This window comes from Oncorhynchus clarkii, chromosome 23, assembly GCF_045791955.1.
Source record: "Oncorhynchus clarkii lewisi isolate Uvic-CL-2024 chromosome 23, UVic_Ocla_1.0, whole genome shotgun sequence".
Taxonomy (NCBI): Eukaryota; Metazoa; Chordata; class Actinopteri; order Salmoniformes; family Salmonidae; genus Oncorhynchus; species Oncorhynchus clarkii.
In genome coordinates, this window is record NC_092169.1 from 22,134,902 (window position 1) to 22,246,328 (window position 111,427).

Below are 111,427 nucleotides of genomic sequence, written 5' to 3' on the forward strand. Positions count from 1 at the left end.
GTCAACTTTTACTTCTACTCCACTACATTCCCTTAGAAAATATGTACTTTTTACTCCCATACATTTTTCCTGACAACCGAAAGTACTCGTTACATTTCAAATGCTCAGGCAGGACAGAAATATGGTCCAATTCACGCACCTATCAATATAATGTGTTGTCATCCCTACTTCCTCTGATCACTAAACACAAATACTGTGATTGTAAATTATGTCAGAGTTGGACTGTGCCTCTGACTGTCCGTACATTTTAAAAACAATACAATCGTGCCGTCTGGTTTGCTTAATATAATTTGATGTATAGCGTTTACTTTTACTTTGTACTTTTATTCAAGAATGACAATTTAGTACTTTTTCCATCACATTTAAAACAAGATACTTTTAGACTTTTACCCAAGTACAGTAGTATTTTACTGGGTGACTTTCACTTTTTCTTGAATCATTTTCTATTAAGGAATCTTTACTTTTACTCAAGTATGACAACTGGGTACTTTTTCCACCACTGCCAGGGGGTCTCTGTTGTCATTACAATAGAGTGTGGCGAGGTCACGTGACTGCTCTTTGGGTTCAAATACTATTTTGAAATAATTTCAAATTCATTAGCTGCGCTTGATTGAGCTTGCCTGGCGCAATGGAACCAATTTAATATCCCAAAACCCTGTCAAAACCAGCCCATCTGAAACTCCAGGCAGGCTAGAGCAAATGCTCAAAGTATTTGAAAGATTTAGAGTCGTATTTGAAGCCATGTCTGATATAACTATGTATTTGAAGACATGGACATTGCCCGCTGCCCTTGACAACATACTTAATTATCCATCCATCCTGAGACAGGAGCAGAATACTATAGGATGTGAGAGGCAATATGAGCAGATCTGCCTTTTTATTCATGCCATTCCTCGTTTAATGAATCACTGAGAGATTATGTAACAAATGGCATCCTATACCCTACATAGTGCATTACTTTTGACTAGAGACTCTAGTCAAAAGTAGTTCACTATGTAGGGAATAGGGTGCCAATTTGAACGCAACCTGAGAGATCGCTCACACGGTTGCCATTAATCTGAGATATTTTCCGCAAATGATTGAAGAGGGTAATATGAACAGGAATAGCCAATGAGTGGTGGAGTGAGCTCCCGGTGTGTGTGTGTGTAATGATATAATAACACGGTTTTCATATGTGCAGTTTCTATCTTAATTTGATCACTCTCTTGTCGCAGAGAATTTTCCTAAAGAGGCTTCTAAATATGTAATTTATTGTTCAAAAGCACTGATACCAGCATTTGCATTGCAGTGAGAATTTTAGTTTGAGTAATTTTTTAGCAGAAGCTCTTAACCAGAGAAATTAGGGTAGAGCGCCTTGCTCAACACCACATCGACAGATTTTTCACTTAGTCAACTCGTGGATTCAAACCAGTAACCTTTTGATTACTGGCTCAACGCTCTTAACCGCTAGGCTACGTGTCACACTGAGATGTACCTAGTATCTAGTGTATCACAGCTACAGCTACCAAACACACAACGGACTGTCACAATCGACAATTAATATTCAACACTGTTCAATTATAATTCTGTACATTTTGTTCATAATTAATGCTGTGTTTTGCTCTCCACAGTCAGAAACTATTAACAATTCAATTAAAATTAGATGCCTATGGGCCCTGTTCAAAAGTACAGCAGCACTAAATTGGGAATATGGTTCCATTTGGGACTCTGTATGTCTCCAGAACCAGCTTGAATTAATCATAGTAAAGGAAGCCGCCACTACACACACACACACACACACACACTGACCCACCCCACACACACTGCAGGGCAGGTTTTTCTCTCTTTACTTTCCTCACATCTGGAGGGTCACATTCTCCGCCTGCCTGCCTGGATCCCACACAACCAGGTAACTGCAATAACAGGAACCAAGAGAGTAGGAACATGTTGTGGGAGTCCCCAGAGAGCCAGGAGGAGTGGGAAGACTTTGGGGGGTGCACTGGGGGTCCTGTTATAGGGGAGCAGTGAGTATGTTTAAAATATATCATGTCTGGAACATGCACAGGAAATTGTGTGTAAGTGTACTAAGGCCTCTAAGCCTATCATACACAAATGCATGCACACAGTGAACAAGCAGGCATACACAACAACCTGGACTCATGGGTAAACGAAACATAGTTAAATGCAAATCCGGGACACAAAATGTACATTTGGTATGGTATTAATTTATGGATGTCCATCATAATTTTGATATGATAGGTTATGAATGCTAATGTTGAGATTCAAACACGCAACCATTAAGTTGCTAGGCGTTTGCGTTATACGTATTAATGGGTATTCTTGGTGACCCGGCTCATTTGGCTCCGTTCTCTCAAGAGAGCCGGCTAATTTGGCTCCCAAATGACTCTTCGCTCAAAATACTTAAAAATCTACGTAGAACCCAAATATCCAATGTAAAGTCCAAAAGGTAGGCTACCATTATGTCAGATCATGAAATGCTGATTAACAATGTTTATACCTGGACAAATTATTAGATGGCTGCAAAAAAATGTTTTTTTAATTTACACACTGAAACAAAATCAGCGTGGACCAGATCGCACTCTCCTCGTTATTTATTGTTTCTGTAGTGAGAATTCACACTTTTTAGATATTTTTCTTCTTCTAACTTAGCTGTAAAAAAAACATTATTTTGAGCTCAAAAAGCAGTAGTGGCAGAATACAAATCAGGGAGCCAAATGAACAACTGTTTTTTAAAGGCCATTTTAAAAAGGTTATTTTTAAACAAAGGATGAGCTTTTCTTAGTAATCTACTTGAGAACCATTTAGGGTTCAAGTAAAACCTTTGAATAAGTGAAGCTTTTAGAGAGAGGTTTAGTGCTTTTATATTTAATAATCTCAACCCACCCAATTCATATTCATTATATAGATAGGCACGCATTATTTTGTCTGGTTTAGCGTCCCAGATAAAGCTAAATATTTTTTGCTCATATGATTTGAAAAACAAATCATCAGGAGTAGGCAGCGCAATAAGTAAGTGAGTAAACTGAGATATGACCAAAGGAATTAATCAGGGAAATATTTCCATAAATAAACAGGTATTTACTTCTCAATGGATGCAGGATCTTGGCAATAAGTAAGTGAGTAAACTGAGATATGACCAAAGGAATTAATCAGGGAAATATTTCCATAAATAAACAGGTATTTACTTCTCAATGGATGCAGGATCTTGGCTGGATCTTTGCAGGATCTTTTTACGTTTTGTATTGAAATTCACTTATTTATATATTTTGGGAAATGAATACCAAGTATGTCTACTTCACCATCAGCCCATTTTATAGGTAAACTGCAGGATAATGTAAAAGTTGTATTTTTTAAAGATCCAATACATAATATTGTGCACTTATCATAATTAGGTTTTAGTCCAGAGAGTACAGAAATTGATCTTCAATGAGACATTGCAGGGATCTAGCTTGCGGACTTAATATAAAACTTGAGTCATCGGGATACATGGACACCTTTTTTAAGCCTTGGATTTCTAATCCTCTAATGCTGTTATTGGATCTGATTATAATAGCAAGCATTTCAATGGCCATAAGGAATAGATATGGTGACAGCGGGCACCCTTGTTTAACTCCTCTTGACAATTCAAAATTCTCTGAGAAGTAGCCGTTATTTACTATTTTACACCTGGGGTTGCTATATGATTATTTTTACCCATTTTATAAGAGAGTCACTGAAATTGAAAAAATACAGACATTTATACATAAAATGGCTTCTAGATGTTTCATGATGTTCTATTATTTCTAGTAGTTGTCGTATATTATCTCCAATGTCCATGTAAAAAACCTGTATGATCAGGATTTACAATACCTGGTTAAACCCTTTTAATTCTGAGTGCTATGCATTTGGCTAGTATTTTTGCATCACAACATTGAAGTGTAAGGGGCCTCCAGTTTTTTAGATAGACTGGATCTTTATATTTGGGTCTTGTTTTAATAATAGGGAAATCAGACCTTCCTGCTGAGTACCTGACAGACTACAATTTCTATAGGAGTAGTTAAAACAATCTAACAATGGAGCTTTTAGCATATCAAAAAAGGCTTGATATACCTCTACCGGTATGCCATCAAGCCCTGGGGTTTTTCCAGACTCAAAGGATTTCATAGCTTCAAAAAGTTCTTCCTCTGTAATTTTGCCTTCGCAGTGATCTTCCTGTACATTTGTTCATTTTCAATTTTTTCCATTATTTGGAAAGAATTCCTTACTGTAATCTTCACTTGGTGGGAGAGGATGAGACGGAAAAGAGAACATCTGCCTGAAATATTTAGCTTCCTCTTTTAAAATATAATTCGGAGAATCATAGATGACTCCGTCTTCAGTAATGAGTTTCTGCAAATTATTTTTGTTAGTGTTCCTGTATTGGAGATTCAGGAAGAATTTACTTTATTTTTGTAATAGATTACATTAGATCATTGTTGAATAAGTTCCTCAAGTTCTTTTTATTTTTCTTATAACTTATTTTGTATCTCTGTAGTATCGTTTTTATTGCTATCTAGCTGTACTATTAGTTCATGTATTTCCCCTGTTTGTCTTGTCTCTTTAGCCAGAAACTGCTTTTTTATTATGGATGAATATTGAATTGAATGACCTCTGAAGGTACATTTAAAGGTATCCCAAACAATATGGGGATTTGCTGAACCTATATTATACTGGAACATTTCAGTTGTAAATGATTTTGTCTTAGTTAAAAATAAGTTGTCCTCCAGTAAACTTTGATTAAATTTCCAATATCCTTGTCCACGTGGAAATTCTATAAGAGGTATGTGAAGACCAATTAGATAATGATCCGATCAAATCAAATCAAAGTTTATTTGTCACGTGCGCCGAATACAGTGAAATGCTTACTTACAGGCTCTAACCAATAGTGCGAAAAAAAAGGTGTGTGTGTGTGTGTGTGTGTAGGTAAGTAAAGAAATAAAACAACAGTAAAAAGACATTTGAAAATAAGAGTACCAAGGCTATATTCAGACACCGGTTAGTCAGGCTTATTGAGGTAGTATGTACATGTGGGTATGGTTAAAGTGACTATGCATATATGATGAACAGAGAATAGCAGTAGCGTAAAAAGGGGGGTTGGCGGGTGTTGGGACACAATGCAGATAGTCCGGGTAACCATTTGACTACCTGTTCAGGAGTCTTATGGCTTGGGGGTAAAAACTGTTGAGAAGCCCGGTTAGCCAATGTGCGGGAGCACTGGTTGGTTGGGCCAATTGAGGTAGTATGTACATGAACGTATAGTTAAAGTGACTATGCATATAAGATAAACAGAGAGTAGCAGCAGCGTAAAAGAGGGGTTGGGGGGGGCACACAATGCAAATAGTCCAGGTAACCATTTGGCTACCTGTTCAGGAGTCTTATGGCCTGGGGGTAAAAACTGTTGAGAAGCCTTTTTGTCCTAGACTTGGCACTCCGGTACCGCTTGCCATGCGGTAGTAGAGAGAACAGTCTATGACTGGGGTGGCTGGGGTCTTTGACAATTTTTAGGGCCTTCCTCTGACACAGCCTGGTGTAGAGGTCCTGGATGGCAGGCAGCTTTGCCCCAGTGATGCACTGGGCTGTACGCACTACCCTCTGAAGTGCCTTGCAGTCGGAGGCCGAGCAATTGCCGTACCAGGCAGTGATGCAACCACTCCTGACCGGTTGCATTCTATCTCCTGATAAAACTTTTTTAACCTTTGATACAAGAAAGGAAGAGACAAGAAAGTAGTCAAGATGACTAGCTTGATTAAGTCTCCTCCATGTACATCTCACTAGGTTGTTTTTTGTTTTGTTTACAAATATCCACTATTTATAATGTGTCCATAACATTTGTGATTTTCTTAAGGGCACGGTGATGATAGTTTGTAGGTTGATTTCCTTTACGGTCCATTGAGGTACTTAACACTGTGTTGTAGTCTCCTAACATAATGATTTGATCATGTGTTGCCTGTAAATTCAATAAATTGGTATAAATATTTTCAAAGAAGAATGGATCATCCTGATTTGGACCATATTGGTTAATGAGCCAAATCTCTTTTTTGTCCACTTTCATATTCAAAAAGATCCACCTTCCTTGCAAATCATTCCTGACTATTTGGACATTCAGATCAAAATGTTTGTTCATTAATATCATCACACCTTTTGAGTTCCTTTCTCCATGACAGAAAACTATTTCACCACCCCATTCCTTTTTCCACGCAACATCATCTAAGGATGTAGAGTAAGTTTCCAGTAAACAGTATATGTTATTTTCCTTTTATTTTAGCCACATAAAGACTGATTTAAAAAAAATAATCTGCTAAACCGTTACAATTATAACTGGCTATACTTATTTCAACCCTTAACACAAAACTAGATACTATTCTCAGTCTAAATCGACTATCATTAGTGCTTGTAAAGTTACTGCCATCAGAGGTATTATGACGGTCAAAATTAGAGGTTTCAAATGTCTAATATTTAGAATTCAAGAAATAGTAATATTTAGCAATATCTAGCAATATTTGTTTTATTCCCTTGCCTGTTTGCCTGTGAGTCAATGCCACAGATGTTAGAAAATTGAGACAAGATATTATGTGTGTAGCAAATCTGAGTAGGTTGATGTGTATGATATTGAATGTTATTTAGTGAGAGTGTGTATGATGTCTGTATAAAAGTAAGACTATAATGTTTGCCTTCCAAATAAATAATAACTCCGCCAATTCGCATGGTTGAGTGTCTGTGTGTAACATGTAGTGCGTATAGCCTTAATATTCATGATGATAATTGTAATCCATGCATCATAATTACCTTTAACATCATTGAAAAACACATCCCAGCATTTCAATAGCAATTGACGTTTCACATGACCATGAAAGAGACCTTGCATTACTTTTGAGACAGCTTCACTACAGTCCAAATGTATTCCGTACAATATGTTTTTATTCCCCAATGCTCCTATTCTGATACCTTCCCCTTGCTTTTTGTAAACATAAACTCAGCAAAAAAATAAACGTCCCTTTTTCAGGACCCTGTCGTTCAAAGATCATTTGTAAAAATCCAAGTAATAACCAACACACTACCTGCCACACTACCTGCCAGGCATTCATCGTCGGGTGGCAGGTAGTGTGGTGGTTCATTTCTTTACTATCAAATGAGGAGAGACAAACTTATCACACAAGTCAGAGTTACACTTAAACAAAATCTTTAATAATGAGAGCTTTGCAATAGAAATGACTTGTCAACGATTCACCGGTTCTACTGATCCGTTGAGGGTGGCGAGACAAAAGTACAAAGGTCTTTTATAGCCAAGATACACCCCTTTCAACCTAGATGACGAACAACAGATACATAGAATGGGTCACAAGGTGAGACTTTTTAAATGAGAAAGGAGTATCCCATATCCAGATAGCATTCACTATAAATTATCTTTTAGTTTGGTCCCTACAAAAACACCAACTCGACCAATGGCATATATCAATTGTCAACTCCAGACACTACCACACATAGGTAAAGACACATTCACATATGAAGACAATGTTCCCTCCTGTCCTCTTCCCTTTCTGATATTCTGCAGAGCACCAGGGACATGTGAAAGACAAGCCTGACCTCTCCCCTCTCTGGGCCCCAGGTGACTGAGCCCCAGCTGAGGGAAGAAGTGCAACTGCCAACACCAGAGTCCGAAGGGATACATTCTAATAACAAGTATATCACATAAGCATATTATGCAGATGAGACACCTTAATTATCTATGTTACACAAATAATTCTGATTCATCCGCCACAGTAGCCTAGTGGTTAAAGCTTTGGACTTGTAACCGAAAGGTTGCAAGATCGAATCCCCAAGCTGACAAGGTAAAAATCTGTCGTTCTGCCCCTGAACAAGGCAGATAACCCTCTGTTCCAAGGCCGTCATTGAAAATAAGAATTTGTTCTTAACTGACTTGCCTCGTAAAATAAAATAAAAAGGGGTTAAACACTGTTTCCCATGCTTGTTCAATAAACAGTTAATGAACATGGAACAGTTGTTAAGCTTACAGACGATAGGTAATTAAAGGTCACAGTTATGAAAACTTAGGACACTAAAGTGGCCTTTCTACTGACTCTGAAAAACACCAAAAGAAAGATGTCCAGGGTCCCTACTCATCTGTGTGAATGTGCCTTGGGCATGCTGCAATGAGAAATGAGGACTGCAGATGTGGCCAGGGCAATAAATTGCAATGTCTGTACTGTGAGATGCCTAAGACAGGGAGACAGGATGGACTGTTGATCATCCTTACAGTGGCAGACCATGTGTACCAACAACACACAGGATTGGTTCATCACACCTGCGGGACTGGTACAGGATGGCAACAACAACTGCCCGAGTTACACCAGGAACGCACAATCTCTTCATCAGTGCTCAGGCTGTCCGCAATAGGCTGAGAGAGGCTGGACTGAGGGCTTGTAGGCCTGTTGTAAGGCAGGTCCTCACCAGACATCACCGAAGCCTGTACTCTGGAGCGGGATCGAGGTGGAGGGTCCGTCATGGTCTGGGGCAGTGTGTCACAGCATCATCGGACTGAGCTTGTTGTCATTGCAGGCAATCTCAACGCTGTGTGTTACAGGGAAGATATCCTCCTCCCTCATGTGGTACCCTTCCTGCAGGCTCATCCTGACATGACCCTCCAACATGACAATGCCACCAACCATACTGCTTGTCATGTGCGTGATTTCCCGCAAGACAGAAATGTCAGTGTTCTGCCATGGCCAGCAAAGAGCCTGGATCTCAATCCAATTGAGCACGTCTGGGACCTGTTGGATCGGAGGGTGAGGCCTAGGGCCATTCCCCCCAGAAATGTCTGTGAACTTGCAGGTGCCTTAGTGGAAGAGTGGGGTAACATCTCACAGCAAGAACTGGCAAATCTGGTGCAGTCCATGAGGAGGAGATGCACTGCAGTACTTAATGCAGCTGGTGGCCACACCAGATACTGACTGTTACTTTTGATTTTGACCCCCCCCCCCCCCCCCCCCCCCCTTTGTTCAGGGACATATTATTCCATTTCTGTTAGTCACATGCCTGTGGAACATCTTAAGTTTATGTCTCATTTGTTGAATCTTGTTATGTTCATACAAATATTTACACATGTTAGGTTTGCTGGAAATAAAAGCAGTTGTTAGTGAGGGGACGTTTCTTTTTTTTCTGAGCTTATATAAACATGTAGACAAATAGACAAAAATAAACATATTAAATTATAAAACAGTTCTCGACAATAGAGAAAGAGATGAGAGGGAGAGAAGAGAAAAGAGAAAAACAGAAGAGAGAGAGAGTGAGAGAAGAGGGCGAGATCAGGTGTGTATGTGTACTGTATGTATAAGTCTGTATGTGTAAGCGAGCATGTAATTGAGTACGTGTGTGTTCATATCCACTTCATAGTGTTCAGATATTTTTACAGTTCCCATACTTTCTTTTTTTCGTAACCTGAAGTCCCTGTAGAATTTTGTACATCCATGGTGTTATGAAGCTGTCTCGGAATAGCTGTCCATCTATGAAGAGTTTGTCCACAATGAAAAAGGCACGCTTACCCCTCTCCCTCTGTTGCCTCTGTACCGGATACAGTCTCTTATGACGTTTGTTTATCTCCCTTGGAAATTGGTAATTGGTCCCTTTAAGTTCCCTTCCTTTGCTTTTGATCAGCTCCTTTGTTGGTAGTGTTCAAATTTTGCGATGATCGGTCAGGGACCCTTGGTCTTGTGACTCCGAGCTCCAAGTCTGTGTACTTGGTGGAAAACCACCTTCTTTACAGTCACTATAGGAAGTTTCAAGGCGGATTGCATGAATTCTCTGATCGCGCCCTCTGAATTATTGGATGTGTCCTCGGGAATCCAAGAAAAAAAATATTTTCACGCATGCTTTGACTTTGTATGTCTAGTAGCGACTCCTTCATCACCCTGTTGTCCGCATCTGTAGATTAATCTGTTTTTCTTTTTTTTGTCGGGTTAAAGTTCTTTTGCGAGGTAGTCGGATCTTTCCATGATGGAGTATGTTATTCCTACATAGCGTAAAGCTGTTGGTATTCGGCGATTTCCCTCAGATCTCCTTAGTATCCAGGTTCGCTCTTTACTGCAACCAGTTGTTTTACGAAAAGTTAACAATGAGTCTTTCCCACGACGACAACAGGTGTCTGTAGTACAGCCAGCGAGCACTGGCGGAATCCACACAAAAACACGTTTGGTATTCGGATGATAGCGGATTCGTTTGAATCGAAAGTAACAAACTGAGCGTTTTACAGCATACAGTGTTCAACTGTGCACTCTGATGATGTATCTTACAATCAATACTCTGTTTCTGAACAACTCTTTCACCGATGCAATTCGGTTCCCAACGTTCACAATAAAGATCAGTTCAAAAATAGCCGTTTGGTTGGGGTGGATGGGTGGGCGTATAACAATCAACCACCCTCCCTCCTTTAGTTTTTACCTTATGTAACTTTCTGTCCATACAAAATGTAACATATCATACTAATTTGAGGGTCCAGGATTGTTGTTTACTATGTTACGTCTAGTCTATGATACCAGGCTGTACACACACGTGTATGCACACGCAAATACCATTCCCTGGTGACTGCCCACACACACCTCCCAGTCCATCATACTGTCACTCACATCTGCTGCCTCCTCATTACCACTCCCTCCCTTACTCGATTTCCCTTTCTCCTCCTCCACTACCTCCCTTTTCTACACTCCCTCTCTCCATTCCTTACCCTTCCCTTTCTCTTACTCCTCTATTTCCCCTGCTCTCCTCTCCCTAACACACTTTCTCTCTCTTCTGTTGCCTTCCTCCTCCTCCTCCTCCTCCAGCCCTTCATTCCCAATCACTATCCCTCTCTTTCCCCTTCTCCTCCTCTACCTCCCTGTCTCTCCCAACCATATACTCCCCCTATATCCCCCTCTCACTTCCCACTCCCTTCTCGCCCCCTACCTTTGGAAGCACATCCTCCAGAACCTCTGAAAGTAGAATACAAATAGCACAGTGCATTACTTTTGAGTCGATAGAACGTAACATTAAAATAACAATTCTCTACTGTTTTAGCTGTTGGCTGAAGCTTGCTGACATACTGTAGCTCAAATAAAATAAAAAATGTATTTGTCACATGCGCTGAGTAGAACAGGTGTAGACTTTGCCCGGAAATACTTACTTACGAGCCCCTTCCCAACAATGCAGAGTTAAAAAGTAAGAAAAAAGGAAATAATAACACTAAATAACACTATAAACAAGAAGTGCCGGTACAGAGTCAAGGTGCAAGGATACGAGGTAGTTGAGGTAATATGTTTGTGTAGGCAAGGGTAAGGTAGCGGCAGGTAGTCTAGTGGTTAGAGCATTGGCCCAGTAACCAAAAGGTTGCTAGATCGAATCCCGGAGCTGACAAGGTAAAAATCTGTTGTTCTACCCCATAACAAGGCAGTTAACCCACTGTTCCTAGGCCATCATTGTAAATAAGAATTTGTTCTTAACTGACTTCCCTAGTTAAATAAATAAATAGAAAAGTGACTAGGAAATCAGGATAGATAATAAACAGAGTAGCAGCAGCAACATATGTGAAGAGTGTGAAAGTATGTGTGTGTGTGGTGTCAGTATGCATGAGCATATGTAGTGTGTGTGTTGGAGTATCAGTGTAGTTTGTGGGTAGAGTCCAGTGAGTGTGTTGGAGTATCAGTGTAGTTTGTGGGTAGAGTCCAGTGAGTGTGTTGGAGTATCAGTGTAGTTTGTGGGTAGAGTCCAGTGAGTGTGTTGGAGTATCAGTGTAGTTTGTGGGTAGAGTCCAGTGAGTGTGTTGGAGTATCAGTGTAGTTTGTGGGTAGAGTCCAGTGTGTGTGTTGGAGTATCAGTGTAGTTTGTGGGTAGAGTCCAGTGAGTGTGTTGGAGTATCAGTGTAGTTTGTGGGTAGAGTCCAGTGTGTGTGTTGGAGTATCAGTGTAGTTTGTGGGTAGAGTCCAGTGAGTGTGTTGGAGTATCAGTGTAGTTTGTGGGTAGAGTCCAGTGAGTGTGTTGGAGTATCAGTGTAGTTTGTGGGTAGAGTCCAGTGAGTGTGTTGGAGTATCAGTGTAGTTTGTGGGTAGAGTCCAGTGAGTGTGTGTTGGAGTATCAGTGTAGTTTGTGGGTAGAGTCCAGTGAGTGTGTTGGAGTATCAGTGTAGTTTGTGGGTAGAGTCCAGTGAGTGTGTGTTGGAGTATCAGTGTAGTTTGTGGGTAGAGTCCAGTGAGTGTGCATAAAGCTGATGCAAGAGAGTCAGTGCAAAGAGGGTCAGGGTGGCCGTTTTATTAACTATTCAGCAGTCTTATGGCTTGGGGTCGAAGCTGTTCAGGACCCTAGTGGCCCCAGACTTGGAACTCTGGTACCACTTGCCATGAGGTAGCAGAGAACAGTCTAGGACTTGGGTGGCTGGAGTTCAGGTGGGCCTTCATGCTTCAGCAAACAAAGGAAAAGGAGGGGTGCTCGACAAAAATCACGAGAATGGCTTACCAGGAAAAACTTCCAAAAGGACTAGTTTGAGGTAATCCATTGTATAGGATTCGAACAGGTGAGTGTCCTGACCATTGCACTTAGCTCCTATTCATAGCCTAGTGGCTAATTGAGAAACAACAACATAACAAAATTATAACAATGATATGTTTCAAGGTAAATGGCAAATTAATGGACAAAATATAAAGATAAATAGTGTGTCTTGTTAATCAATAGGACATGTCAAAATATACAACGGTGATATTTTGGTGTCCATGAATCCGGAGACACAGAGAGCCCAAAAATCAAGGCAACAACATTATAGAAACAAGGACAGTGAAAAATCATTGTTTAGCCCCTTTGGATCCACAGGGTCTAAGGAGTACTGCCAGAATGCCTCTGTTTTAGTTTATGTACGACATCACTTCCTCTTGGTGAAATGTGGATGTGTTCTCTGGCTACAAAGCGCATGGAGGAATGTGAACCATGTTTTGCTTTGATGCAGTGGTGCGTAATAGCATAGTCTGTGTTTTTATTTAAAATAAAAAAAATAGTCTTGGCCTCCCGAGTGGCAGTGCGGTCTAAGGCACTGCATCACAGTGCTTGAGGCATCACTACAGACCTGGGTTCGATCCCAGGCTGTGTCACAACCGACTGTGACCGGGAGTCCCATAGGGCGGCGCACAATTGGCTCAGGGTCGTCTGGTTAGGGGAGGGTTTGGCCGGGGATGCTTTACTTGGCTCATTGCTCCCTAGCATGTCCTTGTGGCGGGCCCGGCGCTTGCAGACTGACGGCGGTCATCAGTTGAACTGCGTTTCCCATGACACATTGGTGCAGCTGGGGGCGGGTTTTAAGAGCACGGTTTGGTGGGTCATGTTTTGAAGAATGCATGACTCGACCTTCACCTCTTCCAAGCCTGTTTGGGAGTTGCAGCAATGAGACAAGATCGTAATTGGATCGCAATTGGATATCATGAAAATGGGGAGAAAAATATAGTCAAATATAAAAATGCAATGCGAAATTTCAATGCTTGTTTAGTTTGACCAATATAAGCAGCCCTGCAGATGCAAGGGATTAAAGTGAGCAATAACAAATTCATCTCTGCCTTTTTTTGTTGAGTGCTTCAACTCCTTTTTATGTCGAATTCGTCCTTTTGGAAGTTTTTCTTGGCAAGCCATTCTCATGATTTTTGTCATTGTTGTTGAGCACCCCTCCTTTCCTTTGTTTTTCTTGGTAATCCATTCTCTTGGGTGGCTGGAGTCTTTGACAATTTTACGGCCTTCCTCGAGTGGTATAAAGGTCCTGGATGGCAGGGAGCTCAGCCCGAGTGATGTACTGGGCTGTATGCATTTCCCTCTGTAGCACGTTATGGTCGGATGCCAAGCAGGTGCATAACCAAGTGGTGATGCATCCAATCAAGAAGCTCTCAATGGTGCAGCTGTATAGCATTTTGACCCTCCTGAGGGTGAAGAGGTGTTGTCGTGCCTTCTTCACGACTGTTGGTGTGTCTGCACCATGATAGGTCCTTAGTGAGCAGCATACCACCCTGCAACCCACTGCTGGCTTGCTTCTGAAGCGAAGCAGGGTTAGTCCTGTCAGTCCCTGGATGGGAGACCAGATGCTGTTAGATGCTGTCCACAATTAGCTTCTTTGTCTTGAGAGGTTATTGGCCTGGCACCACACTGCCAGGTCTCTGACCTCCTCCCTATAGGCTGTCTGTGATCAGGCGTATCATCTGCAAACGTAATGATGGTGTTGAAGTCGTGGTGGGTGAACTGTTAGTACTGGTGTGGACTAAGCACGCATCTCTGAGGGGCCCCGTGTTGAGCGTCAGCACAGCGAATGTGTTGTTGCCTAACCTTGCGGCCTTTCAGGAAGTCCAGGATCCAGTTGCAGCGGGAGGTGTTTTGTCCCAGGGTCCTTAGCTTAGTGATGAGCTTGGAGGGCACTATGGTGTTGAACACTGTGTTGTAGTCAATGAACAGCATTCACATGTAAGTTTTCCTTTTGTCCAAGTGGGAAAGGGCAGTGTGGAGTGCAATAGAGATTACGTCATCTGTGGATCAGTTGGGTCGGTATGCTAATTGGAGTGGGTCCAGGGAGTCTGCGATGATTGTGTTGATGTGATGCATGACCAGCATTTCAAAGCATTTCATGGCTACAGATGTGAGTGCTACGGAGCGATAGTAATTTAGACAGGTTACCTTGGCGTTATTGGGCACAGGGACAATGGTGGTCTGCTTGTAACATGCAGGTATTACAGACTGGGTCTGGGAGAGGTTGAAAATATCAGTGAAGACCCTTGACAGCTGGTTAGCACATGTTCTGAGTACAGGTCCAGGTAATCAGTCTGGTCCTGCGGCCTTGTCAATGTTAACCTTTTTAAAAGGTCTTACTCACATCGGCTACGGAGAGCATGATCGCACAGTCATCTGGAACAGTTGGACCTGTCATTCATGGCTCAGTGTTGCTAACATTGAAGTGAGCATAGAAGGCATTTAGCTCGTCTGGTAGGCTTGTGTCACTGGGCAGCTCGCGGCTGAGTTTCCCTTTGTAATCTGTGATAGTTTGCAAGCCGTGCCACATCCGACAAGCTTCAGAGACGGTGTAGCACAATTCGATCTTAGTCCTGTATTAACGCTTTGCCTGTTTGATGGTTTGTCGGAGAGCGTAGCAGGATTTTTTATTAGCGTCCAGATTGGTGTGGCGCACCTTGAAACAAAAGCTCTAGTCTTTAGCTCACTGCGGATGTTGCCTATAATCCATGGCTTCTAGTTGGGATATGTGCGTACGGTATTTGTGGGGATGACATCATCAATGCACTTTTTAATTAAGTCGGGGGACTGATATGTTAAAACTCCTCAATGCCATTGGATGAATCCCAGAACATATTCAAGTCTGTGCTAGAAACAGTCCTGTAGCTTAGCATCTGCTTCATCGGACCACTTCTGTATTGAGCGCATCAGTGGTACTTCCTGTTTGAGTTTTTGCTTGTAAGCAGGAATCAGGAGGATACAGTTATGGTCAGATTTACAAAACGGAGCGCGAGGGAGAGCTTTATATGCGTCTCTGTGTGTGGAGTAAATGCAGAAATGAGGTAAAACAGATTTCAGTTTCCCTGCATTAAAATCACCAGCCACTAGGAGCGCTGCCTCTGGGTGAACATTTACTTGTTTGTTTATGGCCCTACACAGCTTGTTGAGTGAGGTTTTAGTGCCAGCATCGGTTTGTGGTCCCTACAGGTCGTTTTCCTCTCTCCCATTTTCAGAGAGGATAAACTGCAGCCCGATGGCACATGCACACATAAAACAGAGAGAGTGAGAAATAGAGAAAGAGAGAGAGAGAGAGAGAGAGAGAGAGAGAGAGAGAGAGAGACACACCACTCACATACATACAGACCCACACACACCGGCCCTGATGGAGGTTGTGAATGATATCTGGCCTGAGGTGCGGTGAGGATGATTAGGATTCACACCAAACTCAGCTTGCCCTCAATAGCAAATCACATCCCTAGTGCTCTGGGGCCACAGAAGAGGGGATCAGCTTACATATCAGCTCCTAGCAACTGCCAGCTGTACTGTACTGAACAGTATGGCTGCATCTCAAATGGCACCCTTTTACCTATAAAGTGCACAACTTTTGATCATAGCGCTCTGGTCAAAAGTAATGTACTATGTAGAGAATAGTGTACATTTGCGATGCAGAGTATCTGTCTGCTTCTGGGACTGATACTACAGCTGGTGGGACTGATAGGCTGCTGCGGGACTGCAGGATGAGCAGAGATAATCCGTTGACTGAGGGGAACTCAACAGCGGTAGGTTACCTTATTATAAAATACACCACTGCTACACTGTTAAAAATGACTGTTGTCATTTAGCTACAGCCCAAAATATGTGCACTGTTCTGACAAGAGTGACTTTACAATTAATTGTACAATCATTCATGAAATAATTTGTTGGCATCAAGCCTGGCCTGATAAATCCAAGTACATCATGTGTCTAATAAACACACAATGGAAGGATAACAGCTCTATTTAGACACACACCAGCACCTAAGCCACATCCAAAAGAAGTACATTTGACAGATGCCTTTCTCCAACATTGTCTAATGTCTCATGTAGTGAGAGAATGAAGACCTCTGGAAAACATTTTAATGAAACTCTCTCTCTTTATATTGCTTGTGTTCTTTTGGCCCCTGGAGGCCTTTGGCGCAGCTCCACCATCTGGTGCTGGGGGCCCAGTGAGGCAGAAAAGAGGCCCAGATGACAGAGACCATATCCCAGCCCAGACTCCTGCATCAGCCCCTTCTCTACGTCCCTGCACCCCTCTTTCTCTACGTCCATGCACCCTCTTTCTCTACGTCCCTGCACCCCTCTTTCTCTACGTCCATGCACCCCTCTTTCTCTCTATGTCCCTGCACCCCTCTTTCTCTACGTCCCTGCACCCCTCTTTCTCTCTACGTCCCTGCACCCCTCTTTCTCTCTATGTCCCTGCACCCCTCTTTCTCTACATCCCTGCACCCCTCTTTCTCTACGTCCCTGCACCCCTCTTTCTCTCTATGTCCCTGCACCCCTCTTTCTCTCTATGTCCCTGCACCCCTCTTTCTCTATATCCCTGCACCCCTCTTTCTCTCTATGTCCCTGCACCCCTCTTTCTCTCTACGTCCCTGCACCCCTCTTTCTCTCTACGTCCCTGCACCCCTCTTCCTCTACCTCCCTGCACCACTCTTTTTCTCTACCTCCCTGTATGCCTCCCTCTTTACCTCCCTGTATGCCTCTCTCTCTCCTGCATCCCTCTCTACCTCTGCACATCCCCCTCTCTCTATCTTTTTACCAGGGGAGAAGTTAAAGAGCAGTTAGATAGAGGGAGAGAGGGAGGGAGGGACAGACAGCATGAGACAGAGGGCTGTTTAATATGCAGCACCAGAGAGAGGGATGCAAGGATAGAGATAGGGAGGGGGAAAGAGAGAGCGGTGCAGGGAGGCAGAGGGAGAGAGATGGAGGTAGAGATGAAGAGTGTGAGGAAGAGAACGTGCAGGGACGAAAAGAGACAAATGCAGGGAGGTAGAGAATGTGAGAAGCAAGGAGAGAAAGAGAGAGAGAGGGGTAGAGAGAGAGAAAGAGAGAGGGAGGGGAGCAGAGATATGCTCCTGGGAAAGAGTGACAGAGAAAGGGCTGCTGCCTGACTGGATGGCTGCATAGATGAGCCTCATTTCCCAACGCCATCTGTTACCAGTCCCTGCGCGACCACGCAGTCATGGGTGAACAGGGAGTACAGGAGGGGACTAAGCACGCACCCCTGAGGGGCCCCTTCACTGGAACTTTCTGTTTGAGCTTTTGCTTGTAAGCAAGAATCAGGAGGATAGAGTTATGGTCAGATTTGCCAAATGGTGGGCAAGGGAGAGCTTTGTATGCGTTTCTGTGTGTGGAGTAAAGGTGACCTAGAGTTTTTTTTTGCCTTTAGTTGCACACGTGACATGCCGGTAGAAATGAGGTAAGACGGATTTCAGTTTTCCTGCATTAAAATCACTGGCCACTATGATGAGCATTTTTTGTTTGCTTATGGCCCTATACAGCTCATTGAATGCGGTCTTAGTGCCGGTTTGTGGTGGTAAATTGACGACGACAAAATATATAGATGAAAACGCTCTTTGTAAATAGTATGATTCACAGCTTATCATGAGGTATTCTAACTCAGGCGAGCAGAACCTCAAGACTTCCTCAATATTAGAGATTGCACACCAGCTGTTGATAACAAAGATACACACCCTCCCTTGTGCTAAAACAACAAAAAAATATTCCACCAACGACCGTTACAAGTATCTAACAAATCACAACAATACACAAATGTAAAAGAAAAAGAATGAAATTAAGAAACATATAAATATTAGATTGAGCAGTGTCGGAGTGACATTGACTAGAATACAGTAGAATAGAATACACTATATAAGATGAGTAAAGCAGTTTGTAAACGTTATTAAAGTGACTAGTGTTCCATTATTAAAGTTGCTAGTGATTCCATGTCTATGTATATAGAGCAGCAGCCTCTAAGGTGCAGGGTTGAGTAACCAGACGGTAACCGGCTAGTGATAGATATTTAACAATCTGAAATGTATGTGGACACCTGCTCATCGAACATTTCATTCCAAACTCATGGGCATTAATATGGAGTTGGTCCCCCCTTTGATGCTATAATATCCTTCACTCTTCTGGGAAGTCTTTCCACTAGATGTTGGAACATTGCTGCGGGGACTTGCTTCCATTCAGCCACAAGAACATTAGTGAGGTCGGGCACTGATCTTTTCCGATTAGGCCTGGCTTGCAGTCGGCATTCCAATTCATCCCAAAGGTGTTCAATGTGGTTGAGGTCAGGGCTCTGTACAGGCCATTCAAGTTCTTCCACACTGATCTCGACAAACCATTTCTGTATGGACCTCGCTTTGTGCATGCTGAAACAGGAGAGGGCCTTCCCCAAACTGTTGCCACAAAGTTGGAAGCACAGAGTCGTCTAGAATGTCATTGTATGCTGTGGCGTTAAGATTTCCCTTCACTGGAACTAAGGGGCCTTGCCTGAACAATGAAAAACAGCCCCAGACCATTATTCTTCCACCACCAAACTTTACAGTTCCCACTATTCATTCGGGCAGGTAGCATTCTCCTGGCATCCGCCAAAACCAGATTTGTCCGTCGGACTGCCAGATGGTGAAGAGTGATTCAGAGAACGAGTTTCCACTGCTCCAGAGCCCTTGGCGGCGAGCTTTACACCACTCCAGCCGACACTTGGCATTGCGCATAGTGATCCTAGGCTTGTGTGCGGCTGCATTTCACTGTTCGTCTACACCTGTTGTTTACGAAGCATGTGACGAATAAAATTAAATCTTTTAGCTGAAAGCTCCACTTATGTCGAACTTCCCACTGCCACACAGGCAGAACACAGCAGAGACACTGTGCATAACTAATGAGTCTACATGTGGCCATGTACTCTCCTTCTCTCTCTCCCTCTCTCTATTTGTTCTTTCACTCAGTCTCTCCTGTCTCTCTTCACCCCTTTCTCTCCCTCTTCTCTCTCTCTCTCTCTCTCTCTCTTTGTCTTTCTTTGCTTTCTCTCTCTCCATCGTACAGCAGCTCACAGTCTTCACCCACCCACTCAGTGTCAACCCGACGCTGTGATTTAAACAGTGGGCATAACCCAACACTTTAGCAGTACACAGCTGAGATAAATGAAGCTGCCAACCTGTTTGTAGGTCACCCAGTAAGACTAAAGTCTGTGTTGTACTGCCTTGTGGAAAAGCATGTACATACAAAGGTATTACAGTGTTTGATGTAACATTGTGGCTATATAGGAGCATGTTGTTAATGGAATTAGTCTGAGGAAGTAATTTATTGTGTAAAGTGGATGTAAAGATATTTTAAACGGTTGCATGGTCTCTTGTGTTTTCTATGAGTTTGAATTGAGATCCAGGTTTCATATTCATAAAGCATCTTGAGGGGTGATCTAGGATCAGGTCCCCATGTCCATATAATCACTTATCACTTATGATCTAAAGGCAAAACTGGTCCTAGATCGGAACTCTTTCTCTGAGACGCTGTATGAACACAGGCCATGATTTACAGACTTTGTTTAATCTTGGTTGGACAGCATTTATTGAAGATTAGCCCACATAGGGGAAGCCATGGTGACCTACTGGGAATTCTGGGAAGGAAATTCAGTGCTCAGAAAATGTGTCAATGACTGTGCCTCCAAGACACTGTTTCTTCTCTCCAAACACAGACACACACACACACACACACACACACACACACACACACACACACACACACACACACACACATTTCTTTTCTCCACACATCTCAGAGGACCAGACAGTAGGGGAGGACACTTTACTTGGAGAGTTGTCTGGATGGCCTACATTCAGAGTTTGTTAAGGCGTGAAAGTGTGTCAAATCCCTGGGTTTGAGACCAAAAATACAACCTTGTGGTTAAGTGCAGTCCCTAGGTGCAATGGTATTATTTTAAAGCCTGACACCCAAGGATAGGTGTAGGACGATGCAGGTTGATCATGCTGTTGGAAATATACTATCCGCTTGCAACCTTTAGATAACTTGAATAGATTCCATTAGGTCAACATTTAGTTGAGGCACAATGTAAAACTTTTAATTAAGTCAATTGTAGTAACTCTCTTTAGATGGGAAAATACATTTCATATTTCACTAAATAACAATGAGAGAGAGAGAGACCTTGGCTTAAACATCAGCGCCACATGTAACTTCCACAAAGCTGTGAACGATCTGAGAGACAAAGCAGGAAGGGCCTATGCCATCAAAACGGAACACCAACTAATGCATGCAGAGCAGAATTAGGCCGATACCTGCTAATTACCAAAATCCAGAAAAGAGCTGTTAAATTCTACAACCACCTAAAAGGAAGCGATTCCCAAACCTTCCATAACAAAGCCATCACATACAGAGAAAGGAACCTAGAGAAGAATCCCCTAAGCAAGCTGGTCCTGGGGCTCTGTTCACAACACAAGCAGACCCCACAGAGCCCCAGGACAGCAACACAATTAGACCCAAACAAATCATGAGAAAACAAAAAGATAATTACTTGACACATTGGAAAGAATTAACAAAAAAACTGAGCAAACTAGAATGCTATTTGGCCCTAATCAGAGAGTACACAGTGGCAGAATACCTGACCACTGTGACTGATCCAAATTTAAGGAAAGCTTTGACTATGTACAGACTCAGAGTTACTCAGAGTGTAACAGTATAACTTTAGACCGTCCCCTCGCCCATTCCCGGGCGCGAACCAGGGACCATCTGCACACATCAACAACTGACACCCACGAAGCATCGTTACCCATCGCTCCACAAAAGCCGCGGCCCTTGCAGAGCAAGGGGAACCACTACTTCAAGGTCTCAGAGCAAGTGACGTCACCATTTGAAATGCTATTTAGCGCGCACCACCGCTAACTAGCTAGCCGTTTCACATCCGTTACATGAGCATAGCCTTGCTATTGAGAAACGCCTCCGTAGGCAGACCTGGCTCTCAAGGGAAGACAGGCTATGTGCACACTGCCCACAAAAATGAGGTGGAAACTGAGCTAAACTTCCTAACCTCCTGCCATATTAGAGACACATATTTCCCTCAGATTACACAGATCCACAAAGAATTTGAAAACAAACCCAATTTTGATAAACTCCCATATGCTGCTGCCATCACAGCAGCAAGATTTGTGACCTGTTTCCACAAGAAAAGTGAAGAACAAACACATAGAACCCATATTTATGTTTATTTATTTCCCCATTTGTACTTTAACTATTTGCACATAATATGACATTTGAAATGTCTTTATTATTTTGGAACGTTTTTGAGTGTAATGTTTACTGTAAAAGTTTACTGTAAAAAATGTTATTGTTTATTTCACTTTGGTTTATTATCTATTTGTAACCTTCATTTAACTAGGCAAGTCAGTTAAGAACAAATTCTTATTTACAATGACGGCCTAGGAACAGTTAGTTAACTGCCTTGTTCAGGGGCAGAATGACAGATTTTCACCCTGTCAGCTCGGGGATTCCATCTAGCAACCTTTCGGTTACTGGCCCAACACTCTAACCACTAGGCTACCTGCTACCCCATTTCACTTGCTTTGGCAATGTAAACATGTGTTTCCCATGCCAATAAAGCCCTTAAATTGATATTGAATTGAATTGAGAGCGAGAGAGACATTGATCCCCCGGTACTATAATCACTTTATTTAGATTCTCCTTCTCTCTCTCTAAGGGTATTTCAATACAACTTACCACAGAAAGGTCACACTAAAACAAAGGAGATGTGTTCTGTTCCAAAGACTGGCTACGTCCCAAATTGTACCCTTTTCCCTATATAGTGCATTACTTTTGGCCAGAGCTCCAAGTCATTGACAAGGATGATAATCCAAAGCAACGCATCGCTCAGACCAGACAAGTGGCATATTTTCCAATTTACACAATAAAATGAATGAAAACTAAGAGGGACAGACAAATCAAATCAAGTCAAGTCAAATGACTGCAGTCAGACATTAGAGCGTTACCAATCAGCATTTACACGTCTCACCTCGCTTCTGCTCTTATGTCTGTCTGTTGTGCAGCCGCCACAGACCCAGGGTGCATCAAGTCTAGCACGGCTAGCATGGCTTCTTCCCCTCATCTCTTCTCCTTATGGCTTTCTCTCTACTCCATATGGCTTCCTTTCCTCATCTCCTCTCCCTCTGCATTTATCCATAAACAAAGGAATGGTGAAAGCAATATAGTGTAAGCCTACTGGGAAGGAAAGGAGACAAGAGAAGGAGATTAAGGACAAGAGGGAACTTTAGACTATAGAGTGGTACCTCTCCCAAGTGTGTCAAACTGTGGGTGACTGTGCAGTTGCTCAATATATTATTGACTGAGGCTTCAGAAAATTGCTGCAGTGACACTGTGGATGTAGGTATTTCTTCGTACCACAACCCTGCCCCCATTCTGTCCTTTCTCTGCTATTCCTGAGGATTGCCATGCATATTGAATCAAGCCTGCCGCTGGGAGGGAGTGTTCGTGTGTGTCTTTTACAAAAGTATCAACACTTGACAGATAGGGAAAGAGAGCACTCGTGTGGCAACTTCTGTTACTACAACCTGTGCGTGTTGTTATGAACGCTACCCGCTCTACGTTAGTGTTTCTCAATCCATTCCTAGCCTGGCTAGGGTTTGCACATGTATGTGCTAGCCAAGCACTATAATTCAACTCATCGAGGGCTGGGTAAGCAAAAAACGGATATCCTGTTAGCATCCCACAGGAATGGATTGCACACCTCTATTACAAATCACTAAACACAGGAGTTCTACTCGGTCTATGATCAACTCCGTTTGCGCTGGATCTTTTGGCTCGTTCAAATACATTAAAATCCGCTTTGCAAGTGCCTTTGTAACTGGGCCCACACTAGTCTTTGTAAGGTGGATGTTATAACGATAATTATTATGCGCTGCAATCGGTAGTAGGGGCATCTGCTTAGACAATAAACATTGGCTGTATCCCAAATGTAATGCAATGCAAACCTCGGAGGTCCTGAGGGGATATGTGTCACTAACTGCACTGATTATGTGCATATTTGATTAGTGTTTACTGCTATGCTAATGATGAAAGTGCATTCAATGCCTCCAAAGAGAAGTCTATCGGGTCATTCAGTCTCATAATGTGGTCTAGCTACACTCAATGTGTGTGGTGCCAGAAGACGTCCAGGGTGCCCTCTCATGTTTAATTAACTGCAAATCATATTCTTCACCTTTTTGTTGAAATTACGAAAATGTAAGTGGTTGGGTGCTGGTTAGAAAATGGTATCCTGTTTTCATAATCTGATTATCAGCGAGTCACCAACTTACTTTATGTACTGGTTGATGTATATCGTGTTTGCCAACGTTAGGTGGCGAAGGTCTGGGCGCTCCTGTTTTCATAACTACCCAGTTATACGAAAAGCTAGCATCGGTTTGGCTCTGAACACAGTAGGGTGTCGCCCAAGGTCAAACAGAGGTTTTTCATAACAATGGAGTTTGTCAACAGTGACGGAGGTCTAGGAGCTGGCAAGCTTCCCCCAGGAACGAATAGCAGTGCAATATGGTTTAGCTCGAGGTGGTGGGCCAACATCAAAGCGGAGATGTCTGCCAGGCCAGCCACACAGAAATCCTATCTGCGAGAGTTGAGTGCCATCAGCGTAAGTTATGAGGCGGAGGTAGTGATAGAAGGACCAGGTGAGTTTGTGTACAGAAAACCAAGGGGGACATAGTAACCTTAGAGACAGCAGTAGTAAGGTGCCAGGTATGATGCCAACAAAAAGAGTGCATAGCCGGAGCAGTAGTCTGCATCGTAGCACCATTGGTTTGGCTCTGAGCTCACACTAAGGTTCTTTAGTCTGGACACAATGGAACCCATTAGACAGGGCACTTCATTGAAGTCTTATCATTGTGAGAAAATGCATTAGAAATATTCAGGTCATACGCTCTTAATTAATGTCTACAAATAGAAAAACACAGGACCGGCGTATGAGACTATCATCACAGGCAAAACACAACTCACCTCAGTAATTCACCATTTAATGTATTTGGTAACATTGGTATTCACACTGTTTTAATGGGAACACCACCCAACATTATTGAAAGGAGAATATAGCCAGTCAACAATAGACGTCTGGTCAGGAGGCCTTTGATGCAAGATTCGCTAAAATTAAGGGGATGTATTGATTGGTTCTCAAATGTTTTTCTTGTGGGATTTGATAAACCAAGTTGTGTAATGCAAGGGGCGGTGCGTGGCTGTTTGCGCGAGAAGACAGAAGCAACCATTAAAAGCACAGCCACGCATCGTGCCAACTGTATCAAAACAGCCTTTCCAGACTGAAGTCAGGAGGACTTAAGACTTTGGTATGAGGTATACGCCAGACTACCAATATCCCCAAAACAACATTCAAGCACACTGCAAATGTAAGTGTACAGATAAACGTCAAATATACATGTTTTTCAATCCAGGACATGTAGAGGAAATGACAAACATGACAGTGACTTTTTTTTCCAAAGTTTTTTTTATTCGATGACAATATACAAGAACATCTTGAGCACGAGGAACATCCCTGATTCTCCAGGCTCACTGTAGGAAAACACAGAGGAAGAGAAGTTAGTTCACCTGCAAACAGAAATACACCATCTCCACTTACAACAACTCTACTCGGGGGGGGGGGGCACCTCAACTAGAGGAAGGGGAGTAATTGGGCTGATGGTCCAAAGGGTAATAGTAGAGATGGAGCTCAACCTACATGTTGTTTTTTTAAATAGTAAATGCAGTTAACTGACATTTTCCAGCTCAGTGAGGAATTTATTTAGTATATAGTATATATCAAATGACAGTTGAAGTCAAACTCAAAGATTTTCACAATTCCTGACATTTAATCAGAGTAAAAATTCCCTTTCTTGGGTCAGTTAGGATCACCACTAGTAGAGTAATTTATTTTCACTTATTTCTTTCATCCCATTCCCAGTGGGTCAGAAGTTTACATACACTCAATTAGTATTCAGTAGCATTGCCTTTAAATTGTTTAACTTGGGTCAAATGTGTCGGGTAGCCTTCCACAAGCTTCCCACAATAAGTTGGGTGAATTTTGGCCCATTCCTCCTGACAGAGCTGGTGTAACCGAGGCAGGACTGTAGGCCTCCTTGCTCGCACGCACTTCTTCAGTTTAGCCCACAAATTTTCTATAGGATTGATGTCAGGGCTTTGTGATGGCCACTCCAATACCTTGACTTTGTTGTCCTTACGCCATTTTGCCACAACTTTGGAAGTATGCTTGGGGTTATTGCCCATTTGGAAGACCCATTTGCAACCAAGCTTTAACTTCCTGTCTGATGTCTTGAGATGTTGCTTCAATATATCCACATCATTTTCCTGCCTCATAATGCCATCGATTTTGTGAAGTGCACCAGTCCCTCCTGCCGCAAAGCACCCCCACAAAATGATGCTGCCACCCCCATGCTTCACGGTGTTCTTCGGCTTGCAAGCCCCCCCCCCCCTTTTCCTCCAAACATAGCGATGGTCATTATGGCCAAACAGTTCTATTTTTGTTTCATCTGACCAGAGGACATTTCTCAAAAAAGTACGATGTTTGTCCCCATGTGCAGTCGCAAACCGTAGTCTGGCTTTTTTATGCCGGTTTTAATGCAGTGGCTTCTTCCGTGCTGAGCGGCATTTCAGGTTATGTCGATATAGGGCTTGTTTTACTGTGGATATAGATACTTTGTACCTGTTTCCTCCAGCATCTTCACAAGAGACAGAACGCATTTTTTTCGTCAGCGGTATGACAGCTGCGTGGTCCCACGGTGTTTATACTTGTTCATCTGTACAAACAATAGTGCGCGTGGTACCTTCAGGCGTTTGGAAATTGCTCCCAAGGATGAACTAGACTTGTGGAGGTCTACAATATTTTTTTCTGAGGTCTTGGCTGATTTCTTTTGATTTTCACATGGTCAAGCAAAGAGGCACTGAGTTTGAAGGTAGGCCTTGAAATACATCCACAGGTACACCTCCAATTGACTCAAATGATGTCAATTAGACTATCAGAAGCTTGTAAAGCCATGACATAATTTTCTGGAATTTCCCAAGCTGTTTAAAGACACAGTCAACTTAGTGTTTGTAAACTTCTGACCCACTGGAATTGTGATACAGTGAATTATAAGTGAAATAATCTGTCTGTAAACAATTGTTGGAAAAATAACTTGTGTCATGCACAAAGTAGATGTCCTAACCGACTTGCCAAAACTATAGGTTGTTAACAAGAAATGTGTGGAGTGGTTGAAAAACAAGTTAATGACGCCAACCTAAGTGTATATAAACTTCTGACTTCAACTGTATATTGTATTAAATTAAACTAGGAAAAGTCGTATGAGTAGGCATGTGGTTCAGTTGTCTCGCATCGAGACATTGGGCTATAAATTATTATCCTAGACATGCTTTAATAAACAACCACCAAAGGTCACCACTCATAACACATGTTAGCATAACTGTACTGAGCGTTTGATCAATACATAGTCATAATAAAATAGTTTAATAGGAGAATAAGAATGGTAATCGTTTAGAAGCAATTAAATAGTTTTTTGTTGATATTATAATATTTGTCAGAGAATAAGTACCACCAGCCAGGGTAGGTTTAGAAGTTTGGGAGACAAGGGGGATGGAAGATGGGATGAAGTAGTAAGGATGCGTGCTTGTAGATAAGGTTGTTGGAAGACTACAGGTGAGATCTCTACAGGTGAGGTACCAAGAGAAGATTCAATGTGCAATTCAACACAATATAGCACACCATGCCCTGTTTTCTTTATACCTGTAACAGACACCTCATTTCTGTAAAAAAAAATCCATGGGGGGCAAAATAAAAGACAAAAGGATGAAGAAAGTAATGTTAAACTCTTAAAATAATTCACACTCCTATACTAGATCTCTGAATGGCATAAGATTTGAGCCATAGATTCATTTAATTCAGTTGGGGCCCATTTCCACCCAGGAAAATAATACAAAGTCAAAACTGAATGCTGAGCACCAGATGCGGACATGTCAATAAATGCACACAAATACAGCTTCTAGATACGTCCCTCAATACATTCCTGCAGGATTCCTGGGGATGCACATGTGTGTTTTAGCCCAGCACTGAGACTTGATTAGTTGAATTATGTGTGTTAGTGCTGGGCTAAAACAAAAATGTGTACTGCATTGGGGTCCTTTAAGGAATTATTGAGAAACTGCTCTAGTTCCTAGTCTTTCAGAGATCCACTAGGCAACCTACTGTTGAGTAGGGACCCTATACGGGACCACACTATACAGTTCAACCTGGAATCTAAACCACTATTAGTGCTCAGTTCACACTCGCCAACATTAGTGTCATGAGTTAGAATGAGCAGCTAAGTATCAACTGGTACCTGAACTGAAACCCAATGTGGATGTTAGATAAATCCACATGTAAAAAGGCACAGTAGCTTTTTTGGTTATATAATGGGAAGATTGGGATGAAGTCTAACAGGAGTTAGCTAGGAACATCACTCCTAAGTAGTAGTATCTGCACACAGCAGTTAGTCTACTGATGAAAACAACATTTACCTTCTACAATCCCGAAGAACAGTAGATAAGAGAAGATGACAATGTATATTAAAACAGTAAGAATGTATAAATAAAGACAGCACTAACAGACTTGGGAAGAAGGAAAGATATGCATGTAATTAATGATGAACTAATACAAAATAAGTTCAACTTGGGGTGCGTTCCAATAGTCTCAAGAAGTTCCCTATTCCCTCCATCTGCAATGATGTGAATTTCGCTTGGGTGAAAGCAGCCATCCAGTATTTTGCATTCACCAACTCTGCTGATTTACAGTGCAGATGAAGGAGAATAAATGGAGCTACTGTAAAAATGTGACTATTGAAATGCACCCACCCTTGAACAAGAGGAATGTACCATAGGGAGAATGGCCACATTACCTTTTTGCCAGCAGCGCCGACACTGGCTTTCTTGGTGCCTCGTACTTTCTTCATTCTGTTCTTGCGTTCCTTGCGCTGTTTTCTGGAGGACTTCTTCTTCTCATAGAGACCGTGCTGTGAGAACCGAGAAAACCAAACATTTTAACCAAACTGCACTGCTTCCATTGTGTGTGGGTTATCTTTCCATTAGTCAGTATCAATGTGGGTATCACTGGCAGACAATATTTGATAATGATGGTACTCATAGAAACTACGTACAGACGTGGTGTCATACAAATAGAGAATATTGCCTAAAACAGCTATATCCATTCAATTGGTGCATTCCACAAGCAAAGCCTCACTTGTTTCCATTTTTCCAGCATCTACTTACCCTGGCCAGTCTGTGCTTGGGCTCGTTTTTCTTAGCGTAGTCGAGAGAGTCGTAGACCATGGCGAAGCCCGTCGTCTTGCCGCCACCAAACTGGGTCCTGAAGCCGAAGACGAACACCACGTCAGGGGTGGTCTTGTACATTTTGGCCAGCTTCTCCCGGATCTCAGTCTTGGGGACTGTGGCTTTGCCCGGATGGAGGACATCGACAACCTGGAAGCGGAGACAATGGACAAAAGTTTAAGACCATGCAGCACTAGAAAACTAGCACACTCGTGATCTTGATGCTTCCTAACTTTTAACAGATCATTTAATCAATAGACCATCAGGGCAGATCCTGACGGTCTTTTGATCTACTGATAGAGGTCAGCTGAACACTCAGTATGAAGAGATGTTTTGTTTTGGTGGTATACAGTGGTAGGAAAAACATTTAAGCTTACCATTTGCTTCCTCTGAAGCAGCCGGTTTGTCATGAACTTCCGGGTTCTGACTGTCACTGTGTCGTTCTGAAAGTAGACGGGGAACAGAGTTTAGGAACCCTACACAAGACAAGTAGTATACATCAACACAAGTATTTAAACAAGAAGTTGGCTTTGTCAGGTAGCAAGTTAGTTAGCAGGCCCAAAAGAAAAGTTACTTATTGCATTACAATTACACATCCGATCACAAATCAACTGTTACTCTAACAGTGAAATGCTTAATTACGGGCCCTTCACAACAATGCAGAGAAAGAAGGGGATTTTTTTTTAAACGTAATAAAAAGGTAAAACAATTAGTAACAATAACGTGGCCATATACACACGATAACAGCACCGAGTTGATGTGCAAGGGTACGATGCAGTTGAGGTAGATATGTACATATAACTAGGAATTAAGTGACTAGGCAACAGGATAAATAGCGCATGTGACGAGTCAAAAGGGTTAGTGCAGAAAGGGTCAATGCAGATAGTTAAATAGTTTACCTAACAGTTACCCGGACAAACTATTTAGCAGTCTCATGGTTTAAGGTTAGAAGCTGTTCAGGGTCCTGTTAGTTCCAGACTTGGTGCATCGGCACTGCTTGCCATGCGATAACAGATAAGTCTTTACTTGAGTGGCTGGAGTGACCATTTTTAGGGCCTTGCTCTGACACAGCCTGGTATAGAGGTCCTGGATGAGTTTGGCGGCAGTGATGTACTGGGCTGTACGCACTACACTCTGTAGCGCCTTGTAGTAGGATGCCAAGCAGTTGCCATACCAAGCACTGATGCAGCCAGTCAAGATGCTCTCAATAGTGCATCTGTATAACTTTGAGGATCTGAGGGCCCATGTCAATTCCTTTCAGCCTCCTGAGCGGGAAAGAGGCTTTGTCATGCCCTATTTTCAACTGTCTTGGTATGTGGTCCGTGATTTGACAAGCTCTCGACTCGTTACACTACAGCCCAGTCGATATGAATGGGGGTGTGCATGGCCCTCCATTTCCTGTAGTCTACGATCAGCTCGTGTCTAGGTTGAGGGAGCTGATATTGACTATCCCTACAGGCTGTCTCATCATTGATCAGGCCTACCACCGCCATGTCATCAAAAGTATCATGCCATGCAACAAGAGGTAGCTAGCGAACTACATTACTTGGATTTAGCTACCTACACAAGTAACATTTAGTAGCTAGCTAGATACACGAGTGACAAGTCCAATATATACTTTCGAGGAGAAAGTCCTAAACCAAAATCATACCGAAAGGTTACTGCATCAATAACTAACATCCTGGCTATCAAGCAAGTTAACTAGCTAAGTTCGCTTCCATCTACTCAAATCATGTAAACGAACCACTTCAAACACCGGAGCACTTCTGGACGGATTGACTACAAGGTACACGACAAAAATTATGCATTTGTGGTAACTTAGAGTTAGTTATCGTGTCGGAACTAGCTAGGTAGTTTCCAGAATCCTAATACGACATTACAAGTGACATACTGTGCCAGGGAGGCTCACTAGCCACAGCAGTCGAGGACACCTTGCTAGCACATACCTTAGCATGTAGCTAGCCATATTGCCTGTGCTGGTCAAATAATAGTATTATACAAGACTAGACAAAACCACAATGTAGCCGCCAACACATAGTAGTGGAAAATAAGAAGCCATGTGTTACAAAATTATTACTGAATGGTTTGTACAACTGTACAGGTCCAACAGCCGAGCGCTCGTCTGGGCCACCGAAATCCATCAGTTCATAAAATACTAAAAACTACTTTTACCATTTAAATGTTCTAATATTCCTATAGGGATGGCTTATAAATGTATTTGGACTTCGTGATTTTAACAACGATGAGAGGATGGTGAAGATAAACAAAGAATTTAATTCTAGATTTCATGCCACAAGACTCACCATCTTGACATCAGCCTCTCAGGGACGAGGAAAAGGAGGAAGGACCCGATGCCGGCCAACCAAACGCCTGAATGGAAGCCGTGCGACCTGAATACTTGCCTGAATTAAAAGTAAATTCAAATTATTTGCGAGACCACATAGGGAAATAGAACGTGTCGTTATTGTATTTTTTATGTATTATTTTGTTCAAGTGTATATGACTTTAGAGCAAACGTCACACAATCAAATAAATGCCCATGTAATTTTGGCAAAACACATGAATGTATGCAATACAGTATGAATAACATGTTTGTTCATTACAAATATATTAATTGATGACATTTTATTCATCTAGCAGCATCACAATCATGCCCTTATGCCTTTTTTCCAAAAGTAGCGCACCACAGTATTATATAGTATATATGTATGTATAATTTTGTTTATTATTGAACGACGTAAGTATTTTTATTCACATGGTTCATGGAAATGGACGGTAGTAGACAAAACATAGAGCGCAATTTTTGAATTTGTATTTATTAGGGATCCCAAAAGCTGTTGCCAAAGCAGCAGCTATGCTTCCTCGGGGTCCAAACACATTAAGGCACTTACATTACATATAAAACAGTACATCATATAACATTATTACACCACTACATATCTACAATACAAAATGTGTGGAGTGTGTATGCTAGCGCCTGTGTGCGTCGGTACATTTGTGTGTGTCTCTTCACAGTCCCCGCTGTTCCATAATGTGTAATTCCGACCGGTACCGCTAGATGTCAGTAAAGTAGCGCCAAATATTTATTTAACCTTTACTAGGCAAGTCAGTTAAGAACACATTTCTATTTACAGTGACGGCCTATCCCGGCCAATCCCTCCCCTAACACGTACGACGCTGGGCCAATTGTGCGCCACCCTATGGGACTCCCGATCACGAGCGGTTGTGATACAGCTCGGGATCAAATCAAATCGTATTAGTCACATGCATCGAATACAACATGTGTATTACAGTGAAATGCTTACTTATGAGCCCCTAACCAACAATGCAGTTAAAAATAATAACACGAATAAGAATAAGAATTAAAAAGTAACAAGTAATTAAAGAGCAGCAGTAAAATAACAATAGTGAGACTATATACAGGGGGGTACTGGTACAGAGTCAATGTGCGGGGGGCACTGGTTAGTCGAGGTAGTTGAGGTAATATGTACATGTAGGTAGTGTTATTAAAGTGACTATGCATAGATGATAACAACAGAGACTAGCAGGAGCGTAAAGGAGGAGGGAGGGGGGGCAATGCATATAGTCTGGGTAGCCATTTGGTTAGATGTTCAGGAGTCTTATGGCTTGGGGGTAGAAACTGTTTAGAAGCCTCTTGGACCTGGACTTGGCGCTCCGGTACCACTTGCCATGCGTTAGCAGAGAGAACAGTCTATGACTAGGGTGGCTGGAGTCTTTGACAATTTTAGGGCCTTCATCTGACACCGCCTGGTATAGAGGTCCTGGATGGCAGGAAGCTTGGCCCCAGTGATGTACTGGGTCGTACACACTGGTCTGTAGTGATGCCTCTAGCACTGTGATGCAGTGCCTTAATCCGCTGCGCCACTTGAGTGATACTTTTAAGGAGATGTAAAGCTCCATTTGAATCATATTAACACCCACTGTGTACGTTGCCCATGCATCATCAATGGGCCATGCTATGCATTCTATGAGTTTCTGGGATAAGGAGAGCTCTCCTTCAAGGAATGAATGGGAGTCAGTTTCAAGTTTTTAATGTCATGTGCAGAAGTACATTGCAATACCTTTCTTGCAAGCTTCAAACCCAACAATGCAGTAATCAATGTGGCACTAAAAATGACACAAAACACAGAATAAATAATAAATAAGCTATATACAGGGTCAGTTTCAATACCATATTTACAATATGCAGGGATACTGGAGAGATAGAGGTAGATGTATAAGGGTAAGGCATCAGGATATACAGTTGAAGTTGGAAATTTACATACACCTTAGCCAAATACATTTAAACTCAGTTTTTCACAATTCCTGACATTTAATCAGAGTAAAAATTCCCTGTCTTGGGTCAGTTAGGATCACCACTTTATTTTAAGAATGTGAAATATCCGAATAATAGTAGAGAGAATGATTTACTTCAGCTTTTATTTCTTTCATCACATTCCCAGTGGGTCAGAAGTTTACATACACTCAATTGGTATTTGGTAGCATTGCCTTTAAATTGTTAAACTTGGGTCAAACATTTCGGGTAGCCTTCCACAAGCTTCCCAGAATAAGTTGGGTGAATTTTGGCCCATTCCTCCTGACAGAGCTGGTGTAACTGAGTCAGGTTTGTAGGCCTCCTTGCTCGCACACACCTTTTCAGTTCTCCTCACACATTTTCTATAGGTTTGATGTCAGGGCTTTGTGATGGCCACTCCAATACCTTGACTTTGTTGTCCTTAAGCCATTTTGCCACAACTTTGGAAGTATGCTTGGGGTCATTGTCCATTTGGAAGACCCATTTGCGTCCAAGCTTTAACTTCCTGACTGATGTTTTGAGATGTTGCTTCAATATATCCACATAATTTTCCATCCTCATGATGCCATCTATTTTGTGAAGTGTACCAGTCCCTCCTGCAGCAAAGCACCCCCACAACATGATGCTGCCACCCTCGTGCTTCACGGTTGGGATGGTGTTCTTCGACTTGCAATGTTAACCAGTGGAATTCTTATCTCCTCCTTTCTCTAATATCTTTGGCCCGGTGCATGACTTGGGTCATGGATGAAAATAAATACATTTTCACAGTGTCCACTACAAGTTTGAAGGGTCTTTACTGTTCACGTACATGCAACATGGTTCACGGAGGGTCATGGGTTGAGAGTTTAATTCAATATATGGAAATAGACTACAGTGTTAAAAAAAACATATTAATTGATTGCTTTTTATAAATTATGTTTTGTTGTTGCATTTAGCTGCTGGAAATGCTGTTTTCAATGTCCTTTCAGATGTCAGCATGTGGGAGAAGTGGGAGCTTAGGATAATGGGACGAGTTTTCCACTGTGGTCCACAATGTTGTTTACTAGATACCTTTGGACCACGTTCTTAACAACTGAGTCACACAGGACCACACATTTCATATATTGAAAGGCAGGAGAAACTTTACTACAATCAGTTTTCAAAATCAGACAGACCCTGAGCGGACAAAGAACTAAGGTAGATAAATACAATATGGATGATTGATTGATATTCTCTCTCCAGAGTCCAGAGTTGCATGCCTGTGATCACACAGGAGAAGAGTGAGCATACCCATCATTTTTCAGATACATATCTAATGCAGAAAATAAACCCACACACTGATGTACATATGGTCTTACAAGGCGAGGTGTCCTTTTAAAGTGAGGTGAGCATCACTGATCATTTCCTTTTATTTATTTAAACAGGGGTCATCAACCACTTGCAACCTCACTGTTAGTGAACAGAAGCCCCAAATTGTATTTTGGCCTATCTACGTCTGCCTTCCACTCATGTCTGTGGCTCACACGTCACAAACAAGATCTTGCAACTGGGTACGGGACTTCCTGACAGGCCGCCCCCCAGGGGGTGAGGGTAGGTAACAACATCTCCACCCCGCTGATCCTCAACACTGGGGCCCCACAAGGGTGCTTTCTGAGCCCTCTCCTGTACTTCCTGTACTCCCTGTTCACTCACGACTGTGTGGCCATGCACGCCTCCAACTAAATCATCAAGTTTGCAGATGACACTACAGTGGTAGGCTTTATTAACAACAACGACGAGACGGCCTACAGGGAGGAGGTGAGGGCCCTCGGAGTGTGGTGTCAGGAAAATAACCTCACACTCAACGTCAACAAAACAAAGGAGACGATCGTGGACTTCAGGAAACAGCAGAGGGAGCACCCCCCTATTCACATCGACGGGACAGTAGTGGAGAGAGTAGTACGTTTTAAGTTCCTCGGGGTACACATCACAGACAAACTGAATTGGTCCACCCACACAGACAGCATTGTGAAGAAGGCGCAGCAGCGCTTCTTCAACCTCAGAAGGCTGAAGAAATTCCGCTTGTCACCAAAAGCACTCACAAACTTTTACAGATGCACAATTGAGAGCATCCTGTCGGGCTGTATCACCGCCTGGTATGGCAACTGCTCCGCCCACAACCGTAAGGCTCTCCAAATGTTAGTAAGGTCTGCACAACGCATCACCAGGGGCAAACTACCTGCCCTCCAGGACACCTACACCACCCGATGTCACGAAGGCCATAAAGATCATCAAGGACAACAACCACCCCACTGCCTGTTCACCCCGCTATCATCCAGAAGGTGAGGTCAGTACAGGTGCATCAAAGCAGGGACCCAGAGACTGAAAGACAGCTTCTATCTCAAGGCCATCAGACTGTTAAACAGCCACCACTAACATTGAGTGGCTCCTGCCAACATACTGACTCAACACCAGCCACTTTAATAATGTAAACATTTATGAAAAATGTATCACTAGCCACTTTAAACAATGCCACTTAATATAATTTTTACATACCCTACATTTCTCATCACATATGTATATACTGTACTCTATACCATCTACTGCATCTTGCCATCTTGATGTAATACATGTATCACTAGCCACTTTAAACAATGCCACTTTTATATGTTTACATACCCTACATTACTCATCTGATATGTATATACTGTCACCGATACCATCTACTGCATCTTGCCTATGCCGTTCTGTACCATCACTCATTCATATATTTTTATGTACATATTCTTCATTCCTTTACACTTGTGTGTATAAGGTAGTTGTTGTGAAATTGTTAGGTTAGATTACTTGTTGGTTATTACTGCATTGTTGGAACTAGAAGCACAAGCATTTCGCTACACTCGCATTAACATCTGCTAACCACATGTATTTGACAAATAAAATTAGATTTGATTTGAGTGGAAAGGTGGGGTTTGGTTAGATAACATGTTATAAGTGGGAGAGGTGGGTTTTGGTTACATAACGTGGTATAAGTGAGATAGGTGGGTTTTGGTTACATAACATGGTATAAGTGGGAAAGGTGGGTTTTGGTTACATAACACGGTATAAGTGGGAGAGGTGGGTTTTGGTTAGATAACGTGGTATAAGTGGGAGAGGTGGGTTTTGGTTAGATAACGTGGTATAAGTGGGATAGGTGGGTTTTGGTTACATAACATGGTATAAGTGGGAGAGGTGGGTTTTGGTTAGATAACGTGGTATAAGTGGGAGAGGTGGGTTTTGGTTAGATAACGTGGTATAAGTGGGATAGGTGGGTTTTGGTTACATAACACGGTATAAGTGGGAGAGGTGGGTTTTGGTCAGTACAACTCATAAAATAAAGCATTTGTCTTAACTTCTTTCCAGTCTCCCCCATGATGTTTCTTTTCATAATTGCAATAAACAAACAATAGGATGCAAAGTATCCTCTCCATGCTCCCTGGGGCCTCCCTTGGGCCTCCATCTCGGGGTCTCACTTCCAATCATATGAATCCATAATTTAAATCAACTTTCAGATCAACTGAAGGATGCAAAGGAGATAAGTCTGTTATAGCTATTGCTATTGGCTACTCAGACAGACTTTCTGTACTCAGAGAGAATGGGGACTGTGTGGAACGGTGCCCAGCACACAGAGAACAGCACCACAATGGTAATCAGCATCTTGATTGCTCTCCTCTTCCTCCTATCTCCATCACACCAACAAAGAAGACAAGAAACATCAGCTAATCACGTACACAGATTAGGGAATGTTAAAGGGGCAGCGAAATGTTTGTTTCTATCTCCAGCAGTGCAGTAAGTGTCTAACAGTACCATACTAATTTATAAACAAGATATTTATAAATTCCCGAACAAGCAATAGCAGAACAAGCAATGTCCGAGTCCGGAATATAAATATGTGGTGTGTACAGACGGTATGGACAATACTTAAGTAGGAAAAGGTATGTACAGTAGTAGTAGTTATATAGGAGGAGCTATGTCAAGAATACATTATGTACATGTAACCGATTAGCTTAATTTCTCAGAGATCATATTCAATTCCAACAAAATAATGTTGCAGGATTGCTAATATTTTCTGTTTCTAACTACAGAAACAATTTCAGAACAATAAACATTAGGGCGCCGAAGACGTGGTTGTCGATTAAGGCACTCCCCCGCACCTCTCTGATTCAGAGGGGTTGGGTTAAATGCGGAAGACACATTTCAGTTGAATACATTCAATTGGACAACTGACTAGTTATCCCCCTTTCCCTTTCCTTTCCGTTATGCAAACATTATTAAAGTGACAAGCTCCTTCGTTTTGTTGACGTTGAGGGAGAGGTTATTTTCCTGGCACCACTCTGTTAGACCTCTCACCTCCTCCCTGTAGGTTGTCTCGTCGTTGTTGGTAATAAAATCAAATAAAATCAAAGTTTATTTGTCACGTGCACCGAATACAACAGGTGTATACTTTACAGTGAAATGCTTACTTACAGGCTCTAACCAATAGTGCAAAAAAGGTATTAGGTGAACAATAGGTAAGTAAAGAAATAAAACAACAGCAAAAAGACAGGCTATATACAGTAGGAAGGCTATAAAAGTAGAGAGGCTACATACAGACACCGGTTAGTCAGGCTGATTGAGGTAGTATGTACATGTAGATATGGTTAAAGTGACTATGCATATATGATGAACAGAGAGTAGCAGTAGCGTAAAAGAGGGGTTGGCGGGTGGTGGTGTGTGTGCGGGAGCACTGGTTGGTCAGCCCAATTGAGGTAGTATGTACATGAATGTATAGTTAAAGTGACTGTGCATATATGATAAACAGAGAGTAGCAGCAGCGTAAAAAGAGGGGTGGGGGGGTTGGTGGGGGCACACAATGCAAGTAGTCCGGGTAGCCATTTGATTAGCTGTTCAGGATGTTATGTTATGGCTTGGGGGTAAAAACTGTTGAGAAGCCTTTTTGTCCTAGACTTGGCACTCTGGTACCGCTTGCCGTGCGGTAGTAGATTCAAGCTTAGCCCTGTGTTGACGCTTTGCCTGTTTGATGGTTTGTCGCAGTGCATAGCAGAATTTCTTGTAAGCTTCCGGGTTAGAGTCCAGCTCGATGAAAGCGGCAACTCTACCCTTTAGCTCAGTGCGAATGTTGCCTGTAATCCATGGCTTCTGGTTGGGGTATGTACGTACAGTCACTGTGGGGACGACGTCCTCGATGCACTTATTGATGAAGCTAGTGACTGATGTGGTTTATTCCTCAATGCCAGCGGAAGTACACCGGAACATGTTCCAGTCTGTGATAGCAAAACAGCAAATCAGGCCTACCACTGTTGTATTGTCAGCAAACATGAGGATTGAGTTGAAGACGTGCGTAGCCACGCAGTCAGAAATGTAGATTCCATGAAAACAAAAATCTGACATTGATTGATTTATCATGATGAGTCCCGTGCTTGTCTCAAAGCAGCGCGATAACACTGTCCCAATCATAATGTAGCTGAAATTATGGTTGACCACACACAGCTATTTCTTTAAAGTATTTAAACCGGTTGGATGAGTTTCAGTAAGCAACAATATGATAAATGTCTTCAGTGGTATTAGCCTACTTTTTCCAATATTTTTGTCATTCAGTGATATTCATTTCCACAGTAATTATTGATTTAAGTGGTGGTTAAGAAAACATGCATGAAAAGTGGTAGGCTTTGTGAAGTCTTGTGCGAAGCGACATACCTCACAATGTTAAGAACTGCCACTAGGATGGTAACATCCTAGTAACTGGTGCTGCCTATCAACCATCATTATGAAGCATAAATCTTGTGAATGCGTTGCTTACGCCAAACTTAGCTACGACAAGTCTTATTTTTTGGTTGGTACAACAGGTATAAATTCAGATCCCAAAGTCGGACGTAGCTATGCCCGAACTAGCATTAAAGACTAACTTTTTACCCCTAACTGGTGCAACCAGAAGAAATCAGAGAAACACACATGTACTGCCAGTTCCTTAATATGTTGGATCTATATGTAATAGCAATTAACACTTAGGAGTGACAGACAGAGTGACAACAGAGGAGCACAAGGAGAAGCAAAGACAGGCAGACAGAGTGACAGGCAAACACTAAAACAGACAGACAGAGACAGTGACAGCAGAGAATATATGCAGAGAGAGACGGAAAACAGGGAGGCAACGAAGTGTCCGGTTATAGTGGTGAGATGAAAGGAGGAGGACTATGCTTCACCTGGTGAGATGAAAGGAGGAGGACTATGCTTCACCGGTCAATGATACAGTAAAAGTTGAGGAACACTGTACTATAGTGTACTGCCTATGTTACATGTCAGTAGCATTACTGCCTGTGTGTGTGACTAGCATGGGGTGCAGGTGCGCATGAGGTGATGTGGGCTTGTATGGCTAAAATTAGTGACGTATTCCACTTATTTCATTTGCTATATACGGGGTTCTTTTTTTCATATTTATTTAGGCAGGGTGGAGTCCTTATTTGAGACTTATTGAAGCGATAGGCCTAAGTCGAGATCATATCCCTGCTGTGTCCCATGCATTACCGGAGACGTATGCGTAAATACGTGAGTATAGCCTATTCCTCTCTCAGTGTGGAGACACTCCAGTTGTGCTACTAGCTCTCCTTGACCACTCCGCTGTATCGCACGCTGGCATGTTGCATCATAACTCAAGCATCATTAGGCTATAGGTCGTTGATAGGAGAACATTTAACCACTTCAAATAACCTAGAACTGCAATGAAATATTGATGATGATGGTGATTATGATTATGATCATCATCATCATCATGGGATAGAAAGGAGTGGCTATTTAGGGTTCAAGGACGGTGTTATATCCCATCCTGTCTCAGAGCATTTCGTATTATTCTGTATGTAAATCCGAGACACTCCAATTAGGATGACATGTTACGTTTCATGTGGTATGTATTCATTTGTGGATGTCCATCAATCATTCGATGTGATATGTTACGAATTACAATTCGTAAAATACAGTACCAGTCAAAATATTTGTCCATGAAGGCCTAATTCACGCAGTCTCCTTTGAACAGTTGATGCTGAGATGTGTCTGTTACTTGAACTCTGAGGCTGGTAACTCTAATGAACTTATCCTCTGCAGCAGAGGTAACTCTGGGTCTTCCTTTCCTGTGGCGGTTCTCAGGAGAGCCAGTTTCATCATAGCTCTTGATGGTTTTTGCGACTGCACTCGAAGATCCTTTAAAAGTTCTTGAAATTTTCAGCATTAACTGACCTTCATGTCTTAAAGTAATGTTGGGCTGTTCTTGCCATCCTGGACTTGGTCTTTTACCAAATAGGTCTATCTTCTGTATACCACCACTACCTTGTCACAACACAGCTGAAAGGAAAGAAAGTTCAAACAGAAAAAGATACAAGTGAAGCATCTGACAACTTAACCGCATAGCCTTTACTAACCCCTTAAAACGTTTCAATGTCCAAAAGAAAGAAAACGGATTTCAAGTGTAAAGAATATAAATGGACACTTCTCAGCTAGCACATTGGTTCCATGGAAGTTGTGGGAATGTAAGTTTTTGATTTACCATTGGTTCTGAGAATTAAGTTTCCTGACTGGCAAAACTGAACATTTTTTAAATGTACTGAGTGAGATAGGAAGTGAACATTTCACCTGTTCTAGGAACATTGATTTTTAGATTGCAGGGAGATTCTGATACTATGGTTCCCTGAAAGTTTTCCTGTGAAGTTTAATTAATAATAACTTAACCTTAACACTTTCACTGAATGTTTCAATAACACTTTTAAAGGGTAGGTAGCATAAATATAACCAATGCAAAGTTTTCTATTTTTGGAGTTATTACATAAAACCGATCAGAATTCCAAATAAGTCATGTCAGAAAATGTTTTTCTGGGGTGTGATGTAATATGGAGGACCCGGGAAGCCAGCCTATTCCCTTCAACAGAAATAACTTCAAATGTATCACTTCAAATTAAACCAAATCGTTTGCAATCATAACTACTGGTATCAATATAATTTTCAACCAACTTACAAGTAAATACTTTATGAATTTATTGTTACAAACTTGTTCAACTTGTAAGGTTGCTAGCCAACTAGCCTGATAATGTTAACCCTACTAGCCTGCTAACTTTAGCCCTACCAGCCTGTTAAACGTTACATTAACACTGAATGAGTCAGACAGTTTCTATCAACACCTAGCTTACAGGTACATTAAAGTAAACCAAAGTTTGAGAAATACGTAATGCCATCGAACCATATATCAAATAATGTTAGCTATATGCAGGTATCTTAGTCAGCAAGCTAGCCAGCCAGCTAAAAAAAGGCAAGCCAGCAAGCCAGCCGGGTAATGTTAGCTATTTTGCCAACTAATGTTAGCTATTAGTCTAGCCAACCAGCACGGCTATGATCGGCATGCTAGAACCAAACTACTGGAGATCAGTTAGAATACAACTAATACAACACAACTGAAACCTAACCGCAGATCATAAGAGCAGAGATTGATGGGTGGGGCCTGTCATGCCAAATAGTGTCCCCCTGTGCATCACAATGGGATTCGATGAGTTCTAGCTTCTGTTGCTAGGGCTGTTGGTAGAACTTGCAAAATTCTGACTGGATTATGTGATGAACCAAAGAGTCTGTTGCAATGCTAGTTGCTTGGCTCTATTTTACCTCACAGTGGTTGCGAAGGAACCAAAAATCAAATCAAATCAAATGTATTTATATAGCCCTTCGTACATCAGCTGATATCTCAAAGTGCTGTACAGAAACCCAGCCTAAAACCCCAAACAGCAAGCAATGCAGGTGTAGAAGCACGGTGGCTAGGAACAACTACCTAGAAAGGCCAAAACCTAGTAAGAAACCTAGAGAGGAACCAGGCTATGTGGGGTGGCCAGTCCTCTTCTGGCTGTGCCGGGTGGAGATTATAACAGAACATGGCCAAGATGTTCAAATGTTCATAAATTACCAAGATGGTCCAATAATAATAAGGCAGAACAGTTGAAACTGGAGCAGCAGCACGGCCAGGTGGACTGGGGACAGCAAGGAGTCATCATGTCAGGTAGTCCTGAGGCATGGTCCTAGGGCTCAGGTCCTCCGAGAGAGAGAAAGAAAGAGAGAAAGAGAGAATTAGAGAGAGCACACTTAAATTCACACAGGACACCGAATAGGACAGGAGAAGTACTCCAGATGTAACATATAACTGAGCCTAGCCCCCCGACACATAAACTACTGCAGCATAAATACTGGAGGCTGAGACAGGAGGAAGAAGGATGCGGGCAGTTCTAGTTCACCGACATAAACACTTTTGCAGTCCTCATATATTTTTAGGCAAGTTAGTTAAAAACACATTCTTATTTACAATGACGGACTACTGGGGAACAATGGGTTAACTGCCTTGTTCAGGGGCAGAACAACAGATTTGACCTTGTCAGCTCGTGTATTTGAGCCAGCAATTTTTCAGTTACTGGCCCAACGCTCTAACCACTAGGCTACCTGCTGTCCCTATCTACCTATGGGGAAGGATGGCCAGCCACACAGAAGGGTGACTTTTACTAAGGATGAGAAGGAGGCTGTACTGACATGAGATGCCTACTAGCCATTTCGGAGTGAAGCGCATGATTGCCAAAATCTAACTACGCTTCTTCTGACGGGGAAGTGGACAGCTGGGCAAGTGAAATAACCTTTTTTTTATCTAGCCTGCCAGAAGTTTGAGAGGCGAAGACTGTGGCAACAGAGTTGAAGCCCATCAAAGTTGTTTCACCGTGGCACATGATCGGTAAGTGTCCCAATTCAAAAGTTTCCCTGATAAGTTGTTTTGGAATGGTTGCTTTATTTGACCACAGCAGAGTTCAATATTATAGAATGTGTGTGTGTGTGTGTGTGTGTGTGTGTGTGTGTGTGTGTGTGTGTGTGTGTGTGTGTGTGTGTGTGTGTGTGTGTGTGTGTGTCAGTATCCTTACAAATATGAAAATGTGCAGACTGTATGACACAAATAAGGGTTTAAATATTATGGACGGACCTCATCGGACTCGTCACGAAATCCAGGAATGACAACAGCTGGTGTCTGATGGCGACCGATCACTTTACCAAGTGAGTGGAGGCAATACCCATTAAGGTTAGTAAAGGAAGAGAATGTGCTTAACTCTAAATTCCCTTCTTTAACCCTTAAAAAGGGTGCTTGGAAGCAAAAATAGATTTGTTTTGTATGATACCTACCAAGGACGAGACTGACGAGGCCACCTCCAAGGCGATCTTGAGTGACCGAGGTCATGAACGCTGGAACAAGGTACGGATGTTATAGGTTATATTCTGTCACCAATGGTTTGTTTTATTATTATTTTTTACAATGTTTGTTTTTCCATGGTACATAATCCGACATATTTCAATATCTTACATTGTCAATAGATATCACTTTCCTAACCTCTCCTTTAGGTTTGGTGAATGGACCAACCAGACCCTCAAGATTGCCATGGGCAAGTCCCTTGATTGGTACAAGGAAGGGTTGGAGAACAACCTGAAGGTAATTAGCTTTGCACAAAAAGCAGCATCCAGGCCTCCACCCAGTACGGACGGGAGCCGCAGCTGTTAACTGAGGTAAAAAATGCAATTGTATATATAATTATTACATATGTTGTATTCTTTAAAATGTGTGATTGACTTAGTGTTGTTGTTTGTCTATTGCTATTTTTGTATAACGTACTTTCAGATCACTGAAACCCCACCTGATGTGGTGAAAGTTGTCGAACCAGATCAGAACGCCTTCGAGGACCACCTTCAGGCACGGACTGAGAAGGATGTGGAAGTTTTTGACCAGGTAAAAATTATGGTCCACTGTCAATTTATTTTCTGACCCGCCAAGAGATATGTAAGAAATGTATTTGTAATATGAAATATAATTGCATTTATTCCTGTTATCAATCAAGGTGAAACTGAACATGGACAAGGCGCAGGAGGAACAGAATGAGAGCTACCGTAGCAGAATCAAGGAGACCAAGTGCTATGACATCCGGGCAAATGACTTGGTTTGGAAAAAGGACGAAAGAAATGCGAGACCTGGGAAACCTCGCTACTCTTTCGCTCCTAGCTGGGGTCACCATCTGTTAAAGTGAATATAAAAAAGGATTTGCACACAAAATAACCTGAAGCTAGTACTAGTTTCCCTAACACTGATATTGTTCTGTCTTCCTAGGCTTACCTCGTTGGTGGAAGCCAACAATCTTCTACAGTTGGAGCAGTTGGACGGTCGACCACTGAAAGCACTGACACCCTACACTTCAGTGAAGACGAATAGACAAAGTATGTTAAGCTGTGGTTGACATTTGAGAATGCAAGAAATTGTAGTTATGCTGAGCTTATAAAAAATGTACCTCTTCAATTTACCTCTCCCAATGACTTTAGGACCATCGACTGTCCGAGCCCCCCAGAAGGTATGCCATCCACCAGAACCAGGGAGTTCAGATCAGTCTGATTCTATGTACCCAGAGTCAGAGGGGGACCAGTTTGAGGTAGGCTATGCCTTCCAAAAGTGTTGAAATGTACATATTTCCCATTTAAAACACTGCACTAATCCATCAAATTTTCTCACAGTAAAGTGCAACCTGTGTATTTGCTTGTTTACGTCTCTGTCTCCTACCCTGTTCCCTTTAACTCTGCTCCTGTTCTCCAGGACCTAGGGGTTCTGCCCAACACCCAGACGTGGATCCACCTGATGTACTACATTACCAACCACCTTCCAACCTTTCATTACATCACCTGCAGCTACTGTTATTGTCATGTTGTCATTATCTGCTAAGAAAGTTGTTTTGCTCTATCATACTGGGCACATAATATGTGAGACACACAGATTAACTAAAAACACTAGCACTGCAAACACTCAGAACAAAGCAAGCAGCAGTGCCTGGACTTTGCAGGATCCTACTTCAAGTCCCCCTTCTGAGACTGGCTGCCTGTTGAGAACAAGTGACAGGCAGAACCTCCCACCCACACAGCAACCACCTCATCTATTTTCCACACACCAGAATGCAGTATTTTAGTCTACGATTGCCATGCGAGTGTACAAAAAAAATCGGTGAAAAGAAATTAATGACACAACTGTACCAAAAACTATCAAAGTTTATGTATTAAAATCTTAAATTTGAGTTTGAGTTTGAGTTTATTTTTATTTTTACAGGGACAGTGCACATTAATCAACGTTTCAGTAAAAGTGCCGGTTTTAGCCAGTCGGCTAATTTTCAACCGCAGTCCCTGGGCAGGTTATTAAAAACAATTACAATATAGACAATAGCAGCATAGAACAAGCAAGACATAGCAACATAGGACAAGCAAGACATAGCATACAGAGCAACATAGGACAAGCAAGACGTAGCATACAGACAGAGCAACATAAAACAAAAAGCAGCAAGACAAAATTCATAAAAGCAACAAAGTGTTTCCACACCTCACAAGCTACAGACAACAGACAACATGGAAAGCGGCAACACACAGCTAGGGACCATGTTCACAAATCTGATTGACCTTTAGCCATGTCTTCAAGCATTTTGTGAAAGTGTGATATGTGGTGCAGTTATGTGTGTCTGATGGCAGTGTATTCCAGACATGGGAAGCTCTCACAGAGAATGCAGATTTACTAAAGGTGCTTTTCCTTAGGGGAACTATACAGTCACCTCTCATGGCAGACCTTGTGGATCTGCTGCCATATGTCTGGGTTTTCTGTTTAACAAAAATATTGAGTGGAGGGGGAGCCAGGCCATTAAGGATCTTGAATACAAGACACCCCCTTTGTCCATCTTGGACTTCACATTTTCCAGAAGAAAGCAGTTGGCCGTTTCTGTGGAGTGTTTCGCTCTGAAGCCAAACTGCATGGAGTGTAATGTGAAGGGGCTGTTGTTGAGGTGGGCAATCAGTTGTTCTGCTACACACTTTTCAACAACCTTTGACACCACAGGTAGTATACTAATGGGCCTGTAGTTACTCACGTCAGCAGGGTCGCCTGATTTAAAGATGGCCGTTATTATGGCCGACTTCCATACCCTTGGAAACACACCGAGACCAATAGATGTGTTGGTGACCTTAGTAATGGGGCCAATGAGTGACTCTTTGTAGTTTTTAAGAAAGGTAGAGTCCATCCCAAACACATCTTTGGCTTTAGAGTTCTTTAGTGAGCTAATCACCTTGTTCACCTTTGACTCAGAAACCTCCCTTATGATGAAGACAGGTTGAGTGTCATTCACTAGCACTGGGCCCAGGAAACAAGTGGAGGGGTTCTGTGTCAGTGCCCTGACAGAGTCAATAAAGTAGGAATTGAAGGCTATTGCTATTTCGACTGCATCCTGTGTTAGATTGTTATTCACCATGATTTCTAGTCTTTTTGCAGTGTTACTATGGTCTTTCCCTGTTAACTTTTTTAGATTCTCCCATATCAATTTAGAATTTCCCTTTGCTTCACCAATTATGTTAATAAAGAAGTTTGCCTTGGCCTGTCTAATTTCTTTCATCACCTTATTTCTCAACATGGTAAACCTACGTCTGTCATGCTCTAATTTAGATTTTAGGGCTATTTTTAGAGCATAATCTCGTTCTTTCATCAATTTCCAGATTTCTCCATTTAGCCAAGGAAGAGTGCTCTTTTGGCCAGGTTTGGATTTGATTTTCTTTAGGAAGCCATTTATTGTAGTCTGGATTGTGGATAGAAAAACCTGACTATCAGCTTCCACGTCTGTATAGGACAAGATATCATTCCAGTTTATTCCCTTAATTGCTTTTTCAAAATAGTTTAATTCACTCTTAGGTATTCTGAGTTGATCCGGCTTTCTAACAGTAGAGAGGTTAAACCTGCTCTTAGACAGCTTTCTGGCTATAAGTGTCAGATTATGATCAGATAGCCCAGTAACCATATTGAATGATTTAGTCACTCTCTCTGGTTTATTACTGAACACCAAATCAATCTGTGTTTTAGAGCAACAAGTCACCCTGGTTGGCCCTTTAACTAGCTGTGTAAGGTCAAAGGTATTAGTGATTTGTTTGAGGGTTTTCCTACAACACTTGTCTTCATAATTAATGTTAAAATCTCCCATTAAGATGACCTCTTTCCCAAAATTACATTCCCTAAGCATGGTATTAAACTGATCAAAAAACACACTTTTGGTGGAAGGTGGCCTATACATTCCAATGAGGGTAAAAGACATTTGGGGAGACAGTGTAACGTTCAGGCCGATACATTCTAGTTCATTATCACATGACCACTCAATTTGTTTACATCGGATATGTTCTTTAATGTAAATCATCACACCCCCTCCTCTTCCTTCAATCCTGTCTCTCCTGAAAACATTGTAGCCAGGCACAATCAAAGCAGCATATGGAGAGTGTTTATGGAGCCATGTCTCTGAGAGGCAGAGAAAGTCAAGGTTGGAGTCTGTGAGTAGATGTTGAATTTGATCACTTTTTGGAATGACACTACGAATGTTCAAGTGCCCCCCTAATAGTCCCTTGGGCTTAGCTCGTGGGTCCCAGATGACTCGAGAGTGATTGACACATTGAAAAAAGTTTAATTTTCTGTGTTTTCTGACGGCTGGGTTTAGGCCGTTTTGTTTCGTTTTGATTAGGGGCAGTTCGGTAGCGCAATTAACAATCCCTCCCGCCTGCACTGGATGCGGGGAACTAATTAAAATAGCTTGCGTACCAGAAACAGAGTCAGAGATCGCATATAACGACTCTGGTATGTTTGAAGAGTCAAAATCTATCCTGGAGCCGGGTGAGTCGAGAGAAACCATAGGACCATAGCACTCACCCACCTCCACAGCGGCGACGACCAGTGGACGAGGCCATCCACCGCTCTCCACTCCGGTGCGTATCACTGGCTCGGTGATATTGGGCCCAGGATTGAGTTGTACATCCCCGGAGAGCAGGAGGGTAGTGAACAGGTAGTTTAACAGTTTCCGATAAATGTTGGACTTGTGTTTGTTACGCCTAAGCGGTTCAGTAGAATAAGGAGCGAGGTAGACTTGGCCATTATTCAGAACATTATGGTATGCTGTGTACTGTCCGCTCCCGTGGAACGGTGAACCAATGTGTTTGGTGTTGATATTCTCCGGTAGTAGACTGATTAATATTGCCAGGTTTGTTTTCATAGCTGTTTCACAAGGTGTTCATTATAGTAAGTTGTAAGTTATCCTTTGATGGTATTTGTTTGTTCCACATTATTCATGGTTGTATCCTAGGACCTACAATAGATGAATATATACTCAACCATGAGGGTGTACTAATGAGCTATGCGAGATAGAAAAAAAAAATCATAACAGAGGACTACTGAAATTATATTATTTCAGTGTAGATAAGGGAAGGACAGGTTAAAATACAAACATGACAGCCAGACAAGCCAGTGTATGAATCAAATGGATTTGCATATGAATGGAGTGGAAATTAGTCGACTTCGTGATCTGTAAGGTAAGTAACTTTAATGTGTCAAGCAGATTACAGGTTCTCTTTGCCATTTCCTAAACATAGCAACGTTTAAGACATGGATTTCATGTTGTAATGTTAACAAGGTACCCAAAAGTAGTTTGAATTAATGTTTTAATTTTATTAGCTAAACAAAACTTGTTTAAACAGCAAAATTGTGGCGGAAATCAGCCTTGTTTGCATAGCGATGATGAAAATAACATAATTTAGGCTGTAATGATCTCCAGAATTGGAATAATATAGTCTTCACACTGTTGATATAGCAACAGACGCTAATAGTTTACCCTGATGATGTATTTCAAGGCCTACCTTCAAACTCAGTTCCTCTTTGCTTGACATCGTGGGAAAATCAAAAGAAATCAGCCAAGAATTTGAAAAATGTGAAAAAAATTGGAGACCTCCACAAGTCTGGTTCATCCTTGGGTGCCATTTCCATATGCCTGAAGGTACCACGTTCATCTGTACAAACAATAGTACGCAAGTATAAACACCATGGGACCACGCAGCCATCTTACCACTCAGGAAGGAGACGCGTTCTGTCTCCTAGAGATGAATGTACTTTGGTGCGAAAAGTGCAAATCAATCCCAGAACAACAGCAAAGGACCTTGTGAAAATGCTGGAGGAAACAGGTACAAAAGTATCTATATCCACAGTTAAACGAGTCCTGCACATAACCTGAAAGGCCGCTGAGCAAGGAAGAAGCCACTGCTCCAAAACCGCCATAAAAAAGCCAGACTATGGTTTGCAACTGAACATGGGGACAAAGATCGTACTTTTTGGAGAAATGTCCTCTGGTCTGATGAAACAAAAATAGAACTGTTTGGCCATAATGACCATCATTATGTTTGGTGGAAAAAGGGGGAGGCTTGCAAGCCGAAGAACATCATCCCAACCGTGAAGCACGGGGTGGCAGCATCATGTTGTGGGTGTGCTTTGCTGCAGGAGGGACTGGTGCACTTCACAAAATAGATGGCATAATGAGGGAGGAAAATGATGTGGATATTTTGAAGCAACATCTCAAGATATTAGTCTAAAACATGGTCACAAATGGGTCTTCCAAATGGGAATGACCCCAAGCATACTTCCAAAGTTGTGGCAAAATGGCTTAAGGACAACAAAGTCAAGGTATTGGAGTGGCCATCACAAAGCCCTGACCTCAAGCCTATTGAAGATTTGTGGGCAGAACTGAAAAAGCGTGTGCGAGCAAGGAGGCCTACAAACCTGACTCAGTTACACCAGCTCTGTCAGGAGGAATGGGCCAAAATTCACCCAACTTTTTGTGGGAAGCTTGTGGGAGGCTACCCGAAACGTTTGACCCAAGTTTTAAACTATTTAAAGTCAATGCTACCAAATGCTAATTGAGTGTATGTAAACTTCTGACCCACTGGGATTGTGATGTATTTGGCTAAGGTGTACGTACATTTCCGACCGCAACTGTACATGGGACAGCAGCGTTGACTGTGTGAGTGTGTTTGTGTGTGTACTTTTGTGAGTATGTATGTTTATATGTGAGAACAGGAGTCTGCATGTGTATAAGGTGTTTGTGTGTGTGAGAGAGAGAGCTTGTGTGTGTGTTTTGTGTAAGTGAGTCTATCTTTGTCTGTTAGTACAAGAGATGGTGCAATGTCTGATGGCCTGGAGATAAAAGCTGTTTTTCAGTCTTTCGGTCCCGGCCTTGATGCACCTGTACTGTCTGTCTGCTAAATGGAAGCAGAGTGATCGTCGTTGATGATCTTCTTGGCCTTCCTTTGACACTGAGTGGTGGAAATGTCCTGGAGGGCAGGCAGTGTGTCCTCAGTGATGCGTTGGGCTGACCGCACTACCCTACCGCTTTTCAAATGTAATCCATCTATCATTGTAGTGTGCTATCACAGACATAAACACAGTCTCTGGTTTTGAATCAGGTATTGTACATGGATACTGCTAGAGCCTTGTGTGGAGACTCTTTTGACCTGTCGGCCATGGTCAAAAGTAGTGCACTGTATAGGGAATAGGGTGCCATTTGGAACACAGCCTCAGTGTATGAACTGTCACTCAGAGATAAAAGCTCCTTTATTTCAGAGCTCCTTTGTTCGTTTAGTTAATTTAGTCTGGGCCCAAACACTATGCATAAAGTATAAAGCATGAATATATTCCTTCTGCCTTAATTGACCTGCACAATAATATAGGCAATATAGATGTGTCTGCAATTCATCATTAGCAGACATCAAAGACGATAGCGAAATGTCTCTCTACATTACTTTGTTATGCACTTTGCTGTCTTCAAACCTAGACTTATCATATTTGAAAATATGAAATGTGATATCCCTCCTTCTGCATATGAAAGCTATGGAAAGTTTGGGGTTTTAATCAAAAGTTGTCTCTGTCTAGTTGACACTTTGTTGTACACATTTAATAGGATTGTCTGTCTTCGTAGAATGCACTTATTATCTCCACTTGGAGAGTTAGTTTTCAAACTTTACTGATCTAGAATTCTGATAGTGTTTTGTTGTTTGGACAAACCCCAGGGAACCCCAATTTCACTGCATTGATTTTATATTTTCTGGATGAGATCAAAGCACAGTGGACCTATGGAGCGGTCAAGGCTGGAAACGTGTAAGTGTGGACTCAAATGTCATTTCACCAGATTAGGTTCATGGTTCGGTCAAATACCTTGTATAAATGTTTTGGTCTTTTAATGATCAAATTGTATTCTAAGCCCCTTTTCCCGGTGAGTTTTTCTCCTGAAAGTAGCTTTACAGTACTTGACTGTACAAAGGGAAGCACAGCCGAGAGCTTCCCAGTGACACGAGCCTACCAGACGAGCTAAACTACTTCTATTCTCGTTTCGAGGCAAATAACACTGAAACATGCATGAGCACCAGCTGTTCCGGACGACTGCAGCCGATGTGAGTAAGACCTTCAAACAGGTCAACATTCACACAGCCGCAGGACCAGACGGATTACCAGGACGTGTACTGTGAGCATGCGCTGACCAACTGGCAAGTGTCTTCACTGACATTTTCCCTGTCCGAGTCTGTAATACCAACATGTTTTAAGCAGACCATTATAGTTCCTGTGCCCAAGAACACAAGGTAACTTGCCTAAATGACTACAGACCTGTAGCACTCAGGTCTGTAGCCATTAAGTGCTTTGAAAGGCTGGTCATGGCTCACATCAACACCATTATCCCAGAAACCCTAGACCAACTCCAATTTGCATACCACCCTAACAGATCCACAGATGATGCAATCTCTATTGCACTCCACACTGCTCTTTCCCACCTGGACAAAAGGAACACCTACAGTATGTGAGTATGCTATTCATTAACTACAGTTCAGCATTCAACACCATACTACCCTCAAAGCACATCAATAAGCTAAGGACCCTGGAACTAACATGCTGACCACACCGCTCGTGTCGCATGCGCGAGCGTTACAAAATAAATGTACACATACCTGTTATTCAATCATTGCACCCACACTACTCGTGCGTGCCAACGAGCGTCTGCGTTACCAAGCTCTAAAATAGAAGTCAGTTCTATTTGTGATGCTGAACGCGGTGCAGGTCCTGCCTCTCCCATCTCCTCATTGGTTTATAGAAGCATATACCCACGTGCCATCTCCTCATCGGTTATACCCACGTGGGGGATTTGAAAGATGAACAGAGGTCGGTCAGTCGGTTGTAGTAATACACCTTATTATGAAAGTTCGATGCCAATCGCCATATAATGTCCAAAGAAGAAAAAGCCCGGAAGGAGGAGGGATGACTAGAAATTATTCTGTTGACCGTTTTAAGTGTAGATTAATTGTCGGAGTAGAGGACCTTCTGCATTTCAGGTAAAATAACAACTCAATGTTTATATCCCAGGACAAATTAGCTAGCAACAGCAAGCTAGCTAAATAGGACAAATTAGCTAACAACCACAAACGTGTCGTGATCGCGTATGGTGTGGGGGGGACAAAATCAATTTGCGCACGATGGCGCACGCAGACGTACGCGCGCGTCCGGTTTGGACATGGTGTAAACACCTTCCTCTGCAACTGGATCCTGGACTTCCTGCCGGGCCGCCTCCAGGTGGTAAGGGTAAGTAACAACACATCCGCCACGCTGATCCTCAACACAGGGGCCTCTCAGGGGTGCGTGCTCAGTCCAATCCTGTACTCCCTGTTCACTAGGGACTGCATGGCCAGGCACGACTCCAACACCATCATTAAGTTGGCCGATGACATAACAGTGGTAGGCCTGATCACCAACAACGACGAGACCGCCTATAGGGAGGAGGTCAGAGACCTGGCCGTATGGTGTCAGGACAACAACCTCTCCCTCAATGTGATCAAGACTAACGAGATGATTGTGGACTACAGGAAAAGGAGGACTAAGCATGCCCCCATTCTCATCAACGGGGCTGTAGTGGAGCAGCTTCAAGTTCCTTGGTGTCCACATCACCAACAAACTAATATGGTCCAAGCACACCTAGACCGTTGTGATGAGGGCACGACAAAACCTATTCCCCCTCAGGAGACTGAAAAGATTTGGCATGGGTCCTCAGATCCTCAAGAGATTATACAGCTGCACCATCGAGAGCATCACTGCCTGGTATGGCAACTGCTTGACCCCTGACTGTAAGGCACTACAGAGGGTAGTGCGTACGGCCCAGTACATCACTGTACAGGACCTATATACCTGGCGGTGTCAGAGGAAGGCCCTAAAAGTTGTCAATGACTCCAGCCACCCAAGTCATAGACTGTTCTCTCTGCTACCGCACGGCAAGCAGTCCCGGAGCAATAAGGCTAGGTCCAAGAGGCTTCTAAACAGCTTCTACCCCCAAGCCATAAGACTCCTGAACTTCTAATCAGTGACTTTCAAGGTGGCACTGTCATAGGATGCCACTTTTCCAACAAATGTATGCCCTGCTAAAGCTTCCCTGGTCAACTGTAAGTGCTGTTATTGTGAAGAGGAAACATCTAGGAGCAACAATGGTTCAGCTGCGAAGTGGTAGACGCCACACAAGCTCACTGAGCGGGACCGCCGACTGCTGAAGCACGCAGTGTGTAAAAAAAAAAAAAACTCACTACCGAGTTCCAAACGGCCTCTGGAAGCAACGTCAGCACAAGAACTGTTCGTCGGGAGCTTTATGAAATGGATTTCCATGGCCGAGCAGCCGCATACAAGATCACCATGTATAATCCAAGTGTCAGCTGGAGTGGTGTAAAGCTTACAGCCATTGGACTCTGGACCAGTGAAAACGCGTTCTCTGGAGTGATGAATCACGCTTCAACATTTGGCAGTCCAACAGACAAATTTGGGTTTGGTGGATGCCAGGAGAACACTAGCCAGACTGCGAGCCAGGCCTAATTGGTGGAGGAGGAATAATGATCTGGGGCTGTTTTTCATGGTTTGGGCTACGCCCCTTAGTTCCAGTGATGGTGAATCTTAATGCTACAGCATGACATTCTAGACGATTCTGTGCTTCCAACTTTGTGGCAACAGTTTGGAGAAGGCTCTTTCCTGTTTCAGCATGACAATGCCACCGTGCACAAAGCGAGGTATATACAGTATTGATTTGTTGAGATCGGTGCAGAAGAACTTGACTGGCATGCACAGAGCCCTAACTTAACCCCATCAAACACCTTTGGGATGAATTGGAAAGCTGAACGCAAGCCAGGCCTAATCGCCCAACATCAGTGTCCGACTTCACTAATGCTCTTGTGGCTGAATGGAAGCAAGTCCCCGCAGCAATGTTCCAACATCTAGTGGAAAGCCTTTTCCAGAAGAGTGGAGGCTGTTATAGCAGCAAAGGAGGGACCAACTCCATATTAATGCCCATTATTTTGGACTGAGATGTTCGACGAGCATGTGTCCACATACACTACATGACCAAAAGTTGTTGCTGTACTTGAAACACTTAACATTGCACACCACCTAGTGGTCAAAACAAATCCTACACCAGGGCTATTCAATAACTGACCCTAGGGCTGGGGAACTACTACCCATATAGCCGTATGGTGTCATATTTGCAGAGGACTTGTATTACTATTAAAATGTCCGTTATTTAATTATTGGTGTTTTCAAGACAACTAGGAACTGAAAAAATGAGGTAAAATCATGACGCCAGTGATCTTCAAACCGGAAAGTCAGAGCTCTAGAAAGAGGCAAGAGTTGCCGACTATTCCGAGTTGGATGACCGTTCAAAATTATTTTTCTTCGTCGGAGCAACATTTTTTTCAAGTTCCCAGTTGTCTTCAACACACTGAAGTCGGAGATTTCCGAGTTCCCAGTCGTTTCGAACGCGACAAACCCAAGCATGTCTGTTTTTCCAGAGGATGATTCGGACGTGATTAAACTGCCCCCTGCAACTCTTTTTTTTTTTTTTTTTACCGTTATGACTGAAGCCTTGATCAGGCTTTTCTATGCTGCATCAAAACAACTGGGCACTTGTAAATCTCTGTCTTCAAACTTCAGTGCATTCAAGACAAATGAAAACTCCGGGGGAAAAACGAGCTCCGACTGGGACTTTTTTTTTTTTTTACGATCATACAAATTGGAAAAGTCGGAAACACTATCTCTAGAGCTCCGACTAGAAGATCACTGACTACCTTGGTTTTTTTCTCAGAAAAAGGATCGAAAGAGAAGATTATCTCTGTGACTGTGATTAAAAAAGAAAAGGAAGACTCTTCAATGTATGCAGTGTCCCCAAGCGTGACATTGAACACACCTGGGAAAATAGACTGCAGTATGTGGAGTGTTTCTTTTCTTTTTATTGAACATACAGTGTACACTCTAATCTCCAACACCTGCTCAAAGCAACTGGATATTCCTCTCTGTGTTTATCTCTGTGTTTATCTCTGTCTTTTGGAGGGGTTGGGAATGGGATAAAGCAGAAGACAAATTTGTTGGACATTCGTGTACTTTTGTTATCAATGTGATCACAACCATTGTGAAACCATGTGTACAGACAAAACAGGCAGAACAGCATAATCCTCATCATAAGGAACTTTATTGATCTTGCTGTAACAGTGTCCACTGGCATTGACATTTCTCGAAAAAAATGAAGTTAATTCAAATTAGAACAGCAGTTAGGTTTGTAGTTTCAAATCTCTTTTGCGACAAAATACAAACCATTCATGTAGCTAATTCAAATGTATTTAGTCATTATCGGATTATGTATAACATTTAGAATAGCCTGAAATAATGTATAAATTCATTTTCTCCTTTCATTTTGCAAATCTATCAAACCATCACCACAAACGGAAAGCCAAAGTTTTCCAAATGGTAAATCTTCATAAAATCCTTTACCAGAAAGACCCAAAACGCAACATAAAGTCAGGCTTGTATTGGTGATGGATAGATATTCAAGGCATGGAATGATGATGAAATTCTCAGCTAATCAGAATTTAATCAGTCACATCATCCCTTATGAGTTTAATTGCTGGTAACTAACGGACTACAAAACAGGCAGGTAAGAGCATATCCAGTATTTTGTTTTTTATGAACATTTTACCCAAACAATGACAAAAGGTTCTGAAAAGGATACGTAATATCAATCTAAGGCCAGTACTTTGCTCTACAAAGTAGTACAAGTAGTAGATGTTGTACAGTTTCTTAGGCCCCATTATAAAATGTCTAAAGCAGTAAAGACGGCTTTGTTTACAGTGTGCTCTGGTATTAAGGACACATACAAGAAATACAGAGTGGTCATTTTAGATTACTGCATTGACTTGGGCGTCTACATTTTGTTAATGGTTAAGAATATCTCTGGTTACCTTTAGACCCTTTTCCTTGTTGTGTGGCTGAAGTACATACAATACATATACGGCAGTTGGTAACCCTGAGACCTATTCAAATAGACCTGCAGAGTCTTCCGCTAGGTCTCAGGGTTAGCCATAGCCTGGTAGCCCAGTCAGTTTGTATTGTAGCCAACTCCTCTTTGTGTTGTTTCATTGTCATGCCAAACTATGGCTTGACAACGATAGATGAGTTGGCAACAACACATGCAGGCTACATTCCAATATCCACACTACCATACCACTTAGGATGCATGTCAAATACATTGCTTCATTCTAAGTGGTAAGCTAGCATGGACATTGAAACAGAGCCACAGTATGGGTCCAAGTTGGCCGTACAGTTAACGTATTACATGGTATAGTTTATCTGCGTGGTTTACATACATCACACCCAGTGACGGCGAGACAGAGAGCGAAAGAAGATGGCTGCTGTGAGTGATGTGAGAGCTCACAACATTGGTTTCTACAAGCCAAGCCACTGGCACACAGCACAGGAACCAGGTTTGTTTCTTCTTCTGTTGTTCCGGTGTGGTTCCTCAGGTGAGGTCAGATGTCCATCTCAAACTGAGCATCCTCACCTTTAAAACACAAGAACACAAATACAATGTCATCTGTACTCTAAAGCAAGGGGTGTAATACCTTTGTTATTACTAATTTGACTCAGGGGTTCCATGATAAAACATGGTTGACATGGACTATAGAGAGAGAGCATGTTGTATGGCATGACAACAGTAGTCAGAGGATATGGCACCCACTGACCGGTGGCTGTCTTGCCATGACTGTTGTGGGGTTTGATGTGGTTGTTGGCCTCGTTCCTTCTGTTCTCGGTCAGGACGTTGAGGCTGGTCACCCCGGGGATGATGGGCAGGTGGGCCGGGGGGGTCTGGGCGATGGGGGAGTTACGCCGGTCCAATAGGAACTTACGGTCGTAGATGATCCTGGTCCCTATGATAGAGGAGAATGATTATTTAATAACATCTTTGACATATTAGTTACAACCATCGAATGTATAGAAATGCAGTAACAACAGATATATTACAAACCTGCTTTAAAGAACTGGTAAACCATCATGTCGATAATAACACGCTGATTATATTGCATCGATTCATCTGTTTTCTTGTTTTGCAAATGTCATCATTACAATGGTGGCAGCAAACGAACAAAATGATGCACCAATTCACTAATCTGTGAATCGAAATGGGAATAGCATAAACCTGTTTAGTTCGTTACATATTTACTGTAAATACCCATTTTAATCAAAAGATGGCGTGTCATGTACAACATGGTCTAGGCACCTACATCAGATGCTGGGATAATTGTTTACAGTATCGTCAAAGAAAAAGCTGTAAACAAAAAGCAGAGGCCTTAGCTTTCTATAAACATTATTTCAATAAAAGTGCAATATTTATTTAAATGCAAAAGCACTGTCTAGGAAATTAAATTCAGATACTTCCTCAAACCAGCCATACATGTATGAATATATGAATACATTGTAACTACCTACAGTGCCTTCAGAGAGTATTCACACCCCTTCACGTTTTCATTTTCATTTAATTTTGTTGTGTTACTACGGAAGTCCAGAGAGATCATATGATTTTTTTTTTTTAAATACCCCCGTTATGTTGAGATCCCAACTTATTTATCTCATGATCAAGACATCACAAAAGTTGTTTTTGTCAAGATCACAAGATTAACTCTATAAATAGGAATAGACGCATTGATGATAGATTGACAGTATGGCTGAGGAGGCAGAGCCCATGATGGATCAGCGCATGTTTTTATTGATTGCTACACTAAGGGATGGTACATTTCATCCTAACATCATGCTTTCATTTGTGTTTGGCGCTCATTATCAGTTTATAAGTCAGAATGTTAACAAGCTAAATGTCCCTTATCTTGAGCCAAGAGCTCATGGGGCATTTAAGCCTTCATGGGGCAATTAAGCCCTAAACGATGCCTAACAGGCAGCCCTGTCTCCCAGGCTGTATGCCACCCCCAAGACCACAGCCAACCGCATGGAAGCAACAATGCAGCTAACTTGGCTAGTCTTGTGAGCAAGCTAGCTAGTTAGCCTGGTTGCTAGCGTGTTATATACACTGGTTGTTAGCTTTCATAACAGATACGTTTAGAATTGTATGGGACACTTCATGTTTCATAGATAATATTTAAAATGTACAGAGTGGGTGAGCTCCATTTCTGACAGGATGATAAGATTCAATAGCAGCCTCAGAGGCTGATAAGTCAGGATTCTACCTTGTAGGCTGTTTTATAGGTAAAGCTCCTTGCAGGCAGATTAGCAAGACTGGGTGCTCTCTATTCCTGACAGGCTGATAAGATTCATTAGAAGCCTCAGAGGCTGATAAGTCAGGATGCTACCTAGTAGGCTGTCTGCAAGGAGCCTTACACATGAAACAGCCTACAAAGCAGTATCCTGACATCAGCCTCTGAGGCTGCTATTGAATCTGATCAGCATGCCAGGAATAGAGCTCACCCCCTGGATCAGATATGCATATGGCTATAAAGCACTTTCACAGCTAATCTACAATAAGCCTTGCCTATAAAAACAGCCTATAAGGCAGCTTCCTGGCTGAAATTTAATCGGATAAGCCTGTCAGGAATGGAGCTCACCCAGTGTAAATATTACCCACAAACATGAAGCATCCCTTATAATTATACACATACAGTGCCTTGCGAAAGTATTCGGCCCCCTTGAACTTTGCGACCTTTTGCCACATTTCAGGCTTCAAACATGAAGATATAAAACTGTATTTTTTTGTGAAGAATCAACAACAAGTGGGACACAATCATGAAGTGGAACGACATTTATTGGATATTTCAAACTTTTTTAACAAATCAAAAACTAAAAAATTGGGCGTGCAAAATTATTCAGCCCCCTTAAGTTAATACTTTGTAGCGCTACCTTTTGCTGCGATTACAGCTGTAAGTCGCTTGGGGTATGTCTCTATCAGTTTTGCACATCGAGAGACTGAAAATGTTTCCCATTCCTCCTTGCAAAACAGCTCGAGCTCAGTGAGGTTGGATGGAGAGCATTTGTGAACAGCAGTTTTCAGTTCTTTCCACAGATTCTCGATTGGATTCAGGTCTGGACTTTGACTTGGCCATTCTAACACCTGGATATGTTTATTTTTGAACCATTCCATTGTAGATTTTGCTTTATGTTTTGGATCATTGTCTTGTTGGAAGACAAATCTCCGTCCCAGTCTCAGGTCTTTTGCAGACTCCATCAGGTTTTCTTCCAGAATGGTCCTGTATTTGGCTCCATCCATCTTCCCATCAATTTTAACCATCTTCCCTGTCCCTGATGAAGAAAAGCAGGCCCAAACCATGATGCTGCCACCACCATGTTTGACAGTGGGGATGGTGTGTTCAGCTGTGTTGCTTTTACACCAAACATAGCGTTTTGCATTGTTGCCAAAAAGTTCAATTTTGGTTTCATCTGACCAGAGCACCTTCTTCCACATGTTTGGTGTATCTCCCAGGTGGCTTGTGGCAAACTTTAAACAACACTTTTTATGGATATCTTTAAGAAATGGCTTTCTTCTTGCCACTCTTCCAAAAAGGCCAGATTTGTACAATATACGACTGATTGTTGTCCTATGGACAGAGTCTCCCACCTCAGCTGTAGATCTCTGCAGTTCATCCAGAGTGATCATGGGCCTCTTGGCTGCATCTCTGATCAGTCTTCTCCTTGTATGAGCTGAAAGTTTAGAGGGAAGGCCAGGTCTTGGTAGATTTGCAGTGGTCTGATACTCCTTCCATTTCAATATTGTCGCTTGCACAGTGCTCCTTGGGATGTTTAAAACTTGGGAAATCTTTTTGTATCCAAATCCGGCTTTAAACTTTTTCACAACAGTATCTCGGACCTGCCTGGTGTGTTCCTTGTTCTTCATGATGCTCTCTGCGCTTTTAACGGACCTCTGAGACTATCACAGTGCAGGTGCATTTATACGGAGACTTGATTACACACAGGTGGATTGTATTTATCATCATTAGTCATTTAGGTCAACATTGGATCATTCAGAGATCCTCACTGAACTTCTGGAGAGTTTGCTGCACTGAAAGTAAAGGGGCTGAATAATTTTGCACGTCCAATTTTTCAGTTTTTGATTTGTTAAAAAAGTTTGAAATATCCAATAAATGTCGTTCCACTTCATGATTGTGTCCCACTTGTTGTTGATTCTTCACAAAAAAATACAGTTTTATATCTTTATGTTTGAAGCCTGAAATGTGGCAAAAGGTCGCAAAGTTCAAGGGGGCCGAATACTTTCGCAAGGCACTGTATCAGTTATGCAAGCTAACAACTAGCATAGATAACAAGCTAGCTACAGTGGGGCAAAAAAGTATTTAGTCAGCCACCAATTGTACAAGTTCTCCCACTTAAAAAGATGAGAGAGACCTGTAATTGTCATCATAGGTACACTTCAACTATGACAGACAAAATGAGAAAAAAATCCAGAAAATCACATTGTAGGATTTTTAATGAATTTATTGGCTGACTAAATACTTTTTTGCCCCACTGTATCAAGACTATCTAGCTAGCTCACAATACTAGCCAGGTTAGCTCTGTAGTTCCTTGCATGCGATTGACCATGGTCTTGGGGGCGGCACGCAGCTTGGGAGACAGTGCTGCCTGTCAGGTATCATTCAGGGCTCAAATGCCCCACATTGCACTCAACAAAGCCATAGGGCTCCTTGATGAAGTTGTTATTTTGCATCTGAACAAATTAATGGATGATTCGTGGTACTTTTGATTATCTTGTGATCTCGACAAAACAACTTTTGTTATGTAGTGATCATAAGATAAATGCGTTGTGATCGACATAACGAGGGAACAATTTTTTTAATTAATTTGTCCTCGCTGGCCTTCCGCGTGTTACAGTCTGAATTTAAAATGGATTAAAATGAGATTTTGTGTCACTGGCCTACATACAAGACCCCATAATGTCAAAGTGGAAATATGTTGTAAGAATTTTTTACTAATTAATAAACAATGAAATGTTGTGAGTCAATAAGTACTCTTTGTTATGGCAAGCCTAAATAAGTTCAGGAGTAAACACGTCCTTAACAAGTCCCATATTAAGTTGCATGGACTCACTCTGTGTGCAATAATAGTGTTTAGCATGATTTTTGAATGACTACCTAATTTCTGTACCCCACACATTACATTTTCTGTAAGGTAAAAAAAAAAAAGCTTTTGTGAACTATCGATTGCACTTGACTCTTTTCCCCCTTACTAGCGCTGACTTTGCTGATAGCTACTTTATTGAGGAACATTTTACTTACTATCACTGAGATTCTCCCACTTAGCTGTCTTAAGATGAATGCACTGTAAGTCGCTCTGGATAACAGCATCTGCTAAATGACTAAAAATGTAAAAAGGTCCTGAGTCAAGCATTTCAACCACAAAGACCAGGGTTTTTTTCCAATGCCTTGCAAAAGGCACCTATTGGTAGATAGGTGAATATTTTTATTGTTGTTGCAAACATAGACTATCACTTTGAGCATGACGAAGTTATTAATTCCACTTTGGATAGTATATCAATACAGGCAGTCATGACAAAGATACAGGCGTCCTTCCTAACTCAGTTGCCGGAGAGGAAAGAACAAGCTCAGGGATTTCACCAGTGGTGACTTTTAAACAGTAAGAGTTTAATGGTTGTGATAGGAGAAAACTGAGGATGGATCAACAACATTGTAGTTACTCTACAATAATAACCTAAATGACAGAGTGAAAAGAAGGAAGCTTGTACAGAATTTTTAAAATTCCAAAACACGCTTCCTGTTTGTAATAAGGCACTAAAGTAAAACTGCAAAAAAAGGTGGCAAAGAAATTAACTTTGTCTTGAATAAAAAGCGTTATGTTTGGGGCAAATCCAATACGTCACTGAGTACCACTTCATATTTTCAAGCATGGTGGTGGCTGCATCATGTTATGGGTGTGAATGTCATCGACAAGGACTAGGGAGATTTTTTAATGATAAAAATAAATGGAATAGAGCTAAGCACAGGCAAAATCCTAGAGGAAAACCTGTTTCAGTGTGCTTTCCAACAAACACTGGGAGACAAATTCACCTTTCAGCAGGACAATAACTTAAAACACAAGGCCAAATATACACTGGAGTTTCTTACCAAGACGACATTGTATGTTCCTGAGTGGCCTAGTTAAGGTTTTGGACTTAAATGGGCTTAAAAATCCATGGCAAGACATACAAATGGCTGTCTAGCGATGATCATCAAACCAACTTGACAGAGCTTGAAGAATTTGCAAATATTTTACAATCCGGTTGTGTAAAGCTCTTAGAGACTTACCCTGAAAGACTCACAGCTATAAATCGGTGCCTAAGGTGATTCTAACATGTTTTGACTCAGGGGGTTGAAATCTTATGTAATTAATATATATTAGTGTTTTATTTTTCATTATAATATGTATATATAGTTATTTTTTTATATTCGAAATTGAATTCCACTTTAACAGAGTATTTTGTGTGGATCGTTGACGAAAAATGACATTGAAATCCATTTTAATCTCACCTTGTAACAATTGTATTTGAAAAAGGCAAGGTGATTGAATACTTTCTGAAGGCACTGTAATAAATAACATATTGCACTGTTACAAATGTAGCCACCATGACTCAGAATCATTGCGTTTAACACCAACCAATCACATTGCCAAAGGTGACGGGCAAACCTTTGTTTTTGAACGCTTGGGGATGCCTTGACATGCTAGCTACTGTAGGCCACAATGCACGATAGTGCATAGCGAAATGGCGACAGTTGCTGAAACACACATCATATCAGTAATAAGGTACAATTTATCGGTTCGGGTTGATTTTACCTCCCGGAGTAGTTGAAAATAAAGTGCCTCCAGGAGTGGTGCAATAATCATGAGGTAGCTGCGTTCTATCGTTGATCAACACCGTCCTGGTTGGAATGGCCCTGCTTTCGCTAAGCTGACGACTGGTAGACGACGACATTTCACCCCTGGTTTAGTGACTGGTCAGACGGTGTTGCAATCTGTAGATGGTTGATGCCTAACCTGACGGACGGTGGAACCCAGGACCTTTTCCCTTTCTATCTTATCTCTTCCCAAGGCTTTCTTGTCGCTCCTCTTTTCCTCCCAGCCGTCAGTACATCCCCACTCCCTCCGCCAGGCAGGAAAAACAACAACACAAGCAGACCGGATATGACAGCCACCACACGTGAAAGAAAAATATTATATAAAAAAAAGAAGTTATTTGATGTAGGTTGAGGCCATACAGACCATGGTTCGCCAACTGGCGGCCCGTATATATAAAAATAGGGGGGGGGGGGGGGGGGGTTGGAAATCTGTTCTAAAGTATTCCCACACATAATAGAGAGATATATGTCAAGTGAGACATCTGTGGCATTGTGTTGTGTGACAAAACTGCACATTTCTGGGATCTTTTATTTCAGCTCATGAAACATGGCACCAAGACTTTACATGTTGGGTTTATATTTTTGTTCAGTGTAGTTGATGATTTCTGCCATGGACTGTAAAAATTATTGTTGAGGCAAAGTGCATCTTCTTCTCTGGTTCAGGGCAATGTTGCTTTACCGTTTCCATGTAGCAAGTGATCTACATTTAACAAACTAAAGTCTGATTTATGTCAGAAGAAGAACACAGAGTTTTAGTGGACTCATATGTTATCAAGATAGAACATATATCTCCCATATTGAAGAAAATGTACAGTATAATGGGTTGGAGACCTGACTTATATTCAGCTGGTTTGCAAAAGCCTATGGTTATATGCATACAATAATGCTATTATTGTGGCTAGCAGGGGCATAACTTTCACTGGGGAAAGGAGGGACATGTACCCCCCACATTCTAAAATTGCATTTTTGTCCTGGTAGGGTAGGCTGTTTGGAGTGTTTATCCGACGGGATAAAAAATAAATAATAATGTCCCCCCCACTTCTAAAACCAAAGTTACGCCCTTGGTGGGTAGTCCGATTAATATAATAGTTTGATTAAAATGTTTACATGATTTCCCGAATAATTCTGTTTCCATGGACACATCTAAAATCAGGCTACCTGATGGCACTTTGATGAATGCAGAAAATAATCAACTCAAATGAACGTTCTACCACAGCGAACATATTATTTTGGGGAAGCATATTTTATTCTGAGTTCAGACATAGACGTAGTTTTCGCATAGAAACGTTATACAACGCATACATTCAGTTGTTCTGAACTAATTTCATTTGCGCTAAAGAGGGAGGCTCGCTCGTTTGGTGCTAGCACATGCACCGCTGGAACGCATGTCCTAATAGATCAGAAAACAAATCTGGCCTTTATGGAAGAGAGGCAAGAAGAAAGCCATTTCTTAAAGATATCCATTAAAAGTGTCGTTTAAAGTTTGCCACAAGCCACCTGGGAGACACACCAAACATGTGGAAGAAGGTGCTCTGGTCAGATGAAACCAAAATTGAACTTTTTGGCAACAATGCAAAGCGTTATGTTTGGCGTAAAAGCAACACAGCTCATCACCCTGAACACACCATCCCCACTGTCAAACATGGTGGTGGCAGCATCATGGTTTGGGCCTGCTTTTCTTCAGCAGGGACAGGGAAGATGGTTAAAATTGATGGGAAGATGGATGGAGCCAAATACAGGACCATTCTGGAAGAAAACCTGATGGAGTCTGCAAAAGACCTGAGACTGGGACAGAGATTTGTCTTCCAACAAGACAATGATCCAAAACATAAAGCAAAATCTACAATGGAATGGTTCAAAAATAAACATATCCAGGTGTTAGAATGGCCAAGTCAAAGTCCAGACCTGAATCCAATCGAGAATCTGTGGAAAGAACTGAAAACTGCTGTTCACAAATGCTCTCCATCCAACCTCACTGAGCTCGAGCTGTTTTGCAAGGAGGAATGGGAAAAAATGTCAGTCTCTCGATGTGCAAAACTGATAGAGACATACCCCAAGCGACTTACAGCTGTAATCGCAGCAAAAGGTGGCGCTACAAAGTATTAACTTAAGGGGCCTGAATAATTTTGCACGCCCAATTTTTCAGTTTTTGATTTGTTAAAAAAGTTTGAAATATCCAATAAATGTCGTTCCAATTCATGATTGTGTCCCACTTGTTGTTGATTCTTCACAAAAAAATACAGTTTTATATATTTATGTTTGAAGCCTGAAATGTGGCAAAAGGTCGCAAAGTTCAAGGGGGCCGAATACTTTCGCAAGGCACTGTATATGTTCATATTTACCTCAATCACCTCGTACCCTGCACATCGACTCGGTACAGGTACCCCATGTATAGCCAAGCTATCATCAAAGACCATACAATATGAAGATAGGCAGAAACTGCTTCTCAAATAGAAATCCCCAATCACGCTTGTAGGCGATGTAATGGTGAAGTTGGCAAGCTAACACTTCATCAGGTCTAATGGTTGCCTCGCGTTGATCTGAGCATATGCAGGCCATCAAATCAAAGGCACTCCTTCCATATAAAGTTGTTTTTGAAGAAAGTTCAAACATGTGAGTTTGTCATTTTCATGAAGTTGGAGTTATACCACGTCTCTCATTGACTTCTTAAACCCCAAATCGGTATAGGGACAAAGTGGAGTCACAATTCAACGGCTCAGACACTAGAAGTATGTGGCAGAGTCTACAGGCAATCACGGACTACAAAAAGAAAATCAGCCATGTCACGGTCACCGATGTCTTGCTTCCAGCTCCCTCCTTCTCCGTGACCGACGTGAGTAAGATATTTAAACGTGTTAACCCTCGCAAAGCTGCCGGTCCAGACGGCATCCCTAGCCACATCCTCAGAGCATGCACAGACCAGCTGGCTGGTGTGTTTACAGACATATTGCAGACATATTAAATCTCCCCCTATCCCAGTCTGCTGTCCCAACATGGTTTAAGATGGCCACCATGCTTCCTGTACCCAAGAATGCAAAGGTAACTGAAACTATCACCCCATAGCACTCACTTCTTTCACCATTAAGTGTTTGAGAGACAAGTCAAGGGTCATATCACCTCCACCTTACCTGCCACCCTAGACCCACTTAAATTTGCAAACCACCCCAATAGGTCCACAAACAATGTAATTGCCATCACACTGCACACTGCCCTATCCATCTGGACAAGAGGAATACCTATGTAAGAATGCTGTTCATTGACTACAGCTCAGCATTCAACTCCATAATACCCTCCAAGCTCATCATTAAGCTTGAGGCCCTGGGTCTCAACCCCACCCTGTGCGATTGGGTCCTGGACTTCCTGACAGGCCGCCCCCAGGGGGTGAAGGTAGGTAACAACATCTCCACTTGGGGCGGCCCATCTCCACTTCGCTGATCCTCAACACTGGGGTCCCACAAGGGTGGGTGCTCAGCCCCCTCCTGCACTCCTTGTTCACCCATGACTGCGTGGCCATGCACACCTCCAACTCAATCATCAAGTTTGCAGACGACACAACAGTAGTGGGCTTGATTACCAACAACGACGAGACAGCCTATAAGGAGGAAGTGAGGGCACTCGGAGTGTGGTGTCAGGAAAACAACCTCTCACTCAACATCAACAAAACAAAGGAGATGATCGTGGACTTCAGGAAACAGCAGAGGGAGCACCCCCCTATCCACATCGACGGGACAGCAGTGGAGAAGGGGGCAAGTTTTCAGTTACTTGCCGTACACATCACGGACAAACTGAAATGGTCCACCCACATAGACAGTGTGGTGAAGAAGTCACAACAGCACTTCTTCAACCTCAGGAGGCTGAAGAAATTTAGTTTGTCACCTAGAACCCTCACCCTTTTTTACAGATGCACAATTGAGAGCATCCTGTCGGGCTGTATCTCCGCCTGGTACGGCAACTGCACCACCCACAACCGCAGGGCTCTCCAGAGGGTTGTGCGGTCTGCACAACGCTTCACCGGGGGAAAACTATCTGCCCTCCAGGACACCTACTGCACCCGTTGTCACAGGAAAGCCAAAAAGATCATCAAGGACAACAACCACCCGAGCCACTGCCTGTTCACCCCGCTATCATCCAGAAGGTGAGGTCAGTACAGGTGCATCAAAGCTGGGACAGAGAGACTGAAAAATAGCTTCTATCTCAAGGCCATCAGACTGTTAAACAGCCATCACTAACACAGAGAGACTGCCTACATACAGACTTGAAATAAATTGGCCACTTTAATAAATAGATCACTAGTCACTTTAATAATGCCACATTAATAATGTTTACATATCTTGCATTACTCATTCCATATGTATATACTGTATTTTTATACCATCTATTACATCTTTCCTATTCCGCTCGGTCATCGCTCATCCATATATTTAAATGTATATATTATCATTCCATCCATTTACTTAGATTTGTGTGTATTAGGTAGTTGTTGTGGAATTGTTAGATTACTTGTTAAATATTACTGCACTGTCGGAACTAGAAGCACAAGCATTTCACTACACTCGCAATAACATCTGCTAACCATGTAATGTATCAAGGCGCTGGAGAAGATGGCTGACATTTTATGTGCTCCTAACCAACTGTTGTTTTTGTTCGTTTTTTTTGCGTTGTTTAAAAAAAAAAGTAATTATTCTGTACATAATGTTGCTGCTACCGTCTCTTATGACAGAAAATAACTTCTGGACATCAGAACAGCAATTAGTCACCACAAACTGGCAGAAGCTTTCTTTCCTTTAACGAGTCCAACGAGCCCGATGTGAAGGACATACTGCTTCCTGGAAACAGGCCCAAATCCACGTTATTTGCACGACGAGAAGACGGAGAAAAAGAGGACGGAGGTCGGGCTGCCTTCTGAGAATTCGTAGGAGATCGAATAAACCCCGACTGCCTTCTGTTCTACTAGCTAACTTGCAATCATTGGAAAATAAAATCGACGCTCTACGAGGAAGATTAAACTACCAATGGGACATTAAAATCTGTAATATCTCATGCTTCACAGAGTTGTGGTTGAACGACGACATTATCAACATACAGCTGGCTGGTTATACGCTGTATCGGCAGGATAGAACAGTGGCATCTGGTAAGACAAGGGGCGGCGGACTATGTATATTTGTAAACAACAGCTGGTGCACAAACTCTAAGGAAGTCTTAAGGTTTTGCTCACCTGAGGAAGAGTATCTTATGATAAGCTGTAGACCACACTATCTACCTAGAGAGTTTTCATCTGTATTTTTCATAGCTGTCGACATACCACAACAGACCGATGCTGGCACTAAGACCGTACTCATTCCGCCATAAGCAAACAGGAAAACGTTCATCCAGATGCGGCGCTCCTAGGGGCCGGGGACTTTAATGCAGGGAAACTTAAATCTGTTTTTACCAAATTTCTATCAGCATGTTAAATGTGCATCCAGAGGGAAAAAACTCCAGACCACCCTAGACCTCTAGACCAGCCTAGACCACTCTAGACCTCTCCACACACAGAGACGCGTACAAAGCTCGCCCTCCATTTGGCAAATCTGACCATGATTCTATCCTTCTGATTCCTGTTTACAAGCAAAAATTAAAGAAGGAAGCACCAGTGACTCGGTCTATAAAAAAGTGGTCAGATGAAGCAGATGCTTAACTACAGGACTGTTTTGCTAGCACAGACTGGAATATTTTCTGCGATTCTTCCAATGTCATTGAGGAGTCCCCACAGTGACTGTACGTACATACCCCAACCAGAAGCCATGGATTACATTCGCACTGAGCTAAAAGGTAGAGCTGCCACTTTCAAAGAGGCGGACTCTAACCCAGAAGCTTGTAAGAAATCCTGCTATACCCTTCGACAAAGCATCAAACAGGCAAAGTGTCAATACAGGACTAAGATCGACTCGTACTACACCGGCTCCGACGCTCGTCAGATGTGGCAGGGCTTGCAAACTCTTACAGACTACAAAGGGAAGCACAGCCGCGAGCTGCCCAGTGACAACGAGCCTACCAGACGAGCTAAATTACTTCTATGCTCGCTTCGAGATAAGTAACATTGAAACATACATAAGAGCATTAGCTGTTCTGCACGACCGTGTGATCACGCTCTCCGTAGATGTGAGTAAGACCTTTAAACAGGTCAACATTCACAAGGCCTCAGGGCCAGATGGATTATCGGGATGTGTATTCCGAGCATGCACTGACCAACTGGTAAGTGTCTTTACTGACATTTTCACCCTCTCCCTGTCTGAGTCTGTAATACCAACATGTTTCAAGCAGACCACCATAGTCCCTGTGCCCAAGAACACTAAGGTAACCTGCCTAAATGACTACCGACTCGTAGCACTCACGTCTGTAGCCATGAAATGCATTGAAAGGCTGGTCATGGCTCACATCAACACCATTATCCCAGAAACCCTAGACCCACTCCAATTTGCATACCGCCCTAACAGATCCACAGATGATGCAATCTCTATTGCACTCCACATTGCCCTTTCCCACCTGGACAAAAGGAACACCTATGTGAGAATGCTATTCATTGACTACAGTTCAGCGTTCAACACCATAGTGCCCTCAAAGCTCATCAATAAGCTAAGCAAAGACTCCAGCCACTCTGGTCATAGACTCTTCTCTCTACTACCGCACGGCAAGCAGTACGGGAGCGCCAAGTCTAGGTCCAAGAGGCTTCTAAACAGCTTCTACCCCCAAGCTGTAAGACTTCTGAACATCTAATCAAATGGCTACCCAGACTATTTGCATTGCCCCCTCCCCTTTTACTCCGCTGCTACGCTCTGTTAATATCTATGCATAGTCACTGCATAATAACTCTACCTACATGTACATATTACCTCAATTACCTCGACTAACCGGTGCCCCAGCACATTGACTCTGTACCGGTACCCACTGTATATAGTTTTGCTTTGTTATTTTACTGCTGCTCTTTAAATTCTTGTTTCTTTCATTTATTTTATTTTGTATTCTTATTTGTATTATTAAACTGCATTGTTGGTTAGGGGAATGTAAGTAAGCATTACACTACACCTGTTGTATTTGGCGCAAGTTATTTGATCCTGGCCTGGTCTGTTTGGTCTGCTTTGCAAGCGTTTCCAGATGTCTTGCGATGTTGCACCAAACAATTGGCCCAGCATCGTCCCGGGTTTGTTCTTAACTGACTTGCCTAGTTAAATAAAGGTAACGTTTTGAGTGTGGCAACTCAGAACCTCAGTTAAAGTTTGCATATGTGTTTTTGTGTAGAGTTTCCTAATGGTTCATTGATACTTTCCAAGTGGTAAACCCAGACCGTTCTTCAACGAGATTCCAGTTAATAATCACAGAGTTTCTGACTTCCGAGTTGTCTTGAACGCAGCATCAGGGATGATAGACGAGTTTCCCACTAGTAATTACCAGTTGGAGGGGCATTTAAGTGGATTTTTCACAGTCGTATGTGGTAAATACCACCTTCCCACTCGGTTAAGGACACAGCATAACATTTTGTTTGTGATGCTGCGTTAATAGGCAACTCAGATGTGCTAGTCAGAAATAGGAAACGCAGAATGGAAAACTCGTTGTAGAAAGATAATACCCACTTGAAAGGTATCAGAGTCAACCAAATAGAAAGCTCAAAGCAAATAACTAGGTTTATTTTAACTCGGAGGTTCTGAATTTTGATAGCCCGTGAACACTCCATCATGCGTTTATGATTATTCATTATGCGCAGTTGCAGCACACTTTCTAAGCTTTCTGTCTAGAAATGCGCATGTGCAATACAGTTCTAGGTGGATTTATTTGCAACACTCAGTACACTAGCCATCACTGCATCCTCAGCAAGAGCCCAACACAGACTTAACATGAGCTTCACAGTCGAAGAGAGGGGAAACCCCAATACATTGAGCTATCGTTTGTTTTTCAGTAAGTGTGGTCCACTTTTTAATGGAAATATAGCTTAAGCTAGCTTAGTTAATAGCTAGCTATAATACGGCAAGGGTCGAGTCCATTGTGGATTTGCCGGCTTACTAGTGGGATCGGGCCCCACCTCCCACGTGTCACTTATTTATTAATTTTGCGTTGGTTGTATACTCCTAATGTCAAGTTCAAGTGTAGATTTCACAGGTATTTGCACCTAGTTAGGATCGTTGAGTATATGCATACATCAGCGCTTTGACCTTTGCTCCCCATTTGAGTTGAGCAGACATACAGTAACTAGCAATTGCATGGACCAGTTTTGCCGGTTTGCTAGACATGAATTTGCCTTACCGGTATCAAGATCCAATTCAGCTGTTTTAGTGTGTTAAAGTTATCCTGTCATTGTGGTATTTCTGACATTAGTTAGCTAGTCTGCTGGTGTGGAATCCCCAAAAATCTCGATAATATTAGTTAGCTAGTCTTGTTGGGATACCACACCAGTAACCTCGATAAATCATATTTTAGCTATTGTACGTGTGGGTTACGCCCAGTTTCTAAGATCAAGACTAGGCATTAAGACCTGTCAAACAAAAGGTGTTTCTCATGTAACCAGTGTTAGCCTGAATGTATCATTGTTCAAAATGTGATGTAGCAGTTTTTCATATTGGTTGCGTACAGTGCCGCCTTTATGATTGTGCATTTAATTACCATTACACTGGGGGTTAATTGTATCATGTGTAAGTGTATGATTTCTTACTTCCATACATTTACACACACTAAACTTAAAGGTCACTCATAATATCCCATTCTCATGATGTATGTCGTCTGTTCTCTGTAGAAAATGCTGATGGAAAGTATGTCTCCCCATTCCATGACATACCTATGTATGCTGATGAGAGCCAGGTATGTCACATTTATCCTGCTACAACGCCCCATTACATATCACACACACACTGAATGGAGATGGGATATCAATTCAACTGCTTCTTTATAGAAAGATACCCACTTAATCTAACTTTTGACTCATGGTTAAATCTGCAATATTAATCTTTTTGGGTGACCTGAACAAATGCACATAGAAATGTGAGTTGTAGATCTGTCATTCTCATTGAAAGCAAATCTAAGAAGTGGTATATGTTGTTTTTATGTTCTCTATTTCTATGCTTCTCATTCTTAAGTTTCATTTTTGCATCTTTTACTTTCGGTTTTGTACACCAGCTCAAGCAAACATATTAAGTGGTGCAGCGGTCCAAGGCACTGCATCTCAGTGCTAGAGGCGTCACTACAGACCCTAGTTTGATTCCAGGCTGTATCACAACCGGCCGTGATTGGGAGTCCCATAGGATGGAGCACAATTGGCCCAGCGTTGTCCGGGTTAAAGGAATAGATGTATGGAAAGCAAATCAGCTATTTGGGCAGATTTGTTGCCATTCAAGACCGTTTTGCGTGGCTGATTGGGCTGCACTACGAGTCGATAGTAAGCCGGCGAGGTGTTGTGCTTCCTAATGGGTAACATTATTATTGTGTCGCCGGCAGTAGCTACGTGGAATTGTATTTCAAGTAGGATAGCGGAGTACACAATAAATAACTAATATTGATAACTAGGGTTGCAAAGGGTCGGAAACTTTCCGGTAAATTTTCCATGGGAAGTTAAGCCTGGGAATTTTGCTTAAATTCATCAAAAAAGTTAGCTTATAACAGTGAACCTATTATGTGAGATACACATAAGGCAATTCTAGGTCTTGTGGCATATTTTGGTTAAATGATCCCCAATTCAATGGAATTGCAACCCTCTGCATGCACACTGCATTCTTCCATCACATGTACAGCTGATTCTCAGTCTTGCACACTAATTGAGATGCTTTGAGCCCACACTACTACACTGTCTGAGCTAAGGACTACATGCTTTCTGGTAAGTTTTGATTACAATACTGTGTGGGGTGAATATACACTGCTCAAAAAAATAAAGGGAACACTAAAATAACACATCCTAGATCTGAATGAATGTAATATTCTTATTAAATACTTTTTTCTTTACATAGTTGAATGTGCTGACAACAAAATCACACAAATTATCAATGGAAATCAAATTTATCAACCCATGGAGGTCTGGATTTGGAGTCACACTCCAAATTAAAGTGGAAAACCACACTACAGGCTGATCCAACTTTGATGTAATGTCCTTAAAACAAGTCCAAATGAGGCTCAGTAGTGTGTGTGGCCTCCATGTGCCTGTATGACCTCCCTACAACGCCTGGACATGCTCCTGATGAGGTGGCGGATGGTCTCCTGAGGGATCTCCTCCCAGACCTGGACTAAAGCATCCGCCAACTCCTGGACAGTCTGTGGTGCAACGTGGCGCTGGTGGATGGAGCGAGGCATGATGTCCCAGATGTGCTCAATTGGATTCAGGTCTGGGGAACGGGCGGGCCAGTCCATAGCATCAATGCCTTCCTCTTGCAGGAACTGCTGACACACTCCAGCCACATGAGGTCTAGCATTGTCTTGCATTAGGAGGAACCCAGGGCCAACCGCACCAGCATATGGTCTCACAAGAGGTCTGAGGATCTCATCTCGGTACCTAATGGCAGTCAGGCTACCTCTGGCGAGCACATGGAGGGCTGTGCGGCCCCCCCAAAGAAATGCCACCCCACACCATGACTGACCCACCGCCAAACCGGTCATGCTGGAGGATGTTGCAGGCAGCAGAACGTTCTCCACGGCGTCTCCAGACTGTCACATCTGTCACATGTGCTCAGTGTGAACCTGCTTTCATCTGTGAAGAGCACAGGGCGCCAGTGGCGAATTTGCCAATCTTGGTGTTCTCTGGCAAATGAAAAACGTCCTGCACGGTGTTGGGCTGTAAGCACAACCCCCACCTGTGGACGTCGGGCCCTCATACCACCCTCATGGAGTCTGTTTGTGACCGTTTGAGCAGACACATGCACATTTGTGGCCTGCTGGAGGTCATTTTGCAGGGCTCTGGCAGTGCTCCTCCTTGCACAAAGGCGGAGGTAGCGGTCCTGCTGCTGGGTTGTTGCCCTCCTACGGCCTCCTCCACGTCTCCTGATTTACCGGCCTGTCTCCTGGTAGCGCCTCCATGCTCTGGACACTACGCTGACAGACACAGCAAACCTTCTTGCCACAGCTCGCATTGATGTGCCATCCTAGATGAGCTGCACTACCTGAGCCACTTGTGTGGGTTGTAGACTCTGTCTCATGCTACCACTAGAGTGGCTGCACCGCTAGCATTCAAAAGTGACCAAAACATCAGCCAGGAAGCATAGGAACTGAGAAGTGGTCTGTGGTCCCCACCTGCAGAACCACTCCTTTATTGGGGGTGTCTTGCTAATTGCCTATAATTTCAGCCTGTTGTCTATTCCATTTGCACAACAGCATGTGAAATTTATTGTCAATCAGTGTTGCTTCCCAAGTGGACAGTTTGATTTCACAGAAGTGTGATTGACTTGGAGTTACATTGTGTTGTTTAAGTGTTCCCTTTATTTTTTTTGAGCAGTGTATTTTATGACATACATGATTTTTTTGTTAACTAGTAAATATCCTACAGCAAAGTGTGTTTTTAAATCATTTCTAACTTAACAATTTCTGCTAGTTAGTTTTTGCTACCATGTGGGTTTTAACTTGCTTGAGCCTGCTAACTGAGTGTTAATTCACCTGTTTCCATACATGTTTAATTTTAAAACATGTATCTTACAAATGAGTTGTTTTAATCTAACTGCTTAAGTATTTATCTGTACATGGAATTGTATTTAAAAAAACTTTTTTTTTTACAATTATATAATCTTTACAGGAAAATGCCATTGGCACTCTGATGTGTGGAGACATTTCACTGCAGCTAATGTAGAAGGAAAAGCTGTGTACATTTGCAAATACTGTGCCAAATCATATGTGAAGAATGCAACAAAGATGCAGAATCAACTGGCCAAGTGCATAAAGTCCCTCAGCGCTTACAACAAACAATCTCTGACAAAAGTCCCTCTACTTCATTCGAGGTGAAAATGATGAATCCGATAACTTATCGATTGCAACAGCTCATGGTCCTCCTGAAATCAGTAGTTTTTTGACTCAATGGAGGAACATAGTCAGAGAAATGCTGATGAATGTCTTGCTCAAGCTGTGTATGCAACTGGTTCACCTCTGATGCTCACAGGCAACGTGTATTGGAAGAGATTTCTGAATGTTCTTTGCCCAGCATACACCCCTCCAACCAGACATGCTTTATCTACTCATTTGCTGGATGCAGTGTTCAACAGTGTTCAAGTGAAGGTCAAGTGAATCATAGAGAAAGCAGACTGTATTGCAATCATCTCTGATGGGTGGTCGAATGTTCGCGGGCAAGGAATAATCAACTACATCTCTACCCCTCAACCAGTATTTTAGAGCAGACACAAGGGACAGACACACCGGTCTCTACATTGCAGATGAGCTAAAGGCAGTCATCAATGACCTTGGACCACAGAAGGTATTTGCACTGGTGACAGACAATGCTGCAAACATGAAGGCTGCTTGGTCTAAAGAGGAGTCCTGCCCTCACATCACATCCATTGGCTGTGCTGCTCATGCATTGAATCTGTTCCTTAAGGACATCATGGCACTGAAAACAATGGATACAGTCTACAGAAGAGCCAAGGAAATGGTTAGGTATGTGAAGGGTCATCAAGTTATAGCAGCAATCTACCTCACCAAGCAAAGTGAGAAGAATAAGAGCACCACATTGAAGCTGCCCAGCAACACCCGTTGGGGTGGTGTTGTCATCATGTTTGACAGTCTCCTGGAGGGGAAGGCCTCTCCAAGAAATGGCCATATCACAGCCCCTTCAAGAGGATCCTCCTGGATGATGTATTTTGGGGGAGAGTGGCAAGTAGTTTGAAACTCCTGAAACCTATAGCAGTATCCATTGCACATCCTGTCTGACGTTCAAACTCTGCTTGCAGATGTAAGAGAAGAAATCCGTACTGCCCTGCCCACTTAACTGTTGCTCCAAGCAGAGGAAACTTCAGTTCTGAAATACATCAAAAAGCGTGAAGACTTCTGCCTGAAGCCCTGCGTACATGTTGGACCCCAAGTATCCTGGCAAGAGCATTCTGTCTGGTGCAGAGATCAACAACGCCTATGGTGTCATCACTACAGTGTCTCGCCACCTTGGCCTGGATGAGGGCAAGATTCTTGGCAGTCTGGCAGAGTACACTTCCAAGCAAGGGCTTTGGGATGTAGATGCAATATTGCAGTCGTGCCAACATATCTCATCAGCCACCTGGTGGAAGGGACTTTGTGGATCTGAGGCTTTTTCCCCTGTTGCCTTCAAATCCCACAAACCATCAGCTGCCTCAGAGCGCAACTGGTCCTTGTTTGGGAACACACACCAAAGCACGCAACAGGCTGACCAATACAAGGGTTGAGATGGCCATATCACAGTCTGCCGATATGGACAGCCCCATCAAGAGGATCCTCCTGGATTATGTATTTTGGGAGAGAGTGGTAAAGCAGCCTGAAACCTATAGCAGTAGCAATTGCACAGATTGAGGGAGACAATGCCATCCTGTCTGATGTTCAGACTCTGCTTGCAGATGTAAGAGAATAAATCTGTACTGTCCTGACCACTTCACTGTCACTCCAAGCAGAGGAAACTGCAGGGTTGAAAAATTGGCCATCCGGGCAAATTTGATCCTTTTTGAGCCTGACAACGAGCCATCCTCAACAAGGTTGGAAAGTGATAGTGAAGATGAGGCCTCAGAGTCTGATGTTCAAGAGGTGGACATTGAGGAGGTCTAGGGAGAAGACATGGAAGCCTGAGAGGGAGACAACCAAAGCTTTAGTTTCTAGACTATCATTTTACAGATGTATGTTGAAAAGGTTTTTGGGAGATGCGATGGATCATTCAATATTCCCTTTCTTTTGTTGTTCAATGAAATCATTCCATGTGAATATTCATCTCATTTAATTAAAGTTACATTTGTAACTAAATTGTTTTTTTGACTTCTATTGGAAGGATTGAATCATTTGCAATTATGTCTAGTTATGATAAGGTAAAAGGTTTGTTTCTGTCTCCATATATGGTAAATATATCCAATGCAAAAAACATCTACATTTAAATGGTATTAATTTGCATATATTTCCATTAATTCCCACAAAGTTTCCACCTCTGAATATTCCCCAAAATGTTCAACCCTATTGATAACCATCTAGATGTCACCTTGGTTACATGCATGCATGCATGCATACATACATACATACATACATACATACATACATAGTCAACTACTCAATGGTGAGGGCCTGAACAGCAATAATACAGTAACCACACCGGGACACAGTGCCCTTTGCTCCCGCTCGACGAGTACCTAATAGCCAATATCATGGTGACAGTCATAGTAAGCACACACATGCAACGCATGAAACAACAGTACACCCATCATCAATCATTTTTAAAAACTAATAAACAGTCGTCAGTTTTATAACAGAAAATATACAATTATGTGTGAAACTAACAGTGAAATATGACTCGTCCTCGGACTTAAAAACAGAAGTCCTGACTCTCATGGTACGGTAGTTCAATATATAGTAGTTGCCTGGGGAGAAAACTACTGGTGGGGAGTGGACTCCAAGTATCAAATCCCTGACTCCTATTTCTGGGTGTCAAGCTTCGACTCTTAAGATTCTGTATTTTTTGCAACGGATAATTTTTTTTCCGTGGTCTACTTGGAGAACACAAACTCTCATCTTTCACAGCAAAGAAAGACCGAGCTAGCAAGGGAAGAGATGGATGGGAGGGGCACAGCCAGGCATGTCGGCCACCAGGCAGACATTCAGAACAGTGCATTGGTAATCAAAAGATCTAGGCTATAGGCTATCGCAATGCTATGTTTCGCAATTTCTTGGATTACAAGGTCTTGAGCAAGTTCATTTAAGTAGGGGCTATCAGTGAGTATGCTGAGCTATTCTACACGTAACAGACCAAAAACAAAACACATGAGTTTTTCATAGCGAACAGAAAGGGGAGTAGGTGAGTGAGAGTTCGGATCGGGGCAGGCAGAGAGACGGTCAGAACCGTGAGCACAGGCTATACCAGTGGTTCCCAACTTTTTTTTGGTTACTGTACCACTAACTGAATTTTGTTGTGCCCGGAGTACCCCTGAAGTACCCCCTCATGTACATTTTACCAGTAAGCTTACGGTCTCATAAGTTCAAGTACCCCCTGCGGATAGGACAATACTCCCAGGGCAGGGATCCTAGAACCACTGGGCTATACTGTATCTTGGTAATCTGTATGTATCATCCCATAAGATATCGCTTAAATAGTATTTATATATTCAAACAAAATGGGCCTTTTATAGGCAAATGGGCAGCATCATGCTCATGTCAGTCCTCTTGAACACGTGTTGTCTTCCTAGTAGGACTGCAATATATGAGATGGTGTGTGTGTGCGCGCATTCGTTTCTGCGTGTTTTGGGAGTCGAGCAAGAGTCGACTCCTGCGATTCTACCTACAGAAGTCAGAGCTGACACCAAAAATCCTGAAGTCATTCACCACAAAAACATCTCAATCAAAACCGTCTAACCTATAGCAGAGCGGTCTCTATACACCCACTACTTTCCTTTCGACACACCCACTCGCGCATTCACCAATGAAAATGAAATGAAAATATATTTCACAGCGGTTTAGATGGTACAGTGACTCTACACCAGGTATTCCCACCTGGGTACGGGGGTACGCCAAGTAAAAATGTGATTCCATTTCTATTTTCCAACAGGGCTATACATTTGGGTGAGGTTTTCTCGCCTGAGTAGCCTCGTTTCACTGCCTAAAATGAAGCCATCTAGTGTTCAGCTAAATAACAACACAATGTCAAATAGGTAGCTTAGACAGGTAGCTTAGTCAAATGTTTTATTTTATTTAACTTTTATTTAACCAGGTAGGCCAGTTGAGAACAAATTCTCATTTACAACTGCGACCGGGCCAAGATAAAGCAAAGCAGTGCGACACAAACAACAACACAGAGTTACACATGGAATAAACAAACGTACAGTCAATAACACAATAGAGAGAAAAAAAAGTCTATATACAGTGTGTGCAAATGGCGTGAGGAGGTTAGGCAATAAATAGGCCATAGTAGCAAAGTAATTACAATTTAGGAGATTAACACTGGAGTGATAGATGAGCAGATGATGTGCAAGTAGTGATACTGGTGTGAAAAAGAGCAGAAAGGTAAATAAAAACAATATGGGTATGAGGTAGGTGGATTGGGTGGGCTATTTACAGATGGACTATGTACAGCTGCAGCGATCGGTTAGCTGCTCAAATAGCTGATGTTTAAAGTTAGTGAGGGAAATTTTAAGTCTCCAGCTTCAGCGATTTTTGCAATTCGTTCCAGTCACTGGCCGCAGAGAACTGGAAGGAAAGGCGGCCAAATGAGGCGCTGGCTTTGGGTATGACCAGTGAGATATACCTGCTGGAGCGTGTGTTACGGGTGGGTGTTATCGTGACCAGTGAGATGAGGTAAGGCTGAGCTTTACCTAGCATAGATTTATAGATGACCTGGAGCCAGTGGGTCTGGCGACGAATATGTAGCGAGGGCCAGCCGACTAGAGCATACAGGTCGCAGTGACCATGTAACGCTTTTACAAAATGTGCTGGTTATCAAGGGGCAAAGTATTGACACGTTTTAATGAACTGAGAGACAAGCTTAAAGATCTTTACTGACCCATCATTTTCACTTGTCTGACCGCTTGCATGATGATGAGTTTCTCACACGACTGGCTTATCTGGGTTATGTTTTTTCTCGCCAGAATGATCTGAATCTAGGATTACAGGGACAACTCTATTCAATGTGCGGGACAAAATTGAGGCTATGATTAAGAAGTTGGACCTCTTCTCTGTCTGCAAGAACAACACACAGGTCTTTCCATCATTGTATGATTTTTTTTTTTTGTGTGCAAATTAACTCAAACTTAAGGACAATTTCAAATGTGATATAGCGAAGCACCTGCGTGAGTTGGGTACACAATCATGCAAGTACTTTCCCGAAACGGATGACACAAACAACTGTATTCGTTATCACTTAGAATTTTAGCAACCAGGAAATGCTAGAGTGGTTTCTGCATACTGCACCTTTAAAGATGTCATTGAGTTATTGTATCTCCATAGCATTCGTGGTTGGAATTGTTTGTAATGTATTCATTTTTGTTCCCTATGCGTGTGGGAGAGTAGGAGTACCGCTAGTAATGTCAGTCTGTTTGTCAAAGCAATGGTCTTTACCACTTCAACACTGAACTCTTTAATCATTGTCTTATCTCTCTGGAGTAATATATCAGAGTTGGATGGCCTTTCCTTTCCTCCAACATAGCCATAGGCATAAATAAATTATTGCTGGGTATATTGATATCATGAGACACAAGTATGAAAATGTATTCACTCACTACTGTAAGTTGCTCTGGATAAGCACTTCTGCTAGAAAATGTGGGGGATTTAAGATACTCTTTGAAGAGGTAGGGTTTCAGATGTTTTCAGGGCAGGGGCAGGAACAGGGACTCTGCTGTCCTAGCTTCAAGGGGAAGCTAGTACCAACATTAGGGTGCCAGGACAAGGAAGAGCTTGGACTGGGCTGAGCGGGAGCTGCCCTTCCGTAGGGGTGGGAGGGTTAAGAGACCAGAGGTTGCAGAACGTAGTGCTCGGGTTGGGGGTGTAGGGTTTGAGCATTGCCTGGAGGTAGGGAGGGGCAGTACCTCTTGCTGCTCCGTTGGCAAGTACCATGGTCTTGTAGTGGATGCAAACTTTGTCTGGTAGCCAGTGGAGTGTGTGGAGGAGGGGGGTGACATGGGAGAACTTGAAGGTTGAACACCAAGCGGTCTGCAGTGTTCTGGATGAGTTGCAGGGGTTTGATGGCACAAGTGGGGAGCTCAGCGAACAAACATCTTTGTTTACTACTAATGAAGTATGAGTCATTGCTTTCTTCTCTTTCAGAACATTTTCCATGTGGTTGTTGAAGTACCAAGGTGGACAAATGCAAAGATGGAGGTAGGTTCACCTTGATTGATTTTTATTAGCCAGTTAAAAACAATACATACTGTCTTCAGAAATTTTTCTAATATTGATCAAATATTTTTCCTCATCAATCTACACACAATACCCCATAATGACAATGTGAAAACAGGTTTTTAGAATGTTTTGCAAATGTATTAAAAAGAAAAAACATACCTTATTTACATAAGTATTCAGACTATTTGCTATGAGACTCGAAATTGATCTCCGGTGCATCCTGTTTCCAATGATCATCCTTGAGATCTTTCTACCACTTGATTCGAGTCCACCTGTGGTAAATTCAATTGATTGGACACGATTTGGAATGGCACACACCTGTCTATATAAGGTCCCACAGTTGACAGTGCATGTCAGAGCAAAAACCAAGCCATGAGGTCGAAGGAATTGTCCGTAGATCTCTGATCCAGGATTGTGTCGAGGCACAGATCTGGGTAAGGGTACCAAAACATTTCTGCCGCATTAAAGGTCCCCAAGAACACAGTGGCCTCCAACATTCTTAAATGGAACAAGTTTGGAACCACCAAGCCTTCCTAGAGCTGGCCGCCCGGTCAATCTGAGCAATCGGGGGAGAAGGGTCTTAGTCAGGGAGGTGACTAAGAACCCGATGGTCACTCTGACAGAGCTCTAGAATTCCTGCGTGGAGATGGGAGACAACCATCTCTGCAGCACTCCACCAATCAGGCCTTTATGGTAGAGTGACCAGACGGAAGCCACTCCTCAGGAAAAGGCAGCCTGCTTGGAGTTTGCCAAAAGGCACTTAAAGACGTGAGAAACAAGATTCTCTTGCTAGTCAAGCAAAATAAGACACAAAAGATAATTCAATAATGTTTGGCTTTTCTACTTCCAGATTGCAACCAAAGACCCATTGAACCCGATCAAGCAGGATGTGAAGAAGGGGAACCTACGTTACGTCGCCAATGTTTTCCCCCACAAAGGCTACATCTGGAACTATGGAGCAATACCTCAGGTCAGACAGTCACCAAACTGCACATGGTCTGAAATGCAAGTACAGGCTTGCGACTGTACAAGACTTTTGGCATTCCAACATAATCCTTGTAGTGTGTCACTGTTTCTGCATTCAAACATTACGATGCAGACTAATACGTTTGTAGAAGCAGACCCACGCTACATGTCCAACTCAATTCATTGATCACCTAGAGTTGAAATGGCCATGATTGCCAAGTTCTCTGTCATATGAACTAAATATCACAATCTCTTTTGACTGTGGTATTTCTCTTTCTCGGTAGACTTGGGAGGATCCCGGGCACAAAGATGAAGACACTGACTGCTGTGGTGACAATGACCCCATCGACGTCTGTGAAATCGGTACCAAGGTACAGCACTTTATCCTCTAACTACTATTAACCTTTGGAGCCTTTTTTAAGATCTTGATATTTTTTCTTCCTTTCAATCTCTGCCGTTCCTACATGCTTAAGGTGTCATTCAAAGCAGCTTTTCGTCACCTAAGCAAGGTGTCCAATTTCAAGAAAGTATGCCCGCCAATTTAGCTGGGTTTGTTACATCATCAGCTGCCTACACAGATATTGTGTTATGAGCTTTGTTTATGGTTGCGTGATGAAATGCACTTTCCTTAAGCATGTGATCTGCTTTCTGACCATCATTGAAAGTGACCAATATCTTACTTTTCTATGCTGTACTGATCATGAATCTGCCTCCTCCTCCAGGTGTGTTCGCGTGGGGAGGTGATCAAGGTGAAGGTATTGGGGGTTTTGGCCATGATCGACGAGGGGGAGACGGACTGGAAGGTCATAGCCATCAACGTGGAGGACCCTGAAGCTAAGGACCTGAATAGTAAGCATTGGAGGAGCTAGATGTGGACTAAACAGAGAATCCCTAATATAACAGGCCATTCCTTAATAGTGCCCATTTAGCCAAGTCACTGCATATAGTAGTATTGGAATATGATTGCTCAAGTGAAGAATGCGACGATTGAACAATGCATCTATGTTTTCCCAAATGTGGGTGTGTGGCTGCGTGCATGTGTGTCTACTTCCCCCCCACTCCTTTTCCCTCACCCGTCACCCTATCCTGTGAACCTCAGACATCGGTGACATCCAGAGGCTGAAGCCAGGTTACTTGGAGGCCACCGTGGACTGGTTCAGGAAGTACAAGGTACCAGATGGGAAACCAGAGAACCAGTTTGCCTTCAACGGAGAGTTCAAAGACAAGGTATCCATCTTGTACCCCATACACAGGAGTTTGTGTTCTGTAAACTTTTGGCCCCGAGCCAGAATGGCTCATCTCCTGTCTCTGTAGTATTTGGCAAGGTATTGTAACCTTGAAGTTGTCACAGCCTTGTTACAGTAGCTACATCCATCCTCATCAACATACTTTTAATTTATCTATTTACCTTGTACCACATCCACCCTCATCTAAAACAGATTTTTCAATCTAGATACAGTTGAAGTCGGGAAGTTTACATACACCTTAGCCAAATGATTTAAACTCAGTTTTTCACAATTCCTGACATTTAATCCTAGTAAAAATTCCCCGTCTTGGGTCAGTTAGGATCACCACTTTATTTTGAGAATGTGAAATAGTAGTAGAGTGATTTTATTTCAGCTTTTATTTCTTTCATCACATTCCGAGTGGGTCAGAAGTTTACATACACTCAATTAGTATTTGGTAGCATTGCCTTTAAATTGTTTAACAAACATTTTGGGTAGCCTTCCACAAGCTTCCCACAATAAGTTGGGTGAATTTTGGCCCATTCCTCCTGACAGAGCTGGCGTAACTGAGTCAGGTTTGTAGGCCTCCTTGCTCGCACACGCTTTTTCAGTTTTGCCCACAATTTTTCTATAGGCTTGAGGTCAGGGCTTTGTGATGGCCATTCCAATACCTTGACTTTGTTGTCCTAATGTCTTGAGATGTTGCTTCAAAATATCCACATCATTTTCCGCCCTCATGATGCCATCTGTTTTGTGAAGTGCACCAGAGACTCCTGCAGCAAAGCACCCCCACAACATGATGATGCCACCCCCGTGCTTCACGGTTGGGATGGTGTTCTTTGGCTTGCAAGCCTCCCCCTTTTTCCTCCAAACATAACGATGGTCATTATGGCCACACAGTTCTATTTTTGTTTCATCAGACCAGAGGACATTTCTCCAAAAAGTACGACCTTCGTCCCCATGTGCAGTAGCAAACTGTAGTCTGGCTTTTTTATGGCGGTTTTGGAACAGTACGCTTCTTCCTTGCTGAGCGACCTTTCAGGTTATGTCAATATAGGACTTGTTTTACTGTGGATATAGATACTTTTGTACTGTTCTGGGATTGATTTGCACTTTTCACACCAAAGTACGCTCATCTCTAGGAGACAGAATGCGTCTCCTTCCTGAGCGGTGTGATGGCTGCGTGGTCCCATGGTGTTTATACTTACGTACTATTGTTTGTACAGATGAACGTGGTACCTTCAAGTGTTTGGAAATTGCTCCCAAGGATGAACCAGACTTGTGGAGGTCTACAATTTATTTTCTGAGGTCTTGGCTGATTTCTTTTGATTTGCCCATGATTTTAAGCAAAGAGGCACTGAGTTTGAAGGTAGGCCTTGAAATACATCCACGGGTACACCTCCAATTGACTCAAATGATGTCAGTTAGCCTATCAGAAGCTTCTAAAACCATGACATCGTTTTCTGGAATTTTCCAAGCTGTTTAAAGGCACAGTAAACTTAGTGTATGTAAACTTCTGACCCACTGGAATTGTGATACAGTGATATATAAGTGAAATAATCTGTCTGTTAACAATTGTTGTAAAAATTACTTGTCATGCACAAAGTAGATGTTAGTTTTGGCAAGTCAGTTAGGATGTTTTGCTAACAAGAATGTTGTGTAGTGGTTGAAAAACTAGTTGTAATGACTCCAACCTAAGTGTATGTAAACTTCCGACTTCAACTGTTCATGGATAGTTGTTTAGCCTGAATGTCAGTCTGTCTGCAATAGCCTTGTTAAATGTTGCGTTGTTGAATGCAAGAAAAGTCTGGTACCAAGGCTAGATTGCGTTCGCCAGATAGAGGCAAATTCAGTTTGTTGCACAAGAACTGACATTTTTTTAGCAAGACCCATAGGGACTTTATTATCCTGTTGCAACATAGTATGTCCCTGAGGATGCGATAACCTTTTTACAATATACAGTGTCCAATGAAGTTCAATACAGGCTTGTTTGAAAGTGATCGGTTCAGCTAAAATACAGAAATGCGTAGTGCTGTTTTCACGGACATAGATGAAGACTATCCTGGACTAAAATGCACTCACATTTGGGATTCTCCATTGAGTTTGCATTTTCCAGGAGTAGGCTTTATCTGTGTCTGGAAAACCACCCCAAACTGGATGTTTCCTTGCCCTACAACAACCTCAGCTCTGTGTTTCCCCTTCTCAGGAATTTGCCATTGAGACAATCAAGAGCACCCATGGCTTCTGGAAGGCACTTATCTCTCAGAAGACCAACTCTGGAGGACTCAACTGGTGAGGAGAACATACACGATTTGCAATCCTCGTACAGTAAAATACCTCTAAAACTGGCATTTGTTACAGTCCCATCATCTTAAAATCATTACTGTAAATTAGATCAATCTTTAAAGGCCCAATCCGTAATTCTAACATGTAAGCCCCGCCGCTTAATTTGTGAAATTAGACCTTACTTCTGAAGAACAAGCAAAAACTTGTTTGAATCTGAATATAAAATGAATCAATACCTGACTGATGTGACCTTTTTCTCCAATCCTGCAGTAAAAACACGTGTGTGTCGGCTGACGACAGCCCCTTCTGCTGCTCCACGGACGAGGCCAAGGCTGTCATAGAAGAGGTCAGTACCGTCTGCTTCTCTATGGCTAGTTTCTAGAACTTCAGGGTCGGGTCAGACCTGTCTCCTTTATGTGCCGTGCTCCTACATGCCTCTGCTGTGGTCAAACATGTCTAGCATATACATTTATAAATTGCTCAATCAGACCATCCAATTATGTGTATTTATTTATGTTTGGACTTTTTTTAGACAACCCCTTGTGGAACCGAAGATCCTATCCCCTGCTCAGGTAAGTCTCTTTAAAATAATTTTTACCTCAAGATTGTGAAACGTTTACTATGAATCTACTTTGTTTTATTGAATATTGTGAAAATGTGTTGGACGGGCGCTGATAATGCAATTGTTATTTGGTTAATTCTGCCTATTTGCTTGAACATATAATAAAAACAGTTTTAAATGAATCAACAAAAATGAAATAACTCCCATAGTTAATAATGATCCTTGCTATGATCATATATTTACGTATTGGATCCTGACTTGACTCTGATATTTATTTGACATATTGGAAACCTCCAACTCTTTGTGGTCACTTTATGACCAACCTGGAATGATAGGAAAGGACTGCATGGTTGTACACACATATTTTATTTTATGACGGTCAATTCCATTGCTATTCAGGAAGTAAGCTAAAATTCCAATGACATTTTTCGTCAGTGGGGAAAATTTGAATTTCAGTTTACGTCTTGAATTGAAATGGAATTGACCCAATGGATTCATGTGAATTCACTGGGGTGGCAGGTAGCCTAGTGGTTAGAACCAGGTAGCCTAGTGGTTAGAACCAGGTAGCCTAGTGGTTAGAACCAGGTAGCCTAGTGGTTAGAACCAGGTAGCCTAGTGGTTAGAGCGTTGGACTAGTAACCAAAAGGTTGCAAGAAAAACTTGACTTACTCTACACATCTAATCATGTGATTTTCTATTTCCAGTGGATAAATGGTTCTACTATGAGAAGGAGTAACTTTAAGATGAAGACTCAATGGACCAGTGTCTCACCTGTTTAGCAAGTGTACTTGAAGATCATAGACTTAACGACAGTTAGGGGTGTGGCTGCGAAAGAATAGACTCTTCTCCATACTCTGAAGATAAGAGAAGATGGGGCAAAAAGAGTGAAATAATGTCTGAGGAAATGTGTTGTTACTGTTATTTAACAAACGTCTCATTGGAGATGTGCTGTCGAACAGATAGTACTGGTAGTGTGCTTCCTATAGCTAGCAACTCATGTACTGTATGGGATCGTAATTCCTTAAATAAAGCTTTATCTGTAAAACAAAAATACTATGATCGTTTTGTTGGATAATGTAAAAAAAAAATGTAATAACTTTCAATTTGATTTTGTCTGACATTTTGTAGGAAGTTGTACTCTGTTACCCAGCTGACATTTAGATGAGGGCTGATTTGGTTACCTTTGCTTGTAATGTTGTGTTCTACTGCCATCTAGCGGCCATTTTCTAAACCAAGGCGCTCAGGAATTGTCATTTAATTTTTTTAACTAGGCAAGTCAGTTAAGAACAAATTATTATTTACAATGACGGCCAAATCTTTCCCTAACCTGGACGACGCTGGGGCAATTGTGCGCCGCCCTATGGAACATTCTCTGCATAGTGGTGCGACTATAAATTGCCATTCGTGTATTTTTAGATTTGAAAAATATATAAACTGTTTTGATGTGAGATTCTGAGTTCCTTGTCTTAGAAAATCAAATTATAAAGGTATGGGATCGTAATTTTACGTGACGCCTGTCCCAATAGCAGTTGTTACGCAGTTCCGGTAAACTCAAATTATTTTTGGACCTGTCATTCACGGAAAAAAAGCCTTGACCAAAAGTAACGGGACGTGTTAGAGCCACGGACACAAGGTAAATGATCACATTTTTGCCATAAGTTCCATGAAAATCAACGTTACACACTTGTTTATCAGACAATCAGGCCAGTATGTTTTGAGTTTGATCAATTGGAGTGGGTTGTTTTGCGACCTTTTCTGCCTCGGCTTGTTTCTTGTTTACACTGATGTATATTCTAGCAACGCTGATGTTGCAAGTTTACAGTCACCTGCTTCCAGACTGGATTACTATATGGTGTCAACAACAGTAGGCCTATAGCTATATTATATTGTCCATTGTATATCTGTAGTCAATAACAAATCTTACTCCAACAACCTTGCGTTTTATCATAGCCGGGCAGATATAGGTAAACTCTAGAATTAGTTGTTGCATTCCTTAAGTTCACTGTCATGATATTCACACAGCAAGTTAGTAGACACTATCAAGAATGTGACTTGTGTATCAGTCAGTCATGGCTGCCCCAGAGGTATCAAATGTCATCTGTAGCCACAATTTGTTCTTGCTGGACTATTTTTATAGACAGTCTGACTGCTATGATCAGTAAGCCACCTGCACTATATATACAAATGTATGTGGACATCCCATCAAATTAGTGGATTAGGCTATTTCAGCCACATTTGTTGCTGACAGGTGTATAAAATTGAGCACATACAATCTCCATAGACAAACACAGCCAAAAAACTCACAGAATGGGACCACTGAGTGCTGAAGCATGTAACAATTGTCAGTCCTTGGTTGCAACACTCACTACAGAGTTCCAAACTGCCTCTGGACACAAACTGTTCCTCAGGAGCTTCATGAAATGAGTTTCCATGGCTGAGAAGCTGCACACAAGCTTAAGATCACCATGCACAATGCAGAGACTGTCAACAAATACAGCAAAGAGATGCTGTTTTTATTAGCGAGTTCATGTTTAAGTTCTTACTCAGCACTGTCAACACTTTTATAAGCCATAAAATGTGTGTTCTTCCTATTTCTACTCAGCGTTGCACTGCAGCAGCAATGAGTGTGTAGGAAAGTGGCTTGTGTTATTAGTGGCTTGGGGAGTTTATGTCAAGAAATATTTCATTTTCTCTCTTTCATAGGAGTAACATGAATTTGTGCATGTGGCAGAAATAATGCCATGTGACTCGAGTTTCACCATCAGCTGGAAGATGGTGGCCCTTTTTGGTCAGTGGAGGAAAGGGAGAGTGGAGGGATGTTGAGAGGCAGACTGACCTTCAGATATGTAGGCACCATCATCCCAGAAAAATACAATTATTTAAATGTATGCTCATGTGGTGGAGTCTAGGCGGGCGCTGAAGGGGGGGGGGGGGTTCGGGCGGGCGCTGAAGGGGGGGTTCAGGCTGGCGGGCGGGCGCTGAAGGGGGGGGGGGTGGTCGGGCGGGCGCGGAAAGGGGGGTTCGGGCGGGCGGGCGGGCGGGCGGGCGCTGAAGGGGGGGGGGGGGGTCGCCCAGGGCGCCATACAAGCTAGAACCGCCACATACACTTGAAACAAATAGCCAAACCGAAAACTGCAGACAAAAATGCGTTCTGCTATTAAGATCAGTGAAATGTAGGCTAAATTTACAACGGAGTGGAGAGCAGAAGTCTCAACTCGCAAGCAAGTAGAAGCAATGAAGATCGCGAAGGGGGGAGAATTCTGACAGGGGGTCATTTTCGGCACAACACCTGTTCTAAAAAGGTCCCCGGGAGAGATGGCGCGAGGGAGTGCGCAGGCAAGTGTGTTGTAAAAGGAGGAGAGAGATAACGAGTAGAGAGAGAGGAGCCGAATTCAGAAAGTAACTTACGTCTGAGTATCGTTGGAGAAAGAGGACGTGCTAGTTCTGGAAGAGGATTGTTCCATACCACCGAGTGACTGTCTTTTTCGCCAGAGTGATGCTAGCTGTCTAACGTTACCCACCGGAGTGATGGACATCAAATAATTGTTACCGTGAGTTGAAGTGATTTAACGTTAGTTCTAAAATATTCCCTGGAAGTAATTGAACTTTCTGTTTATGACCTGAAAGAAGAGGAAATCTAAAGTTGGGGACTTTTCAGTTGTTTGACATTACATAGTAACGTTAGTGCAAGGATAAGAAGGGACACCTAATACTGAACATTTAGGCCTAATTAGCCATTCAAAGGAGAATAATATTACCGTGACAACGTTGCAGACTAACGTAAACTCACGTATACTCGTACATCGCCTTGGTCGGTACAATTGCCCTTATTTTAGCGCCCCAAAAACGTAACACTTCCAGATCAACTGCAATGTCAATACCATTGTAAAGCACAATTTCTCCCCTTTCCAACAAAATAAATTACATGACCTAAACGCTGCCCGTTTCTGCATAATTCAAGCAGGCAAATTGAAAATGGCGGGTGGGGAAGCGAAACTAATGCGTGATGGTGAGAAGGAGATGTCGTGTGGGAAAATTGCTTTTTTTCACTCGATCTGTCCAACTTATCACCTTATCGCCTCTAAAATGTAAATAAAACACTAAAGAGTTTATATGTGCCATTACATACCTATTTGAAGGTTTGTATCGAATTCGAATCAGGTTTTTAGGGCGGTGCTAAAGTGATCTTAGAAGTAAACAGCGGCTTTAAGAATGATGACGCAAAAAATGACAAGGTATCCCACCCTTACCTCGTTACTGTCCATTTCTTGTTTCTAAAGGATGAGAGAAGTGCTACACCTGGTGGAGAGAGATTGTAAGACAGAAATAGTTGCTTTATGCATGCTGTACGTTACGACATGACACGCCACGATGTAAAGGAGGGCCCGTTTTTTAAACTTTTCTCCAATACTATAGAGCCATTACCATGTCGATCAACGCTTGAATAGAACCATAGTTCACACCCCCGATTTTGAAGTAAACACAGTCGCTACAGTCCCATTAGTTTTCTTTGTAGACTCGTTTGAATGTTGCAGTTGGGCACATTTGTAAGGAATGGGGTGAGTTTACGTTACTTCTATTAGACCTCATACAGACCCCATGAACACAGTAACGGGTGTCATTCGTTATTTTAGTTTGTTATTGGGATATCTGATATAGTGTCTTCAAGCTAGGCTAACCTTGCACGTGAGGTAGGTTACCGTAGGTTATTCTGTGCTAGCAAAAGCCAGTTGTGTTTCCTTAAAACTGGCAATATAGTCTCATTATTTTAAAGCAGAACTATCTTTATATTACTACTGCCTTGGGGTAAGGGGCCTAACCTGTCATAGGTATTGGGATGTATTGCCGGTGGATGCTCCATGCTATTAACCATGTAATCTGAGCGGCTGCATACAGTGAGTTATTTGTATTTTTTTCACCCTATACTATTAGGAAAAGTGCCACTACTAAGGTTGCACATTTTGGGGAATATTCAGAGGTGGAAACTTTACGTGGGAATATGCGAATTAATATTAATACCATTTAAATGTAGATGTTGTTTTGCATAGGATATATTTACCATATCATATGGAGACAGAAACATAAACCTTTTACCTTATCATAAGTAGACATAATTGCAAATTATTAAATCCTTCCAATAGAAAAAAAACAGCAACAACTATTAGTTACAAATTGAACTTTAATTAAATGAGTTGACTCTTCACATGGGAGGATTTCACTGAACAACAAAAGATCGGGAATATTGAATGATCCCCAATGATCCATCGCATCTCCCAAAAATGTTTTCAACATACATCTGTAAAATTATAGTCTAGAAACTAAAGCTTTGGTTGTCTTCCTCTCAGGCTTCCATGTCTTCTCTGTCCACCTCTTGAGCATCAGACTCTGAGGCCTCATCTTCACTGTCACTTTCCAACCTCCAACATCCAAAAGGATGGCGTTGTCTCCCTCAATTCGTGCAATGGCTACTGCTATAGGGTTCAGGAGTTTCAGGCTGCTTACCACTCTCCCAAAATAAATAACCCAGGAGGATCCTCTTGATGGGGCTGTCCATATCGGCAGACTGTGATATGGCCATTTCTTGGAGACACTCCTTCCCCTCCAGGAGACTGTCAAACATGATGACAACTCCACCCAACAGGTGTTGCTGGGCAGCTTCAATGTGGTGCTCTTATTTTTCTCACTTTGCTTGGTGAGGTAGATTGCAGCAATAACTTGACGACCCTTCACATACCTAACGATTTTCTTGGCTCTCTTGTAGAGTGTATCCACTGTTTACAGTGCCATGATGTCCTTGAGGAGCAGATTCAATGCATGAGCAGCACAGCCAATGGGTGTGATGTGAGGGTAGGACTCCTCCACTTTAGACCAAGCAGCCTTCATGTTTGCAGCATTGTCTGTCACCAGTGCAAATACCTTCTGTGGTCCAAGGTCATTGATGGCTGCCTTCAGCTCATCTGCAATGTAGAGACCTGTGTGTCTGTTGTCCCTTGTGTCTGTGCTCTTGTAGAATACTGGTTGAGGGGTGGAGATGATGTAGTTAATTATTCCTTGCCCACGAACATTCAACCACCCATCAGAGATGATTGCAATACAGTCTGCTTTCTCTATGATTTGCTTGACCTTCACTTGAACACTGTTGAACTCTGCATCCAGCAAATGAGTAGATAAAGCATGTCTGGTTGGAGGGGTGTATGCTGGGCAAAGAACATTCAGAAATCTCTTCCAATACACATAGCCTGTGAGCATCAGAGGTGAACCAGTTGCATACACAGCTCGAGCAAGACATTCATCAGAATTTCTCTGACTACGTTCCTCCATTGTGTCAAAAGAAATTCTGATTCCAGGAGGACCATGAGCTGTTGCTATCGATAAGGTGTCTGATTCATCATTTTCACCTCGAATAGAGGGATTTGGCACAATATTTGCAAATGTACACAGCTTTTCCTTCTACATTAGGTGCAGTGAAATGTCTCCCACATCAGATAGTGCCTGTGGCATTTTCATGTAAAAATTGTTTTAAAAAAACAAATACAATTCCATGTACAGATAAATACTTAAGTAGTTAGATTAAACAACTCCTTTGTAAGATACATATTTTAAAATGAAACATGTATGGAAACAGGTGAATTAACACTCAGTTAGCAGGCTCAAACAAGCTAAACCCACATAGTAGCAAAAACTAACTAGCAGAAATTGTTAACAATTTAGAAATTATTTAAACACACTTTGCTGTAGGCTACTATGTACTAGTTAATAAAAAATTATGTATGTCATATAAAATACTGTATATTCACCCCACACAGTATTGTTATCAAAACTTACCAGAAAGCATGTAGTCCTTAGCTCAGACAGTGTAGTAGTGTGGGCTCAAATCATCTCATTCGTGTGCAAGACCTTGAGAATCAGCTGTACATGTGATGGAAGAATGCACTGTGCATGCAGAGGGTTGCAATTCCATTGAATTGGGGATAGTTTAACCAAAATATGCCACAAGACCTAGAATTTTCTTATGTGTATCCCACAAAAAAGGTTCACTGTTCCTGAAATTTACCGGAAGGTTTCCGATTATTTTTAACCATAGTCATTACTACTAAATACTGTGGTGAAGTTAAATGTGTTCGGCAACAGAGACACAAGTCAGTTTGTTGCTCAACCTCCCAAGGCTGATCTGAGGAAAACCCTAGGAAATACACGTTTTTGTATCTGTTACACTCACTCAGCTGTGCTTCACAAGTAATACATCAACAGATCTGTTAATCATATAGCCTACCTCAAATGTTGAAATATAATTTAAAAAGATTGGTCAAGAACAACAATGCATTGGCAGGGAAATTCAAGCAAAGCCAATATGCGGTGATAATATATTGGGCCTATAGCTTACAGCACAAACTTCATTGTTACAGTACTGTTTTAAATTGGTTAGTGTTGCATAGGCTTTTTTTTTAAAGTCATGTTAAAAAAAATCTTAATGGTAGATCGAGGCTTGCATTTTGACTCAAAGTTATCTTGACTCAGAAAAGGTTGGTGTCCTCTGTTCTAGAGTTTTCCCTGTAAACACTATCAATGTTTCCCTTTACTGTGGCAATTGTGATCGAATCAATGCAATATTAGCCACTTTCAATGCAACATACCGATACAAAATGAACTATACAAGAGATTTTGTTATTGGCAGAATGCATCGGAGTAGGATTCTATTGAGTTGACATGCACTACTCAGCTCTTACTCTACACAGACTGTGTTTACAGAATGAGCGGTCGTGAGTAAATTAGCTTGATTTGAGATCAAAGTGATGTATGTAGCCACGTAGCCACGTGTGCACATTTTGTTCATATCCTTTGCTAGTTAGTGAGTTATTAGCCCAGTGAAAGATAATTTGTAGTCAGCAATAGGGCTGTGATTGCTTCCTACAAGAGCACAAAACGTATACATTTCTAGACCTCTTTGAAAAGCGAGTCAAATAAAATTTGCCAATATAATTAGTCTGATTCTCTGTAATAATAGTATGGGAATAATAATTCATTTTATTTTGTAAAGTGTTGTTTTTTTTCTTCAAAAGTCTCATGGTATATAGGCCTACATTGAACTGGTACCACACATTGGCTGCTACTGTAGGCTGAATGATAGAACAGCTATTTCCATGTTAAAATGTAATGGGATGCATTTTCTCCATTGTTTTTGATGGTAGGCGTACATTATGATCAAATAGCCACAGTGGCCACTTAAAACTAACTTAAAGTGGTTACAGCCTCAGTGGTCACAGTAAACGCACGCACAAGTCATTGAAATTTGCTCTCATCAGACCTGAAATCTGCTCAGTGCCCAAACAATTAGTGGGAACATTGGTTGTAATACCCATGAAACCTAGCGGTCAAACGGAGAAATGATTTCAATTGTTTTTTCCACCATAAAATAAGGTCTGTGTTTTGTGTAGGCTTACCCTGGCATGACGTTTTGATATACGTGCAAATCTCTCTAGGACAAGGTGACTTAACAATATCTTCACCTGTATTTGCCACCCCAAAAATGAAATGCTAATGTGGCTATCATAAAGAACTACAAATGCCATGATGATCTGGGAAGCAAACCAAATCGAGGCAAATGTAAGAATCTCTGGATTAACTATCTAATGTTAGCTACATTTAGCAATTAATAAATTGGCTACATTTCTTTAAATTGACAATTCTGTGAGCTGTCTTGTGCAAGTTTTAAATTGACACTACCTGCTAGCAAAGGTGTCAGCTAGAGATGAAGTGCAGGAGCTGCAGATTTGTAGTCTTGCATGATGTCTACTTTGATGCTAATTAGCATTTTAGAATCTGAGTAAATAGCTGAATATATTGATTAGAGGTCATGGCCGATTAATTAGGGCCGATTTCAAGTTTTCATAACAATTGGTAATCGACATTTTTGGACACCGATTATGGCCGATTACATTGCAATCCACGAGGAGACTGTGTGGCAGGCTGACCACCTGTTACACGAGTGCAACAAGGAGCCAAGGTAATGTGCTAGCTAGCATTAAACTTATCTTATAAAAAGCAATCAATCTTAACATAATCACTAGTTAACTACACATGGTTGATGATATTACTAGTTTAACTAGCTTGTCCTGCATTGCATATAATCAATGCGGTGCCTGTTAATTTATCATCGAATCACAGCCTACTCCGCTAAACGGGTGATGATTTAACAAAAGCGCATTTGCGAAAAAGCACAATCGTTGCACCAATGTACCTAACCATAAACATCAATGTTTTTCTTAAAATCAATACACAAGTATATTTTTTTAAACCTGCATATTTAGTTAAAATAAATCCATGTTAGCAGATGATATTAACTAGGGAAATTGTGTCACTTCTCTTGCGTTCAGTGCAAGCAGAGTCAGGGTATATGCAGCAGTTTGGGCTGCCAGGCTCGTTGCGAACTGTGTGAAGACCATTTATTCCTAACAAAGACCGTAATTCATTTGCCAGAATTTTACATAATTATGACATAACATTGAAGGTTGTGCAATGTAACAGCAATATTTAGACTTAGGGTTGCCACCCGTTTAAAAAAAATCTGAAACGGTTCCATATTTCACTGAAAGAATAAACCTTTTGTTTTCGAAATGATAGTTTCTGGATTTGACCATATTAATGACCAAAGGCTCGTATTTCTGTTTGTTAATTTATATTATAATTAAGTCTATGATTTGATATTTGATAGAGCAGTCTGACTGAGTGGTGGTAGGCAGCATCAGGCTCGTAAGCATTCATTCAAACAGCACTTTCCTGTGTTTGCCAGCAGCTCTTCGCAATGCTTGAAGCACAGCGCTGTTTATGACTTCAAGCCTATTAACTCCCGAGATTAGGTTGGCAATACTATAGTGCCTATAAGAACATCCAATAGTCAAATGTATATTAAATACAATTGGTTGAGAGAGAAATAGTCCTATAATTCCTATAATAACTACAACCTAAAACTTAACTGGGAATATTGAAGACTCATGTTAAAAGGAACCACCAGCTTTCATATGTTCTCATGTTCTGAGCAAGGAACTTAAATGTTAGCTTTCTTACATGGCACATATTGCACTTTTACTTTCTTCTCCAACACTGTGTTTTTGCATAATTAGCAAATAAATTCATTAAAAATCCTACAATGTGATTTTCTGGATTTTTTTTCTCATTTTGTCTGTCATAGTTGAAGTGTACCTAAGATGAAAATTACAGGCCTCTCTCATCTTTGTAAGTGGGAGAACTTGCACAATTGGTGGCTGACTTAATACTTTTTTGTCCCACTGTAGGTGTGACTAAGTCTATTGCGCTGTGTGATTTGTGATTTAGCTGTTATATTATTTCAATAGACTATTTCTGTATTTTTTATTTCATCATGTTTCATTGATAAACAAATTGTATCACCTCTAACAGTTTGTTAGAGATTTTGTTATTTCACTGAACGAAAATATAAATGCAACATGCAACAATTTCAAATATTTTACAGTTACAGTTCTGGAAATCAGTCAATTGAAATACATTCATTAGGCCCTAATCTATGGATTTCACATGACTGGGAATGCAGATATGCATCTGTTGATTAAAATAAAAATGTGGGCATGGATCATTAAACCAGTATCTGGTGTGACCACCATTTGCCTCATGCAGCGCGACACATCTCCTTCACGTAGAGTTGATCAGGCTATTGATTGTGTTCTGTGGAATGTTGTCCCAGTACTTTTCAATGGCTGTTCAAAGTTGCTGAATATTGGCGGGAACTGGAACACGCTGTTGTACACAGCGATCCAGAGCATCCCAAACATGCTCAATGGTTGACATGTCTGGTGAGTACGCAGGCCATGGAAGAACTGGGACATTTTAAAGTTTCCAGAAATTGTGTACAGATCCTTGCGACATGGGGCCGTGCATTATCATGCTGAAACATGAGGTGATGTCAGCGGCTGAACGGCATGACAATGGGCCTCCTAGGATCTCGTCACAGTATCTCTGTGCATTCAAATGGCCAATTGTGTTGGGCTGGCATGGTTACATGTGGTCTGCGGTTATAAGGCCAGTTGGAGGTACTGCCAAATTCTCTAAAACGATGTTGGAGGCGGCTTATGATAATTCAATGTTCATTTCTATATCTGGCAACAGTTCTGGTGGACATTCCTACAGTCAGCATGCTAATTGCACGGCCCCTCAACTTGAGACATTTGTGGCATTGTGTTGTGTGACAACTGCTCATTTTAGTGGCCCCAGCACTAGGTTCACCTGTGTAATGATCATGCTGTTTAATCAGCTTCTTGATATACCACACCTGTCAGGTGGCTGGATTATCTTGGCAAAGGAGAAATGTTCACTAACAGGGATGTAAACAAATTTGTGCACAAAATTTGAGAGAAATTCGGTGCATATGGAAAATGTCTGGGAAATTTGGCACTTTACTTGTTCTTTCACAAATAAAATGTGTAGTATACGGGTATAGAAATGGGTAGAGCCAGAAGCAATGTGTAGGGGCAATATGTCTAACTTTCTCTTGCGTGGCAGAGTTGTAGTTGGCCCTTGTCTGTCCTCTAATGAATGAAGCTGAGTATAGTTAAGAGTTAAGTACCGTCAGGATTTTCATTAACACTATAAGTGACTGTTTGTTATTTAACCTTTCTGTTTCAGGTGAAGATAACAGACATGTCGTTTATATTTAACTGGATCTACAGAGGCCTCAGTGGTGTGCTGCAGTTACTAGGTACAGTGCATTTAAGCTATCAGCCTAGAGGAAGCCAATCAGCATTCAGGGCTCGAACCACCCAGTTTATAATACAATTTAAACCATTCAATCATTCAAACTAACTACTGAAGAAAGATGAATTACATACTGAAGAGTGATCAACTTTATTTCTGAGTGTATCTGTAGCGTTTGACTCATGCTGTACCAAACACTGTGTTTTCTTTCTCAAGCACATTCCTAACCTAATCATATTATGGTCAAATCAGCTATTCAATCCCATGTCGTATTGTCAGCATCATATTTTCCTACATTAAATGTGATGGTAAATAGACTGTCTCTTCGCTTGTATCTCCCTCCAGGTTTGTATAAGAAGTCTGGGAAGCTGGTGTTCCTTGGTTTGGACAATGCTGGGAAAACAACACTACTGCACATGCTCAGAGATGACCGACTAGGACAGCATGTGCCAACCCTACATCCCAGTAAGGCAAAGGAGGTTCAGACACCTTTTGCTTACTTACCTATGGCTGTCCATCGTTCTCTTTTAAGTGCTCTTATTGAATGACCTTTGTCTGGTGTTCCTAAAGTAGTCTATTTGTCTGCCTCTGTCCCATAGCATCAGAAGAGTTAACCATTGCTGGGATGACATTCACAACATTTGATCTTGGTGGTCACACACAAGGTACACATTAGAACTCAAACTTGGTTAACTTATGGTTAAGTCTTGAAATCTTCAGGTGATACTAAGGCTTAAGTGGCAGTGACAAGTCACTTGCGATCAATGAAACTGCTTTGATTTTCACTCACAGCCAGAAGAATCTGGAAGAACTACCTCCCAGCTATAAATGGTATAGTCTACCTGGTGGATTGTGCAGACCATGAGAGACTACAAGAAGCCAAAATTGAACTGGATGTAAGCAACCCCCAACACAATTCTACAAAGAAAATAGATGGTAGTAGTAAAGCAGTATACAGTATCTTACACCCAGTAGTTATTGTATGGCTAAATGCTAATCAATACACCATTGCTTTTCACTGATGAGCAGGGCATTAATCCTTAAGTCTATTGACGCACCCGTGCATCAACTTCATGAACATAATACAACAATCCTGATCGAAATCCATCAGTTTAAAAGCTACAATATGTAACTTTTTGGGCGACCCCCGAAAAAGTTACATAGAAATTTGAGTGGTAGATCTGTCACTCGTTGAAAACAAGTCTAAGAAACGGTAGATCTGTTCTATGTGCGCTATTTCAAATCAAACTTTATTTGTCACATGCGCTGACTACAACAACTACAAGCATTACCGTGAAATGCTTACTTACAAGCCCTTGACCAACAATGCAGTTAAAGGAAGAGTTAAGAAAATATTTACCAAATAAACGAAAGTTGTTGTTTTTTTAAATGAAAAACAGTTACACAATTTAAATAACAAGACTATATACAGGAGGTACAGGTTAGTCGAGGTAATTTGTACATGTAGGTAAAGGTAAAGTGACTATGCATAGATAATAAACAGCGAGTAGCCGCAAATGGGGGGTGTGTCAATGTCAATAGTCCGGGTGGCCATTTGATTAATTGTTCAGCAGTCTTATGGCTTGGTGGCAAGAAGCTGTTAAAGAGCCATTTGGTCCTAGACTTGGCACTCCGGTACCCCTTGCTGTGCGGTATCAGAGAGAACAGTCTATGACTTGGGTGATTAGAGTCTTTGACAATTTTTGGCCTTTCCTCTGACACCGCCTAGTATATAGGTCCTGGATGGCAGGAAGCCACTACCACTGCCTTACGGTCAGATGCTGAGCAGTTGCCATACCAGACGGTGATGCAACCTGTCAGGATGCTCTCGATGGTGCAGATGCAAAACTTTGAGGATCTGGGGACCCATGCCAAATATTTTCAGTCTCCTGAGGTGGAAAAGGTATAGTGCCCTCTTCGACTGTCTTGGTGTGTTTGGACCATGATAGTTTGTTGGTGATGTAGACACCAAGGAACTTGAAACTCTCGACCCGGTCCACTAAAGCCCCGTCTATGTTAATGGGGGCCTGTTCTGCCCGCCTTTTCCTGTAGTCCACGATCACTCCTTTGTCTTGCTCAAATTGAGGGAGAGGTTGTTGTCCTGGCACCACACTGCCAGGTCTCTGACCTCCTCCCTATAGGCTGTCTCATCATTGTCGCTAATCAGGCCTACCACTGTTGTCGTCAGCAAACGTAATGATGGTGTTGGAGTCGCGTTTGGCCACTCAGTCATGGGTGAACAGGTAGTACAGGAGGGGACTAAGCATTCACCCCTGAGGGGCTCCTGTGTTGAGGATCAGCGTGGCAGACGTGTTGTTGCCTACCCTTACCACCTGCGGGCGGCCCGTCAGAAAGTCCAGGATCCAGTTGCAGAGGGAGGTGTTTAGTCCCAGGGTCCTTAGCTTAGTGGGCTCAATGGTGTTGAACGCTGAGCTGTAGTCCTTGAACAGCATTCCCACATAGGTGTTCCTTTTGTCCAGGTGGGAAAGGGCAGTGTGGAGGGCAATAGAGATTGCATCATCTGTGGATATGTTGGGGCGGTATGCAAATTGGAGTGGGTCTAGTGCAGGGGTGTCAAAGTCAAATGGACGGAGGGCCAAATAAAAAAATCAGCTACAAGACGAGGGCCGGACTGTTCGAATGTTCATTGAAAAATTTTTAAATGACGCATATAGTCTAGTGAACCTAATTGAACCTACTGAAAACCTAACAAATATATTACAATATGATCAGATAAATAAAGCAATATTTTCTTATGGCTCTGTCAGTAATCTTTAATTTTCAACAGACACAAAAGACAAATTTCCTTTATATAAATATCCCCATAACATGAACATTAAATGAAAGAAACCGGTATTCAAGGCACCATCAGTAGACTATATTTTCTTTTTTAGCAAAAGTTGGCTAAATTTACTTCAAAGAAAAAACAATAATAGCAATTTTCTATCATCCACTCAACTGAAATATTTTTAAAATATAATTGGATTGAAATACAAAAAAATAAAGTGCAAAAATCTATTAATCAAAAACAACACTTTGTTTAAGGAGAAGTAACATGCAGTGAAAACAAATATTAAATTTTAACTTTTAAACTTGAACTGAGTAAAAACTCTAAATATGTGATTGCACAGTAATGTTCACTTGTTTGAGGTTGAGGGTGATACTTGGTGGTGTCCCATCTTTTCCACAAGTTCATCAATGTTCGGGGTAAGGCTCTGAGCTGAAGAAATCCTCAGAATTGAGTGGAGGTGTTCAGCAGTAAGTCGACTTCTGTGTGATGTTTTGTTCAGGTTCATCAAAGAAAACAGTTGTTCACACAGGTATGTGCTGCCAAACATAGACAACGTTTGAGCAGCCTGGATGCGCAGCTGGGGCATTGTGCCGGGGAGGAAACGGGCGAACTCCGCAGCACCCACTGCCGCATATTTTGCCCTCAGTGCATCATTGCATTGGAGGTCAATCAACTCCATTTGGAGGTTTGGTGGTGAGCTTTCCACGTCAACAGCAAATGGGTTACCGAGCAGTTCCAACCTGCTTTTTTGTGCTTCAAAGTCAGCAAATCGGCGTCGAAAGTCAGCGGCAAGCATACCTATTTTATCAGCCAACTGTGTGCTCGGGAACGCACTGGTAGAGAGCTTCTCTTTCATGGTCTGGCAGCTGGGAAAGTGGCTCAAATTTTCTTTCCGCATCTGCGTCTCCCACAGAGTCAGTTTGGTTTTAAATGCCTTCACTGTACTGTACATATCAGAGATGACACGATCCCGACCCTGCAGCTGCAAGTTTATTGCATTCAGATGACTCGTAATGTCACACAGAAAAGCCATTTCACACAGAAACATTTCGTCTCGGAGTTGTGTTGTGTCTTTCCCTTTGCTGTCCAAGAACAGACAAATCTCCTCACGAAGCTCGAAACATCTTTGAAGCACCTTTCCCTGGCTTAGCCATCGCACCTCTGTGTGATAAGGCAAATCACCATGCTCCGTTTCTAACTCCGTCAGAAATGCCTTGAACTGGCGGTGATTCAAACCTTTGGCTCTGATAAAGTTAACTGTGCGCGTGATGATGCTCATTACATGCTCCATTTTCAAGGCTTTACCGCACAACGCTTCCTGGTGTATGATACAATGATAAGCTGTCAGCTCACCTGTCGCGTTTTCCTCTTGCATCTTTTCCCGTATCTTCGCCACCAGTCCGCTCCTGTGTCCACACATCGCAGGTGCTCCGTCGGTTGTCAAACCCACGAGTTTTTCCCAAGGCAGCTCCATCTCATTTACACATCTTGACACCTCTTCATACAAATCATGCCCCGTAGTTGTGCCATGCATAGGACGTAAAGCCAAAAACTCCTCTGTCACGCTTAGGTTGGAGTCCACTCCGCGGATGAAAATTGACAACTGGGCAATGTCAGAAATGTCGGTGCTCTCATCCACAGCCAAGGAATATGCAATAAAATCTTTTCCCTTTTTCACAAGCTGCTCTTTTAGATTGATGGACAACTGGTCTACTCTCTCGGCAATGGTGTTTCTGCTCAGACTCACATTTAAAAAGAGTTGCCTTTTTTCTGGGCAAACTTCGTCACAAACTTTAATCATGCAGTTTTTGATGAAATCCCCCTCCGTAAATGGCCGGGCTGATTTAGCGATCTCTTCTGCCAAAATAAAACTGGCCTTGACAGTTGCGTCCGCGTGTGTGTCCGCGTGTTTCGTTTCATAATGTCGTCTCAGATTATACTCTTTCAGTACCGCCACACTTTCTCCACACAGAAGACACACAGGTTTTCCAGCTACCTTCGTGAACATATACTCCGACTCCCACCTTGTTTGAAACCCCCGGTTCTCAGTATCCACCTTCCGTTTTGCCATTTTTGATGGGTATCTGAAAGTTAATTTTACTGTGATGCTGACGACTGCTGTGCCAATAAATATTGAAATGAAGCAGCCTACTGCTCGGTGCGTCACCTTTGCATTGTGGGAAATGTAGTATTGGTGCGTGTAAAAGATCTGCGGGCTGCCGGCTTGCTGCGGGCCGGTTCTAATAATAAATCAAGATCATCCCAGGGGCCGTAAAAAACCTTCTTGCGGGCCGGATGTGGCCCGCGGGCCTTGACTCTGACATATGTGGTCTAGTGTATCTGGGATGATGGTGTTGATGTGAGTCATGACCAGATTTTCAAAGCACTTCATGGCTACAGATGTGAGTGCTACGGGGAGGTAATAATTTAGGCAGGTTACCTTTGCTTTCTTGGGCACAGGGACTATGGTGGTATGCGTGAAACATGTAGAGGTTGAAAATGTCAGTGAAGACACTTGCCAGTTGGCTTTGAGTACACGTCCTGGTAATCCGTCTGGCCTTACAGCTTTGTGAATGTTGACCTGTTTAAAGGTCTTGCGCACATCGGCTACCGAGAGCTCTTATCACACAGTCGTCCGGAACAGCTGGTGCTCTCATGCATGCTTCAGTGTTGCATAAAAGGCATTTAGCTCGTCTGGTAGGCTCGCATCACTTGGCAGCTCGCAGCTGGGTTTCCCTTTGTACTCTTTGTAGTTTCCCTTTGTAGTTTTCAAGCCATGCCACATCCGACGAGTGTCAGAGCCGGTGTAATAGGATTCAATCCTAATCCTGTATTGACGCTTTGCTTGTTTGATGGTTCGTCTGAGGGCTTAGCAGTCATCGGCCTCATCAATAAGAGCATCGACGACGTCGTCCCCACAGTGACCTAGTACATATCCCAATGTATCCCAATGTATCCCATGTTGCTTGTAATCCATGGATTCTGGTTGGGATATGTACGTCTGGTCACTGTGGGGATGACTACGTCGTTGTCGATGCGCTTATTGATGAAGCCGATGACTGAGGTGGTATACACCTCAATGCCATTGGATAAATCCCATTTTCCAGTCTGTGCTAGCAAAACAGTCCTGTAGCGTAACATCCACGTCATCTGACCACTTCCGTATTGAGCGAGTCACTGGTACTTCCTGCTTTAGTTTTTGCTTGTAAGCAGGAATCAGGAGGATAGAATTATGGTCATATTTGCCAAATGGAGGGCGAGGGAGAGCTTTGTATGCATCTTTGTGTGTGGAGTAAAGGTGGTCTAGAGTTGTTTTTGTTTTTTCTCCTCTGGTTGCACATGTGACATGCTAGTAAAACGGATTTAAGTTTGCCTGCATTAAAGTCCCCAGCCACTAGGAGCGCTGCTTTTGGATGAGCATTTTCTTGTTTGCTTATGGCCTTGTACAGCTGGTTGAGTGCTGTCTTAGTGCCAGCATCGGTTAGTGGTGGTAAATAGACAGCTACGAAAAATAATATAGATGAGAACTCTCTTGGTATATAGTGTGGTCTAAAGCTTGTCATATGGTACTCTACCTCAGGCGAGCAATACCTTGAGACTTCTTTAATATTAGACATCGTGCACCAGCTGTTGACAAATAGACACACACCCCCGCCGTTCGTCTTGCCAGACGTAGCTTCTCTGTCCTGCCGATACATGGAAAATCCCGCCAGCACTATATTATCCGCGTTGTTGTTCAGCCACGACTCGTGAAACATCCCGTTGGTAGGATAGTCTTGATCGTATATCATCCATTTTCTTTTCCAATGATTGCACATTGGCCAATAAAACAGATGCTAGTGGAGGTTTACTCACTCGTCTACAAATTCTCTTAAGGCAGCCTTACCTCCGACCCTTTTTTCTCCGTCTTTTCTTCACGCAAATGACGGGGATTTGGGCCCGTTCCCGAGAAAGCAGGATATCTTTTGCGTCAGACTCGTTAAAGAAAAAGTATTCTTCCAGTTCGAGGTGAGTAATCGCTGTTTTGATGTCCAGAAAACAAAGTTACAAACAATGTGAAAAAAATAACAAAATAGCACAGTTGGTTAGGAGTTAGTCATCAGTTGGTCATCCCCTCCGGCACCATTCTTAAAGTATTTCTATGCTTCCAGTTTTTGTTTTTGTTTTGAGTCTTTTACTTTCAGTTTTGTACACCAGCTGAAAATACTATATTTTTGGTTATGGAAAATGTATTTCACAGCCATTTAAATGGTACAATGATTCTCCACACTATACTTGTTTGTTTTGTCACATAAACTGAAATTAATTAATTAATTAATTAATTAACTATTACTATTTAAGCAACCAGGAAATATCGGTGCGATTTCTGCATTGTGCGTCTTTAAGCTAGATATCAGTTGCATGGGCTGCGTCACAATCCACTGCATCCGCCTATGTCGCCCTTCCGCATCTGCGGTGGAAAGTGGCAGCATTACGGAGCTGTTTGTCATACCAGGAGACATCCCGAAAATAGGTCTCGTCACGAAAACGTCTGTAGCGTCTGAAAGGTTTGGCCTACTAACTAATATGACCACTCTATGGAAAGATGACATTCTCACGAACACGACCCCCACAGGGGTGTCACAGAACTAGTCTCAAAGTAACCAATACAAACTAATGGAGGTAGTTTTAAGCCAACAAAAATTAGCGGTTAAATATGTGTCTAAAACAACAAATATTTGTGAGCTTTCTTATATCTCCTAGATATAGGACAGACAGCTTATTCCTTGTTATTTATTTTTTGACTGTCTTTTTTTGCCATTTATGCATGTCTTATTCAATGTGTTTCTAAGGGCAATAGTAGTAAAGGCCAAATGTAAATATTTTATAGGATATTTTTTAAATAATTACTTTTATACCTAAAGTGGTCCTAAAATTCCAACTGAAATAGCTAAAGGATCCATGGTATGACCATCTTTAAACAATATCACATGAAACCTTAGTAGGACTTTTAAAGGTTTAACTGGCCCTCTACATTCTCCCTCTCCAGGCGCTGTTAACAGATGAGACCATCTACAATGTGCCTGTACTTATCCTCGGGAATAAGATCGACCGCCAAGAGGCAATCAGTGAAGACGCACTCCGAGGGATGTTCGGACTCATTGGACACACTACCGGAAAGGTGAGGAGGAGAGGGGCTTACTGTTGAATGCACACAACATAATTTACCCTCTAGAGCAGCAGCCTCCAGAGCAACTGACATCAGATAGTACCAGTACCATCATACTAAGAAGTAAAGAAGAAAAAGAAACAAAACATAAAGCAGTCATAATGTTGAAAAAAACAGCATTATGTTGTCACATTTGGTTTATTTTGAAAGCACACAATCGACATTATTTTCCATACTTGTTTTAATAGGTTTTTGAAGGACCATAGAGTTAAGTCTGCTTTGTATTTTCCTATTTGCCAAGTAAATCTGGTATCATAGTATTGCAATACTGGTATTGTGAGAACACTACTACAGAGCTAGGCAATTGGGTCTAGTATTGACAATGACTAAATGTGGATGACATATGACTGATTTAGAGTACAGTTAGGATCCACTTCATTGTAGTAGTTTATTATGGTAACTCTGTAGTCTCACATTGACTCCAATGCAAAGGAAAAGGTTGGATTGGAGGGTAATCTTTACTTGTCTCTTCTGCCTATGTGTTTCTCTCCTTAGGGTAATGTGTCACTGAAGGAGCTGAACCTGAGGCCCATGGAGATCTTCATGTGTAGTGTTCTGAAGAGGCAGGGATACGGAGATGGTTTCCGTTGGCTCTCACAGTACATTGACTGATCGATCCATCACTATTTCTCTTACTAGATTCACACTATACAGCCAACTCAAAACTTACTGGGTGGACCATGATTATTTCAAATAAAATGGTCATTTCCAGCATGGTTCAAGCAACTATGATGGATGTGTAACAAGTTCAGGTCAGCCAAGTACACAAGAGGACATGCCTCACGAATCTACCCGCTGGAAAAGCTATTAACTGCTAGCGTGTTATATTTATTGTAATTTTTACATTTGAGAAAGTGTGGCCTCAATAAGTAAATATATTTCTAAGACAAATATATTTTTATTGATACAGTATTTATAGTCTTGTGTTTTGGACATATTTCTTTGGGTTCAAACAGTGTTGAAATATGTAGGGTTAGTAAATGTTTGATAGTAGAATAGTAAAATCTATTAATAATTGGTACACCCTTTTATAGTCTGAGCCCTATGTAGTGAATTCAAACTTCAAAACCAATATTGCGTAGTTTACACGTTGCGTCATTTTCAATAATGATCTGTTACTTTCTGAAAGTACTGTGGTGGTGGGCATTTTTAATCATACCTCATCATACCTGTCAGTCAAACAGTTCTATTATTACAGTATTATTTCTCCTCCCACTTATGATGACGTTACAGGGTAGGACATGTCATCGCTTTGAACCAGTTCGTAACCATGGTTTATTTTTAAGTTGCTGGCATCGGATTTCAGAGCGGTTATTGGTGTAACAGTTCCGCGTTTGTGTCTTTTCGACATTGCTGCTCTCTCCTTCCACGAACATTTGAAGTCAGAAGTTTACATACACTTAAGGTTGGAGTCATCAAAACTCGTTATTCAACCACTCCACAAATTTCTTGTTAACAACCTATAGTTTTGGCAAGTCGGTTAGGACATCTACTTTGTGCATGACACAAGTAATTTTTCCAACAATTGTTTACAGACATTATTTCACTTATAATTCACTGTATCACAATTCCAGTGGGTCAAGATTTTACATGCAATAAGAGTACTGTTCCTTTAAACAGCTTGGAAAATTCCAGAAAATGATGGCTTTACAAGCTTCTGATATGCTACTTGACATCATTTGAGTCAATTGGAGGTGAACCGGTGGATGTATTTCAAGGCCTACCTTCAAACTCAGTGCCTCTTTGCTTGACATCATTGGAAAATCAAAATAAATCAGAAAAATAATTGTAGACCTCCACAAGTCTGGTTCATCCTTGGGAGGAATTTCCAAACGCCCGAAGGTACCACGCTCATCTGTACAAACAATAGTACGCAAGTTTAAACACCATGGGACCATGCAGCCATCATACCGCTCAGGAAGGAGACGCATTCTGTCTCCTAGAGATAAATGTACTTTGGTGTCGAAAAGTGCAAATCAATCCCAGAACAACAGCAAAGGACCTTGTGAAGATGCCTGTGGAAACCGGTACAAAAGTATCTATATCCACTGTAAAATGACACCTATATCAACTTCCGCTCAGCGAGGAAGAAGCCACTGCTCCAAAACCGCCATAAAAAAAGCCTGGCTACGGTTTGCAACTGCACATGGAGACAAAGATCGTACTTTTTGGAGAAATGTCCCCTGGTCTGATGAAACAAAAATAGAACTGTTTGGCCATAATGACCATTGTTATGTTTGGAGGAAAAAGGGGGAGGCTTGCAAGCCGAAGAACACCATCCCAACCATGATGCACGGGGGTTAAAGCTTGGTCACAAATGGGTCTTACAGGAAATTAAAGCTTGGTCACAAATGGGTCTTCCAGGAAGTTAAAGCTTGGTCACAAATGGGTCTTCCAAATGGACAATGACCCCAAGCATACTTCCAAAGTTATGGCTTAAGGACAACAAAGTCAAGGTGTTGGAGTGGCCATCACAAAGCCCTGACCTCAACCTAAAGAACATTTGTGGGCATAACTGAAAAGCGTGTGCAAGCACGGAGGCCTACAAACCTGACTCGGATACACCAGCTCTGTCAGGAGGAATGGGCCAAAATTCACCCAACTTATTGTGGAAAGCTTGTGGAGGGCTACCTGAAATTTTTGACCCAAGTTAAACAATTTAAAGGCAATGCTACCAAATACTAATTGAGTGTATGTAAACTTCTGACCCACTGGGAATGTGATGAAATAAATAAAAGCTGAAGTAAATCATTCTCTCTCCTATTATTCTGACATTTCACATTCTTAAAATAAAGTGGTCATCCTACATGACCTAAGACAGGGAATTTTTACTTGGATTAAATGTCAGGAATTGTGAAAAACTGAGTTTAAATGTATTTGGCTTAGATGTATGTAAACTTCTGACTTCAACTGTACTACATACCAGGCCTGGGTTCACATACTTTTAGAAATCTTTCAAATACTCTGAGCTTTTTCTCTAGCCTGCCTGGATTGCCAGGTTTGTACTTCTGGGAAATTTCTGTTGGTTCTATTGCAACATACAAGCTCAATCAAGCACAGCGGAAGTATTTTAAATGATTTCAAATTGTTATTGAGCTAGGTCTGCTATACCAACCAGGCCAAATACGTTTTTTCTATAACTGCCAAAGCGTATAGGCCTACACCCTTACATTTATTCTAAGCATTTCTCTTTTCAAATGCATAACATAAAAGGAAAGCAATGGTGCCCTACATGTATTTTACTGTACAAAACATGGACTCTATGCAGATGATAATTGATGTTTTATTACATGGCTATTCCAGTAGAATTCTGCTTCCTTCAAGAATATATTGATATCCTATTATTCTCTTCTATATGTAATACTATGGTCTCACTCCTTAATATAGCAGCACCCCTCAAGACATGCTTTTTCAGGTTATTTGACCATTAGAAATAGTTACATACCAGACAGGTTTTACCAACGAGGACAAAGTTGTTGTTTTCTCATAAATGACTGTTTTTGTATTGATAAATTCCAGTAGTTTCACTACCAACCAATGACATGAATGTGACTACAAGTGCATTAACACGTTTTTTTATTTATAAATGGTTTAATACAAAAGTGCAGTATTTTGTAATACCAGGGTTTTATCACAACTTTGTAGGTTACAAATAATGTATGCAATTTCCTATAGTCTACCAACTGTATACATGGTTTTTGTTACTGTAAAATAAGTACTTGGTGACTATTGGCTGCTCATAGCTATAATAAACTCAGCAAAAAAAGAAATGTCCCTTTTTCAGGACCGTTTTTCAAAAATGATTTGTAAAAATCCAAATAACTTCACAGATCTTCATTGTAAAGGGTTTAAACACTGTTTCCCATGCTTGTTCAATGAACCATTAATGAACATGCACCTGTGGAACGGTCATTAAGACACTAACAGCTTATAGACAGTAGGCAATTAAGGTCACAGTTATGAAAACTTAGGACACTAAAGAGGCCTTTCTACTGACTCTGAAAAACACCTCAAGAAAGATGCCCAGGGTCCCTGCTCATCTGCGTGAACTTGCCTTAGGCATGCTGCAAGGAGGGATGAGGACTGCAGATGTGGTCAGGACAATAAATTGCAATGTCCATACTGTGAGACGCCTAAGACAGCGGTACAGGGAGACAGGACGGACAGTTGATTGTCCTCGCAGTGGCAGACCATGTGTAACAACACCTGCACAGGATCGGTACATCCGAACATCACACCTGCGGGACAGGTACAGGATGGCAACAACAACTGCCCGAGTTACACCAGGAATGCACAATCAGTGCTCAGACTGTCCACAATAGGCTGAGAGAGGCTGGACTGAGGGCTCATCCTGACATCCTGTTGGCTCATCCTGACATGGCCCTCCAGCATGACAATGCCACCAGCTATACTGCTCGTTCAGTGGGTGATATCCTGCAAGACCGGAATGTCAGTGATCTGCCATGGCCAGCGAAGAGCCCGGATCTCAATCCCATTGAGCACGTCTGGGTCCTGTTGGACCGGAGGTTGAGGGCTAGGGCCATTCTCCCCAGAAATGTCCGGGAACTTGCAGGTGCCTTGGTGGAAGAGTGGGGTAACATTTCACAGCAAGAACTGGCAAATCTGGTGCAGTCCATGAGGAGGAGATGCACTGCAGTATTTAATGCAGCTGGTGGCCACACCAGATACTGACTGTTACCTTTGATTTGAACCCCCCCTTTGTTCAGGGACACATTATTCCATTTCTGTTAGTCACATGTCTGTGGAACTTGTTCAGTTCATGTCTCAGTTGTTGAATCTCGTTATGTTCAAATATTTACACATGTTAAGTTTGCTGAAAATAAATGCAGTTGACAGTGAGTGGATGTTTCTTTTTTTGCTGAGTTTATGAGAGTACTTGTGTGGTACTAAAGATAATAGGCTTTGTAGGACAGACACAATATCTGAGAGTGCAGTAGATAGATATTTGAATCTTTTATCCTTTTTGTAAATAATGTGAAATTATTCTGCATGACCTCTTGCAGTCGTTTATTGATTTAGATTTTTTTTCCTTCGGTTTAGATCAGTTTCAAAATAAATATTTTGGAAAATCTGTTTTGCTATATTATCATTTTTTATTTGAATTTTATGTTCTTAAATGCTATGACACTTATGGTTGGTTGTCTTAAAATTGCAATGGATATGAGACTACAATCTATGATATTTGAATTGCCTCAAGTTTGATCTAGATCACTAAATACCCATAGAGAGAAATGGTGGTCTAATAGCCCACTCTAAGTTATTACTTTGCTATAGTAAGGAATGTTGTTACACCCCTTGACGTTTTCAACATT

At 42.0% G+C, this 111,427-nt stretch overlaps 4 protein-coding genes across 6 annotated transcripts; 2 read left to right on the forward strand and 2 right to left on the reverse strand.

Moving 5' to 3' along the window:
• Positions 1–25,040: 25,040 nt before the first annotated feature.
• On the reverse strand, positions 25,041–31,288 carry LOC139381700 (small ribosomal subunit protein eS24). 2 transcript variants are annotated; one of them, XM_071125413.1, is made up of 5 exons: positions 31,229–31,288; positions 29,303–29,368; positions 28,866–29,075; positions 28,496–28,609; positions 25,041–25,124 (listed from the first exon to the last, which is right to left on the reverse strand). In XM_071125413.1, exons 1-5 carry the CDS (start codon positions 31,229–31,231, stop codon positions 25,122–25,124), a joined length of 396 nt encoding a protein of 131 aa, XP_070981514.1. In that variant the 5' UTR covers positions 31,232–31,288; the 3' UTR covers positions 25,041–25,121. The 2 variants fall into 2 exon arrangements, with proteins under 2 accessions (XP_070981514.1, XP_070981513.1); XM_071125412.1 differs by lacking the exon at positions 25,041–25,124 and adding an exon at positions 27,346–27,368.
• A 24,336-nt stretch (positions 31,289–55,624) lies between these two features.
• LOC139381918 (eukaryotic translation initiation factor 4E-binding protein 2-like) lies at positions 55,625–63,645 on the reverse strand. The gene is made up of 3 exons (XM_071125777.1): positions 63,287–63,645; positions 57,190–57,375; positions 55,625–57,008 (listed from the first exon to the last, which is right to left on the reverse strand). The coding sequence occupies exons 1-3, from the start codon at positions 63,423–63,425 to the stop codon at positions 56,977–56,979; spliced, it is 357 nt and encodes a 118-aa protein (XP_070981878.1). The 5' UTR covers positions 63,426–63,645; the 3' UTR covers positions 55,625–56,976.
• Positions 63,646–71,139: 7,494 nt separating this feature from the next.
• On the forward strand, positions 71,140–87,421 carry LOC139381426 (inorganic pyrophosphatase-like). Its single transcript, XM_071124936.1, has 11 exons — positions 71,140–71,280; positions 72,113–72,177; positions 81,256–81,309; positions 82,181–82,300; positions 82,581–82,667; positions 83,019–83,145; positions 83,396–83,523; positions 85,729–85,814; positions 86,079–86,154; positions 86,341–86,380; positions 87,075–87,421. The coding sequence occupies exons 1-11, from the start codon at positions 71,220–71,222 to the stop codon at positions 87,104–87,106; spliced, it is 876 nt and encodes a 291-aa protein (XP_070981037.1). The 5' UTR covers positions 71,140–71,219; the 3' UTR covers positions 87,107–87,421.
• A 499-nt stretch (positions 87,422–87,920) lies between these two features.
• On the forward strand, positions 87,921–109,864 carry LOC139381591 (small COPII coat GTPase SAR1A-like). 2 transcript variants are annotated; one of them, XM_071125241.1, is made up of 7 exons: positions 87,921–88,003; positions 98,026–98,098; positions 98,440–98,559; positions 98,694–98,759; positions 98,887–98,990; positions 105,915–106,046; positions 106,590–109,864. In XM_071125241.1, exons 2-7 carry the CDS (start codon positions 98,041–98,043, stop codon positions 106,704–106,706), a joined length of 597 nt encoding a protein of 198 aa, XP_070981342.1. In that variant the 5' UTR covers positions 87,921–88,003; positions 98,026–98,040; the 3' UTR covers positions 106,707–109,864. The 2 variants fall into 2 exon arrangements, with proteins under 2 accessions (XP_070981342.1, XP_070981343.1); XM_071125242.1 differs by lacking the exon at positions 87,921–88,003 and adding an exon at positions 89,366–89,921.
• Positions 109,865–111,427: the final 1,563 nt, after the last annotated feature.

What these genes read in the sequence shown, in the direction of transcription:
- LOC139381918 (XM_071125777.1), bottom strand. Translation starts at nt 63,425, where the DNA reads ATGTCGTCGTCTACCAGTCGTCAGCTTAGCGAAAGCAGGGCCATTCCA. An exon ending in ATTTTCAACTACTCCGGGAG is followed by an intron (nt 57,376 to 63,286) that starts GTAAAATCAACC and finishes CCTCTATCATAG; the next exon opens with GGACCAGGATCATCTACGAC. An exon ending in TCATGGCAAGACAGCCACCG is followed by an intron (nt 57,009 to 57,189) that starts GTCAGTGGGTGC and finishes TGTGTTTTAAAG; the next exon opens with GTGAGGATGCTCAGTTTGAG.
- LOC139381591 (XM_071125241.1), top strand. Translation starts at nt 98,041, where the DNA reads ATGTCGTTTATATTTAACTGGATCTACAGAGGCCTCAGTGGTGTGCTG. An exon ending in TGTGCCAACCCTACATCCCA is followed by an intron (nt 98,560 to 98,693) that starts GTAAGGCAAAGG and finishes TCTGTCCCATAG; the next exon opens with CATCAGAAGAGTTAACCATT. An exon ending in TCTTGGTGGTCACACACAAG is followed by an intron (nt 98,760 to 98,886) that starts GTACACATTAGA and finishes TTTCACTCACAG; the next exon opens with CCAGAAGAATCTGGAAGAAC.
- LOC139381426 (XM_071124936.1), top strand. Translation starts at nt 71,220, where the DNA reads ATGAGCTTCACAGTCGAAGAGAGGGGAAACCCCAATACATTGAGCTAT. An exon ending in TGTATGCTGATGAGAGCCAG is followed by an intron (nt 72,178 to 81,255) that starts GTATGTCACATT and finishes CTTCTCTTTCAG; the next exon opens with AACATTTTCCATGTGGTTGT. An exon ending in AGATCCTATCCCCTGCTCAG is followed by an intron (nt 86,381 to 87,074) that starts GTAAGTCTCTTT and finishes TTCTATTTCCAG; the next exon opens with TGGATAAATGGTTCTACTAT.
- LOC139381700 (XM_071125412.1), bottom strand. An exon ending in TGCTTCAGAGGAAGCAAATG is followed by an intron (nt 29,076 to 29,302) that starts GTAAGCTTAAAT and finishes CTCCGCTTCCAG; the next exon opens with GTTGTCGATGTCCTCCATCC. An exon ending in CCAAGCACAGACTGGCCAGG is followed by an intron (nt 28,610 to 28,865) that starts GTAAGTAGATGC and finishes CGGTTCTCACAG; the next exon opens with CACGGTCTCTATGAGAAGAA.